The sequence below is a fragment of the Macaca nemestrina genome, chromosome X, assembly GCF_043159975.1.
Source record: "Macaca nemestrina isolate mMacNem1 chromosome X, mMacNem.hap1, whole genome shotgun sequence".
NCBI lineage: Eukaryota > Metazoa > Chordata > Mammalia > Primates > Cercopithecidae > Macaca > Macaca nemestrina.
This window is the reverse complement of record NC_092145.1, coordinates 102,681,083-102,825,261: the sequence shown is the minus strand read 5'-3', so window position 1 is coordinate 102,825,261 and position 144,179 is coordinate 102,681,083. Positions and strand designations below refer to the sequence as shown.

General features: G+C 38.3%; 1 protein-coding gene and 2 pseudogenes across 2 annotated transcripts; 1 reads left to right on the top strand and 2 right to left on the bottom strand.

Annotated features, from left to right (window-relative positions):
• Window positions 1-42,907: 42,907 nt before the first annotated feature.
• On the bottom strand, window positions 42,908-141,139 carry LOC105463868 (zinc finger X-linked protein ZXDB-like). 2 transcript variants are annotated; one of them, XM_071088404.1, is made up of 2 exons: window positions 138,431-141,139; window positions 42,908-65,914 (listed from the first exon to the last, which is right to left on the bottom strand). In XM_071088404.1, the coding sequence occupies exons 1-2, from the start codon at window positions 140,819-140,821 to the stop codon at window positions 65,894-65,896; spliced, it is 2,412 nt and encodes an 803-aa protein (XP_070944505.1). In that variant the 5' UTR covers window positions 140,822-141,139; the 3' UTR covers window positions 42,908-65,893. The 2 variants fall into 2 exon arrangements, with proteins under 2 accessions (XP_070944505.1, XP_070944506.1); XM_071088405.1 differs by lacking the exon at window positions 42,908-65,914 and adding an exon at window positions 78,854-83,498.
• LOC139360619 (malate dehydrogenase, cytoplasmic pseudogene) lies at window positions 58,495-59,594 on the top strand (annotated as a pseudogene).
• On the bottom strand, window positions 91,185-94,405 carry LOC139360620 (serine/threonine-protein phosphatase 6 catalytic subunit pseudogene; annotated as a pseudogene).
• Window positions 141,140-144,179: the final 3,040 nt, after the last annotated feature.

The window sequence follows — 144,179 nt, the reverse complement described above, 5'->3', positions numbered from 1 at the left end:
TCATCAGCACCCATCAACTCGTCATTTACATCAGGAATAACTCCCAATGCAATCCCTCCCCCCTCCCCCCTTCCCGTGAGAGGCCCCGGAGTGTGATGTTCCCCTTCCCGAGTCCAAGTGATCTCATTGTTCAGTTCCCACCTATGAGTGAGAACATGCGGTGTTTGGTTTTCTGTTCTTGTGGTAGTTTGCTGAGAATGATGGTTTCCAGCTGCATCCATGTCCCTACAAAGGACACAAACTCATCCTTTTTGATGGCTGCATAGTATTCCATGGTGTATATGTGCCACATTTTCTTAATCAAGTCTGTCACTGATGGACATTTGGGTTGATTCTAAGTCTTTGCTATTGTGAATAGTGCCACAATAAACATACGTGTGCATGTGTCTTTATAGCAGCATGATTTATAATCCTTTGGGTATATACCCAGTAATGGGATGGCTGGGTCATATGGTGCTTCTAGTTCTAGATCCTTGAGGAATCGCCATACTGTTTTCCATAATGGTTGAACTAGTTTACAATCCCACCAACAGTGTAAAAGTGTTCCTATTTCTCCACATCCTCTCCAGCACCTGTTGTTTCCTGACTTTTGATTGATTGCCATTCTAACTGGTGTGAGATGGTATCTCATTGTGGTTTTGAATTGCATTTCTCTGATGGCCAGTGATGATGAGCATTTCTTCCTGTGTCTGTTGGCTGTATGAATGTCTTCTCTTAAGAACTGTCTGTTCATATCCTTTGCCCACTTTTTGATGGGGTTGTTTGTTTTTTTCTTGTAAATTTGTTTCAGTTCTTTGAAGGTTCTGGATATTAGCCCTTTGTCAGATGAGTAGATTGCAAAAATTTTCTCCCATTCTGTAGGTTGCCTGTTCACTCTGATGGTAGTTTCTTTTGCTGTGCAGAAGCTCTTTAGTATACTTAGATCCCATTTGTCAACTTGGGCTTTTGTTGCCATTGCTTTTGGTGTTTTAGACATGAAGTCCTTGCCCATGCCTATGTCCTGAATGGTATTACCTAGGTTTTCTTCTAGGGTTTTTATGGTATTAGGTCTAACATTTAAGTCTCTAATCCATCTTGAATTAATTTTCGTATAAGGAGTAAGGAAAGGATCCAGTTTCAGCTTTCTACTTATGGCTAGCCAATTTTCCCAGCACCATTTATTAAATAGGGAATCCTTTCCCCATTTCTTGTTTTTCTGAGGTTTGTCAAAGATCAGATGACTGTAGATGTGAGGTATTATTTCTGAGAACTCTGTTCTGTTCCATTGGTCTATATCTCTGTTTTGGTACGAGTACCATGCTGTTTTGTATACCATAGCCTTGTAGTATAGTTTGAAGTCAGGTAGCGTGATGCCTGGACACAAAGCTGGAAGCTTTGTTCTTTTGACTTAGGATTGTCTTGGCAATGGAGGCTCTTTTTTGGTTCCATATGAACTTTAAAGCAGTTGTTTCCAATTCTGTGAAGAAACTCATTGGTAGCTTGATGGGGATGGCATTGAATCTATAAATTACCTTGGGCAGTATGGCCATTTTCAAGATATTGATTCTTCCTATCCATGAGCATGGTATGTTCTTCCATTTGTTTGTGTCCTTTTTTATTTCACTGAGCAGTGGTTTCTAGTTCTCCTTGAAGAGGTCCTTTACATCCCTTGTAAGTTGGATTCCTAGGTATTTGATTCTCTTTGAAGCAATTGTGAATGGAAGTTCATTCATGATTTGGCTCTGTGTTTGTCTGTTACTGGTGTATAAGAATGCTTGTGATTTTTACACATTAATTTTATATCCTGAGACTTTGCTGAAGTTTCTTATCAGCTTAAGGAGATTTTGGTCTGAGACAATGGGGTTTTCTAAATATACAATCATGTCATCTGCAAACAGGGACAATTTGACTTCTTCTTTTCCTAACTGAATACCCTTGATTTCTTTCTCTTGCCTGATTGCCCTAGCCAGAACTTCCAACACTATGTTGAATAGGAGTGATGAGAGAGGACATCCCTGTCTTGTGCCAGTTTTCAAAGGGAATTTTTCCAGTTTTTGCCCATTCAGTATGATATTGGCTGTGGGTTTGTCATAAATAGCTCTTATTATTTTGAGGTACGTTCCATCAATACTGAATTTGTTGAGCGTTTTTAGCATGAAGGGCTGTTGAATTTTGTCAAAAGCCTTTTCTGCATCTATTGAGATAATCATGTGGTTTTTGTCTTTGGTTCTGTTTATATGCTGGATTATGTTTATTGATTTGCGAATGTTGAACCAGCCTTGCATCCCAGGGATGAAGCCCACTTGATCATGGTGGATAAGCTTTGTGATGTGCTGCTGAATCCGGTTTGCCAGTATTTTATCGAGGATTTTTGCATCGATGTTCATCAGGGATATTGGTCTAAAATTCTCTTTTTTTGTTGTGTCTCTGCCAGGCTTTGGTATCAGGATGATGTTGGCCTCATAAAATGAGTTAGGGAGGATTCCCTCTTTTTCTATTGATTGGAATAGTTTCAGAAGGAATGGTATCAACTCCTCCTTGTATCTCTGGTAGAATTCAGCTGTGAATCCATCTGGTTCTGGACTTTTTTTCATTGGTAGGCTATTAATTATTGCCTCAATTTCTGAGCCTGCTATTGGTCTATTCAGGAATTCAGCTTCTTCCTGGTTTAGTCTTGGGAGAGGGTAAGTGTCCAGGAAATTATCCATTTCTTCTAGATTTTCTAGTTTATTTGCATAGAGGTGTTTATAGTATTCTCTGATGGTAGTTTGTATTTCTGTGGGGTCGGTGGTGATATCCCCTTTATCATTTTTTATTGTGTCTATTTGATTCTTCTCTCTTTTCTTCTTTATTAGTCTTGCTAGTGGTCTATCAATTTTGTTGATGTTTTCAAAAAACCAACTCCTGGATTTGTTGATTTTTTGGAGGGTTTTTTGTCTCTATCTCCTTCAGTTCTGCTCTGATCTCAGTTACTTCTTGCCTTCTGCTAGCTTTTGAATGTGTTTGCTCTTGCTTCTCTAGTTCTTTTAATTGTGATGTGAGAGTGTCAATTTTAGGTCTTTCCTGCTTTCTCTTGTGGGCATTTAGTGCTATAAATTTCCCTCTACACACTGCTTTAAATGTGTCCCAGAGATTCTGGTACGTTGTATCTTTGTTCTCATTGGTTTCAAAGAACATCTTTATTTCTGCCTTCATTTCGTTATGTACCCAGTAGTCATTCAGGAGCAGGTTATTCCGTTTCCATGTAGTTGAGCGGTTTTGATTGAGTTTCTTAGTCCTGAGTTCTAGTTTGATTGCAGTGTGGTCTGAGAGACAGTTTGTTATAATTTCTGTTCTTGTACATTTGCTGAGGAGTGCTTTACTTAAAATTATGTGGTCAATTTTGGAATAAGTGTGATGTGGTGCTGAGAAGAATGTATATTCTGTTGATTTGGGGTGGAGAGTTCTGTAGATGTCGATTAGGTCTGCTTGCTGCAGAGATGAGTTCAATTCCTGGATATCCTTGTTAACTTTCTGTCTCGTTGATCTGTCTAATGCTGACAGTGGGGTGTTGAAGTCTCCCATTATTATTGTATAGGAATCTAAGTCTCTTTGTAAGTCTTTAAGGACTTGCTTTATCAATCTGTGTGCTCCTGTATTGGGTTCATATATCTTTAGGATAGTTAGCTCTTCCTGTTGAATTGATCCCTTTACCATTATGTAATGGCCTTCTTGTCTCTTTTGATCTTTGATGGTTTAAAGTCTGTTTTATCAGTGACTGGTATTGCAACCCCTGCTTTTTTTGTTCTCTATTTGCTTGGTAGACCTTCCTCCATCCCTTTATTTTGTGTCTATGTATGTCTCTGCATGTGAGATGGGTCTCCTGAATACAGCAAAATGATGGGTCTTGACTCTTTATCCAGTTTGCCAGTCTGTGTCTTTTAATTGGAGCATTTAGTCCATTTACATTTAAGGTTAATATTGTTATGTGTGAACTTGATCCTGCCGTTATGATATTAACTGGTTATTTTGCTCGTTAGTTGATGCAGTTTCTTCCTAGCCTCGATGGTCTTTACATTTTGGCATATTTTTGCAATGGCTGGTACCAGTTGTTCCTTTCCATGTTGAGTGCTTCCCTCAGGGTCTCTTGTAAGGCAGGCCTGGTGGTGACAAAATCTCTAAGCATTTGCTTATCTGTAAAGGATTTTATTTCTCCTTCACTTATGAAACTTAGTTTGGCTGAATATGAAATTCTGGTTTTAAAATTCTTCTCTTTAAGAATGTTGAATATTGGTCCCCACTCTCTTCTGGCTTGTAGAGTTTCTGCTGAGAGATCTGCTGTTAGTCTGATGGGCTTCCCTTTGTGTGTAACCCGACCTTTCTGTCTGGCTGCCTTAAGATTTTTTCCTTCATTTCAACTTTGGTGTATCTGGCAATTATGTATCTTGGAGTTGCTCTTCTCGAGGAGTATCTTTGTGGTGTTCTCTGTATTTCCTGAATTTGAATGTCGGCCTGCCCTACTAGGTTGGGTAAGTTCTCCTGGATGATATCCTGAAGAGTGTTTTCCAACTTGGTTCCATTTTCCCCCTCACTTTCAGGCACCCCAATCAGACGTAGATTTGGTCTTTTTACATAATCCCATACTTCTTGCAAGCTTTGTTCATTTCTTTTTCTTCTTTTTTTTCTTTAGGTTTCTCTTCTCCCTTCATTTCATTCATTAAATCCTCAATCACTGATAGTCTTTCTTCCAGTTGATCGAGTCGGTTACTGAAGCTTGTGCATTTGTCACGTATTTCTCGTGTCATGGTTTTCATCTCTGTCCGTTCGTTTATGGCCTTCTCTGCATTTATTTTTCTAGTTATCAATTCTTCCACTCTTTTTTTTTCAAGGTTTTTAGTTTCTTTGCACTGAGTACGTAATTCCTCCTTTAGCTCTGAGAAGTTTGATGGACTGAAGCCTTCTTCTCTCATCTCGTCAAAGTCATTCTCCATCCAGCTTTGATCCGTTGCTGGCAATGAGCTGCGTTCCTTTGCACGGGGCGATGTGCTCTTATTTTTTGAATTTCCAGCTTTTCTGCCCTGCTTTTTCCCCATCTTTGTGGTTTTATCTGCGTCAGGTCTTTGATAATGGTGATGTACTGATGGGGTTTTGGTGTGGCTGTCCTTCCTGCTTGTTAGTTTTCCTTCTAACAGTCAGGACCCTCAGCTATATGTCTGTTGGAGATTGCTTGAGGTCCACCCCAGACCCTGTTTGCCTGGGTATCAGCAGCAGAGGCTGTAGAAGATAGAATATTGCTGAACAGCGAGTGTATCTGTTGATTTTTGCTTTGGAAGCTTCCTCTCAGGGGTGTACTCCACCATGTGAGGTGTGGGGTGTCGGTCTGCCCCTAGTTGGGGATGTCTCCCATTTAGGCTACTCAGGGGTTAGGGACCCACTTGAGCAAGCAGTCTGTCTGTTCTCAGATCTCAACCTCCGTGTTGGGAGATCCATTGCTCTCTTCAAAGCTGTCAGACAGAGTCATTTGCGTCTGCAGAGTTTTCACCTGCTTTTTGTTGTTGTTGTTGTTGTTGTTTAGCTGTGCCCTGTCCCCAGAGGTGGAGTCTACAGAGACAGGCAGGACTCCTTGAGCTGCTGTGAGCTCCGCCCAGTTGGAGCTTCCCAGCCGCTTTGTTTATCTACTTAAGCCTCAGCAATGGCTGACGCCTCTCCCCTAGCCTCTCTGCTGTCTTGCTGCAAGATCTCAGACTGCTGAGTTAGCGATGAGGGAGGCTCCGTGGGCATGGGACCCTCCTGACCAGGTGTGGGATATAGTCTCCTGGTGTGCCCGTTTGCTAAGATCGTTGGTAGAGCGCAGTATTCGGGTTGGAAGTTACCCGATTTTCCAGGTGTTGTGTGTCTCAGTTCCTCTGGTAGGAAAAGGGATTCCCTTCCCCCTTGCGCTTCCCAGGTGAGGGGATGCCTCGCCCTGCTTCAGCTCTCGCTGGTCGTGCTGCAGCGGCTGACCAGCACTGATTGTCAGGCACTCCCTAGTGAGATAAACCCAGTACCTCAGTTGAAAATGCAGAAATCACCTGTCTTCTGTGTCGCTCGCGCTGGGAGTAGGAGATTGGAGCTGTTCCTATTCGGCCATCTTGCTCCACCCCCCTCTCAGCTCTCACTTATAAGTGAGAACATGTGATATTTGGTTTTCTGTTTCTGCCTCAGTTTCCCAAGGATAATGGCCTCAAGCTCTATTCGTGTTCCTGCAAAGTATGTAACCTCATTCTTTTTCTATGGCTGCATAATATTCCATGGTAACATTCAGTGATGTTGAGCTTTGTTTTATATTTTTATTGGCCACATCATTTTTTTTTGAGAAGTATCTTTTTATGTCCTTTGTGCGCTTTTTAAGGAGGTTGTTTTATTTATTGTAAATTTAAGTTTCTTGTACATGCTAGATATTAGACATTTGTCAGATGCATAGATTGCAGAAATTTTCTCCTATGCTTACTCTGTTGATAGTTTCTTTTGCTGTGCAGAAGCTCTTTAGTTTAATCATATCCCATTTGTCAATCTTTGCTTTTGATGAAATTGCTGTAGATGTCTTTGTCATGAAATCTTTGCCCATGCCTATGTCCTGAATTGTATTGCCTAGGTTTTCTTCTAGGGTTTTTATAGTTTTGGGTTTTATATTTAAATCTTTAATCCATCTTGATATAGTTCTTGTATAAGTTGTAAGTAAGGGGTCCTGTTTCAATTTTCTGCATATGGCTAGACAGTTTTCCCAGCACCATTTATTAACTATGGCATCCTTTCCTCATTGCTTGTTTTTATCAGGTTTGTTGAAGATCAGATGTTTGTAGGTATGCAGTCTTAAATCTCAGTTCTCTATTCTGTTCCATTGGACTATGTGTTTGTTCTTGTACCAGTACCACGCTGTTTTGGTTACTATAGCTGTTAATATAGTTTGAAATCGGGTATCAACAAAGTGATGCCTCCAGCTTTCTTCATTTTGTTTATAATTGCCTTGGCAATTTAGGCTCTTTTTTCCCCATATAAATTTTAAAATAGGTTTTGCTAATTCTGTGAAGAATGTCAATGGAAGTTTAATGGGAATAGCACTGAATCTGTAAATGGGGTAGTATAGCCATTGTAACAATATTGCATACTTTTATCCATGAATATGAAATGCTGTTCTATTTGTTTTTGTCATCCCTGATTCCATTCAGCAGTAATTTGTAGTCCTCCTTGAAGAGGTCCTTCACTTCCCTTGTTAGCAGTATTTCTAGGTATTTTATTCTTATTGTGGCAATTGTGAATGGGACTTTATCTTCATTTGGCTCTTAGTTTGCCTGTTGTTGATGTGTAGAAATGCTAGTGATTTTTGCATATTGATTTTGAATCCTGAGACTCTGCTCAAGTTGCTTATCAGCTAAAGCTTTTGGGTTGAGACAGTGGCATTTCTAAATATAGGACTATGTCATCTGAAAACAAAGATTGTTTGACTTCCTCTCTTCCTACTTGGATACCCTTTATTTCTTTATCTTGCCTCATTTCCCTGGCCAGAAATTTTACTACTATGTTGGATAGAAATGTTTAGAGAGGGCAACTTTGTCTTGTGCCAGTTTTCAAGGATAATGCTTCCAGCTTTTGTCCATTCAGTATGATATTGACTGCAGGTTTGTTATATACAGATATTATTATTTTGAGTTATGTTCCTTTAATACCTAGTTTTTCAAAAGTTTTTAAACTAAAGTGTTGTTGAATTTTATCAAAGGCCTTTTCTGCATCTATTGAGATAATCACGTGGCTTTTGTCTTTAGTTCTGTTCATGTGATGAATCATATTTATTGATTTGTGGATATTGCACCAACCTTGCATCCCAGGGATGAAGCCTAGTTGTTCACAGTGAATACATTTTTTGATGCGCTGCTGAATTTGATTTGTCTGTATTTTTTGATAATTTTTGCATTGATGTTAATAAAGGATATTGCCCTGAAGTTTTCTTTTATTGTTGTATCTCTGCTAGGTTTTAGTATCAGGATAATGTTGACCTCATACAATGAGTTAGGGAGGAGTACCTCCTTTTCAATTTTTCGAAATAGTTTCAGTAGAAATGGTACTAGCTCTTCTTTGTATGTCTGGTGGAATTCAGCTGTGAATCCATCTAGTTCTTGGCTTTATTTGGTGTGCAGGCTATTTATCACTGACAATTTCAGAACTCATTATTCATCTATCCAGGGATTTATTTTCTTCTTGGTTCAGTCTTGGGAGAGTGTATGTACCCAGGAATTTATTCATTTATTTTAGATTTTCTGGTTTATGTGCATAGAGTTGTTTGTAGTATTCTCTGATGGTTGTTTGTATTTCTGTTGTGTCGGTTGTAATATATCCCTTATTATTTCTGATTTTGTTTATTTGAATCTTCTCTCCTTTTCTGTATTATCTTAAAAATCACTGAGTTTTCTTAAAATGGCTGTTTTTGAATACTTAGAGCTCACAAATTGTCATCTCATTAGGGTCAGTCACTGGTTTCTTGCTTTGTCCATTTGGGGAGGTAATGATTCTCTGTTTGCTGTTGTTTGTTTTGAATATACATCTACACCTTTGCATTGGACAATTATTTATACCACTCTTCTGCTTGACTTGTTCTGTTTTTTTGGCATGTTTGCTAAAAGGTTCTTTGTAATTTATCTGTTGAATGTATTTTTCTTCCACTAGGTCGGTGCCTCCTTTTCTGCTCAAGATGGCACCTTAAAGGTCAGGTTTGCTTCAGCTCTAGCAAACTTTGAAGTGTTGCCTGTCTCAGGTGGGGCATCTCCCAAAAGGAATATCCAGACAGTGTAGACAGGCTGGCTAGGGCTTTGTGTGCATGAAGCATAACTTCTATAGTGTGGTAGGACTGAATAGCTACTCTGATTTGTCATCTCCTTTAGCCAAGATACATGGCAGAGTTTCCTGGTCTGGGAATGCTAGTCCTTCTCCACCATCATCCCCTGCTTTGTTTCTGGCTGTCATCAGAATTTTGTCTTCCTACATGCCCTGTGATGCTTCCCATGGTTTGAATAGGAGCAGGTCTTTTTTTTTAGGAAATCCAAAATGGTGGGAAAGTTGGTTATCCACTTTGATCTCACTTTTTTCAGTGTATTAACCATGAGTTTGGGGAAAATTGTATTCATGCTTGGTGCCTAGCAGATTGAAGAAAGGCTGTCATGGATGTAAAAGTCCAATTCTCTTAAGATCTGCATAGAGTATTTTCACTCTTTGTGTCCCCAGGAACTGTCTCATCTTTATTTGAGTTCTGGGATATTGTTGGTGATAATCTTGGCACTGTATATTTGGTTTTGGTTTCCTGCATGGAGTGGAGTGAAGCTAAAGAAAAAGAGTGAATTCCATATGATTCCTTTTATATAAAATTCTAGAATATGCAAACCAAGGTATTATGATAGAAGGCAGATTGATAGTTGTTTTCAGCAACACCTCAGAAACCCAGTATAGTAGACCAAATGAAAGTTTAAATTTATTCTTCTGGAATTACCAACCAGTTCATGGGCCTGAATTCTTTTTCAGAAATATCAAGACAGAAGGGGAATTTATCTCCTTAATGAAAATTCAAAACAGTGACGCATTTCACAGAAATATGTTCCTGATTTCACTTTGAAGGTCTACTCAATCCCATCAGAAAGTCCAATTTTTAATGGAACCTTGTCCCTTTCAAATGCACCACCAGAGAGTGAACATTTTCTTCTACTTGGTGCAGATATTGCTTTTTATAAAAATTTCCAGGTTCAAGTGAAATATGTCATAATTTTTATTTACTCCTACTCAAATAACTCCATGAAGTGATTGGTGCATTCATCAATGTCATCATCAAGACCAAAAAATTACCTCATAAAATAATGCCATGTGTTCTCATTTATAATTGAGCTAAACAATGGATAAACATGGACATAAAGGTAGAAATAGTAGACGCTGGAGACTTCAAAAAAGGAGAGGGTGAGAGGAGGGTGAAGATTGATAAATTATCTATTGAGTATAGTGTTTACTTTTTGGGTGATGCATACACTGGAAGCCTAAAACACATCGTTATGCATTACAGCCATGTAACAAACCTGCACATGTACTCCTGAATCTAAAAATAAAGGAAAATAAATACCTGAATCAAAAATAAAAATTAAAAGGCATCATTACCTTCAAATTGACTATTTTTTTAAAGAACATCTTACCTTTATATATGCCTATTACAAGTTTTTATACAGGTAATTATCCTGAAAATATTTCCTAGAATTTACAGACATGCTCTACTAATATATGTACACCTCAAAATAGAGATGCCATAAAATTCAAAGTATTTTTTAAAAAAATTATAGACTTTCAAAATTAACGACAACATTACATGATACCTTCCAGCAGCCAATGCCTTAATATGTCATTTTAATTAAGAATGTGGATCTTGAGCAATACTCTTGAATAGTAACAGCTCCAGCCTTCAGCTCCCAGCACGAGTGACACAGAAGATGGGAGATTTCTGCATTTTCTACTGAAGTACCGGGTTCATCTAACTGGGGAGTGCTGGACAATGGGGGCTGGTCAGCAGGTGCAGCCCGACCAGCAAGAGCTGAAGCAGGGCGAGGCATTACCACACCTGGGAAGCAAACCCGAACAGACCTACAAGTGAGGGTCCTGACTGTTAGAAGGAAAACTAACAAACAGAAGGGACACCCACAAAGAACCCCATCAGTACATCACCATCATCAAAGACCAAAGGCAGATAAATCCACAAAGATGGGGAAAAAGCAGGGCAGAAAAGCTGGAAATTCAAAAAATCACAACGCTTCTCCCCCACCAAAGGAACGCAGCTCATCGCCAGCAACAGAAAAAAACTGGATGGAGGATGACTTTGACGACTTGAGAGAAGAATACTTCAGTCGATCAAACTTCTCAGAGCTAAAGGAGGAACTACGTAACCAGCGCAAAGAAACTAAAAACCTTGAAAAAAGAATGGATGAATACATAACTAGAATAATCAATGCAGAGAAGACCTTAAAAGAACTGATAGAGATGAAAACCATAACACAAGAACTACGTGAAAAATGCAAAAGCTTCAGTAACTGACTCGATCAACTGGAAGAAAGAGTATCAAGGATTGAAGATCAAATGAATGAAATGAAGCAAGGAAAGAAGTGTAGAGAAAAGAGAGTAAAAAGAAATGAACAAAGCCTCCAAGAAATATGGGATTATGTGAAAACACCAAATCTACGTCTGATTGGTGTGCCTGAAAGTGACGGGGAAAATGGAACCAAGTTGGAAAACACTCTTCAGGATATCACCCAGGAGAACTTACCCAACCTAGTAAGGCAAGCCAACATTCAACTTAGGAAATACGCAAATGCCACAAAGATGCTCCTCGAGAAGAGCAACTCCAAGACACATAACTGTCAGATTCACCAAAGTTGATATGAAGGAAAAAATGTTAAGGGCAGCCAGAGAGAAGGTCAGGTTACCCACAAAGGAAAGCCCATCAGACTAACAGCAGATCTCTCGGCAGAAACTCTACAAGCCAGAAGAGAGTGGGGGCCAATATTCAACAATTTTAAAGAAAAGAATTTTCAACCCAGAATTTCATATCCAGCCAAACTAAGTTTCATAAGGGAAGAAGAAATAAAATCCTTTAAGACAAGCAAATGCTTAGAGATTTTGTCACCACCAGGCCTGCCCTACAAGAGATCCTGAAGGAAGCACTAAACATGGAAAGGAACAACAGGTAATAGCCATTGCAAAAACATGCCAAAATGTAAAGTCCATCGATGCTAGGAAGAAACTGCATCAACTAACGAGCAAAATAACCAGTTAATATCATAACGACAGGATCAAGTTCACACATAACAATATTAACCTTAAATGTAAATGGACTCAACGGTCCCATTAAAAGACATAAACTGGGAAATTGGATAAAGATGTAAGACCCATCAGTTTGCTGTACTCAGGAGACCCATCTCACATGCAGAGACACACATAGGCTCAAAATAAAGGGATGGAGGAAGACCTACCAAGCAAATGGAAAACAAAAAGAAGCAGGGATTGCAATCGTAGTCTCTGATAAAACAGACTTTAACCCATCAAAGATCAAAAGAGACAAAGAAGGCCATTACATAATGGTAAAGGGATCAATTCAACAGGAAGAGCTAACTATCCTAAAGATATATGAACCCAATACAGGAGCACACAGATTCATAAAGCAAGTCCTTAAAGACTTACAAAGAGACTTAGATTCCCATACAATAATAATAGGAGGCTTTAACACCACACTGTCAGCATTAGACAGATCAACAAGACAGAAAGTTAACAAGGATATCCAGGAATTGAACTCAACTCTGCGCCAAGCGGACCTAATCGACATCTACAGAACTCTCCACCCCAAATCAACAGAATATACATTCTTCTCAGCACCACATCACACTTATTCCAAAATTGACCACATAGTTGGAAGAAAAGCACTCCTCAACAAATGTAAAAGAACAGAAATGATAACAAACTGTCTCTCAGACCACACTGCAATCAAACTAGAACTCAGGACTAAGAAATTCACTCAAAACTGCTCAACTACATGGAAACAGAACAACCTACTCCTGAATGACTGTTGGGTACATAACGAAATGAGGGCAGAAATAAAGATGTTCTTTGAAACCAATGAGAACAAAAATACAACATACCAGAATCTCTGGGATACGTTTAAAGTAGTGTGTAGAGGGAAATTTACAGTGCTAAATGCCAACAAGACAAAGTAGGAAAGATCTAAAATTGACACTTTAACATCACAATTAAAAGAACTAGAGAAGCAAGAGCAAACACATTCAAAAGCTAGCAGAAGGCAAGAAGTAACTGAGATCAGAGCACAACTGAAGGAGATAGAGACACAAAAAACCCTCCAAAAAACCAATGAATCCAGGAGCTGTTTTTTAAAAATATCAACAATATTTATAGACCACTAGTAAGAATAATAAAGAAGAAAAGAGAGAAAATCAAATAGACGTAATAAAAAATGATAAAGGAGATATCACCACCGACCCCACAGAAATACAAACTACCATCAGAGAATACTATAAACACCTCTATGCAAATAAACTAGAAACCCTAGAAGAAATGGGTAATTTCCTGGACACTTACACTCTTCAAAGACTAAACCAGGAAGAAGTTGAATCCCTGAATAGACCAATAGCAGGCTCAGAAATTGAGGCAATAATTAATAGCCTACCAACCAAAAAAAGTCCAGGACCAGATGGATTCACATCCGAATTCTACCAGAGGTGCAAGGAGGAACTGGTACCATCCTTCTGAAACTATTCCAACCAATAGAAAAAGAGGGAATCCTCCCTAGCTCATTTTATGAGGCCAACATCATCCTGATACCAAAGCCTGGCAGAGACACCCACGAAAAAGAGAATTTTAGACCGATATCCCTGATGAACATCGATGCAAAAATCCTCGATAAAATACTGGCAAACCGAATCCAGCAGCACATCAAAGAGCTTATCCACCATGATCAAGTGGGCTTCATCCCTGGGATGCAAGGCTGGTTCAACATACACAAATCAACAAATGTAAACCAGCACATAAACAGAACCAAAGACAAAAACCACATGACTTTCTCAGTAGATGTAGAAAAGGCCTTTGACAAAATTCAACAGCCCCTCATGCTAAAAACGCTCAATAAATTCAGTATTGATGGAACTTATCTCAAAATAATAAGAGCTATTTATGACAAACCCACAGCCAATATCATACTGAATGGGCAGAAACTCGAAGCATTCCCTTTGAAAACTGGCACAAGACAGGGATGCCCTCTCTCACCACTCCTATTCAACATAGTGTTGGAAGTTCTGGCTAGGACAACCAGGCAAGAGAAAGAAATAAAGAATATTCAGTTAGGAAAAGAAGTCAAATTGTCCCTGTTTGCATATGACATGATTGTGTATTTAGAAAACCCCATTGTCTCAGGCCAAATAATCCTTAAGCTGATAAGCAACTTCAGCAAAGTCTCAGGATACGAAATCAATGTGCAAAAATCACAAGCATTCTTATACACTAGTAACAGACAAACAGTGAGCCAAATCATGAATGAACTCCCATTCACAATAGCGTCAAAGAGAATAAAATACCTAGGAATTCAACTTACAATGGATATAAAGGACCTCTTCAATGAGAACTAGAAACCACCGCTCAGTGAAATGAAGGAGGACACAAACAAATGGAAGAACATACCATGGTCATGGGTAGGAAGAATGAGTATCGTGCAAATGGCCATACTGCCCAAGGCAATTTATAGATTCAATGCCATCCCCATTAAGTTACCAATGACTTTCTTCACAGAATTGGAAAAAACTGCTTTAAAGTTCGTATGGAACCAAAAAAGACCCTGCATTGCCAAGACAATCCTAAGCCAAAAGAACAAAGCTGGAGGCATCACGCTACCTGTCTTCAAACTATACTACAAGGCTACAGTAACCAAAACAGCATGGCACTGGCACCAAAACAGAGATATAGACCAATGGAACAGAACAGAGGCCTCAGAAATAATACCACACATCTACAGCCATCTGATCTTTGACAAACCTCAGAAAAACAAGAAATGGGGAAAGGACTCCCTATTTAATAAATGGTGCAGGGAAAAGTGACTAGCCATAAGTAGAAAGCTGAAACTGGATCCTTTCCTTACTCCTTATAAGAAAATTAATTCAACATGGTTTGGAGACTTAAATGTTAGACCTAATACCAGAAAAACCCTAGAAGAAAACCTAGGTAATACCATTCAGGACGTAGGCATGGGCAAGGACTTCATGTCTAAAACACCAAAAGCAATGGCAACAAAAGACAAAATTGACAGATGGGATTTAATTAAACTAAGGAGCTTCTGCACAGCAAAAGATACTGCCATCAGAGTGAACAGGTAACCTACAGAATGGGATAAAGTTTTGCAATCTACTCATCTGACAAAGGGCTAATATCCAGAACCTTCAAAGAACTCAAACAAATTTACAAGAAAAAAAACAAACAACCCCATCAAAAAGTGGGCAAAGGATATGAAGAGACATTTGTCAAAAGAAGACATTCTTACAGCCAACAGACACATGAAAAAATGCTCATCATCACTGGCCATCAGTGAAATGCAAATCAAAACCACAATGAGATACCATCTCACACCAGTTAGAATGGCGATCATTAAAATGTCAGGAAATAACAGCTGCTGGAAAGGATGTGGAGAAATAGGAACACTTTAACACTGTTGGTGGGATTTTAAACTAGTTCAACCATTGTGGAAAACAGTATGGCGACTCCTCAAGGATCCAGAACTAGAAGTACCATATGACCCAGCCATCCCATTACTGGGTATATACCCAAAGCATTATAAATCATGCTGCTATAAAGACACATGCACACGTATGTTTATTGCGGCACTATTCACAAGAGCAAAGACTTGGAATCAACCCAAATGTCCATCAGTGACAGACTTGATTAAGAAAATGTGGTACATATACACGATGGAATACTATGCAGCCATAAAAAAGGATGAGTTTGTGTCCTTTGTAGGGACATGGATGCAGCTGGAAACCATCATTCTCAGCAAAGTACCTCAAGAACAGGAAAGCAAACACTGCATGTTCTCACTCTTAGGTCGAATTGAACACTGAGATCCCTTGGACATGGGACGGGGAACATCACACACTGGGGCCTATTGTGGAGAGAGGGGAGGTGGGAGGGATGGCACTGAGAGTTATACCTGGTGTAAATGACGAGTTGATGGGTGCTGACGAGTTGATGGGGGCAGCCCACCAACATGGCACATGTATACATGTGTAGCAAACCTGCACATTGTGCACATGTACCCTGGAACTTAAAGTGCAATAAAAAAAAATTTAAAAAAGAATGTGTACTTTTCTCTTAAAGGGGATGTTATGCTTTAATAAATCATAATTTGTATGAACTATTATTCATTATAAATGACATGTAAAAGAAATCTCTTGCAACTTACAGTCCGAGTAAGAACTCCATATATTTGCAGCATTTTGTTTAAATGTTTTCCACACAAGAGGTTCTCTGCATAAAATGAAATTCTGAAACCTTAACAGGAGCTTACTTCTGTGTGGTACGACTTCAGTCTCATTTTTCATAGACTTGGAGAATTTGAATTTTTTTTGACTACAGTGCGTTACTTTCTCTCGTCAGAAACACTAAAGCTCTAACTAATCTTTATTATATTTACTGATCCATCTCTACCACAGTGAAGTCCATTTTAATCTATAACACATACATTATTTGAAAAAATTTTATATCCAATCACAGAAAATAAATTCCATGTGGAAAACACTGCATCATTACATTTCTACAATATTTTCAATTTCACCAGTCTTGGTGAGGATAATACACCATGACATAATTCAGATATGTTCTGTTGCAGTGTTACAAACACTGCTATCAGGCCTTTGGCTCTCCTGATATTAAACATACTTGACCTCCTAATACATACCTCATTTTCCAAAATGTTTTACACAGGGCTCCCAGGATGTTAAGATTTTACGCTTTTCTCTCTTACCTCAGTGATAGCTCCTTGTCAGTCTCATTTGCTGTTTCCTCCTCATCAACACAAACTTTAATGATAGTTGGATTCAGGGCTCTGTCCTTGATCCTTTTACCTTAGTGTTGTACACATGCTTAGTAACCTCATTTACTTTCATGGCTTTAAATCACAGCTAATGACTTCCACAATTATATCTAGACCCAGATTTATCACTTGAGACCAAATCTTGCATATCCTACTTAATGTCTATATCTGGATGTCAATTAGGTATCTTAGGCTCAACATTTCCTAAGCATAATACCTAATCTCCTTTTCCCTCAAAATTTGATCCACCTTCCGCATTTCCCTTTACAACTGATGGAAACTCCAGGCTTTCAGATGTGCAGATCTAAAACCTTGGAAAAATTTTTTACTTCTCTCTGATCTTAATCTTTCATATCTAACAAGGTTTATTTTTTTTAATCTTGTAATTATCACCAGTATCTAATCACCTTTCCCATCTCCACTGACAAAAGCATCCTGCTCTGAGATATTTTCTTTCTTATCCAGATTATGGGAGGCAGCCTTGAATTGGCCTACTGTTTCTACTTTTGTTCCCCAAAGTATATTCTAAAAGCAACGCATTAGTAAATTTTAAAATTAAAATTTTTAAAAATTGTTGAAGGAATAAGAAAAAATATTTCAAAAATGCTTTCTGAATGAAAAAAATGAATGAATAAGTCAAGAAATACCTGAACTTTAACTTAAGATTTTTATCTTCCATGAGCAACCATTACATAATTCAAAAGCTGTGTTTATTATTATGCACTTATTTCTATTATAATAAAATTACTAGTGTCATGTTACATTTTCAACTCTTTAAAATTATTGAGCATATATTAACTCATTAGGCTAAATTTTATCTCTGTCAATGCTAATGCACATTTCTTGTCAATTACCTAAACCCTACAGTGTTTGTTTCCTGTTTCATGCACCAAAGATGCAAACTTGTCCCATAGACATCTCAGACTCAAGTCCAAAAATGAAAATGCCATTTTCTAGCATGTGTCTACCCATTTTTCTTATTCATTTCTTCCTGTCTCAGTGAATGACATCAGCATGTATACCAAGTTTACCAAACCAGGAAGCTGAGCATTACCATTGTTTCCTTCATCTTCCTCTCTCCCACAAACATTTTTATCTACTCCTTTTTATCCCATCTGCTTATTTCCAAGTTCTATCCACCATGAAATTGCATCTCATAATCGATATCATCAGATATTTAGATCAGTGATTTCAAAGTTGACTGTGTATTGAAATTACCCAGAGTTGTTAAATTACGTATTTTTTGGCTCTTACCTGCAAATTGTGATTCCGATGTTCAGGATTGAAGTCTAAGAATCTAAATTTTTTGGAAATTCTTTCAAGATTAGCATGACCTCATACCATAATTTGAAAACCACTAGTAAGTTCACAACAGCCCTAGTGCAAGCAACATAAATTAACAGAAAATGGGGGGATATAAAATAGAATTTTAAGTCTTGAGGTTGGCAAGAGTTTACTTGGTTACTGAATGAATATGGAGTTAAAAGAGAAAGCTCTGTCAAAAACAGGCCCAAGGTCTCAAAACTATGTCCCAGTTTTAAGAGAAAAGAACTAATAAAGAGAAAGGAGTCTTTCTAAGAGCAAGGTAAATTCAATTTGTGGCATATTACATTTGAAATAACACTGGAGCAGCCAAAAGGATATACTAAGTAGTTGATTATGCTATACAGAAGATTGAAGTGGCTGGTAATGATTACATAGTTAGATGTAGAGTTAACCAGTTAGAAGTGGAAGATGAAACTTTTGAAAAGATGAGCATGTTGAAAAAATATCAGGATCAACCTGTTAGGAGCTACTCCTAATCTCTTGTCCATTTATGTCACATCTCAATCTAGTTTCAGCCCTCAATCTCAGTTCCAGTCAAAACCGAGTGGTCACTAGTCCCTGACACACAAGAGTTATGCAACTGACAGGAACTGCAGTGATTGTATCTCCTTGACAATGACATGTTCCTCTGCTGAATACTGCTTTGTTCCCTCCTTCCATTTACTGGTCTTGATGCTAAGATTGGTGCTTGCCTTGTCTTTTGCCTATTTCTGATTCCCAACTTCCCAAATCACAACAGACCTTGACTTCTGTATTGTTTCACAATTGCAGTGGAGTGTTGAAGTCTCCCATTATTATTGTATGGGAGTCTAAGTCTCTTTGTAAGTCTCTAAGGACTTGCTTTATGAATCTGGGTGCTCCTGTATTGGGTGCATATATATTTAAGATAGTTAGCTCTTCCTGTTGAATTGATCCCTTTACCATTATGTAATGGCCTTCTTTGTCTCTTTTGATCTTTGATGGTTTAAAGTCTGTTTTATCAGAGACTAGTATTGCAACCCCTGCTTTCTTTTGTTCTCCATTTGCTTGGTAAATCTTCCTCCATCCCTTTATTTTGAGCCTATGTATGTCTCTGCGTGTGAGATGGGTCTCCTGAATACAGCAGACTGATGGGTCTTGACTCTTTATCCAGTTTGCCAGTCTGTGTCTTTTAATTGGAGCATTTAGTCCATTTACATTTAAGGTTAAGATTGTTATGTGTGAACTTGATCCTGCCATTATGATATTAAGTGGTTATTTTGCTCGTTAGTTGATGCAGTTTCTTCCTAGCCTCGATGGTCTTTACATTTTGGCATGTTTTAGCAATGGCTGTTACCTGTTGTTCCTTTCCATGTTTAGTGCTTCCTTCAGGGTCTTTTGTAAGGCAGGCCTAGTGGTGACAAAATCTCTAAGCATTTGCTTATCTGTAAAGGATTTTATTTCTCCTTCACTTATGAAACTTAGTTTGGCTGGATAGGAAATTCTGGGTTGAAAATTCTTTTCTTTAAGAATGTTGAATATTGGCCCCCACTCTCTTCTGGCTTGTAGAGTTTCTGCCGAGAGATCTGCTGTTAGTCTGATGGGCTTCCCTTTGTGTGTAACCCGACCTTTCTCTCTGGCTGCCCTTAAGATTTTTTCCTTCATTTCAACTTTGGTGAATCTGGCAATTATGTGTCTTGGAGTTGCTCTTCTCGAGGAGTATCTTTGTGGCATTCTCTGTATTTCTTGGATTTCAATGTTGGCCTGCCCTACTAGGTTGGGGAAGTTCTCATTTGCTTGATTACCTGACTCTGTATCACATTATCCCAAACAGTGCAATCAGCAGGGTTGTTTAGCTATCATTTTAATGTGAATCATTTCATTATTTAATATGAACCTTTTTCCTGTTACAAGAAGGACAGATTTTTATTGAACCTTTGTAATAATTATATTGCCACAAAAAGAACACTCAATAAGAGTTCCTGAGTTCTTGAAGGATCAGGTAGAAAGAAAAAAAGAAATGTTTTATTTCTGTTTATGAAAACAAAAGCTACTAAACTGTTATGAGTTATAGATGGCAAAAGAGAAAAGAGAAAATAGTTCCTTATATTCAGAACATTGAGCATTAAAACATCAGCAATATTCCAAACACAATGTATATCTTTTTATCAGTTTATTTAGTCTCATGTAATTAATTATTGTTCTGCTTGATCTCAGGTTGGCAGTTCAATGAAATCATCAGCTTGCCCACTAAAGTTCTAGCAATTGTGACTCAGTTCAGTAGTATGCTGTCTAAGCAATACCATCAGAAGCATATACCCCAGAATACTTCAATCTCTTTTTGGCTGTAACTGTTTGCAAGGGCTTTTAGGGAAGCGTCAGATTGAAACAGCAATTAGCTCTGGGTGATGAAAGGCTTAAAATGGCCGTAGTTAAAGATCTGATGGAAATTTGTTTGATAAAAAATTGGTTGTTTTTATGGCATACATTTAAAAAATAATGAATTATGACTAATAAATTTATAGCATTATGATATTGTCTAATATTAGGCAAGGCAACAATAGAAATATTATGAGCAGCTGGACATTGGCAAATTTCTAAGAACATACAATTTCTTATTTTTAAAATTTTATTTTTAATTGAAACTTAATAATTGCATATATTTGTGGTCTATAATGCAATGTTTTAAATTGGAAGATATTTTACGTACTTATGGTATACAACATGATGTTTTGATATATGTGTATACTGTAGAAAGACTAAATCAAGCTAATTAATATGTACATTACTTCTTATACTTATCTTTTTTGTGGTTAGAACACTTAAAGTTTACTCTCTAAACAATTTTCAAGTATACAATATATTGTGATTAACTGTAGTCAAAATAATGTAAAATAAATCTCTTAAATTTATTCATTTTGTCTAACTGAATTTTTATGTTTTTTGTCTAGTATCTCCTCATTCCCCTGGCAATCCTCAGCCTATGGGAACTACCATTCTACTCTCTGTTTGTATGAGTTCCATTTTTTTTTTAAATTTCACATTCAAGTGAGATTATGTGCTTCTTGTTTTTCTGTATCTGGCTTATTTTACTTAAGGCAATCACCTGCATGTTCATCCACATTGTTTTAAATAATAGAATTTCCCTTTTAAAAAGTATTTTAAGGAGAGGCCAGAGCAAGATGATGGAATAGAAGCTTACCACCATTCATACTACCTACTGGAAATCAAAATTTTAACAACAACCAGCCCACAGAAAAACACCATCAAAAGAAACAAAAATCAGGTGAGCAACCACAGTATCTGGTTTTAACTTCATATCACTGAAAGAGGGATTGAGGATGGCAGGAGATACAGTCTTGAATCGCTGAAGCAACTCCTGCCCCATTCCCTGGCAGTGACCATGCAGCAAAAGAGAGAGTCTGTGCATTTTGAGGAGGGAGAATTTAGTGACTGGGGGATATTACAATGAACTCGGTGCTACCCTGTCACTGCAGAGAATAAAGCTGTGCTAGGTTCAAACAGCACACATCCATGGAGGGAGCATTTAGACCAGGCTAACCAGAAGGGAATCACCTATTCCAGCAGTCAGAACTTGAGTTTCTTGGCAAGCCTTGCCACCGCAGGCTGAAGTGCTCTAGAGTCCTAGGTAAACTTAAAAGGCAGTCTAGGACACAAGGACTACAATTCTTAGGCAACTCCAAGTGCTAGTTTGGGTTTAGTATCAGTGAACTAACGTGGCACATGACACCAGCTGACAAGGCTGAAGGGGTCCTTGGGCCATCCCTTCCTCAATTCCAGACTGTGCAGCTCCCAACAATGAAAGTGACTCCTTCTTACTATTTGAGGAGATGAGAACAAATATTAAAGAGGATTTAGTTTTGCAACTTGACTATCAGATCAACTACAGTAGGATGGAGTACCAAGCAGAGTAATGAGGCTCTAGCTCTCAGATGACATTTCTAGACACACTTTGGGCCAAAAGGGAATCTGCTGCATTAAAGGGAAGCACCCAGTCCTGGCAGGATTCATCACTTGATGACTAAAGACCCTTTGTGCCCTAAAAAACCAACAGCAATACACAAGTGGTACACCACGGGCCTTGGGCTCTGAGACATCCTGGCTTCAAGGGAAACCCAGCACATTCCCAGCTGCGGTAGCTGTAGTGAAAGACTCTCTTTCTCTTTGAGAAAAGAAGAGGAAATAGTAAAACTGACTTTGTATTGCACCTTAGGTACCAGCTTGTTCAAAGTGAGGTAGAGCAACAAGCGGATACTTGGAGTTCCCAAGTTCAGACCTAGCCTCTTGGACAGAATTTCTGGACCTACCCTGGGCCAGAGGAGAGACCACTGCTCTGAATGGTGTATCCCAGGCCTGAAAGCATTCACCACAAGCTGGTGGAAGAGCCCTTGGTTTTTAAGTGGACGTCAGTGGTGACCAGGCAGAACCCCTCCCATAGACTGGTGGTGTTGGTGGCCACAGGGAGAGGCTTCTCTGCCTGTAGAAAGAGGAGAAGGCTGAGTGTGGTGGCCCACAGCTGTAATCCCAGCACTTTGGGAGGCCAAGGAGGACAGATCATGAGGTCAGGAGTTCAAGACCAGCCTGACCAATATGGTGAAACCCCGTGTCTACTGAAAATACAAAAATTAGCTGGCCATGTTGGCACACACCTGTAGTCCCAGCTACGTGGGAGGCTAAGGCAGAAGAATTGCTTGAATCCAGGAGGTGGAGGTTGCCGTGAGCCAAGATCATGCCACTTCACTTCAGCCTGGGTGACAGAGCCAGACTCTGTTAAAAAAAGAAAAAAAAAAAAAAAGGAAAGGAAAGAGGAGAAGAGAGCAGGAAAGATTTATTTTGTATTGTGGTTTTAGGGCCAGATTACTTGCAGCAGATATTAAGCAAACTGCTAATGATTTTGACTCAAACGGCTGGCCCCCAGACAGTATTGCTGAACATGCCTGGGCCTGAGGGAACTTGCTATCATGAAAGAAAGGACCTTGGTCAAGATTCAGTGTAGTGCTGGCTTCAGGTGTGTCCTGTGCTGTCCTAGTCATGGTGGCCACAAAACTTGCAGCACCATTTCTCCAGTTCCAGGTGGTTCAGCACAGAGAGGGAGATTCCATTTTTTTTTGTAAAAAAAGTAAGTAAAAAGTACAAGAATCTTTGCCTGGCAATCCAGAAAATTCTTCCAAGTTTTATCCAAAACCACCAAGGCAGTACCTCTATGAGTCTGCAAAAACTAAAGCATTACTAAGCTTTGTGCCTAAGTCCCTTCAAATATTTTGAAAGCCTTCCCAGAAGGGAAAGGCATGAACAAACCCAGATTGTGTAGACTACAATAAATACCTACAAAAAATACCCAATAAAAATTCTTCAATGTTCAGACACCAGGAAATATCTGCAAACATCAACATCATCCAGGAAAACATGACCTCACCAAATGAAATAAGGCACCAGAGATCAGTCCTGGAGGAACAGAGATATGTGACTTTTCAGACAGAGAATTCAAAATACCTGTGTTGAGGAAACTCAAAGAAATCAGGATAAACACAGAAAAGAAATTCAGAATTTTATCAGATAAATTTTAAAAAGAGATTGAAGTAATTTAAAAAATCAAGCAGAAAATCTAGAGTAGAAAATGCAATTGACATGCTAAAGAATAAATCAGTGTCTCTTAGTAGCAGAATTGATAAAACAGAAGAAAGAATTAGTGAGCTGGAAGACAGGTTATTTGAAAACACATAGTCAGAGGAGACAAAAGAAAAAGTGCATGGCCACAAGGTATGTAATAGAAAACAAACCTCAAAAGGTTAAATCTAAGAGTTGCTGACCTTGAAGAGGAGACAAGTAAGAGTTAGGGGTAGAAAGTTTATTCAAAGGGATGGTATTAGAGAACTTCCCAAATTCAGAGAAAGCTATCAACATTTTTTTTTATTATTATTATACTTTGAGTTCAAGGGTACATGTGCATAACATGCAGGTTTGTTACATATGTATACTTGGGCCATGTTGGTGTGCTGCAACCATCAACTCGTCAGCACCCATCAACTCGTCATTTACATCAGGTATAACTCCCAATGCAATCCCTCCCCCCGCCCCCCTCCCCATGATAGGCCCTGGTGTGTGATGTTCCCCTTCCCGAGTCCAAGTGATCTCATTGTTCAGTTCCCACCTATGAGTGAGAACATGCGGTGTTCGGTTTTCTGTTCTTGTGATAGTTTGCTAAGAATGATGGTTTCCAGCTGCATCCATGTCCCTACAAAGGACACAAACTCATCCTTTTTGATGGCTGCATAGTATTCCATGGTGTATATGTGCCACATTTTCTTAATCCAGTCTGTCACTGATGGACATTTGGGTTGATTCCAAGTCTTTGCTATTGTGAATAGTGCCGCAATAAACATACGTGTGCATGTGTCTTTATAGCAGCATGATTTATAAGCCTTTGGGTATATACCAAGTAATGGGATGGCTGGGTCAAAAGAAGACATTCATACAGCCAACAGACACATGAAAAAATGCTCATCATCACTGGCCATCAGAGAAATGCAAATCAAAACCGCAATGAGATACCATCTCACACCAGTTAGAATGGCGATCATTAAAAAGTCAGGAAACAACAGGTGCTGGAAAGGATGTGGAGAAATACGAACACTTTTACACTGTTGATGGTATTGTAAACTAGTTCAACCATTATGGAAAACAGTATAGCGATTCCTCAAGGATCTAGAACTAGAAAGTTATCAACATTTAAGTACAAGAATGTTACAGAACACCAAGCAGACCAGGATGACCATGTGATCCCTTTAATTGGAACCAAAGTTCCAATAGTAATGGACACGTCTGGTTTTGAAAATGGGCAAATAACTCAAACAGATATTTCTCAAAAGAAGATATACAATTGGCCAACAGGTATATTTAAAACATCACTAATAATCATCATCACTAATAAAGAAGTGCAAATTAAAGCCCCTATGAGATATTACCTCATATTATTAAAATTACTACCATAAAACTGGGTTATTTGTTTCCTTGCTATTGAGTTGTTTTAGTTTTTTATATATATTTTGGATATTAACCTCTTTTCAGATATGTGATTTGCAAATATTTTCTCCCAAACCATGGGTTATGTCCTCACTTTGTTAATTGTTTCCTTTACTATGTAGAGCTTTTTAGCTCGAGGCAACGCCATTCTTCTATTTTTTGCTTGTGCCTTTGGGATAATATAAAAAAAAAAAAAATTTGTCCAGACCATTGTTATGGAACATTTCCCCTCTGTTTTCTTCTAGAAGTTCTACAGTTTCGTGTCTTATGTTTAAATATTTTATCCACTTTGAGTTGATTTTTGTGTATTGTGTGAGATAATGGTCCTATTTCATTCTTCTCTATTCTTCCTTGTGAAGAATCAGCTCATCATAAATGCATGAGTTTATTTCTGGATTTCTATTCTGTTCAATTTGTTGACAAGTCTATTTTTATACCAGTACTGTATTGTTCTGATTATTATAGATTTGTTTTATATTTTGAAATCAGGAACTGCAAGGCCTCCAGTTTTGTAATTTTTGTTAAAGATTGCTCTGGCTATTCAGAGTCCTTTATAGTTTCAGACAAATTTTATAATTTGTTTTCTATTTCTGTGAAAACTGTTAGAATATTGATAGAGATTATTCATGAGCATTTAAATCATATTAAATTTTCTAATCCATATATGGAAGATATATTTCAATTTCTTTGAATATTCCCCTATTTGTTTTATTAACATTTTTCTTTTTTAAAATTCAGAACTGAGCAGATTATTAATATTTTGTTGTTTTCAATGTATAGATTATTCACATCCTTGGTTAAATTTATCCCTGAATATTTTACTCTTTTTGACACTGTTGTAAATGGAGTGTTGTTAGTGTATAGAAATGCTACTAACCTACAAAGTTAATTTTGTATCCTGAAGTTTTAATGAATTCGTTTATTAGGTGCAATAGTTTTTTGATGTAGTTTATAGGATTTTCTATATCATCTCATCTTCAAACATAAACAATTTTAATTTTTTATTTCCTATTTGGATGTCTTTTATTTATTATTGTTATTATTATTTGCCTATCCACTTTGTGTAGGAATTCTTGTACTATGATAAATGAAGGTGGAGAGAATAGGTATCATTGTCTTCTTCCTGATCTTAAAGAATGAGCTTTCATGTTTTCATTGTTGAGTGTAATGTTAGTTGTGGACATGCCATAGTGTTTATTGTGCTGAGGTGCACTTATTTTGTACTTTATTTATTGAGAATTTTTAGCACAGAAGAGTGTTAAATTTGTCAAATGCTATATCATCTACTGGGATAATTATGTTTTTTGTCATTCATTATATTAATGTGATTTATCACAATTATTAATTTGCATATGTTGACACATTCTTGCATCCCCAGAACAAATCCCACTTGGTCATAGTTTGTGCTTCTTTTAATGGTACATTTAATTTGATTTTCCAGTATTTTATTGAGGATTTTTGCATTTATGTTTATCAGGGATATTGGCCTGTTATTATCTTTTTTTGTAGTGTAACTTTTTGGCTTTGGTATTAGTGCCGGCTTTATAAAATAATTTTTTTAATGTTGCTTTTTTCTTCAACTTTGGAAGGTGTTGGAAGTTGATTTGTATTGCTTCCTGGAATGTTTAATCAAATTAAGCCAAGAAGTCACCTGATTCTGCACTTAAGTTTATGGGAGACTTTCTTATTTTTTTATTCATTGCTCTGATTATACTTCTCTCTTTCTTTTTTTTTTCTGATTCACTCTTGATAGGTGTTATGCTTATAGGAATTCATACATTTTTTCTTATAAGCCCACTAGGGCTGGTCTGAAGGCAGGGTGCTCAGGTATTGTGTTGGAGGCTAAATCTAAAAGACTGGCCTAAATCTTGCAGCCTTGTGATCAGTCTTGGAGCCTGGGATCATGGGGATTACCCAGTACAACATATACTGTGACTAGCTTAGATCCTGTGTCTGTTGAAGCATAGGATTGCAGGAGCCAGCCTGGAGGTTAGGGCCACAGGGATTGGCTTCACACTGGCCAGGCCTAAAGCCTGTGTGCTGACCTGGCATTAGGATGAGTCTGAGGCCTGGGGCTATGTGTGCCAATCTAGTTGTGTGCTGGTCTAGAACCTTGGGCATGCCCAGAGCCTGGTGCTGCAGGGACTGGCCTGGTGCTAGGCAAGTCTTGAGCATGTATGTACAGGGCCTTGCCTGGAGGCTGGGCCCATAAGTGCCAGTCTGATGACTAGGGTTGTGTAGGCTGACATTTTGCTGAGAGTGCTTTGGAGCCTGAGGCTTCTAGGGCCAGCCTTGTTCTGGTATGTGCCTAGATACAATAGTCTGTGGGGCTTGGCTTGATACTGGATTCAGCCTACTTCTTGGTGTCTGGAGTCTGGGGTTACTGGGGACAGTCTGATAGTGGAGAAGGCTCAGAGCCCTGTGCTGCTGTGGTTAGACTCATGTTACGGTGGGCCTGAAACCTGCGGGTTTGGACTGCCCTGGAACAGAGGTGACTCTGAAGTCTGGGATTGGTAGGGTGTCTCTAAAGCCTAGGGCTTTGGGGGATGGCCTAATGGTGGGGAGGACTTGAAGTTCAGTGTTGCTGGGGCTAGATTGGCATTTTGGTGGTCCTGAAGATTGGTGTTGCTTGGGTAATCCTGAAGCCTGGGGCTGCTAGGGCTGTCATGATGGTGAAGAAAATCTGAAGCTCAGTGGTGCCAGGGTGCAACTTGCACTTAGGTAGGCTCAAAGCCTGGAGCTGCCAAGACCAGCCTTGTCCTGGAATGGGCCTGACATCTGGAGCCATTGAGGCTGCCCTGGCACTGGAATTAGTATTGAGCTGGGGATGCTGAGGTTGGCCTGGCACTGGGGTTAGCATGGAGACTGAGTTTCCCAGGGTTTCAGGAACCATCCTGTGATGAGTGTGGGCTTGGAGGCTCAGACAACAGGTACAAGTCTGGAGTCAGAGGCCGTGGCAGCCTAGCCAATCCTGTGTTTTACTGTGGCAGGTCTGTTGTTTGAATCGTAGCAAAGACCAGGGATCACTTAACTCTTTTTTCCCCAAACAGAGGGTATCTCTCTCCATGCTGTGCTGCTTGGGGATGGGAGACAGGTAAAGTAGATTAAGTAAAACTGTATTTCTTACTATCTTTACTAGATTTTTTCTTATTTCCTTGCTACACCCAGATACAGTGATGTCTCACCTGGTTTTCTTAGCCCTTGTGAAGGTATTTTTATATATGTGGAGTGGTTTGAATTGATGTATCTGAGAGAGAACAAGTGTAAGAATCTCCTTTTCTGCAATCTGGCTCCATTGCTCCTTTTCTTTTTCAATTAGTAATGCTGAACACCTTTGCATATAACTGTTGGTCATTTTTCTGTATTGTTTGGGAAAAATTCCATCCAATTTCTTTGTTTATTGTAATTAGATTTTGTGTGTGTGTGTGTGTTTCTGTGTCTATGTGTTTGCTATTGCTTTGTATAAGTTCTTTTTACACATTTTGGATATTACATATTTTGGATATTACATATTTTGGATATTAAACTTTACATATTTTGGATATTAAACCCTTATTAGATAGATGACTTCCACTTACTTTCTCCCAATCTGTAGGTTGCCTTTTTACTTTGTTCATAGCTTATGTCACTATACAAAGGCTTCTTACTTTGATGGAGTCCCACTTTGTTTATTTTTGTTTTGATGGCCTGTGCTTCTGGTGTCATATAAAAAGCCACTGCCAAAATCAATGCTGAGGAGTTTTTTCCATATGCTGTCTTCTAGGAGTTTATGGTTTTAGCCCTTACATTTAAGTTTTTAACATATTTCAAGTTAATATTTGCATATGGTATAAAATAAAGGTTCAATTAATTTTTTATACATAGTTTCCCCAACAGCACTTGTTGAAGATATTCTTCTTTTCCTATTGTATATTTTTGGTGCCCTTGTCAAAGGTTACTTGAGAAAATTATAATTATACACCACAAAATTGGTTAACTTAGAAAAAATGGGTAAATTCCTAGAACCATATAGCCTACCAAGACTGAATCATTAAGAAATAGAAAATTTTAAAAGACCAATAATTGGTGAAAAGATTGAATTAGTTATTAAAAAAAAAAAACTCCCAACAAAGGGAACCCCAGAACCATATGGCTTCACATTTGCATTCTTCAAAACATTCAGAGAAACATTTGTGATGATCCTTTACAATGTCTTTAACAAAATTGAAGAGGGAAACACTTCCAAACATGTTTTCTGGGGCCAGCATTACACTCATACCAAAGGCATATAAGGATACTATGAGGCAATGATTTTTTAGGCTAATATCACTGATGATTGTAGGTGTAAAAATTTTCAGCAAATATTCACAAACCAAAATCAAGAGTACATTAAAGGGATCATACATCATGATCAAGTGGGATATATCACTGGGATATAGAGAACGTTCAACACACACAAATCAATAAATGTGATATACCACATTAATAGAATAAAGAATAAATTATATGAGCATCTCAATGCACAAAAAGCATTATGTAGAACTCAATATATTTGAATGATAAAAACTCTTAATTAATTGGGTATAGAAGGAATATAACCAACATTAATATGTATTATATATGACATATAATATGGTTTGGTTCTGTTTCCCCAACCAAATCTCATGTCAAAATTGTAATTCCCAATGTTTGGGAAGGGTCCTGGTGGGAGGTGATCAGATCGTGGGAGCAGATTTTTCTCTTGCTGTTCTCATGATAGTGAGTGAGTTCTCATGAGATCTGGTTGTAAAAAAGTGTGTAACACTTCCTCTTTGTGCTTTCTTTCCTGCTCTGCCATGTTATGATGTGCTTACTTCCCCTTTGCCTTCTGCCATGATTGTAGCTTCCTGAGGTCTCCCAGCTATGCCTCCTATACAGGTTGTGGAGCTGTGAGTTAATTAAACCTCTTTTCTCCATAAATTGCCCCACCTCAGGTAGGTCTTTATAGCAACACGAGAACGAACTAATGCAACACATCATATTCAATGATGAAAAATGGAAAGCTTTTCTTCTAAAATCCAGAAAAAGACAAGGATGCCCACTCTCCCCACTTCTGTTAAACAAAATACTTGAAGTCCCAGCTAGTGCAATGTGGCAAATGAAGCAGAAGTATCCAAATTGGAAAAAAGAAAGAAAAGAAAATTGTCTCTGTTTGCAAACAACATGATCTTCTATATAGAAAAAACCTAAAGGCTATACCAAAAATATGTTGCTACTAACAAACAACTGTAGTAGAGTTGTGGGATACCATATTAACATACAAAAATCAGTATCCTATTTAAAAAATAAATCAAGAACATAACTCCATTAGAAAGTGGGGAAAGAAGATGAATAGGCATTTTTTAAAAAATAAGACATGAAAATGATAAAAAGCGGATATTTCTGGCAAGATGACTGAATAGGAACAGCTCCAGTCTGCAGCTCCCAGTGAGATCAATGCAGAAGATGGGTGATTTCTGCATTTCTAATGCAGATACCTGGTTCATCTCATTGGGACTGGTAGAACAGCGAGTGCAGCCCATGGAGGGTGAGCCAAAGCAGGGCGGGGCATCTTCTCACCCAGGAAGTGCAAGGGGTCAGGGGATTTCCATTTCCTAGTCAAGGGAAGCCATGGGAGACTGTAATAGAAGGAAAGGTACACTTCTGCCCAGATACTGCACTTTTCCCACAGTCTTCGCAACCAGCAGACCAGGAGATTCCCTCCAGTGCCTGGCTCGGTGGGTCCCACATCCACAGAGCCCAGCAAGATAGGATCATTGGCTTGAAATTCTTGCTGCTAGTGCAGCAGTCTGAGATTGACCTGGGACGCTTGGCAGCAGGAGAGGCGTCTGCCATTGCTTAGGCTTGAGTAGGAGGTTTTATGCTCACAGTGAAAACAAACCCACCGGGAAGTTCAAACTGGGCGGAGCCCACCACAGCTCAGCAAGGCCAACTGCCTCTCTAGATTCCACCTCTGTGGGCAGGGCATCCGTGAACAAAAGGCAGCAGCCCCAGTCTGGGATTTATAGCTAAAACCCAAATGTGCCTAGGACAGAACACTTGGGGGAAGGGGCAGTTGTGGGCATAGCTTCAGCAGACTTAAACATCCCTACCTGACAACTCTGAAGAGAGCAGTGGTTCTCCCAGCATAGCATTCGATCTCTGATAACTGACAGACTGCTTCCTCAAATGGGTCCCTGACCCCCATGTAGCCTGACTGGGAGAAACCTCCCAGTAGGGGCCAACAGATACCTCATACATGAGAACTCTGGCTGGCATCTGGCAGGTGCCCCTCTGGGACGAAGCCTCCAGAGGAAGGGTCAGGCAGCAATCTTTGCTATTCTGCAGCCTCTGCTGGTGATACCCAGGCAAAAAGGATCTGGAATGGAGCTCCAACAAACTCCAACAAACTCCAACAGACCTGCAGCTGAGGGGCTTGAATGTTAGAAAGGAAACTAACAAACAGAAAGCAACAGCATCAACATCAACAAAAAGGACATCCACACCAAAATCCCATCCATAGGTCACCAACATCAAATAACAAAAGTAGATAAAAACCACAAAGACGGGGAGAAAACAGCTCAGAAAGGCTGAAAATTCCAAAACACAGAACACCTCTTCTCCTCCAAATGATCACAACTCCTCACCAGCAAGGGAACAAAACTGAACAGAGAATGAGTTGGATGAATTGACAGAAGTAGGTTTCAGAAGGTGGGTAATAATAATAAACTCCTCTGAGCTAAAGGAGCATGTTCAAACCCAATGCAAGGAAGCTAAGAACCTTGAAAAAAGGTAGGATGAATTGCTAACTAGAATAATCAGTGTAGAGAAGAACATAAATGACCTAACGGACCTGAAAAATGCAGCACAAGAACTTTATGAAGTGTACGTAAGCCTCAATAGCTGAATCGATCAAGCAGAAAAAAGGATATCAGTGATTGAAGATCAACTTTATGAAATAAAACAAGAAGACAAGTTTAGAGAAAAAAAGAGTGAAAAAAAAAATGAACAAAGCCTCCAAGAAATATGAGACTATGTGAAAAGAACAACTCTACATTTAACTGGTGTACTTGAAAGTGATGGGGAGAATGAACTCAAGTTGGAAAACACTCTTCAGAGTATTATCCAGGAGAACTTCCTCAGCCTAGAAGGCAGGCCAACATTCAGATTCAGGAAATACAGAGAACACCACAAAGATATTCCTCAAGAAGAGCAACCCCAAGACACATAATCATCAGATTCACCAAGGTTGAAATGAAAGAAAAAATGCTAAGGGCAGCCCGAGAGAAAGGTAGGGTTACCTACAAAGGGAAACCTATCAGACTAACAGTGGATCTCTTGACAGAAACTCTACAAACTAGAAGAGAGTGGGGGCCAATATTCAACTTTCTTAAAGAAAATAATTTTCAATCCAGAATTTCATATCAAGCCAAACTAAGCTTCATAAGCAAAGGAGAAATAAAATCCTGTACGAACAAGCAAATGCTGAGAGATTTTGTTGCCATCAGGCTTGCCTTACAAGAGCTCATGAAAGAAGCCCCTAACATCGAAAGGAAAAACCAGTAGCAGCCACTGCAAAAACATCCCAAATTGTAAAGACCACTGATGCTATGAAGAAGCTGCACCAACTAACGGGCAAAATAACCAGCTAGCATCATAATGACAGGATCGAATTCACACATAACAATATTAACCCTAAATATAAATGGGCTAAATGCACCAATTAAAAGACACAGACTGGCAAATTGGATAAAAAGTCAAGACCCATGAGTGTGCTGTATTCAGGAGACCCATCTCACTTGGAAAGACACACATAGGCTCAAAATAAAGAGATGGAGAAAAATCTACCAGGAAAACAGAAAGCAGAAAAAAAAGCAGGAGTTGCAATCCTAGTCTCTAATAAAACAGACTTCAAACCAACAAAGTTCAAAAGGAACAAAAAAGGGCATTACATAATGGTAATGGAATTAATGCAACATGAAGAGCTAATTATCCTAAATATATATGTATCCAATACAGGAGCACCCAGATTCATAAAGCGAGCTCTTGGGGACCTACAAAGAGACATAGACACATACACAATAATAGTGGGAGACTTTAACACCCCACTGTCAATATTAGACAAATCAATGAGACAGAACATTACCAAGGATATCCGGGACTTGAATTCAGCTCTGGACTTAGCATACTTAAAAGACATAAACAAAACCGTCCACCCCAAATCAACAGAATATACATTCTTCTCAACATCACATTGCACTTATTCTAAAATTGACCACATGATTGGAAGTAAAACATTCCTCAGCAAATGTAAAAGAACAGAAATCACAGCAAACTGTCTTTCAGACCACAGTGTAATCAAATTAGAACTCAGGATTAAGAAACTCACTCAAAACTGCACAAATACATGGAAACTGAACAATCTGCTCATAAATGACAACTTGGTAAATAACGAAATTCAGGCAGAAATAAAGATGTTCTTTGAAATCAATGAGAACACAGACACAACGTACCAGAATCTCTGGGACACATTTAAAGCAGTGTGTAGAGGAAAATTTATAGCACTAAATGTCCACAAGAGAAAGCAGGAAAGATGTAAAATCGACACCCTAACATCACAATTAAAAGAACTAGAGAAGCAAGAGCAAACAAATTCAAAAGCTAGGAGAAGACAAGAAATAACTAAAATCAGAGCATAACTGAAGGAGATAGAGACACAAAAAACCCTTCAAAAAAATCAATGAATCTGGGAGCTGGTTTTTTGAAAAGATCAACAAAATTGATAGACCAATAGCAAGACTAATAAAGAAGAAAAGAGAGAAGAGTCAAATAGACACAATAAAAAATGATAAAGGGGATATCACCACCAATCCCACAGAAATTCAAACTGCCATCAGAAAATACTATAAACACCTCTACACAAATAAACTAGAATATCTAGAAGAAATGGATCAATTCCTGGACACATACACCCTCCCGAGACTAATCCAGGAAGAATTTGAATCTCTGAATTGACCAGTAACAGGTTCTGAAATTGAGGTGATAATTAATAGCCTACAAACCAAAAATAGTCCATGTCCAGATGGATTGGTAGCCGAATTCTACAAGAGGTACAACGAGGAGCTGGTACCATTCCTTCTGAAATGATTCCAATCAACAGAAAAAGAAGGACTCCTCCCTAATTCATTTTATGAGGCCTGCATCATCCTGACACCAAAACCTGGTAGAGAACCAACCAAAAAAATAGAATTTTAGGCCAATATCCCTGATGAACATTGACACAAAAATCCTCAATAAAATACTGGCAAACCAAATCCAGCAGCACTTCAAAAAGCTTATCGACCACAATCAATTTGGCTTCATCCCTGGAATGCAAGGCTGGTTCAACATATGCAAATCAATAAATGTAATCCATCACATAAGCAGAACCAATGGAAAAAACCACATGATTACCTCAATAGATGCAGAAAAGGCCTTCAACAAAATTTAACAGCTCTTCATACCACAAACTCTCAATAAACTAAGTATTGATGGAGCGTATCTCAAAATAATGAGTTATTTATGACAAACCCATAGACAATATCATGCTGAATGGGCAAAAACTGGAAGCATTCCCTTTGAAAACTGGCACAAGACAAGGATGCCCTCACTCACCACTCTTATTCAACATAGTATTGGAAGTTCTGGCCAGGGCAAACAGGCAAGAGAAGTAAATAAAGGGTATTCAATTATGAAAAGAGGAAGTCACATTGTCTCTGTTTGCAGGTGGCATGATAGTATGTATAGAAAACCCCATTGTCTCAGCCCCAAATCTCCTTAAGCTGATAAAGAAATTCAGCAACGTCTCAGGATACCAAATCAATGTACAAAAGTCACAGGCATTCCTAAACACTAATAACAGACAGAGAACCAAATCATGAATGAATTCCCATTAACAATTGTTACAAATGGAATAAAATACCTAGGAATGCAACTTATAAGGGATGTGAAGGGCCTTTTCAAGGAGAACTACAAACCACTACTCAAGGAAATAAAAGAGTTCACAAACAAATGGAAGAATGCTCATGGGATAGGAAGAATCAATATCATGAAAATGGCCATACTGTCCAACGTAATTTGTAGATTCAATGCCATCCCCATCAAGTTACCATTGACTTTCTTGTCAGAACTGGAAAAAACTACTTTAAAGTTCATATGGAACCAAAAAAGAGCCTGCATAGCCAAGACAATCCTAAGCAAAAAGAACAAAGCTGGAGGCATCACACTATCTGACTTCAAACTATACTAAAAGGCTACAGTAACCAAAACAGCATGGTACTGGTACAAAAACAGATACAAAGACCAATGGAACAGAACAGAGGCCTCAGAAATAACACCACACATCTACAACTATCTGATCTTAGACAAACCTGACAAAAACAAGCAATGGGGAAAGGATTCCCTATTTAATAAATTGTTCTGGAAAAATGGGCTAGCCATATGCAGAAAGCTGAAACTGGATTCCTTCCTTACACCTTATAAAAAAATGAACTCAAGATGGATTAAAGACTTAAATGTAAGATCTAAAATCAGAGAAACCCCAGAAGAAATCCTAGGCAATACCATTCAGGACATAGGCATGGGCAAAGACTTCATGACTAAAACAACAAAAGCAATTGCAACAAAAGCCAAAATAGACAAATGGGATCTAATTAAACTAAAGAGCTTCTGCACAGCAAAAGAAACTATCAGCAGAAGGAACAGGCAACTTATAGATTGGAGAAAATTTTTGCAATCTATCCATCTGACAAAGGGATAATTTCCAGAATCTACAAAGAACTTAAACAAATTCGCAAAAGAAAAAAGCCCATCACAAAATGGGTGAAGGATATGAACAGACACTACTGAAAAGAAGACATTTATGCAGTCAAACAAACTTATGAAAAAATGCTCATCATCACTGGTCATTAGAGAAATGCAAATCAAAACCACAATGAGATACTATCTCATGCCAGTTAGAATGGTGATCATTAAAAAGTCAGAAAACAACAGATGCTGGAGAGCATGTGGAGAAATAGGAATGCTTTTACACTGTTGGTGGGAGTGGAAATTAATTCAAACATTGTGGAAGACAGTGTGGTGATTCCTCAAGGATCCAGAACTAGAAATACCATTTGACCCAGCAATCCCATTACTGGGTATATAACCAAGGGTTATAAATTATTCTACTATAAAGACACATAGACACAGGCACACGTATGTTTATTGCAGCACTGTTCACAATAGCAAACTCTTGGAACCAACCCAAATGTCCATCAATGATAGACTCAATTAAGAAAATGTAGCACATACACACCATGGAATACTATGCAGCCATAAAAAAGATGAGCTCTTATCCTTTGTAGAGACATGGATGAAACTTGAAACCATCATTCTCAGCAATGTAACACAAGAAGAGAGACCAAACACCACATGTTCTCACTCATAAGTGGGAATTGGACATGAGAACACATGTACACACGGAGGAGAACATCACACACCAGGGCCTGTTGGGGGATGGGGGCCTGGAGAAGGGATAGCGTTAGGAGAATTACTTAATGTAAATGACGAGTTGATGGGTGCAGCAAACCAACATGACACATTAACAAACCTGCACATTGTGCACATGTACACGAGAACTTAAGTATAATAACAAAGATTAAAGGCATATAAAAACTGCTTAACTTTACTAATTATTAGACGAATTCACATTAAAATCACAATGAGATATCATCTCACCTTAGTCAGAATAGTTATTATTATTATTATTATTTTTTTAAATTTATTTATTATTATTATACTTTAAGTTGTAGGGTACATGTGCATAACATGCAAGTTTGTTACATATGTATACTTGTGCCATGTTGGTGTGCTGCACTCATCAACTCATCATTTACATCAGGTATAACTCCCATGCAATCCCTCCCCTCTCCCCCCTCCCCATGATAGGCCCCGGTGTGTGATGTTCCCCTTCCTGAGTCCAAGTAATCTTATTGTTCAGTTCCCACCTATGAGTGAGAACATGCGGTGTTTGGTTTTCTGTTCTTGTGATAGTTTGCTAAGAATGATGGTTTCCAGCTGCATCCATGTCCCTACAAAGGATGCAAACTCATCCTTTTTGATGGCTGCATAGTATTCCATGGTGTATATGTGCCTCATTTTCTTAATCCAATCTGTCACTGATGGACATTTGGGTTGATTCCAAGTCTTTGCTATTGTGAATAGTGCTGCAATAAACATACGTGTGCATGTGTCTTTATATCAGCACGATTTATAATCCTTTGGGTATATACCCAGTAATGGGATGGCTGGGTCATATGGTACATCTAGTTCTAGATCCTTGAGGAATCGCCATACTGTTTTCCATAATGGTTGAACTAGTTTACAATCCCACCAACAGTGTAAAAGTGTTCCTATTTCTCCACATCCTCTCCAGCACCTGTTGTTTCCTGACTTTTTAATGATCGCCATTCTAACTGGTGTGAGATGGTATCTCATTGTGGTTTTGATTTGCATTTCTCTGATGGCCAGTGATGATGAGCATTTTTTCATGTGTCTGTTGGCTGTATGAATGTCTTCTTTTGAGAAATGTCTGTTCATATCCTTTGCCCACTTTTGGATGGGGTTGTTTGTTTTTTTCTTGTAAATTTGTTTGAGTTCTTTGTAGGTTCTGGATATTAGCCCTTTGTCAGATGAGTAGATTGCAAAAATTTTCTCCCATTCTGTAGGTTGCCTGTTCACTCTGATGGTAGTTTCTTTTGCTGTGCAGAAGCTCTTTAATTAATGAGATCCCATTTGTCAATTTTGGCTTTTGCTGCTGTTGCTTTTGGTGTTTTAGACATGAAGTCTTTGCCCATGCCTATGGCCTGAATGGGACTACCTAGCTTTTCCTCTAGGATTTTTATGGTATTAGGTCTAACATTTAAGTCTCTAATCCATCTTGAATTAATTTTCGTATAAGGAGTAAGGGAAGGATCCAGTTTCAGCTTTCTACTTATGGCTAGCCAATTTTCCCAGCACCATTTATTAAATAGGGAATCCTTTCCCCATTTCTTGTTTCTCTCAGGTTTATCAAAGATCAGATGGCTGTAGATGTGTGGTATTATTTCTGAGGACTCTGTTCAGTTCCATTGGTCTATATCTCTGTTTTGGTACCAGTACCATGCTGTTTTGCTTACTGTAGCCTTGTAGTATAGTTTGAAGTCAGGTAGCGTGATGCCTCCAGCTTTGTTCTTTTGACTTAGGATTGTCTTGGAGATGCAGGCTCTTTTTTGGTTCCATAAGAACTTTAAAGCAGTTTTTTCCAATTCTGTGAAGAAACTCATTGGTAGCTTGATGGGGATGGCATTGAATCTATAAATTACCTTGGGCAGTATGGCCATTTTCACGATATTGATTCTTCCTATCCATGAGCATGGTATGTTCTTCCATTTGTTTGTGTCCTCTTTTATGACACTGAGCAGTGGTTTGTAGTTCTCCTTGAAGAGGTCCTTTACATCCCTTGTAAGTTGGATTCCTAGGTATTTTATTCTCTTTGAAGCAATTGTGAATGGAAGTTCATTCCTGATTTGGCTCTCTGTTTGTCTGTTACTGGTGTATAAGAATGCTTGTGATTTTTGCACATTAACTTTGTATCCTGAGACTTTGCTGAAGTTGCTTATCATCTTAAGGAGATTTTGGGCTGAGACAATGGGGTTTTCTAAACAGGGACAGTTTGACTTCTTCTTTTCCTAACTGGATACCCTTTATTTCTTTCTTTTGCCTAATTGCCCTAGCCAGAACTTCCAACACTATGTTGAATAGGAGTGGTGAGAGAGGGCATCCCTGTCTTGTGCCAGTTTTCAAAGGGAATTTTTCCAGTTTTTGCCCATTCAGTATGATATTGGCTGTGGGTTTGTCATAAATAGCTCTTATTATTTAGAGGTACGTTCCATCAATACAGAATTTATTGAGCGTTTTTAGCATGAAGGGCTGTTGAATTTTGTCAAAAGCCTTTTCTGCATCTATTGAGATAATCATGTGGTTCTTGTCTTTGGTTCTGTTTATATGCTGGATTACGTTTATTGATTTGCGAATGTTGAACCAGCCTTGCATCCCAGGGATGAAGCCCACTTGATCATGGTGGATAAGCTTTTTGATGTGTTGCTGAATCTGGTTTGCCAGTATTTTATTGAGGATTTTTGCATCGATGTTCATCAGGGATATTGGTCTAAAATTCTCTTTTTTTGTTGTGTCTCTGCCAGGCTTTGGTATCAGGATGATGTTGGCCTCATAAAATGAGTTAGGGAGGATTCCCTCTTTTTCTATTGATTGGAATAGTTTCAGAAGGAATGGTACCAACTCCTCCTTGTACCTCTGGTAGAATTCAGCTGTGAATCCATCTGGTCCTGGACTTTTTTTGGTTGGTAGGCTATTAATTATTGCCTCAATTTCAGAGCCTGCTATTGGTCTATTCAGGGATTCAACTTCTTCCTGGTTTAGTCTTGGGAGAGTGTAAGTGTCCAGGAAATTATCCATTTCTTCTAGATTTTCCAGTTTATTTGCATAGAGGTGTTTATAGTATTCTCTGATGGTAGTTTGTATTTCTGTGGGGTCGGTGGTGATATCCCCTTTATCATTTTTAATTGCGTCGATTTGATTCTTCTCTCTTTTCTTCTTTATTAGTCTTGCTAGCGGTCTGTCAATGTTGTTGATCTTTTCAAAAAACCAACTCCTGGATTCATTGATTTTTTGGAGAGTTTTTTGTGTCTCTATCTCCTTCAGTTCTGCTCTGATCTTAGTTATTTCTAGCCTTCTGCTAGCTTTCGAATGTGTTTGCTCTTGCTTCTCTAGTTCTTTTAATTGTGATGTGAGAGTGTCAATTTTAGATCTTTCCTGCTTTCTCTTGTGGGCATTTAGTGCTATAAATTTCCCTCTACACACTGCTTTAAATGTGTCCCAGAGATTCTGGTATGTTGTATCTTTGTTCTCATTGGTTTCAAAGAACATCTTTATTTCTGTCTTCATTTCGTTATGTACCCAGTAGTCATTCAGGAGCAGGTTGTTCAGTTTCCATGTAGTTGAGCGATTTTGATTGAGTTTCTTAGTCCTGAGTTCTAGTTTGATTGCAGTGTGGTCTGAGAGACAGTTTCTTATAATTTCTGTTCTTGTACATTTGCTGAGGAGTGCTTTACTTCCAATTACGTGGTCGATTTTGGAGTAAGTACGATGTGGTGCTGAGAAGAATGTATATTCTGTTGATTTGGGGTGGAGAGTTCTATAGATGTCTATTAAGTCTGCTTGCTGCAGAGATGAGTTCAATTCCTGGATATCCTTGTTAACTTTCTGTCTCGTTGATCTGTCTAATGTTGACAGTGGGGTGTTGAAGTCTCCCATTATTATTGTATGGGAGTCTAAGTCTCTTTGTAAGTCTCTAAGGACTTGCTTTATGAATCTGGGTGCTCCTGTATTGGGTGCATATATATATAGGATAGTTAGCTCTTCCTGTTGAATTGATCCCTTTACCATTATGTAATGGCCTTCTTTGTCTGTTTTGATCTCTGATGGTTTAAAGTCTGTTTTATCAGAGACTAGTTTTGCAACCCCTGCTTTTTTTTGTTCTCCATTTGCTTGGTAAATCTTCCTCCATCCCTTTATTTTGAGCCTATGTATGTCTCTGCGTGTGAGATGGGTCTCCTGAATACAGCAGACTGATGGGTCTTGACTCTTTATCCAGTTTGCCAGTCTGTGTCTTTTAATTGGAGCATTTAGTCCATTTACATTTAAGGTTAAGATTGTTATGTGTGAACTTGATCCTGCCATTATGATATTAAGTGGTTATTTTGCTCATTAGTTGATGCAGTTTCTTCCTAGCCTCGATGGTCTTTACATTTTGGCATGTTTTTGCAATGGCTGTTACCGGTTGTTCCTTTCCATGTTTAGTGCTTCCTTCAGGGTCTCTTGTAAGGCAGGCCTAGTGGTGACAAAATCTCTAAGCATTTGCTTATCTGTAAAGGGTTTTATTTCTCCTTCACTTATGAAACTTAGTTTGGCTGGATATGAAATTCTGGGTTTAAAATTCTTCTCTTTAAGAATGTTGAATATTGGCCCCCACTCTCTTCTGGCTTGTAGAGTTTCTGCCGAGAGATCTGCTGTTAGTCTGATGGGCTTCCCTTTGTGTGTAACCCGACCTTTCTCTCTGGCTGCCCTTAAGATTTTTTCCTTCATTTCAACTTTGGTGAATCTGGCAATTATTTGTCTTGGAGTTGCTCTTCTCGAGGAGTATCTTTGTGGCGTTCTCTGTATTTCCTGGATTTGAATGTTGGCCTGCCCTACTAGGTTGGGGAAGTTCTCCTGGATGATATCCTGAAGAGTGTTTTCCAACTTGGTTCCATTTTCCCCCTCACTTTCAGGCACCCCAATCAGACGTAGATTTGGTCTTTTTACATAATCCCATACTTCTTGCAGGCTTTGTTCATTTCTTTTTCTTCTTTTTTCTTTTGGTTTCTCTTTCGCTTCATTTCATTCATTTGATCCTCAATCGCAGATACTCTTTCTTCCAGTTGATCGAGTCGGTTACTGAAGCTTGTGCACTTGTCACATATTTCTCGTGTCATGGTTTTCATCTCTTTCATTTCGTTTATGACCTTCTCTGCATTAATTACTCTAGCCATCAATTCTTCCACTTTTTTTTCAAGATTTTTAGTTTCTTTGCGCTGGGTATGTAATTCCTCCTTTAGCTCTGAGAAATTTGATGGACTGAAGCCTTTTTCTCTCATCTCTTCAAAGTCATTTTCCGTCCAGCTTTGATCCGTTGCTGGCGATGAGCTGCGCTCCTTTGCCGGGGGAGATGCGCTCTTATTTTTTGAATTTCCAGCTTTTCTGCCCTGCTTTTTCCCCATCTTTGTGGTTTTATCTGCGTCAGGTCTTTGATGATGGTGATGTACTGAAGGGGTTTTGGTGTAGGTGTCCTTCCTGTTTGATAGTTTTCCTTCTAACTGTCAGGACCCTCAGCTGTAGGTCTGTTGGAGATTGCTTGAGGTCCACTCCAGACCCTGTTTGCCTGGGTATCAGCAGCAGAGGCTGCAGAAGATAGATTATTGCTGAACAGCGAGTGTACCTGTCTGATTCTTGCTTTGGAAGCTTCCTCTCAGGGGTGTACTCCACCCTGTGAGGTGTGGGGTGTCAGACTGCCCCTAGTTGGGGATGTCTCCCAGTTAGGCTACTCAGGGGTCAGGGACCCACTTGAGCAGGGAGTCTGTCCCTTCTCAGATCTCAACCTCCGTGTTGGGAGATCCACTGCTCCCTTCAAAGCTGTCAGACAGAGTCGTTTGCGTCTGCAGAGGTTTCGGCTGTGTTTGTTATTGCCCTGTCCCCAGAGGTGGAGTCTACAGAGACAGGCAGGTTTCCTTGAGCTGCTGTGAGCTCCACCCACTTCGAGCTTCCCAGCAGCTTTGTTTACCTACTTAAGCCTCAGCAATGGCGGGCGCCCCTCCCCCAGCCTCGCTGCTGCCTTGCTGAGAGATGGCAGACTGCTGTGCTAGCAATGAGGGAGGCTCCGTGCACGTGGGACCCTCCCGGCCAGGTGTGGCATATAATCTCCTGGTGTGCCTGTTTGCTTAAAGCACAGTATTGGGGTGGGAGTTACCCGATTTTCCAGGTGTTGTGTGTCTCAGTTCCCCTGGCTAGGAAAAGGGATTCCCTTTCCCCTTGTGCTTCCCAAGTGAGGTGATGCCTCGCCCTGCTTCAGCTCTTGCTGGTCAGGCTGCAGCAGCTGACCAGCACCGATCGTCCGGCACTCCCCAGTGAGATGAACCCAGTACCTCAGTTGAAAATGCAGAAATCACCAGTCTTCTGTGTCGCTCGCACTGGGAGTTGGAGACTGGAGCTGTTCCTATTAGACCATCTTGCTCCGCCCCCCCTGCAATTTTCTTCCAGAATAGTTATTATTAACATTGAATAAATAACAGATGTTGGCAAGCATGCAGAGAACAAGGAATGCATATTTAATGTTGATGCAAATGCAAATTAGTACAGCCTTTATGTAAAACAGCATAGATATTTCTCAAAGGTCTAAAAATAGAATTATCATTTGAGTCAACAATTCCACTACTGGATATCCACACCCTTAAAATAAACAAAAAACAAACAAACAAAACAATTATATAAACAGACACCTGCACTCATATGTTTATTGCGGCACATTAACAATAGCAAAGATACTGAATCAACCTAAGTGTGTCAATGAATGAATGGATAAAGAAAATATTACATATACAAATAATGAAATAGTATTCAGCCATAAAAATTTAAATCATTTCTTTTGCAACAACATGGATTGGCGTGGAGGCCATTATCTTAAGTGAAACAATTCAGACATAGAAAGTCAAATTCCACTTTTTCACTTATAAATGACAGCAAAATAATGTGTATACATGGAAACAAAGTGTGAATCATAGATATTGTAGGAGCGGAAGAGTGAGAGAGAGAGATAATAGATAACTTAATGGATACAATGTACATTATTCAAGTGATTGTTACACTAAAATACTTCGCCTCTATACAATATATACATGTAACAAGCTGCACTTGTATAATTTAAATTTATACAAATAAAAAATAATCAAAAGACAAATGATAGCATGTTTCCTTAAAATGATCTAATTTAGAACAGCATAACAGAACCTAAATGCTTAACCTAAAGTTAACCAAGGAGGCGAAAGATTCATACACCGCAAGCTTTAAAACATTGGTTGAAAAAATTGTAGTAGATACAAATAAATAGAAATATACCTGTGTTCATGTATAAGAAAAATTAATATTGTGTTAAATGTCCATACTAGCCAAAGCCATCTCCAGATTGAACGCAACACCTTTCAAAATTTCAATGCCATTTGTCACAGAAAAAAAAATCTTAGAATTCATACGAAACCACAAATAACTAAGAAAGCCAGCTGCAGTGTGGTGCAAGATGGCATAATAGAAGGCTCCACTAATTTTCCCCTCTGAAGGACACCAATTTAACCACTATCTACACAAAGAACCAGAACTCAGGTGAGCACTCACAGTACCTGGTTTTCACTTCATATCACTGAAAGAAACACTAATGAGATAGAAAAAACACCGTTGAATGGCCAATGCAACACTTCTGCCATCCCCCAGCAGCAGTGGGGGGGTGCATAGAGCGTTTCTGTGTGCAGAGAAGAGATCACAGTATTTGTGAGGCATTGAACTCATTTCTGCCCTAATATAACAGAAAACAAAACTGGACCAAAATTAGCTTATGGCTGCCCACGGAGGGAGCATTTAAACTATCCCTAGCCAGAGAGGAATTGGTGATACCAGAAATCTGAACTTAAGTTTCTGCAAGTCTTACCACCACAGGCTAAAATGCACTGGAGCCACAAATAAACTTGAAAGGAAATTAAAGCCACAAGGACTGAAAATCCTAGGTGAGTCCCAGTGTTGAACTGGGAACTGAGACAGTGGACTGAAGGGGACACATGGCAGCTATGGGAGTGCTGGCATCACTCCTCACCTAACTCCAGGGTGCACAGCTTAAGGCTCCAAAAGGACCCCATCTCTCCATATGAGGAGAGGAGAGGGAAGAGTGGGGATGACGTTGTCTTTCATCTTGGATACCAACTCAGTAACAGTTGAATACCAACACAGTAACAGTAGGATATGTCACTGGTCAGAGACATGAGGAAATTTTCCAAGACCTAGATCCTGGTTGACATTTCTAGTCACAGGTTTGACCAGAAGGGAACGTGCTTCCCTGAAGAGAAAGATCCAGTCCGGGCAGGATTTATTAACTTCTAACTGAAGAACTCTTGGTCCCTGAATGGCTAGTAGCAATGCCCAGGTACCTTGTTGAGAACCTTGAGTGAGACCCACAGACTTGCAGGTTTTAGGTGAAACTCAACACACTTCAAACAATGGTGGCTATGGAGCAAAACTCCACTCACCTCAGAGAAGTAGAGGAAAAAGCAAGGGGACATTGTCTTGCACATTAGGTACCAACTTGTCTACAGGGGAATAAAGCACCACCACAGGGGAGCCCATTGTCTTGTAGAGTGGGTCCCAGGCAGGGCAGCATTCACTACAAGCTGACTGAAGAGACCTTGGGTCTTCAGGGAAAGTCAGTGATAGCCTCATGGGCCTGTGGTGGAAGTGGTCATGGAGTGAGGTTCCTCTGCCTTTGGAAAGGGGAGAGAAGACTGGAAAGAACTATCTTGTGGTTTGAGTTCCAGTTCAGCCACAGTACAATAGAACATCAGGTAACTTTCTAAGTTTGTTGACTAATTCATGACACCTGAATGGCACCTCAGGACATGTCCAGGGTAAGGGGAAACCTGTCACACTAAACAGAAAGACACAGGCCTGGCTGATTTTTCCACTTGGTGATTGTAGAGCCTCAGGACTTTGAGCTAACATAAGCAGTAGCCAGAAAGTGTTTCAGCAGGCCTCAGGTGAGACCCTGTGATGTGCAGGCTTCAGGTCTGAACCATCCGTAATACTGGTGGTGGCCACAAGGGTGCCTGTGTCTGTCACACCACTCCCAGCTCCAGGTGGCTCAGAAGAAAAAGAGAGACTCTATCCATTTGGGAGAAAGTAAAAAAAGAGGGCAAGAGTCTCTGCCTGGTAATATAAATAATTCATCTGGACTTGTCCAAGACCATCAGAGTGGTACTGCAAGAACCACAACATTACTGGGGTTGAAGTGCCCCCTAAAGCAGACACAACTTAGATTACAACACCTAAGTCCTTTAAAATATCTGGAAAGTCATCTCAGGAAGGACAGGCACAAGCAAACCCAGACTGCAAAAACTGCAATAAATGGATAGCTATTTAATGCCCAGGAACTAGAAAATATCTACAAGTATCAAAATCATACAGGAAATCAGAAACTCACCTAATGAACTAAATTAGTCACCAGAGACAAATCCTGAAAAAGCAGAGACATGTGACCTTTCAGACAGATAATTCAAAATAACTATGTTGAGGAAACTCAAAGAATTTCGAGATAACACAGAGAAAGTTTCAGAACTTTATCAGATAAATTTAACAAAGAGATTGAAATAATTAAAAAGAATTAAGCAGAAATTCTGGAACTGAAAAAATCCAATTTCCATACTGAATAATACATTAGAGTCTTTTAATAGCAGAATCTAGCAGAATAAAGAATTAGTGAACTTGAAGACAGTTTATTTGAAAATACACAGTAAGAGAAGACAAAAGAAAAAAGAATAAAAAACAATGAATCATGCCTACTGGATTAAGAAAATAACTCAAAAGGGCAAAGCTAAGAGTTATTGGCCTTAAAGAGGAGGTAGAGAAAGAGATTAAGGTAGATAGTTTATTCACAGGAATAGTAAAGGTGACATTCTAAACCTAGAGAAAGATATCAATATCCAAGTACAAGAAGGATATAGAATGCCAAGCAGATTTAACCCAAATAAGACTAATTCAAGGCATTTAATAATTAAACTCTGAAAGGTCAAAGAAAAGGAAGGCTCCTGAAAGCAACAAGAGAAAAGAAACAAGTAATATAAAATGGATCTCCAATATGTCTGGCAGCACACTCTTCAGATGAAACCTTACAGGTCAGGAGAGAATGACATGACATACTTAAACTTCTGAAATAAAAAATCCTTTTCCCCTGTAGTAGTATATCTGGCAAAAATGTCTTTCACACATGAAGGAAAGATAAAGACTCTCTCAGGAAAACAAAAGCTGTGGTATTTCATCAACACCAGACATCACCTACAAGAAATGCTAAAGGAGGTACATCAGTAAGAAAGAAAAGATGAACAATAAGCAATAATCTGAAGTTCCAAAACTCACTGGAAATAGTAAGTGCACAGAAATACACAGAATATTACAGCACTCTAACTGTTGTGTAAACTACTCTTATTCTAAGTAGAAAGACTAAATGATGAACCAATAAAAAAAAAATAACTACAACAAGCATTTAAAACAAAGATGGGAATATAACATATAAGTAGTAACAATAATAAATTAAAACTAGGAGACAAATTTAAGGCACAGAGTCCTTATTCATTTTTTTAGCTTGTTTGTTTATGCAAACAATGTTAAATTGTTATCAGCTTAAAATAATGGGTTATAAGATAGCATTTGCGATTCTCATGGTAACCTCAAATCAAAAAACATCAAATGGACACAAAAATAATAAAAAGCAAGAAACAAAGCCATATAACCAGAGAAAATGACTTCCCCAAAAAGGAAGACAGGAAGTAAGGAAAGAAGAAAGAGATGACAAAACAACAAGAAAATAAATAACAAAATGGTAGGAGTGAATCCTTACTTATCAAAAATAACATTAAATGTAAATACACTAAACTCACCAATCAAATGACATAAAGTGACTCGATGGATGAAAAAACAAACAAGATGCATTGATCTGTTGCCTACAAGAAACACACTTCACCTATAAAGACACACATGAACTGAAAATAAAGGCAAGGGAAAGGATATTACATTACAATGAAAATCAAAATAAAAGAGAAGAAGTGGCTATACTTATATCAGAAAAAACATATTTCAAGACAAAGACTATAAAAACACACAAAGAAGGTCACTATCTAATGATAAAGGGGTCAACTAAGCAAAAGAACCTAAAAAATTTAAATATATATGCACCCAACACTGGAACAGCCAGATGTGTAAAAGAACTGTTATTCGAGCTAAGGAGAGACATAGGCTCCAATACAATAATAGCTGAGACTTCAACACTCTGCTTTCAGCATTGGACAGATCTTTCAGACAGAAAATTAACAAAGAATCATCATATTCAATCTGGACTAGAAGAGAAATGGATCTAATAGATATTTACAGAACATTTCATTCAATGGCTGCAGAATACACACAGTGTTCCTTAGTACATGGATTATTTTTGAGGATAGATCATATATTAGGTCACAAAACACATCTTTAAACATTCAAAAAAGAAATATTATGAACATCTTATCTGATCACAATATAATAAAACTAGAAATCAATAACAAGAAGAATTTTGGAAACTATGCAAATACATGGAAATTAAACAATATAGTCTTAAATGACCAGTGAATCAATAAAAACAATTAAGAAGTAAATTGTAAAATTGTGGGAAACAAATGATAATAGAAACACAACATACCAAAACCTAGGGAATACTACAAAAGCAGTACTAAGAGGGAAGTTTATAGCCAAAAGTGCCTACATTGGAAAATAATAAGAATTCTTCAAATAAACAACCTGATGATACAGCTTAAAGAACTAGAATAGCGATAGCAAATGAAACACAAAATTAGTAGAAGAAAAGACATAATAAAAGTCAAAGCAGCAATAAATGAAATTGAAATGAATAAAGTACTATAAAAATCAATAAAACAAAAAGTTGCTTTTAGAAAAGTTAAAAAAAAATTGACACACCTTTAAGCAGACTAAGAAAAAAGATAGAAGATCCAAATAAATAAAATCAGATATTAAAAAGGAGACATTACAACTGGTACTGCAGAAATTCAAAGGATTATTAGTAGCTACTATGAGAAACCATATGTAAATAAATTGGAAAATCTAGAAGAAATGAACAAATTCCTAATACAAAAATACTACCAAAATTGAACCAGGAAGAAACCCAAAACCTGAAGAGACCAATAACAAATAACGAGATCAAAACCATAATAAAAAAAAATCTCTCTAAAGAAAAGCCTGCAACCCAATGGCTTCACTGTTGATTTCAACCAAACATTTAAAAAAGAATTAATATTGATCCTACTCAAACTATCTCTAAAAATAGAGAAGAAAATACTTCAAAACTCATTCTACAAGGCCAGTATTACCGTGACACCAAAACTAGACAAAGAAATATCCCAAAAAAGAAAACTAAAGGCCAATATTGCTGATGAATATTAATGCAAAAATCCCCAACAAAATATTAGCTAACTAAATTGAACAATACATTAAAAAGATCACTTATCATGACCAAGTGGGATTTATCCCTAGAATGCAAGGATGGTTCAACATACACAAATAAATCAATGTGGTATATCACATCAACAAAATGAAGAATGAAAACGATACAATCATTTCAACTAATGTTGAAAAAGCATTTGATAAAATCCAACATCTCTTCCTGATAAAAACCCTCAAAAATCTGGGTACAGAAGGAACATATTTCAACACAATAAAAGCCATATATGATAGACTCACACTGGTATCATACTAAATGGGGGAAAACTGAAAGCCTCTCCTCTAAGGTCTGGAACACAACAAGGATGCTCACTTGACCGGTGTTGTTCAACATAGTACTGGGAGTCTTTGATAGAGCAATCAGACAAGAAAAATAAAGGGCATCAAAATTGAAATGGAAGAAGTCAAAGTGTCCTTGCTTGTAGATGATATGAGATTGTATTTGGAAAAATCTAAGGACTTCACAAAAAAAAAAGTATTAGAGCTATTAACCAAATTCCAAAAAGTTGCAGGATACAAAATCAATACACAAAATTAGTAGCATTTTTATGTGCCAACAGTCAACAATGTGAAAAAGTAAAAAGGCAATCCCATTTGCAATAGCCACAACTAATGTTAGATACTTAGGAATTAACTCAACCAAATAAGTGGAAGACATGCACAATAAAAATCATAAAACACTGAGAAAATAAATTGAAGTGGAAAAATGGAAAAATATTTTGTTTATGGATTGGAAGTATTGATCTTGTTAAAATGCTTATAATGCCCAAAGCAATATAAAGATTGAATGCAATACCTATCAAAATACCAATGACAGTCTTCACAAAAATATTTTAAATATTCTAAAATTTATATAAAGCCATACAAGATGCAGAATAGCCAAAACTATCCTGAGCAAAAGAAAGAAAACTAGAGGAATCATATTACCCGACTTCAAATTAACTTCAGAGGAATAGAAATCAAAATAGCATGGTACTGGCATAAAAACAGACACGTAGACCAATGGAACAGAATAGAGAACCCAGAAACAAATCCACACACCTACAGTGCACTAATGTTCAACTAAGGTGACAATAACATACACTAGAAAAAAGACACTCTTTTCAATACATGGTGCTAGGAAAATGATATATCCAGAATAATAAAACTGGAATCCTGTCTTTTGCCATATACAAAAATCACACCAAAATGGATTCAAGACATACATCTAAAACCTTAAACTATGAAATTCTTACAATAAAACATTGGGGAAAATCTCCAGGACATTGGTTTGGACAAAAATTTTTCGAGCAATACACCACAAGCACAGGAAATCAAAACAAAAATAGACAAATGTGATCATATCAAGTTAAAAAGCTACTGTGCAGCAAAAGAAAACAATCAGCAAAGTGAAGAGACAACCCACAGAATGAAAGAATATGTTTGAAAACTGCCCATCTGTCAAGGGATTAATAATCAGAATATATGAGGATATCAAACACTGTATTTAAAAATTAATAATCAGATTAAAAATGAAAAAAATATTTGAAGAGACATTTCTCAAAAAAGACATACAAATGGCAAATAGGCATGTGAAAAATGCTCAACATGATTTATAATCAGAGAAATACAAGTCAAACATTTCAAATGGCTTTTATCCAAAACTCACGCAATAACAAATGTTGGTGAGGATGTGGAGATAAAGAAACCCTCATACACTGTTAATGGGAATGTATATTAGTACAACCATTATAAAGAACAGTTTGGAGGTTTCCTCAAAACACTAAAAATTGAGGTACCCTGTGATCTAGCAATCCCACCTCTGGGTATATATCCAAAACAATGAAAATCAGTATATTGAAGAGCTATGTCCACTCCTATGTTTTTGGCAACACTGTTTACAATAGCAAAGATTTGGAGCAACCTAAGTGTCCATCAACAGATAAATGGCTAAAGAAAATGTGGCACATATACACAGTGAAGTACTATTTAGCCATAAAAAATGAGATTCTGTCATTTGCAACAACATGGATGGAACTGGGTCATTATGCTAAGTGAAATAAGACAGGCAGTGAAGGATTACCATTACATGCTTTCATTTACTTTTGGGATCTAACAATCAAAGCAACTAAACCCATTGAGATAAGAGTATAGAAGAATAGTTACCAGATGCTGGGAAGGGTAATATGAGGGTAGCTTGAGGTGGGGATGCTTAATGAGTAGGAAAAAAATGGAAAGAATGTATAAGACCTAATATTTAATAGCAACTCAATAGGGTGACTACAGTTAATAACAATTGTATTGTACATTTAAAAATTACTAAAAGAGTATAATTGGATTGTTCTTAACACAAAGGATAAATGCTTGGAAGGATAGGTGCCTCATTTTAAATGATGTGATAATTATGTATCGCATGCTTGTATCAAAACATCCCATGTACCCATAAACATATATGCTATGTAAGACCTAAATTAAAATAAAAGATTTTTAAATGTAGGTAAACCAATCATGCTCAAAAAGAATGAATCTGGATGCATCACAATTTTCAATTTCAAACTATATTATGAAACTATAAATCACAACAGTATAGTACTGGTATAAAAACAGGCACATAGGCCAATAGATCAGAACAGAGTGTGGAAACATATGATAAGCTATTCTTTGACAAGACCATTGATAATACATAATGGGTAAATGATATTTTCTGTAATAAGTGGTGGTGGGAAACATGATACCACATGCAAATGGATGAAATTGAACAGTTTTTATAAACTATATAAAAATCAATTTAAATGTGTTAACTTAAAAAATATACTTGAAACAATAAAACTTGTAAAAAAAAGACTTACAAGGAAACCTCTTTGTCGTTGGTCTCAGCAATGATTTTTAAAAATTTCACACTGAATGCAGAGACAAAAAAAGAATAAAATAAGCAAATGGGACCACTTCAAACTAGTACGTGTCTGCACAGCAAAAGAAACTCAACATAATGAAAAGGCAATTTACAGACTAGAGAAAAATACTTGTAAAGCCCATATCTGATAATGGGCAATATCCAATACATATGTAACTCATATTGGCTAAAAAGAACAAAATTAAAATAACCTGATTTAAAAATGTGCAAAGGACATAAATAAGCTTTTCCAAAGGCATACAAATGGCTGACAGGTATATGAAAAGGTGCTCAAAATTACTAATGATCAGGCATATGAAAGTCAAAACCACAATGGGATATCACCTCACACCTGTTAGAATAGCTATTCTCAAAAAGGAAAGAGTGTTGTCAAAATGGTAAAAGAAGGAGAACTCTTATACAGTGCTTGGGGGAATGTAAATTGGTTCAACCATTATGGGAAATAGCATGGTGATTACTCAAAACACTAAAAATATTAAAAATAGACCTACCATAAGATCTAGCAACATACTTCCGGGTATCTATTCAAAGTAAACAAAATCAATATCTTAGGAGGTATTTGTACTCTCTTGTTTGTTGCAACATTATTCACAATGATCACAATATAAAAACAATGTAAGTGTCCATGATGCATATACATATATAGCTATATATATAATAAAGTATTATTCAGACATTAAAAAAGAAAATCCTGCCATTTGCAACAACATGCATGAACCTTGGGTACATTAGAATAACTGAAAGAAGCCAGATACAGAAAGACAAATATTTTATGATCTCATTTATATGAGAAATCTAAAGAATCTAGCTCAGAATGACATATTAGTCTAATTTTTACTTGATGACCGGTGGCTGGGAAAAAATAGACAGGGCACGGTGGCTCACCCTTGTAATCCCAGCACTTTGGGAGGCTGAGGCAGGTGTATCACCTGAGGTCAGGAGTTAAAGACCAGCCTGATCAATGTGGCGAAACCCCATCTTTAGTAAAAATACAAAAATTAGCCAGGCGTGGCGGAGCGCACCTATAGTACCAGCTACTCTGGAGGCTCAGGCAGGAGAATCGTTTGAACCCAGGAGGCAGAGGTTGCAATGAGCTGAGATTGTGCCACTGCACTCCAGCCTGGGTAACAGAGTGAGACTCCATCTCAAAAAAATAATAAAAACAATATAATAGATAGTGGTTCTCCTGTTATCAGATGAATAAGCCCTGGAGACCTAATATACAGCATAGTGACTATAGTTAACAATACTGTATTTTATACCTAAAATTTCCTAAGAGAGTAGATTTCAGGTGTTTTTACCACACACACACAGATTCACACAGACACACACACTCACATGTGAGGTGATGGATTATGTTAATTAGCATTATTAGGATTATGTTAATTAGCATGATTGTGGTAATCATTTCAGAACACAATGTATACAACTACCAAAACATCATTTTGTACTCCCTAAATATGTACAATATATTGTACTCCCTAAATTGTACGCTGTACTCCCTAAATATGTACAATGTATACATCTATCAAAACATCATATTGTACTCCCTAAACATGTACTTTATGTCAATCATACATTAATAAAGCTGAACAAAAAAGATACATATAAAATACCAATTAAATGTTATTTTATGATCATGTGTATAAAAGACATGCAGATTTTTCTGAGCCATGTGCCCATCTTGTCCACAACCACACAACTATGGTTATTTCAAGCAAAGTCTAGGTGCCACTGTTTTGGCATATAAAATAAGAAATTGTCTAATTATTATCGTGGCATTCTACATGTACTAAAATACAGGACTGCTCATTTTTACAGTTAATGTTGGACTTTTATGTGGTTAATGTGTTGGACTTAAGTTGGAACATTTTATCTTTCTTCCTAGAACTCCTACATATTAATTGAATACATACGGTGGCCTGAAAAAAAAAGGTTTACTTTTTAGTAATAGTCAAAGTTTTAAAAAACATATAAAATTATGTTTTAAAATAGATGATGGATTGTATATCTACAAATATATTGCACTCCTTGTTTGCTCTAATTATGTCATCTAGTAAATATCATTATGTGTGTGTCTTTGTGCATGTTCTCTCTGAGTGTGTGTGTGGGGGTGAGAGAGAGAGAGACTAAAATAATTGCTGAATAGATATCCGCATTAGTCCATTCTCACACTGGTAATAAAGACATACCCAAGACTGGGTAATTTATAAAGGAAAGAGGTTTGATTGATTCTCAGTTCAGCATGGATTGGGAGGCCTCAGGAAACTTACATTCATGACAGAAGGGGAAACAAACACTTTCTTTTTCACATGGCAGCTGGAGAGAGAAGTGCTGAGCAAAGTGGGGGAGCAGAAACCCCCTTAGAGAAACATCAGGACCATGAGAACTCACTCACTGTCACAAGAACAGCATGAGGGTAACTGCTCCCATGATTCAATTACCTCCAACCAGGTTCCTCCCACGACGTGGGGATTATGGTAACTACAATTCAAGATAAATTTGTGTGTGGACACGGCAAAACAATATCATTCCACCCATGGTCCCTCCCAAATCTCACATTCTCACATTTCAAAACACAATCTGTTTGTTGGTCTAACTCAGATGGGGATAAAATATTATCAGTTTTTTATAATGTAAGGCTTTAATGAGCAAGTAATTTAGACACCAAAACAACATGGAGCTTAGCAATTCTTGCTCCATGAAAATAATAGAGCCTGTCCTGATGTTTGCAGCTGATAGGATTACCCATGTAGCTTCTATCCAAAAGGATGGAATAAAAAGGGCAGAGACTGGTAGTTTGTTTTTTTTTTTTTTTTCCTGTCTCTGCCTGGATATAGGCAAGCCCAAGAGGCTAAAGGACAGAGACATTTCAGAACCTGTTAGGTGTTTGATGCATACAACAGTGATCAGAATTCATCAGATCAGCTACTTTTTTGCCCAGGAAAACACCAGTATGAGGCTAGTACAGGACTAGTATATGGTTGCATAGTGCTAGTATGAAAGTGTGATAGGTAATTTTCCGAGATTAGACAAGGTCAGACACGTTCAGGGTAGCATGGCCATAGACAGTAATAGGTAATTTTATGTTTTAAATTGGCTTGAATATGAAGCCCATTTTTCTGGCACAAACAGTATTCTAGATGTTGCTGTGGAGGTATTTTGTAGAGGTAATTAACGTTAAAAATCAATTGGCTTTCAATAAATCAGATTACCCTCCATAATATGAGTGGGTTTCATTCAGTAAGTTTAACGTCTTAAGAGCAAAAACTAAAGTTTCTCAGACAATAAGGATGTCTAAATTAAAACTGTAACATAGAAATCCTACAGGCACATGAAGCATAAGAACTCTGGAGGCATCTAGGCTACCTCCATCCAGATTTCAAAGAATGCATCAGAGACTCTCAAGGTTCAGGCAGAGAACTTCCACAAGGGCAGGACTTCCACAGATATTCCCTGCTAGGGCAATTTCTAGTGGAACTATGGGAGTGATGCCATCACAGAGGGTCTCTTCTAGGGCAATGCCCAGCAGAGCCAGAGAATCATGACCACTGCAGAAAATCCCTAATGGGGCAGTGCTTAGTGGAGTTATGGGGGCAGGGTTGCTTCTGAAACTCCAGAACTATAGAGTCACCGATGTGCATGGGAGTTACCACAGCATGGGAAAGTTGTAGGCACCCAAATCTAACCCCTAGGAGCTGCTGGTTGGGCTGCTCCCAGCAAAGCCATTATGTTTGGGCTTCCTAAAGGCTTGGAGGCCCAACTAATACCTACCCAAGTATGTCTAGAAGGCAAGACATAGGGTCTAAGAAGATTTTTCTCCAGCCTAAGATTTAATGTTTTTTGCACTGTTGGATTTTGGACTTACTTGGGAGCTGTTATCCCTTTCTCCTTTCCTATTTCTTCCTTTTGGAATGAGAATGTTCATCCTGTCTTTCCCATCTTGTAATCTGGGAAGCCCACAGCTTGTTTTGTTTCACAGGCTCACAAGTGAAGGACAGTTTGTCTCAGGATAAAATACATCTTTGTGTTTCATAACTGATTTAGATAATATTTATACGAGGCTGTGGACTTTAGACTTTTGAGTTAGTGCTAGAGAAAGTGTCAATTTTGGAAGACTAGTGGGATGTATTGACTGTATTTTGAATATAAAAAAGACACACATTTAGGGGGACAGGGTAGAATGCTATGATTTAAATAGATATTTTGCTACAAAATTCATATATTGGGACCTAATATCCAATGTGATAATATTAAGAGGTGGGGATTTAGGAGAAGTGATTAAGTAATAAGGTATCCATTGTTATGAGTGAGACTAGTGCTTTTATAAAAGAGGTTGAAGGGAGTGGCCTATTCCTTTATTGCCCTTCCACCATGAGAGGACACATTATGTATCCCCTCTGGAAGATGCAGAATGAAGGCACAATATTAGTTGCAGAGGAAGTCCTTAAGAGACATTAAATCTGCTGGTCTCTTGATCTTAGACTTCCCAGCTCCAGAAATGTGATAAATACATTTCTATTATTTATAAATTACCCAGTTTGTGGTATTTTTTATAGCAGAAGGAATGAACTGAGACATTCAGTGTCATTCTAACAATTGTGAACACGCCAAGGAAAAGAACAACAGGGAATTAGGGACCATTAGTAGAGGTGAAAGGAAACCCGAGATGTGTGAAAAAAGAAATCCTAGGACAACAGTAGGCCTACTGAAACTCTTACAAATTGGAGTAGGAAGACAGAAGTTTCTTCAAGGGATATTTATTGTGGGAATAAATGAACATGAAGAGACAGGAGATGTATTTGATTGTTTTGAGATGATGTTTACACGATGTGTGGCAGACAATTGGCATTACTGAGGAGAGTGCTCAGAGAACGCTAAGCAAATGAACTAAAAATGCATTTTATTAGGAAAAACGAATTATTGGCAAAAAAGCAATGTTGTCCACATGTTTTCTTTCTTTTTTTTTTTTTTTGTCTTTTTCTTTCTTTCTTTCTTTTTTGTTGAGACAAAGTCTCGCTCTGTCACCCAGGCTAGAATGCAGTTGCACAATCTCAGCTCACTGTGACCTCCGCCTCCCAGGTTTAAGTAATTTTCATGCCTCAGCCTTCTGAGTAGCTGGGATTACAGGCATGTGCCATCAGGCCTGGCTAACTTTTGTACTTTTCTGTAGAAACAAGGTTTTGCCATGTTGGCCAGACTGGTCTCGAACTCCTGACCTCAAGTGATCCGCCTGCCTCAGCCTCCCAAACTGCTAGGATTACAGGCGTGTGCCACCACACCCAGCCCCAATTTTCTCCATGTCTCATTGTAGCAAAAATATTGTAAACAATTAGTACAAATTTAAATACAAACAAATATATATTTATATTGGAAATATGAGAGAATAAGTATGTTTGCGTGTGTGTAGATGAGTACTATGGTTTGAATGCAACTGTCCCTCCAAAATTCAAACGTTGGAACTTAAATTCCAAGGTGATGGTATTACAATGTGGGGTCTTTTGGAAAATGATTAAGTCACATGGGCTCTGCCCTTGTTAATGGGATTAATGCACTTAAAAAAGAGGCTTCAAATATTTGCTTAGCACTTTTGCTACTTTTGCTCTTGACCATGTGAGGACATAGTTTGAATGCTCTCTGGATGATGCAGCAAAAAGGCATTATCTTGGAAGCAGAGAGCTGCCTCACCAGACACCAAAACTGCTGGCACTTTAATCTTGGACTTTCTGGCATCAAGAATTATAAGAAATATATTTATATTCTTTATTAATTATCCAGTATTAGGTATTTTCTTACTGTAGCACAAACGGACTAAGACAGTGGGAAAAGGGGTACCATAAGAATTCAAACATTATGTTAATTAACTGTAAATAAATGACAAAACTTGAGATTGAGTAAACAATGATTATTGTGACTTTGTGTTTTTCTAAGTGTTATAGAAGCGTCAAATCACTGAATCCTCAAATAAACCTGTGCTGTATTCTTGTCTCCATTTTACAGAAAAGGAAACAGAGACACAAAAGGAATAAACAAGTAAGAATTTATCCACTACCTGTTACTATCTCCTCTTGTCCTAAAAGTGAATAATGAAGAGGGGTATAAGGATATGTTTTGGGCACATAACAAAATATGCTTAAATAGTGGACTGTGGTTGTTTCTAGGGAGTGACATTTCAGTGTAGGCAGTAGTGAGGCATGGGGCTGCTCTTTCTCATTATAATTCTGTAGGACTGTTTGATTTTCTAAATAATGTACATTATAATGTTAAAATAATAATAATTTAATTGAACAAAATAAAAGTATGCATGGTCTATATATTGTAGGCACTCCTCTGTGGTGTTTGAGCATCTTCAGAATTTCCACTCAATTGTGACTACTTGATGCTTTGTATAATATGTCCATGAAAAGGCAACCTAATTCTGAAATGCTTTTTAGCAAATGTGAATCTCTTACTTTATTGTTCTTTTTACTTTAGTCATATGTTGATGATAGCTTTTTTACACTTGGTAGGCAGGGAGGGAGAACTATTGTCAGAAAACATGTTATAACTACCATTGAAAAAAGTCACATTGTATTACATTTTTCTGTACATTGACAAAATCTATTTAATAGAATCATTAGGCAGTGATGTCATAAAAATGGGAGTTGATTCCATGGTAGAAGTGACCTGACTTCCTCCCACAAAGGGAGTCAAGTCATCTCTATCAATGAGGCTCATTTTGCAGGTGCTGAATTTGTACCCAATGTTCCCAGTTATGTCTGAACCAATCAGAGTCCTTGTGAAAGAAGCAGCTGATCAAATTGCATATTCAGTGCTGTACAGTATTGGAAATGGATGAGTCTTTGATAAAAACCAGCCTACAATTCTTTTGCTGATGTGTATCACCCCTATGATTAGTGTCCTGGATGGTGTCCTAATGAAACTGCAAGACTGTGCCCTTTCCCTTTGGAAAGATGTCATTGCAGCTGACAAAGAAGAGCTGGTCTTCAAAGACTTGGATGTGACAATTCTTGTGGTCTCCGTGCCAAGAAGGGAAGGCATGGAGAAGAAAGATTTACTTAAAGCACATGTGAATATCTTCAAATGCCAAGATGCAGCCTTGAAGAAATATACCAAGATGTTAGTTAAATTTATCATAATGGAAAATCCAGTTAATACCAACTGCCTGATTTTCTTCATGTCAGCTCCATCTATCCCCAAGGAGAACTTCAGTTGATTGATTCATTTGAATCACAACCGAGATGAAGCTCAAATCACTCTTAAACTTTGTGTGACTGCTGAAAATGTAAAGAATGTCATTATCTAGAGGGACAATTCCTCAATTCAGTATCCATATGTCAACCATGCCAAGGAGAAATTGCAAGAAAAGGAAATTAGTGTTTATGAAGCTCTGAAAGATGACAGTTGGCTCAGGGAGAATTCCTCATGCCTGCAGCAGCATGATGCTGCTGTCATCAAAGCTTGAATACTATCCAGTGCAATGTCTACCATGAAAGCTATCTCTGACTGTCAGAGATATTTGGTTTGAAACACCAGAGGGTGAGTTTGTGTCCCTGGGTGTTACCTCTAATGGCAGCTCTTATGGTATTCCTGATGATCTGCTGCTCTGCTGTGATAATCAAGAATGAGACCTGGAAGTTTAAGTTCTCCCTATTAATGATTTCTCATGTAAGGAGATGGATCTTACTGCAAAGGAACTACTTCTGAAGTATTGGACAATAAACTAGTTTTGAAGTTCTTTTCTTTGTCTGACTAGAAAATCATTTTGATGTTACTAAATGTGCCAAAGCTCAAGAATCTAAATAGCATCTCTGACTCTGGTACCAAATAATAATAATGCTATACTTAAGTTACATGTAAAGAAAACATATCAAAGAGTATGTGCTTCTTTGTACATATTTGTAAATGACAATTTATTATCATGTTGTTACTGCTGCATTTTAAATAAATATATACTCAAATGAAAAATAATAAAATATACTAAAACTATTGGAAAGAGTTTATAAAATGTATTAAGAAGAAACGTTTGCAATTGTCTGCAGTGTACTATATGTTTAAGCAAAAGCCACACCTTTTGGGAATGTCTCTAACCTTAAGGGAGGCTGCCTAGAATTGAGAAAAGAGAAAGAAAAAGAAAGGCATTTTTAGACTGAGGAGATGGGAAAGCCCTAGGCATCAGCTGTGCTTCAATTCAAGTCTGGAGAAAAATTAGTTCAGATTGGAGCAACAAATTAAGGTCTCAAAGAGACTTTTCAAAAGAAAATAGATCATAGCTCGTCTCATATAGTTGAAAGTATTGCAATTCATTTTAGTACACTCAAGGGCTTGGGGATAAACTTATGGTAGGTACATAGAAAATATAGCAATTAAATATTAAGACAATTATTAACTTCAGGGAAAAAGGCAAGATCACATATTAAGGTAAAATGTGAATATTTATTTCACAGGAATCAATCAGGACTTTTCATGGCTTAACGTCACCCCAGGTGCCCAATGAACTGAGCACCCAGGCTTCTTGCTGTTTTGCCCAGATGTGTGGGAAGAGAGAAACAGGGATATGTGAGACCTGAAAGATGTCAGTTATCAAACATCAAAAATAAAGTCAGACTCTTTAATAAAATTTACTCATAATGCTTGACTGACAATTAAAATATGCTGTATTTTATCTAAGAGAATGTGACCTTGTTTCAGTTAGACATTGTGGTACTCTGTGAGGCCTGGAGTCTGAGGTGAGTAAAGACAGTGAAAGGTTTATTGAACACCTATTTCAAGAGTAAAGGGAAAGACATCTTTCCCTTTACACAATGAACAATGCCATCCTTGTTCATTATCCATGATGTCTGGAAAATTTTTAATTATGTCAATAGCTCTTGGGATACAGGTGGATTTTATTTATGTGGATAAATTATATAATGGTGAATTCTGAGATTCTAGTGTACCCATCACCTGTGTAGTGTGCGTTGTACCTAATGTGTAGTTTTATATCCTGGCTCTCCTACATTCTCCCTTTTGATATTCTAGAGTCCATTGTATCACTCTGTGTGCTTTGCATATTCATAGGTTAGCTCCCTCTTTTAAGTGATGCTAAAGCAAACTAAATATGGCCTAAGAGGGACAATATTTAGTACTTCTATATTTGAGTCCTTGTGGACAAACCATAACCTAACTTAATAGGTAGACAAGATTGAAAACTTAACTTAGGAGTATGTGTCTCTAACAAAAGCTGAGTCTTGGCCAATCCCAGCAGCCATACTTCAACCACTCATACAATGCTGAGTGTTTAAACTGTGTCCAAATAAGGCAAACACCAACCTGTAACCAATCCAGCTGTTTCTGGACCTCATTTCTGATTTCTGTACGTCACTTTCCTTTTTGTTTTTTGTCTATAAATTTGTTGTGACCATGAGGCATCCCTGGAATCTCTCTGAATCTACTGTGACCCTGGAAGGTGCCCAATTTATGAATCTTTTCTTTTTTCTAGTTCAATTAAACTCTGTTACAGTTAATTTGTCAGAAGTTTTCTTTTAGCAGATCTGTTATCAGAAGTTGGATTTGAAGAAAACTGTGTGGACCCCAGGAACACCAGTCGACCAGGTGAGGTGACTGTGGAACCAGTTGTGCTCACTGCTCTCTTGATTGTAACTGAAGGTCGTGGGTGAGCTTTCTCTCAGATTTGGAGCTTCGCTAACATGTGTTGTGAGCTCTCTGAGGTTATTTGAGCAATATTTAGACTGGACTGCATCCAGGATCAAATTGGACTTGATAATTAAATGGATTGGATTCAGTTAGAGGGGTCAGACCTTGTGAAGGTACCTTATTTTATTTTTTTCCTTTATTTTAAATTATTGTACTTTAAGTTCTAGGGTACATGTGCACAACGTGCAAGTTTGTTACATATGTATACATGTGCCAGATTGGTGTGCTGCACCCATTAACTCATCATTTACATTAGGTATTCCTCCTAATGTTACCCCCCACAACAGACCCCAGTGTGTGATGTTCCCCACCCTGTGTCCAAGTGTTCTCATTGTTCAATTCCCACCTATGAGTGAGAACATGGGGTGTTTGGTTTTCTGTCCTTGTGATAGATTGCTGAGAATGATGGTTTCCAGCTTCATCCATGTCCCTACAAAGGACATGAACTCATCCTTTTTTTCTGGCTGCATAGTATTCCATGGTGTATATGTGCCACATTTTCTTAATCCAGTCTATCATTGATGGATATTTGGGTTGGTTCCAAGTCTTTGCTGTGGTGAATAGTGCCACAATAAACATACGTGTGCATGTGTCTTTATAGTAGCATGATTTAGAATCCTTTGGGTATATCCCCAGTAATGGGATGGCTGGGTCAAATGATATTTCTATTTCTAGATCCTTGAGGAATTGCCACATTGTCTTCCACAATGGTTGAACTAATATACACACTCCCTCCAATAGTGTAAGAGTGTTCCTATTTCTCCACATCCTCTCAGGCAACTGTTGTTTCCTGACTTTTTAATGATTGCCATTCTAACATGTGTGAGATGGTATCTCATTGTGGTTTTGATTTGCATTTCTCTGATGACCAGTGTTGATGAGCATTTTTTTCATATGTCTGTTTTCTGCATAAATGTCTTCTTTTGAGAAGTGTCTGTTCATATCCTTTGCCCACTTTTTAATGGGGCTGTCTGATTTTTTCTTGTAAATGTGTTTAAATTCTTTGTAGATGCTGGATATTAGCCCTTTGTCAGATGGGTAGATTGTAAAAATTTCCTCCCATTCTGCAGGTTGCCTGTTCACTCTGATGGTAGTTTCTTTCGTTGTGCAAAAGCTCTTTAGTTTATTTAGATCCCATTTGTCAATTTTGGCTTTTGTTGCCATTGCTTTTGGTGTTTTAGTCATGAAGTCCTTGCCCATGCTTATGTCATGAATGGTATTGCCTAGGTTTTATTCTAGGGGTTTTATGGTTTTAGGTCTAACATTTAAGTCTTTAATCCATCTTGAATTAATTTTTGTATAAGGTGTAAGGAAGGGATCCAGTTTCAGCTTTCTACATATGCCTAGCCAGTTTTCCCAGCACCATTTATTAAATAGGGAATCCTTCCCCCATTTCTTGTTTTTGTCAGGTTTGTCAAAGATCAGATGGTTGTGGATGTGTGGCATTATTTCTGAGGGCTCTGTTCTGTTCCATTGGTCTTCCATCTCTCTTTTGGTACCAGTACCATGTTGTTTTGGTTACTGCAGCCTGGTAGTATAGTTTGAAGTCAGGTAGTGTGAGGTCTCCAGTTTTGTTCTTTTGGCTTAGGATTGTCTTGACAATACAGTCTCTTTTTTGGTTCCATATGAACTTTAAAGTAGTTTTTTCCAATTCTGTGAAGAAAGTCAGTGGTAGCTTGATGGGGATGGCATTGAATCTACAAATTACCTTCAGCAGTATGGTCGTTTTCACTATATTGATTCTTCCTATCCATGAGCATGGAATGTTCTTCCATTTGTTTGTGTCCTCTTTTATTTCACTGAGCAGTGGTTTGTAGTTCTCCTTGAAGAGGTTCTTTACAACCCTTGTAAGTTGGATTCCTAGGTATTTTATTCTCTTTGAAGCAATTGTAAATGGGAGTTCACTCATGATTTGGCTCTCTGTCTGTTATTGGTGTATAGGAATGCTTGTGATTTTTGCACATTGATTTTGTATCCTGGGACTTTGCTGAAGTTGCTTATCAGCTTAAGGAGACTTTGAGCTGAGATGATGGGGTTTTCTAAATATACAATCATGTCATCTGCAAACAGGGACAATTTGACTGCCTCTTTTCCTAATTTAATACCCTTTATTTCTTTTCCTTTCTGATTGCCCTGATCAGGTACCTTATTTTTAATAATGGGATCATTTCAACTCAGAGTCTGGGAATCCAACTTCCAGGACTTCAGCTAATTTTGTGTGTAAAAATTATGGGCTCAGGTGTGTGTATTTTTCAAAAAATGGGTTAAACTCATTAAATAAAACTTAGAATTCAGATGGCTGCAATGGAGAAGTTTTAATTTGGGTAAGATTGTTTATCTTCGAGTCATATTAAAAAGGGGGATCAAAACCCTCACAAAACAGTGAAACATATTATTTTATTGGTATGCATAAGCTTCTAAAAGGCTAAATTAATCAAAAATCACCTTTTTAAAAGATTTTTTGCAAAAAGCAAATGAAAATCTTAAGCAACAGACTAAGGACATGACAAAAGAGGACTGTACTCTGACTCAACTAATCCCAACTCTTCCTTTTCTTTATCCATCTCCACCTAGACACTGAGTCCACTAACCATTTTTTTTTTTTGCTAAATTACCCTTTTGCCCTGAAGATTATGGCAAAAACAAAAAGAAATTAGACATATGCCTTACAAAGTGAGATGTTCTAGTCAGTTAGTCCTGCCTTCTGTAACCATGTTCACTCTGTGGTCTAAAACTGTGCTTATAGCCATTGTGAAGGACTTCCCTGGTTCAAGGAAAAATTCTCAAAAATTTACTGAGGAATTTAGAATCTCCTTAGGAGCTTATGATCTAGGAGTTTCTGACCTTTGGTAATTTATTTACATGATATTAGGATATGATGAATCTCAGAAATAAATGGGAGCAGCAGAATGGGACAAACCTTAGAGAATATTAAAAACCCCTCCAAAAGTTCCTCATGAGAAGAACCAAAGGTAGCTAGAAAATTTGCTAAAAACCTCTTAAATTCAATTCCTATTTTTTTCTACAAAAAAATTGATTGGTTCGTCATACAATGTTGTAAACAAAGAAAAGATGAACCAATCTTAGATTTCAGAACTCACTTACAAACATTGTGAAATATTCTGGGCTCAAAGTACAGCAAGGAGAATTTCTTGCAGGGACTGAAATGGCATTAGCTTTTCTATTTATAAATGGACTCCATCGTGAACTTAGCAGTTTAATTAAAAAACATAAGCTGAGATGGGAAGTGACTGAATTGGTGGCCTTTGCTGAACATTTTGAGGGAACTCTGGAGCAAGAAAACACTCAAAAGGCTAAAAGGCTTAGGACCCTTCAATTGCAACAGTTACAGGGGTCAAGACCACAGGCACCTTCTTGTTCTCATTTTAAATCACGACCAAGAGGTTGTGAAAGAAGAAATTCTTCCCAAGATGCCCGCCCTTATTGCAAACAACCAGGACACTGGATGTAGAGGACTACCTGCTTGCAAACAGGGTGTTCCCCATAAGTCCTGCTCTCGCAAACGAAGCAAGGCATTCCTGATAAGTCCTGCTCTTGCAAACGAAGCAGGGCATTGGGGGCTTCTTTATGTGTAAACATCTTGAAAATCCAGAAAGTCAGGGAAAAGTCAGAAAAACAACAATGTATCTTGTGACTTGGCAACATTCCACAAACGACTGTATAAAATAAGCAGAGCACGCCATTCGAGGTGGCCGCCATGTTTGTCTTGTCTTGTGTGTTCATTCCTTTGTTTAGGAAACACGTAGACCCCAACATCTGGCACAGCGAGCAGGGTCCGTGGCTCCACGAGAGCAAGGAACCAGAGGGGGAGCACCCCGGGCAGGTAAATAAAGGAAGGGGGACCCACGGGAAAATTATGGGGAATTCCACCTCTCTGGCCTCTGAATATTTGCGGTTACTCCAGGGACTGTTGATGTCTATAGGAGTAGAAGTTAGTTAAGGAACATAAGACTTTGAAGCGATTGTTTGTCCATGTTGAACAACATTGTTATTGGTTTCAATATCAAACCAAAGTGCACTTAAATCGAAAGGAATGGTTACAAGTGGTTAAAGTCCTGCGTCGAGCTCATCAGTGAGGGCAAACGATGCCTCTGACTTTGTGGACTTTGTGTAGTTCCATTACTCAGGCATTAGAGTTACTTGAAACTGACTCAGAGCATGGTGATACTGCCACAGGAGGTGAGGCATCTGAAGCTTTAGAGAGGAATGATCCTAGAGAGGAACATATTTACGCCCCGGTTGTTGAGGACAAGGAATTGGAAAAAGAGCTAATGCCTCCTTCATCTGAAGGAAATTCTGATTTGCAGAGCATTTTAGAGATGTTACAACAGTTGTTTAAATTGCAAGGTACTGCTGCTCCTGTTTCTCCTATCTCTCCGCCACGAGCCTTAACTCTGTGCCTCTTCCTCCTGTAGGAGAAAAGAAGGAATTGAAGGAAAAGGATGATTTTGAGGAATTAGATTTATTCCCAATAACACGGGCTGCTTTCGGCCCCAATGCTCAGTTCCCAAACGGTGGCCAGAATGTGACTTTTATAGCCCTACAATTTAAATTTTTGAAAGAAATGAAAGCTGCAATTTCTAATTATGGACCTCAGTCACTGTTTATTCTTGGCCTTCTTGATTCCTTCTCTTCAGAACATATGATGATTCCTATTGACTGGGAAACGTTGGGACAGGCTGTCCTTGATCGTTCGCAATGGCTTCAATTAAAAAGTTGGTGGTGGGAGGAAGCAAGAGTACAAGCTAGAAAAAATGCTACCCGAAATCCCCCAGGACCTACTGAAGAGCAGCTTACGGGTTCAGGACAATATGTCACTCTTAATGCTCAGGCAGGCCTAGATAATATTGCTCTCACTCAGATTAAAGCCTTGTTTATAAAAGCATGGACTAAGGTTGAAATAGCGGGTAAAACTTCTTTATCTTTTGTAAAGATCCTACAAGGAGCCACTGAGCTGTATCCAGATTTTGTAGCCCGTCTTCAAGATGCTGTATTAAAGACTGTAGGTTCAGGCCCTGCTGCTAAAATTCTTTTGGATACTCTGGCTTTTGAGAGTGCTAATCTGCATCCTCGAAAAGCTAGTGGAGCTGATTTAGCTGAATACATTCGGGCTTGTGCAGGTGTTGGAGGAGCTATTTACAATGCTCAATTGTTTGCTGGGGCACTTTCTAAGGCTTTAAAAGGCAATTCTAAACAAGGTATATGCTATCAATGTGGGAAACCCAGTCATTTTAAAAAGGAATGGCGAAAAAATTAGGCTCTTCCGCTCTAAAAGAAAAAAGGTTACCATCTGATATGTGTAAACAATGTGGCAAGGGTCGACATTGGACCAATGAATGCCGCTCAAAAACTGATAAAAGTGGGAATGTATTGTCACCCCTCTTGGGAAACGGGAGCCGGGGCCTGCAGGCTCAGGGCCCCAACAACTACAATGCAGGCCTCCCCCAGTACCCAGTGAGCAGTGGCTTACAACATCAAGGAATGACCTCGAGTCCTCCTTAAAGACATCTTACCCTACCCCAGTTTCTCAGCTTTATGCTGCCACTAAGTAGAGTGCCGCTGCTGACCTAGCTATTGTCCAACCTTATACTTTATCTCCTAATGGAGGAATATATAAGTTGGCTACCGGAGTGTGTGGTCCTTTGCCAAAGGGATATGTAGGACTTTTACTAGGTCGAAGCAGCAGTGCTATGCGGGGGTTAATGTGGGTCCCAGGAATTATTGATCCTGATTTTACTGATGAAATCCTTATTATGGTACAAGTCTCACAATTTATGCACCTAGAGGAAGGGGAACGTATTGCACAATTGCTTTTATTGCCTTTTTTTCCCTTTCTTATCTAGAGATGTGTCTCGTCAAGGAGGTTTCGGTAGTACTGGGAAAACTGTTTCCTGGGAAACTTTAGTTTCTGATCAAAAACCTTTATGTCCATTGCAAATTAATGGGATACTTTTTGAGGGATTAGTCGACACAGGAGCGGATGTATCTATTATATGTTTGGCTCAATGGCCTGATCATTGGAAAAAGAAACAAGTATCGGTTACTCTATCGGGCCTAGGTACTGCTTCTATAATCTACCAAAGTGTCAAGCCCCTGAGCTGTGTAGGACCTGAAGGACAACAAGGAAAAGTGTCTTTTTATATTGTTCCCATTAATATTAACCTTTGGGGCCGTAATCTTTTACAATTTGGTGCCTTTTTAAGCATTCCGCATATTTCTTCAGCTGCCAAAAATATGATGTTCAAAATGGGCTACAATCCTTTAAACTCTTAGCCACTGTCCACAAGCCTCAAGCTTTACAATTAAAGTGGAAAACTACAACTCCTGTTTGGGTGGAACAGTGGCCATTATCTAAAGAAAAACTTAAGGCTTTAAAGAATTTAGTTAAGGAACAATTGGCTGAGGGTCATATTGAACCAAGTACTTCTGCATGGAATTCCCCAGTGTTTGTCTCGTCAAAAAAAAGAAAAAAAGAAAATGGCACTTATTAACTGATCTTAGAGCTGTAAATACTTGTATTCAATCTATGGGGACTTTATCCCCTGTAGCAGAAGAAGAATTGTCATTTGTAGAAAATAGAATTAGTGAAGCTCACCTTGATTATATTGCACCCAATCTTCCATTTTCGTTGTGTCTTTTTCATACTCCCCATTCGCCAACGGCTGTTTTACACCAAGATAATAATATTCTGGAGTGGCTGTTTTTGGCTAATAAAGCCATTAAGAAAATTCACCCATATATTGATAAATTGGCTAAATTAATTATTAAAGGATGACATGGAGTTCGTCAGTTGCTTGGTGCTGACCCTATAAAAATTATTACCCGATTATCTAATCAATACATTGAATCTCTGTTGGAAATTCATAAGGGTTGACAAGTGGCTTGCGCTGAGTATACTGGTTCTTTTTCTCAAAATAAATTATTTGCTTTTCTGCAACAATATTCTTTACTGCCATATAATCCTATCTCTTACACTCCAGTTAAAGGTCCCACCTTTCTTACTGATGCTTCAAGCAATGAAAAGGCTGGATACTGGACTTCAGACAATTCAAAAATTTCTCACTATCCATTTAAATCAGTACAACAAGGAGAACTTTTTGCCATTCTTATGGTTCTAAAAGACTCGCCTATATGTAACTAAATATATTTCTCAGACTTCTTTACCATTATTTCCTCAAACTCCTTTTATTATTTGTAACTCTTACTTCCCGCACTGCCCCCCTTTTTTATCACTCATATTTGTTCTCATTCAGCTTTGCCAGGACCTTTATCTTTTGGCAATAGTCAGATTGATTCTTTACTTATTGGGAGTGTCCCACGGGCTCAGGATGAGCACCAACTACATCATACTAATAGTTTAGGATTACAACGGTGATTTTCTATAACATGCCATCAAGCCCGAGCTATTGTCAGAGCCTGCCCATCTTGTGCTCCTATTATTGCACCTTTTTAAAGTCCAGGTATTAATCCTCGAGGCACTCAACAAAGTCACATTTGGCAAATGGATGTAACTATGTTCCTTCCTTTGGTCGTTTAAAATATGTTCATCATACTATTGATACGTGGTCACATTTCCAGTGGGCTACGCCATTACCCTCTGAAAAGGCTGACTCTGTTATTGCTCATTTACTTACTTGCTTTGCAGTTATGGGAGTCCCTGCTGAATTAAAAACTGATAATGCCCCTGCTTATTGCTCTTGCAAATTGGCTGCCTTCGTCTCTTTATACCATATTCATCATTCCACTGGTATTCCATTTAACAGTCAAAGTCAAGCAATTATTGAAAGAGCCAATGCTACCTTAAAATTACAACTTTTAAAACTAAAAGGGGGAGATGGGCGAGATTCCCCAAAACATCAAATTCTGAAAGCCCTTTTTACTTTAAATTTTCTCAACCATTGGCGCCAATTACAGCAGTCTGCAGCGGTGAAACATTTTCAACAGCCTTTAGAAAAGCCAAAAAACAGTAATCTGTGGGTGTATTATCCTTTATTACAAGGGAAATATTTAAAAGGAAAAGTTTTACAATGGGGCCGAGGCTATGCTCTTGTCCGTACAGGTGCCGGAGACGAGTGGTTTCCATCTCAACGGTTGAAACAGTGCCATGGCGAAGAGGAGCCAATCGGAAGAGCTCCTGAAGGAATTCCAGGAGCTAAATCTGAGCGCTCAGAGAACATTCACCTTCGGAACTCAACGTGCGGAGCCCCCGACATGGGGACAACTGAAAAGGTTAAGAAGCTGAAGGGGTTGTTCAACAAGCTGGGCAGCCCAAAACCCCACTGATTTTATTCCTGGCTATGCTGGCCGTAGTAAATTGTCAGGTAACAGCTGGAGAATTTACATACTGGGCTTATATTCCTTTTCCACCCTTATATCAAGGTGTGGCCTGGGGAGACAGAGAAGTCCCAGTATTTACTAATGATACTGCTTGCATGCCATCGCCTTTTTTAAACCAGGATCCTGAATTAAACACTGGCACAGTAAATAGTTCATATCAATTTGGGGTTGAAGGGTTACCTATATGTCTTGGGGGTAGTCCACATTGTCTGCATCTTTCTCATGAGGCTTGGGCTGTTCGCTATAACCATAGTCATATCTCTGCCTTTACTATGATTATTGTGGCTCAAAGTTTTAAGTATAATCATACTGCAGTACTTAATGAAACTCTGTCAAGTACATTATCTTTATGCCCTATCCCTGATGTGTCCGGAGGTGTTTCCCAACTAGAGTGGACTAGATGTAGAAGTAGTGAGCCACGATTGTTGTTAGAAGTAAAAGGGAAGAGTCATAAATACCTTGTTACAGATTGGAGTGTACATGGAGATTTTCAGACTAAATTCAGCCATGTCAACCTGCGTTGGCATAAAGGTAATCACAGCATTTCTGCAGATGGCAATGAAACTATTATTTGGCATGATGGTGGTCTATCACCCCCTATGCCACATTTGGCTAATACCTCACAAATACAAGGTCATATTTGGAAGTTGCTAGCTGCTGGTAAACCAATGTTCACTTTCACGGGAAACATGTCCTTAAATCTTACTAATATTGCTAACCCTTTCCATACATCTTTGCATCGAAATAGTTCTAGATATGTTATTGCATGTGTAAGAAAGCCTTACTTGTTGTTGACAGAAATTTTTAAATGGGATAATAATACAGGGGTAGTTAACTGTACAAACAATTGTACATTCTTAAGTTGTACAAATACTACTTGGTGGAATAATAATTGGAATGAGTCTCATTCTGATTTATATATACTAAGAGCCAGAAAAGAAACCTGGCTACCTGTAAACTTTTGGTCTTTCTTTTTTTTTTTTTTTTTTTTGAGACGGAGTCTCGCTCTGTCACCCAGGCTGGAGTGCAGTGGCGCGATCTCGGCTCACTGCAAGCTCCGCCTCCCGGGTTCACGCCATTCTCCTGCCTCAGCCTCCTGAGTAGCTGGGACTACAGGCACCCACAACCGCGCCCGGCTAATTTTTTTGTATTTTTAGTAGAGACGGGGTTTCACCGTGGTCTCGATCTCCTGACCTTGTGATCCGCCCGTCTCGGCCTCCCAAAGTGCTGGGATTACAGGCGTGAGCCACCGTGCCCGGCGCTACCTGTAAACTTAACATGTACTTGGAGTGAATCTGCTGGGGTTACTCAAATTTACAAGGTTATGCAAGATCTTGTCCACCACAGTCGGAGGATGGTTGGAATCGTCGTGACCACAGTGATAGGACTTGTAGCAATTGCTTCCACTGCCGCTGTTGCTAGATTAGCTCTACAAAATGCAGTATACAAAATGCAGAATTTGTGCAACAATGGCATGAACAATCACATTTGTTGTGGCAGCAGTAACAAGACATAGATGCTCATTTGACTGAACAAGTGGATAATCTGGAGCAAGTGGTTTCTTGGTTGGGAGATCAGCTAACAGTGTTGAATACCCGAGCTATGTTGATATGTGATTGGAACACTACCCAATTTTGTATTACTCCTGTTCCTTTTAACAGCACTGTACATAATTGGACTGAGATAAAGAGACTTTTAATTGGTCATAATAATCTTTCCCTAGAAATACAAGAATTAACACAGAACATTTCTGAAACATTTCGCAATCAGTTACCATTGCTGACTGGTGCAGATTTGATGACTGGTATTGCACAAAGTTTGACGTCTTTGAACCCTATGAGCCCTGTAAAAACTTTGCTGACCTCTGTTTCTAGTAATGTATTGATTGTTGTTCTTGCCTTTGTCATTCTCACAGTCTGCTGGAGACGGCGCCAAAGGGCAAACACCAAATCCCAGCGAGCCCAACGTGTAATGATGGTTTTAAAAGAAATTCAAACTTGTAAATAAGGAAAGGGGAAATGTAGAGGACTACGTGCTCGCAAACAGGGTGTTCCCCATAAGTCCTGCTCTTGCAAACGAAGCAGGGCGTTCCCGATAAGTCCTGCTCTCGCAAACGAAGCAGGGCGTTCCTGATAAGTCCTGCTCTTGCAAACGAAGCAGGGCGTTGGGGGCTTCTTTATGTGTAAACATCTTGAAAATCCAGAAAGTCAGGGAAAGGTCAGAAAAACAACAATGTGTCTTGTGACTTGGCAACATTCCACAAACGACTGTATAAAATAAAGCAGAGCACGCCATTCGAGGCGGCCGCCATGTTTGTCTTGTCTTGTGTTGTCTTGTGTGTTCATTCCTTTGTTTAGGAAACATGCAGACCCCAACACTGGAAAAGAAATTTCCAGTGTCTGGAAAATTGTCTGCTTTTATATTGGTCCACCAATAAGCTTCCCTTTAGGCTGAGCTGTTTCACCACTAAAGAGAGCCCAAGAGACCTTAGGCCTCCTGATAATAATAAAAATCAAGGAGGTTCTAAACGATACTCCTGTAAATTGCTCCCTGTAATATCTTTAAACGAACATGGAAAGACAGAGATAAAATAAATGGGAAGTCATGAACAGTCCTGGTGGATATCTGAACTACTGTATCTGTCATAAATCCCACTTTAATAAGCCAACAAATCCCTCAGGGTAAAAAGATCATTTCTGTGGTGGGGGTTTCAAATCAAGTTCAAGAGGTCCCCACCTCTGAACATTTACAAAACTTCGGGGCTCTTTTCAGAAAAACACATCTTTTCTTTTTTTGTACGATGTGATATTGCACCAGAAAACTTGTTAGGGCAAGATTTACTTGAAAGTAAAAGGGCACATAAAATTTTCCTCAGAGAGAGGTATGATCTTAGAGTTTCCCAAGTCTCCTGAGCCAGAATTGTTATGTTGTCTACAGGTAGAAAGTGATACAATCAAAACTCATACCTGTAATACACCTGATCATTCAAAAATACCTAAATGTTAATGGGTCTGTTTCTCAAATGACATCAGAAAGATTAAAAGTATGGAACCTATAAAAGCCCAAATAGATCATTCTAAACTGTTGCCTAAATTAAACCAATATTCACTAAAACCTGAAGCAATTCAAAGGCTCTCGTCAATTGTAGATGATTTAATTAAACAAGGATTCATAATCCCATGCACCATCCCTTGCAATACTCCAATCTTACCAATTAAAAAACCAAATAGATGAGGTTGGAGATTTGTTTGAGACTTATGGGAAATTAAAAAACATATGATACCAAGATTTCCTGGGGTCTGAAATCCACATGCTTTCTTATCTAATGTACCCACTGATTTCAAGTGGTTCACAGTATAGATTTCTGCTCTGCCTCCTTTGACATTCCATTTCATAAAGAGAGTCAATACTTGTTTGCCCTTACTTGGAAAAATCAGCAGTATACCAGAACCGTAATGACACAAGTGTTTACCGAAGCCCCTTCATATTTTTCCCAAACATTGCATCAGGAATTAATGACACTACTGTTTCATCAAAATTCTACTCTCATTCAATACATAGACTCTTTGTTATGCTCTTCCACTAAGGAGTGCTCTGAAATTGACTCAGTTTACCTTTACAGCAACTCACATATAAAAATCACAAGGCGTTAATGAAAAACCTTCAGTTTTCCTTTTTTTTATTATTATTACACTTTAAGTTCCAGGGTACATGTGCACAATGTGCAGGTTTGTTACATATGCATACACGTGCCATGTTGGTGTGCTGCACCCATTAACTCGTCATTTACATTAGGTATATTTCCTAATGATATCCCTACCCCTCCTTCCACAATAGGACCCAGTGTGTGATGTTCCCCTTCCTGTGTCCAAGCGATCTCATTGCTCAATTCCCACCTATGAGTGAGAACATACAGTATTGGGATTTCTGTTCTTGCAATAGTTTGCTGAGAATGATGGCTTCCGGCTGCATCCATATCCCTACAAAGGACATGAACTCATCATTTTTTATGGGTGCATAGTATTCCATGGTGTATATGTGCCACATTTTCCTAACCAAGTCTGTCACTGATGGACATTTGGGTTGATTTCAGGTCTTTGTTGCTGTGAATAGTGCCGCAATAAACATATGTGGGCATGTGTCTTTACAGCAGCATGACTTATAAACCTTTGGGTATATCCCCAGTAATGGGATGGTTGGTTTAAATGGTATTTCTAGTTCTAGATCCTTGAGGAATTGCCACACTGTTTTCCACAATGGTTGAATTAGTTTACAGTACCACCAACAGTGTAAAAGTGTTCCTTATTCCCACATCCTCTCCAGCACCTGTTGTTTCCTGATTTTTTAATGATTGCCATTCTTTTTTTTTCTTTCTTTTTTTAAATTTATTTATTTATTATTATTATTATTATTATTATACTTTAACTTCTAGGGTACATGTGCATAAGGTGCAGGTTTGTTACATATGTATACTTGTGCCATGTTGGTGTGCTGCACCCATCAACTCATCAGCACCCATCAACTCGTCATTTACATCAGGTATAACTCCCAATGCAATCCCTCCCCCCTCCCCCCTCCCCATGATAGGCCCCGGTGTGTGATGTTCCCCTTCCCGAGTCCAACTGATCTCATTGTTCAGTTCCCACGTATGAGTGAGAACATGCGGTGTTTGGTTTTCTGTTCTTGGGATAGTTTGCTAAGAATGATGGTTTCCAGCTGCGTCCATGTCCCTACAAAGGACACAAACTCATCCTTTTTGATGGCTGCATAGTATTCCATGGTGTATATGTGCCACATTTTCTTAATCAAGTCTGTCACTGATGGACATTTGGGTTGATTCCAAGTCTTTGCTATTGTGAATAGTGCTGCAATAAACATACGTGTGCATGTGTCTTTATAGCAGCATAATTTATAATCCTTTGGGTATATACCCAGTAATGGGATGGCTGGGTCATATGGTACTTCTAGTTCTAGGTCCTTGAGGAATCGCCATACTGTTTTCCATAGTGGTTGAACTAGTTTACAATTCCACCAACAGTGTAAAAGTGTTCCTATTTCTCCACATCCTCTCCAGCACCTGTTGTTTCCTGACTTTTTAATGATTGCCATTCTAACTGGTGTGAGATGGTATCTCATTGTGGTTTTGATTTGCATTTCTCTGATGGCCAGTGATGATGATCATTTTTTCATGTGTCTGTTGGCTGTATGAATGTCTTCTTTTGAGAACTGTCTGTTCATATCCTTTGCCCACTTTTTGATGGGGTTGTTTGATTTTTTTCTTGTAAATTTGACTGAGTTCTTTATAGGTTCTGGATATTAGCCCTTTGTCAGATGAGTAGATTGTAAAAATTGTCTCCCATTCTGTAGGTTGCCTGTTCACTCTATGGTAGTTTATTTTGCTGTGCAGAAGCTCTTTAATTTAATTAGATCCCATTTGTCAATTTTGGCTTTTGTTGCCATTGTTTTTGGTGTTTTAGACATGAAGTCCTTGTCCATGCCTCTGTCCTGAATGGTACTACCTTGGTTTTCTTCTAGGGTTTTTATGGTTTTAGGTCTAACATTTAAATCTCTAATCCATGTTGACTTAATTTTCATATAAGGAATAAGGAAAGGTCCAGTTTCAGCTTTCTACTCATGGCTAGTCAATTTTCCCAGCACCATTTATGAAATAGGGAATCCTTTCCCCATTTCTTGTTTTTGTCAGGTTTGTCAAAGATTAGATGGCTGTAGATGTGTGGTATTATTTCTGAGGACTCTGTTCTATTCCATTGGTCTATATCTCTGTTTTGATACCAGTACCATGCTGTTTTGGTTACTGGTGTATAAGAATGCTTGTGATTTTTGCACATTGATTTTGTATCCTGAGACTTTGCTGAAGTTGCTTATCAGCTTAAGGAGATATTGGACTGAGATAATGGGGTTTCCTAAATATACAATCATGTCATCTGCAAACAGGGACAATTTGACTTCTTCTTTTCCTGACTGAATACTCATTATTTCTTTCTCTTGCCTGATTTCCCTAGACAGAACTTCCAACACTATGTTGAATAGGAGTGGTGAGAGAGGGCATCCTGTCTTGTGCCAGTTTTCAAAGAGAATGCTTCCAGTTTTTGCCCATTCAGTATGACGTTGGCTGTGGGTTTGTCATAAATAGCTCTTACTATTTCAATATACGTTCCATCAATACCGAATTTATTGAGAGTTTTTAGCAGGAAGGGCTATTGAATTTTATCAAAGGCCTTTTCTGCATCTATTGAGATAATCATATAGTTTTTGCCTTTGGTTCTGTTTATATGCTGGATTACGTTTGTTGATTTGCATATGTTGAACCAGCCTTGCATCCCAGGGATGAAGCCCACTTGATCATGTGGATAAGCTGTTTGATGCGCTGCTGGATTCAGTCTGCCAGTATTTTATTGAGGATTTTTGCATCGATGTTTATCAGGGATATTGGTCTAAAATTCTCTTTTTTTGTTGTGTCTCTGTCAGGCTCTGTTATCAGGATGATGTTGGCTTTGTAAAATGAGTTAGGGAGGATTCCCTCTTTTTCTATTGATTGGAATAGTTTCAGAAGGAATGGTACCAACTCCGCCTTGTACCTCTGGTAGAATTCAACTGTGAATCCGTCTGGTCCTGGACTTTTTTTGGTTGGTAGGCTATTAATTATTGCCTCATTTTCAGAGCCTGCTATTGGTCTATTCAGGGATTCAACTTCTTCCTGGTTTAGTCTTGGGAGAGTGTAAGTGTCCAGGAAATTATCCGTTTCTTCTAGGTTTTCTAGTTTATTTGCATAGAGGTGTTTATAGTATTCTCTGATGGTAGTTTGTACTTCTGTGGGGTCGGTGGTGATATCCCCTTTATCATTTTTTATTGCGTCTCTTTGATTCTTCTCTCTTTTCTCCTTTATTAGTCTTGCTAGTGGTCTATGAACTTTGCCGATCTTTTCAAAAAAACAGCTCCTGATTCATTGATTTTTGGAGGGTTTTTTGTGTCTCTATCTCCTTCAGTTCTGCTCTGATCTCAGTTATTTCTTGCCTTCTGCTAACTTTTGAATGTGTTTGCTCTTGCTTCTCTAGTTCTTTTAATTGTGATGTCAGGGTGTCAATTTTAGATTTTTCCAGCTTTCTCTTGTGGGCATTTAGTGCTATAAATTTCCCTCTACACACTGCTTTAAATGTGTCCCAGAGATTCTGGTATGTTGTATCTTGGTTCTCATTGATTTCAAAGAACATCTTTATTTCTGCCCTCATTTTGTTATGTACCCAGTAGTCATTCAGGAGCAGATTGTTCAGTTTCCATGTAGTTGAGCGGTTTTGATTGATTTCGTTAGTCCTGAGTTCTAGTTTGATTGCACTGTGGTCTGAGAGACAGTTTGTTATAATTTCTGTTCTTGTACATTTGCTGAGGAGTGCTTTACTTCCAACTATGTGGTCAATTTTGGAATAAGTGCAATGTTTTGCTGAGAAGAATGTATGTATATTCTATTCATTTGGGGTGGAGAGTTCTGTAGATGTCTATCAGGTCCGCTTGATGCAGAGTTGAGTTCAATTCCTGGATATCCTTGTGAACTTTCTGTCTTGTTGATCTGTCTAATGTTGACAGTGGGGTGTTGAAGTCTCCCATTATTATTGTATGGGAGTCTAAGTCTCTTTGTAATTCTCTAAGGACTTGCTTTATGAATCTGAGTGCTCCTGTATTGGGTGCATATATATTTAGGATAGTTAGCTCTTCCTGTTGAATTGATCCCTTTACCATTATGTAATGGCCTTCTTTGTCTCTTTTGATCTTTGATGATTTAAAATCTGTTTTATCAGAGACTAGAATTGCAACCCCTGCTTTTTTTTTATTCTCCATTTGCTTGGTAGATTTTCTTCCATCCCTTTATTTTGAGCCTATGTGTGTCTCTGCATGTGAGATGGGTCTCCTGAATACAGCAAACTGATGGGTTTTGACTCTTTATCCAATTTCCAAGTCTGTGTCCTTTAATTGGACCATTGAGTCCATTTACATTTAAGGTTAATATTGTTATGTTTGAAGTTGCTCCTGTCATTATGATATTAGCTGGGTATTTTGCTCGTTAGTTGATGCAGTTTCTTCCTAGCATCAATGGACTTTACATTTTGGCATGTTTTTGCAATGGCTGGTACTTGTTCCTTTCCATGTTTAGTGCTTCCTTCAGGATCTCTTGTAGGGCAGGCCTGGTGGTGACAAAATCTCTAAGCATTTGCTTATCTGTAAAGGATTTTATTTCTCCTTCACTTATGAAACTTAGTTTGGCTGGATATGAAATTCTGGGTTGAAAATTCTTTTCTTTAAGAATGTTGAATATTGGCCCCCACTCTCTTCTGGCTTGTAGAGTTTCTGCCGAGAGATCTGCTCTTAATCTGATGGGCTTCCCTTTGTGGGTAACCTGACCTTTCTCTCTGGCTGCCCTTAACATTTTTTCCTTCATTTCAACTTTGGTGAATCTGACAGTTATGTGTCTTGGAGTTGCTCTTCTCGAGGAGTATCTTTGTGGCATTCGTGTATTTCCTGAAGTTGAATGTTGGCCTGCCTTACTAGGTTGGGGAAGTTCCAGAATCTACAAAGAACTTAAGCAAATGTACAAGAAAAAAACAAAGAACCCCATCAAAAAGTGGGTGAAGGATATGAAAAGATACTTCTCAAAAGAAGACATCTATCCTGCCAAGAAATATATGGAAAAAAAAAAAAAAAAAAAAAAGCTCATCATCACTGGTCATTAGAGAAATGCAAATCAAATCCACAATGAGATTACATCTCACACCAGTTAGAATGGTGATCATTAAAAAGTCAGGAAGCAATAGATGCTGGAGAGGATGTGGAGAAATAAGAACACATTTACACTGTTGGTGGGAGTGTAAATTAGTTCAACCATTGTAGAAGACACTGTGGCGATTCTTCAAGGGTCTAGAACCAGAAATACCATTTGATGCAACAATCCCATTACTGGGTGTATATCAAAAGGATTATAAATCATTCTACTATAAAAACACGTGCATACGTATGTTTATTGTGGCACTGTTCACAATAGCACAAACTTGGAACCAACCGAAATGCCCAGGAATAATAGACTGGATAAAGAAAATGTGGCACACATACACCATGAAATACTATGCAGCCATAAAAAATAGAACACCAGTAAGATCTCTAAGGTTTTTGACTGTAGTCCATGATACCCCAACAGCACTTCTGGACTCACACAGGACATGGGAGAACTCACTGCCCCGAATGAAAGGACACAGAGCTAGGTGTCCTTTGGAGGGACATGTCCTTTGTAGGAACATGGATGAAGCTGGAAACCATCATTCTCAGCAAACTAACACCATAACAGAAAACCAAACACTGCATGTTCTCACTCATAAGTTGGAGTTGAACAATGAGAACACATGGACACAGGGAGGGGAACATCACACACTGGGGTCTGTCAGGGTGTGAGGGCTCGGGGAGGGATAGCATTAGGAGAAATACCTAATGTAGATGACAGGTTGATGGGTGCAGCAAATCACCATGGCACATGTATACCTATGCAACAAACCTGCACAATCTGCACATGTACCCTAGAACTTAAAGTATAATTTAAAAAGACTCTGATGCATTCTTAAATACGTAAATTGCATTTCTTCAGCTCCAGAATTTCAGCTAGATTCTTTTCAATTATTTCATTCTCTTATTAAATTTATCTGTGGAATTCTGACTTTTCCTGTGCTATCTTGAATTTCTCTGAGTTCCCTGAACCCAGCTGTTCCAAATTCTCTTTCTGAAAGGTCACATATCTCTGTTTATCCAGGATTAGTCTCTGGCTACCTATTTAGTTCATTGGATGAGGTCATGTTTTCCTGGATGGTGTTGATGCCAGTAGACATTCTTCAGTGTCTGGGCATTGAAGAATTTGTTATTTATTGTAGTCTTCTATATCTTGTCTTGTTTGTATCCATCATTTTTGAGAAGGCTTTCCAGATATTTGAAAGGACTTGGGTATCAAGAGCTAAGCAGCATCTGCTTTAAGGAGCACCTCAAGCCTAATAAAACTGTAGTTCTTGCAGACTCATAGAGTTATTAACTTGATGGTTTTGAAAAAGATGAAGAATTCTCTGGATTACCAGGCAGATATCTTGTTCTCTAGCCTGAATTTTTCCCAAAGAAACGGAGAATCTCTCTCAGTTTTGAACCTCCAAAAACTGAGGGTGGAGTCATATTAGCACCCCTGTGGGTGGCCACCAACACTATGACTATGTTGGGTCAGACCTGAAGCCAGCACAGGACTGGCGAGGGCTGGTTTAAATACTACTTCTGTGTGTGAGTGTCGGCTGAGTTTGGTCTGGTTTTCCTTTCTGCTCTAACAGGACAGCACTGAGTTCAATGCCTCACAATTGCTGTTCTCCCTCCCTCAGCACCCAGAGATGATCTCTATACCATGCTGCTACTGCCGGGGCAGGAGAATGGGGTTGGGGAGAGGTGGCATTGGCAACTTAAGACTTTTTTCTATCTTTTCTTTACCTCTTTCAGTGATATGAAGTTAAAATCAGGTGTTACACAGGCTCACCTGATTTTTGGTTCTCATGAAGGGGCTTTCTCTGTGTAGATAGTTGTAAATTGGTGTCCTTATAGAAATACAATTTGTGTAGCCATCAGTTCCACTATCTTGCCCTGCCTCCTTTTGTCTTTTATGATCTTTGTTGTTTGAAGGTCTGGTTTGCCTAGAATTAGAATAGCAACCCCTGCTTTTTGTTTTGTTTTTTCATTTGCTTGGCAGAATTTTCTACATCCCTTTACTTTGAATCTATGCATTTCATTGATTGTGAGATGAGTCTCTTAATTACAGAATACTGGGTTTTGCTTCTTTATCCAAGTTGCCATTCTGTGCCTTTTAATTGGGGCATTTAGATAATTTACAATCAAGGTTAGTATTCATATGTGCAAATTTGATCCTGTCAACATGTTGTTAACTGGTTATTATGCAGACTTGTTTGTGTGGTTGTTTTATAGTGCCACTGGTCTATGTACTTAAGTGAGTTTTTGTAGTGCCCAATAATGGTGTTTCCTTTCCATATTTAGCACTCACTTCGGGACCTCTTGTAAGGTTTGTCTTGTGGAAATGCATTCCCTCAGCATTCGTTTGTTTGAGATGGCTCTCATTTCTCCTTTGCTTATGAAGCTTAGTTTGTCTGTATAAGAAATTCTCAGTTGAAAATTCCTTTCTTTAAGAATGCTAAATATAGGCCCCTAATCCCTTCTGGTTTGTAAGATTTCTGCTGAAAGGTCCACTGTTAGCCTGATGAGGTTCCGTTTGTAGGTAAACCACCTTTTCAGTTGCCTTTACATTTTTTTCTTTTATTTAGACCTTGGAGAATCTGATGATTATGTGTCTTGGGGGTGGCTGTCTTTTGTAGTATCTCATAGAAGTTCCCTGCATTTCCTAACTTTGAATGTTGTCCTATCTAGCAGAGAAACATTTCATGGACAATATCCTAAAATGTGTTTTCCAAATTGCTTGCTTTGTTTCCTCTTTCAGAGACACTAATGAGTCATAAATTTGGTCTCTTTACAAAATCCCATATTTCTCAGGTTTTGTTCTTCGTTCTTTCTTCTTTTTTCTTTATTTTTGTCTGAGTTATTTCAGAGAGCCAGTCTTCTAGTTCTGAGATTCCTTCCTCAGCTTGGTCAATTCTGCTGCTAATATTGTGATTATATAATGAAATTCTTGAAATGAGTGTTTTAGTTCTATCTTATCAGGTTTTTTTCTTATAATTTCCAGTTCACCTTTGATTTCCTTCATCTTATTTTATTCCTCAGAAACCTTGGACTGGGTTTTGATGTTCTCCTGGGTATGAATAATGTTCATTTCTACTGACATTCTTTATCTGTCATTTCAGCCATTTCAGCCTGGTTAAGAACCATTGTTGGGGAACAAGTTGAGCCATTTAGAGTTAAGAAGACACTCTGGCTTTTTGAGTTACTAGAGTTTTTGTCATGGTTCTTTCTCATCTTTGTGGGTTGGTATTCTTTCAGTCTGTGAATTTGCTGTCCTTTGGATGGGATTTTTGTTCTTCTGACCTCTTTAATGTCCTTGGGGGTTTGATTGTAATATAAGGTGGGTTTAGTCAACTGGCTACATTTCTGGAAAATTTTAGGACACCAAAGCTGAGCTCAGGATGCCTGGAATGCATGCTTTAACTCTAGGGCCGCTAATATCAAGCCATTGGCTTTGCTTTCTGGTCTCTTGAGGTTAGGAACCTGCTGTGCGGGAGGGACCCAGGTGTTCCTGGATCACTGTTCACAACACTCCGATGGGTGGTGCCAGGCAGATTGCCTTGTCATGTGGTGTTAGCTAGATCCATGCTCATTTTCATGTACCAGCAGCAATGGCAATGTGGTGGTGTGATTGCTCATTGGCTGTGGTGGGGCATTGGTGTGCACAGGTTTGCTGGCCACCATGTGGATGTTTGCAGTGGCAATAATGGCAGTACCGTGGTGGAGGTGTGGAGCGTAGGGGACTGTAGGCATCTACGTTTGCATTTGCACCAGTGGGGGTGTCAGCATGGAGCAGGGCACTGGAGAACACGGGGATAGCAACCTCTGTGCCCATGTTCATGCCAGTAGCAGCAGTCACACAGGATGAGGCATGGGGCTGCTGGTCTCTGTGCACAGATTAATGCCTGTGGCAGTATCAGCATGGGAGCAGGGCACTGATGGGCATGGAGCTGACAGTCTCTGTATGCATTAATTTGTCAGTGATGATGGTGGCAAAGGGCAGGTGAAGCTTCTGGTTTCCTTATGCACCTTTACATTGGCAATGGTGGCACAACTGGGGGCAGGGCAGGGTGTGCTTATGCCAGCAGCAGTGGCTTAGTGCAATGCACATGCACGTGTGCGCCAGCAGGGAAAGAGAACTGAAGTCCACCCATGTGTACGCGTACCAGTAAATTAATGTGGAGGGTGACTGTGGGCCAGTGCATGCCAGCAAGGCAGCATAGGGGAAGCAGCAGTGGGGCAAGGGCATGGGTGGGCTGGTGTGTGGAGGTCATTTGGCTGGAGCTTTCCAATGATCAGGCACAGTCTGCCAGTGCTGAAGCTATCATGTGGGTCTCTGTGAGGCACCACAACTGCAGATCTGAGGCTGTACTGCAAGCCATAATGGCCAGACTGGTGCCCTGGGAGGGACTAGCAGACAGGAGGGCAATCAGATCAGAGCAGCCCCATCTCATGGGAAAGATCGCCCAGAACTATGCAGGTCCGACAGTTCCCCTAAAGCTAAAGTCTCTTAAGGGAGCAAGATGAGCCTTGGAGGATGGGCATTCCTGGCCATGCTCCACCACACACTGTCCTACACCAAACTCCCCAGGTTCTGCACCAGATGGAGTTCTGCCCACACCACCTCTCCAAACAGCTCTCTCTGCCAGCTCAATTTTCTGTGGGGGTCATGGGGTCTCTTGCTGACAGGATTCCAGAGGATTTTGGTGAAACTAGGCCACCACAAGCTTGCTCAACTCACCCCCTCTTAAGGAGCTGTTGGGGGCCAGGAATGAGTCTTCGTGCACAGTAGACTGATGAAGGGTCCAAACTTCCTCCGCCTTCATCCCAGCATCTGTGTCTTCCCTCTGTCCACACTCAATGCCTTCATCTATAAGATGTTTCCTATATCATGGTAATCACAAAGCAAAAACCTATAAAAGATACACTAAAAATAAAAAGCACAGCATTAAACATACTGCCAACTGGAAGAAGACAAGGATGCCCACCCTCACCACTCCTACTAAATATAGTATTGGAAGTCCTAGCCAGAGTAATCATGCAAGAGAAAGAAATAAAAGCCATCCAAATTGGAAAGGAAGCCAAACCATCTCTTTTTGCTAACAATATGATTCTATACATACAAAACCCTAAAGACTGTACCGAAAGAGTCCTAGAACTGGCAAAGACTTTAGTGAAATTTTAGGAAACAAAATCAATACACAAAATAAGTAGCATGTCTATACACCAATAACATTCAAGCTGAGAGTCAAATCAATAGCATAATCCCAATTATAATAGCCACAATATAAATAAAATATCTAGGAATACAGATAACAAGGGAGCTGAGAGACTTCAACAAATAGAATGACAAGATACTGTTGAAGGAAATCAGAGATAACACACACACACACACACACACACACACACACAAAGCAGCTGGGCGTGGTGGCTTACACCTGTAATCCCAGAACTTTAGGAGGGCGAGGCGGGCAGATCATGAGGTCAGGAGTTAGAGACCAGCCTGGCCAATATGGTGAAACCCCATCTCTACTAAAAATACAAAAATTAGCTGGGTGTGGTGGTGTGTGCCTGTAGTCCCAACTACTTGGGAGGCTGAGGCAGAAGAATCACTTGAACACAGGAGGCAGAGGTTGCAGTCAGTTGAGATTGTGCCAATGTACTCCAGCCTGGGTGACAGAGTGAAACTCTGTCTTAAAAACAAACAAACAAACAAACAACAACAACAACAACACTTCATGCTCATGAATAGGAAGACTCAATATCATGAGAATGGCCACACTGCCCAAAACAGTTTACAGATTCAGTGCTATTCCTATCAAATTACCAATGACATTTTTAGACAATTAGACAAAATTATTCTAAAATTAATATAAATACCATAAGAGTCTTAATAGCCAAAGCAATCCTAAGCAAAAAGAACAAAGTTTGAGGCATCACACTGACTTTAAACTATACTATGGGGCGGAGCCCACTGCAGCTTGGCAAAGCAGCGATAGCCAGACTGCCTCTCTAGATTCCTCCTCTCTGGGCAGGGCCTCCCTGAAAGAAAGGCAGCAGCCCCAGTCAGGGGCTTATAGATAAAACTCCCAACTCCCTGGGACAGAGCACCTAAGGGAAGGGGCAGCTGTGGGTGCAGTTTCAGCAGACTTAAACGTTCCTGCCTTCCAGCTCTGAAGAGAGCAGCGAATCTCCCAGCACAGTGCTCGAGCTCTGCTAAGGGACAAATTGCCTCCTCGGGTGGGTCCCTGACCCCTGTGCCTCCTGACTGGGAAACATCTCCCAGCAGGGGCCAAGAGACACCTCATAAAGGAGAGCTCCAGCTGGCATCTGGCAGGTGCTCCTCTGGGACAAAGCTTCTAGAGGAAGGAAAAGGAAGCAATCTTTGCTGCTCTGCAGCCTCCGCTGCTGATACCCAGGAAACCAGGGTCTTGAGTGGACCTCCAGCAAACTCCAGCAGACCTGCAACAGAGGGCCCTGACTGTTAGAAGAAAAACTAACAAATAGAAGGGGGTAGCATCAACAGCAACGAAAAGCATGTCCACATAGAAACCCTATTCAAATGTCACCACCATCAACGACCAAAGGTAGATAAATCTATGAAGACGAGGAAAAAACAGTGCAAAAAGGCTGAACATTTCAAAAACCAGAATGTCTATTCTCCTCCAAAGGATCACAGTTCCTCACCAACACTGGAGCAAAACTGGACAGAGAATGAGTTTGACAAATTGACAAGAGTAAACTTCAGAAGGTGGGTAAAAACAAACTCCTCTGAGCTAAAAGAACATGTTCTAACCCAAAGAAAGGAAGCTCAGAACCTTAAAATTAGAGGAATTTCTAACTAGATAACCAGTTAAGAGAAGAATATAAATGGCCTGATGAAACTGAAAAACACAGCACGAGAACTTCGTGAAGTATACACAAGTATCAATAGCCAAATCGATCAAGCAAAAGACAGCATAGCAGAGATTGAAAACCACTTTAACGAAATAAAGTGTGAAAAAAAGATTAGATAAAAAAGAATGAAAAGGAACAAACAAATCCTCCAAGAAATATGGGACTATGTGAAAAGACCAAATCTACATTTGATTGGTGTACCTGAAAGTGACAAGAAAAATAGAACAAAGCTGGAAAACACTCTTTGGGATATTAACCAGGAGAACTTCCCCAACCTAGCAGGACAGGCTGACATTCAGATTCAGGAAATACAATGAACACCACAAAGTTACTCCTCGAGAAGAGCAACCCCAAGACACATAATCATCAGATTCACCAAGGTTGAAATGAAGGAAAAAATGTTAAGGGCAGCCAGAGAGAAAGGTCGGAATGCCCACAAGGGGAAGCCCATCAGACTAACAGCAGACCTCTCTGCAGAAACCCTACAAGCCAGAAGAGAGTGGGGGCCAATATTCAACATTCTTAAACACAAGAATTTTCAACTCAGAATTTCATATCCAGCCAAACTAAGCTTCAAAAGTGAAGGAGAAATAAAATCCTTTACAGACAGTCAAATGCTTAGAGATTTTGTCACCACCAGGACTGTCTTACAAGAGCTCCTGAAGGAAACACTAAATATGGAAAGGAAAAAACAGTACCAGCCACAGCAATAACATACCGAATTGTAAATACCATTGATACTATGAAGAAACAACATCAACTAACAGGCAAAAATAATCAACTAGCATCATAATGACTGGATCAAATTCACACATAACAGTAATAACCTTAAATGCAAATGGGCTAAACGCTACAATTAAAAGACACAGACTGGCAAATTGGAAAAAGAGTCAAGGCTCATTGGTGAGCTGTATTCAGGAGACCCATCTCACATGCAAAGACACACAAAGGCTCAAAATAAAGAGATGGAAAAATATTTACGAGGCAAATAGAAAGAAAAAAAAGCAGGGGTTGCAATCCTAGTCTCTGATAAAACAGACTTTAAACCAACAAATTCAAAAAAGACAAAGAAGGGCATTACATAATGGTAAGGTATCAATGCAACAAGAAGAACTAACCACACCAAATATATATGCACTCAATACAGGAGCACACAGATTCATAAAGCAAGCTCTTAGAGACCTACAAAGAGACTTAGACTCCCACACAATAATAGTGGGGGACTTTAACACCCCACTGTCAATATTAGACAAATCAACGAGAAAGAAAATTAACAAGGATATTCAGGATTTGAACTCAGCTCCGGACAAAGCAGACCTAATAGACATCTACAGAACTCTCCACCCAGAATCAATAGAATGTATACTCTTCTTAAGAAACTCACTCAAAACTGCACAACTACATGGAACCAGAACAACCTGCTCCTGAATGGCTACTGGGTCAATAACAAAATGAAGGCAGAAATAAATAACTTATTTGAAACCAATGAGAACAAAGACACAACATGCCAGAATTGCTGGGACACAGCTATAGCACTGTTTAGAGGGCAATTAATAGCACTAAATGCCCACAGGAGAAAGCAGGAAAGATCTAAAATCGACATCCTAACATCACAATTAAAAGAACTAGAGAAGCAAGAGCAAACAAATTCAAAAGCTACCAGAAGAAAAGAAATAACTAAGATCAGAGCAGAACTGAAGGAGATAGAGACAAGAAACACCCTTCAAACAGTTAATGAATCCAGGAGCTGGTTTTTAGAAAGATTAACAAAATAGACTGCTAGCCAGATGAATAAAGGAAAAAAGAGAAAAGAATCAGACACAATAAAAATGATAAAGGGGATATCACCACTGAGCTCACAGAAATACAAACTACCATGAGAGAACATTCTAAACACCTCTATGCAAATACACTAGAAAATCTAGAAGAAATGGATAAATTCCTGAATGCATACATCCTCCCATTTCAAAACCAGGAAGAAGTCAAATCCCAGGATAGACCAATAACAAGTTCTGAGATTGAGGCAGTAATTAACAGCCTACCAATGAAAAACAGCCCAGGATCAGACAAATTCACAGCCGAATTCTACCAGAGGTACAAAGAGGAGCTGGTACCCTTCTTTCCTTCCTTCCTTCCTTCCTTCCTTCCTTCCTTCCTTCCTTCCTTCCTTCCTTCCTTCCTTCCTTCCTTCCTTCCTTCCTTCCCTCCCTCCCTCCCTCCCTCCCTCCCTCCTTCCTTTTCTTTCTTTCTTTCTTTTTGCTACTTTTATACTGTCTTGTATTTTTATTTGTATTTTCAGGTATTTAGTTATTTCATCGGGTGCACCATAAACTCTATGAGGGCAGATATTGTATCTTTACATCTGCAGTTTTTCGCACAGAGCCTTGTGGTTAAAAGCTGATCAAAAAATGTTTATTCCTATGTTAGAAGATTCTTTATATTCTATCTTTCCAATCTTTGAGATTCTTTATATTGAGGAGAGAAAAGAAAAATAAATGAAGAAAGCTTGTAATTGAATGAACTAGTTCGCAGTGTTTTGCATCTAACAGCCAAAGGCATAAATAATAAATCATCAAAAGATGATTCACAATTTTATCATTGTTATTCATCGCATAGAACTAAAAGAAATATAATACATATTTTTCTTCCAGGCCTGGCTGACAAATATGAATGTATAATTTTTTAAATTATTATTATACTTTAAGTTCTAGAGTACATGTGCACAACGTGCAGGTTTGTTACATATGTACACATGTGCCATGTTGCTATGCTACACCCATTAACTCGTCATTTACATTAGGTATATCTCCTAATGCTATCCCTCCCCACTAACGCTCCCCACAATAGACCCCAGTGTGTGATGTTCCCCTTTAGTTTAATTAGATCCCATTTGTCAGTTTTGGCTTTTGTTGTCATTGCTTTTGGTGTTTTCGACATGAAGTCCTTGGCCATGCCTATGTCCTGAATGGTATTACCTAGGTTTTCTTCTAGGGTTTTTATGGCTTTAAGTCTAACATTTAAGTCCATCTTGAATTAACTTTTGTATAAGGAGTAAGGAAAGGATCCAGTTTCAGCTTTCTACTTATGGCTAGCCAATTTTCCCAGCACCATTTACTGAATAGGGAATCCTTTCTCCATTTCTTGTTTTTGTCAGGTTTGTCAAAGATCAGATGGCTGTAGATGTGTGGTATTATTTCTGAGGGCTCTGTTCTATTCCATTGGTCTATATCTCTGTTTTGGTACCAGTACCATGCTGTTTTGGTTACTGTAGCCTTATAGTAGTTTGAAGTCAGGTAGCGTGATGCCTCCAGCTTTGTTCTTTTGACTTAGGATTGTCTTGGCAATGCGGGCTCTTTTCTGGTTCCATACGAACTTTAGAGCAGTTTTTTCCAATTCTGTGAAGAAAGTCATTGGTAGCTTAATAGGGATGGCATTGAATCTATAAATTACCTTGGGCAGTATGGCCATTTTCACGATATTGATTCTTCCTATCCATGAGGATGGTATGTTCTTCCATTTGTTTGTGTCTTCTTTTATTTCACTGAGTAGTGGTTTGTAGTTCTCCTTGAAGAGGTCCTTCACATCCCTTGCAAGTTGGGTTCCTAGGTTTTTTATTCTCTTTGAAGCTATTGTGAATGGGAATTCATTCATGATATGGCTCTCTGCTTGTGTGTTACTGGTGTAAAAGGGTGCTTGTGATTTTTGCACATTGATTTTGTATCCTGAGACTTTGCTGTAGTTTATGAGCTTAAGGAGATTTTGGTCTGAGACAATGGGGTTTTCTAAATATACAATCAGGTCATCTGCAAACAGAGACAATTTGACTTCTTTTCCTAACTGAATATCCTTTATTTCTTTCTCTTGCCTGATTGCCCTAGCCAGAACTTCCAACACTATGTTGAATAGGAGTGGTGAGAGAGGGCATCCTTGTCTTGTGCCAGTTTTCAAAGGGAATGCTTCCAGTTTTTGCCCATTCAGTATGATATTGGCTGTGGGTTTGTCATAAAAAGGTCTTATGATTTTGAGATACGTTCCATCAATACCTAGTTTATTGAGCGTTGTTAGCATGAAGGGCTGTTGAATTTTGTCAAAGGCCTTTTCTGCATCTATGGAGATAATCATGTGGTTTTTGTCTTTGGTTCTGTTTATATGCTGGATTACATTTACTGATCTGCATATGTTGAACCAGCCTTGCATCCCAGGGATGAAGCCCACTTGATCATGGTGGATAAGATTTCTGATGTGCTGCTGGATTCGGTTTGCCAGTATTTTATTGAGGATTTTTGCATTAATGTTCATCAGGGATATTGGTCTAAAATTCTTTTTTTGTTGTATCTCTGCCAGGCTTTGGTATCAGGATGATGTTGGCCTCATAAAATGAGTTAGGGAGGATTCTCTCTTTTTCTATTGATTGGAATAGTTTCAGAAGGAATATGAGGAGCTGGTACAATTTCTTCTGAAACTATTTCCAACAATAAAAAAAAGAGGGACTCCTCCCTAACTCATTTTATGAGGTCAGCATCATCCTGATTCCAAACTTGGCAGAGACACAACAACAAGAACAAAAATTCAGACCATTTTCACAATATTGATTCTTCCTATCCATGAGCATGGTATGTTATTCCATTTGTTTGTGTCCTCTTTTATTTCACTGAGCAGTGATTTGTATTTCTCCTTGAAGAGGTCCTTTACATCCCTTGTAAGTTGGATTTCTAGGTATTTTATTGTCTTTGAAGCTATTGTGAATGGGAGTTCATTCATGATTTGGCTCTCTGTATCCCTGTTACTGGTGTATAAGAATGCTTGTTGTTTTTGCACATTGATTTTGTATCCTGAGACTTTGTTGAAATTGTTTATCAGCTTAAGGAGATTTTGAGCTGAGACAATGGGGTTTTGTAAATATACAATCATGTAATCTGCAAATCAATATTGCGAAAATGGCCATACTACCCAAGGTAATTTATAAATTCAATGCCATCCCCATTAAGCTACCAATGACTTTTTCACAGAATTGGAAAAAATGTGCTTTAAAGTTCATATGGAACCAAAAAAAGACCCTGCATTGCCAAGACAATCCTAAGCCAAAAGAACAAAGCTGGAGGCATCACACTACCTGACTTCAAACTAAACTACAAGGCTACAGTAACCAAAACAGCATGGTACTCGTACCAAAACAGAGATATAGACCAATGGAACAGAACAGAGCCCTCAGAAATAATACCACATATCTGCAGCCATCTGATCTTTGACAAACCTGAGAAAAACAAGAAATGGGGAAAGGATTCCCTATTTAATAAATGGTGCTGGGAAAATTGACTAGCCTAAAGTACAAAGCTGCAACTGGATCCTTTCCTTACTCCTTATACGAAAATTAATTCAAGATGGATTAGAGACTTAAATGTTAGACCTAAAACCATAAAAACTCTAGAAGAAAACCTAGGTAATACCATTCAGGACATAGGCATGGGCAAGGACTTCATGTCTAAAACACAAAAGCAACGGCAACAAAAGCCAAAATTGACAAATGGGATCTAATGAAACTAAAGAGCTTCTGCACAGCAAAAGAAACTACCATCAGAGTGAACAGGCAACCTACAGAATGGGAGAAAATTGTTGCAATCTACTCATCTGACAAAGGGCTAATATCCACAACCTACAAAGAACTCAAACAAATTTACGAGAAAAAAACAAACAACCCCATCAAAAAGTGGGCAAAGGATATGAACAGACATTTCTCAAAAGAAGACATTCATACAGCCAACAGACACATGAAAAAATGCTCATCATCACTGGCCATCAGAGAAATGCAAATCAAAACCACAATGAGATACCATCTCACACCAGTTAGACTGGCAATCATTAAAAAGTCAGGAAACAGCAGGTGCTGGAGAGGATGTGGAGAAATAGGAACACTTTTACACTGTTGGTGGGATTGTAAACTAGTTCAACCATTATGGAAAACAGTATGGCGATTCCTCAAGGATCTAGAACTAGAAGTACCATATGACCCAGCCATCCTATTATTGGGTATATACCCAAAGGATTATAAATCATGCTGCTATAAGGACACATGCACATGTATGTTTATTGCGGCACTATTCACAATAGCAAAGACTTGGAATCAACCCAAATGCCAATCAGTGACAGACTGGATTAAGAAAATGTGGCACATATACATGATGGAATACTATGCAGCCATAAAAAAGGATGAGTTCATGTCCTTTGTAGGGACATGGATGCAGCTGGAAACCATCATTCTCAGCAAACTATACCAAGAACAGAAAACCAAACACCGCATGTTCTCACTCATAGGTGGGAACTGAACAATGAGATCACTTGGACTCAGGAAGGAGAACATCACACACTGGGGCCTATCATGGGGAGGAGGGAGGGGGGAGGGATTGCATTGGGAGTTATACCTGATGTAAATGACGAGTTGATGCTTGCTGACGAGTTGATGGGTGCAGCACAGCAACATGGCACAAGTATACATATGTAACAAACCTGCACGTTATGCACATGTACCCTAGAACTTAAAGTATAATAATAATAAAGAAAAAAAAAGCCAATTGACAGATTACACCTAAATACTCCTCCTTTTGTATCATTCAGCTTTTTGTTTTAGTTTGGTAAGTTTTAAGAAATTTCAGCAGCGAAGTTGTTTTTTGGTGGGCACGATGGACTCTAGATGCCTCAAGTTATGTATACCTGTCCCAGATGTAAACTTCATTGTCCTTTGTTGGATGATATCTTAAATGGATATAAAATAAATTAGTCTAAATGGCTGCTCTCCTTTTTGTGTTTTGAAATTTTAGTTAGAAACTGCTACAGCTTATGACTTTGTACATTAAGATAATTGTATTGATCTTTTCTCAAGTCTTCTCAAATGAGTCCAGGGTGGGGATGGGATGGGGGATAATTGATAGAAAAACATCGCTCTTCGGGGACTGATAGCCCAAGTATCCATATCTTCAGGATCTGACCAAACCAGATCACAAAATGCTCCTTTATGAAGAATTTCCTGATTCCATGCGATGGTTCGAATTTGATCCAGCGTTTTGAAATCAGGAGATAAACCACCACGGACACAAAAAATCTGCTCATCTATTAAAGTTAGTACTGTGAGCATGTCAAAAACTTTGGTACAGTATCTCTAGGCATTTCCATATTTGGCTTGGCACTCATCATAAAATCCATAAACCTGTGTTATCTGTCTACTCTCATGATTTCATTGCAAAAGTGTAATACGATCAGGTCGTTTAACCTTTAATGCAAGAAGGTAAGTGAAAGTCTCCAAACTGCAGTAACCTCTGTCTAGAAAATCACCCATAAATATGCAGTTTGTGTCAGGAACCTGACCTTCAGTTCTGAATAGTTCACAAAGGTCATAAAACTATCCATGTATAACTCCACACACTGTTAGTTGTGCTGATACTGGCTGAACATTTGACTCGTCTAAGTGGAGGTCACAAACATAGTCACATAGCCGCTTCATGTCATTCTCTGGCAGGTACTTGTACAGCCGCGCTATCTCCACACACTTATCCAGGTCTAGTGGTTCCATTTTAGGAATAACAAGCCACGGTGACAGCGGTGGTGGCAGTGGCTGTAGTAGTGGTGGCAGCAGCGGCGGAGGCCAAAGCCGGAACTCTCTGCCCGCTTTTTAATGATGTTGTTTTTTTCTTGTAAATTTGTTTAAGTTTCTTACAGATGCTGGATATTAGACCTTTGTCAGATGCATAGTTTGCAAATATTTTTTCCCATTCTGTAGGTTTTCTGTTTACTCTTTTGGGAGTTACTTTTGTAGCAGCTTTTTAGTTTAACTAGATCCCATTTGTTAATCTTTGCTTTTGTTGCAATTGCTTTTGGCATCTTCATCATGAAATACATGGCTGTGCCTATATCCTGAATGGGTATCACCTAGGTTGTTTTCCAGGGTTTGTATACTTTGGGGTTTTATATTTAAGCCTTTAATCCATCTTGAGTTAATTTTTGTATATGGTGTAAGGAAAGAGTCTAGTTTCAATTTTCTGAATATGACTAGCCAATTATCTCCGTGCTATTTATTGAATAGTAAATGCTTTCCCCATTGCTTGTTTTTGTCAGCTTTGTCAAAGATCAGATAGCTGTAAGTGTGCAGTGTTATTTCTGGATTCTTTATTCTGTTCTGTTGGCGTATGTGTCTATTTTTGTACCAGTACTGTGCTGTTTTAGTTGTTGTAGTTCTGAAGTACAGTTTGCAGTTGGGTAGTGTGATGCCTCCAGCTTTGTTATTTTTGCTTAGTATTGTATTGGCTATTCAGGCACTTTTTTGGTTTTACATTAATTTAAAAATAGTGTTTTTCCCAAAAGCAATGGCAGCAAAAGCCAAAATTGACAAATGGGATCTCATTAAACTAAAGAGCTTCTGCACAGCAAAAGAAACTACCATCAGAGTGAACAGGCAACCTACAGAATGGGAGAAAAGTTTTGCAATCTACTCATCCGACAAAGGGCTAATATCCAGAACCTACAAAGAACTCAAACAAATTTACAAGAAAAAAACAAACAACCCCATCAAAAAGTGGGTAAAGGATATGAACAGACATTTCTCAAAAGAAGACATTCATACAGCCAACAGACACATGAAAAAAATGCTCATCATCACTGGCCATCAGAGAAATGCAAATCAAAACCACAATGAGATACCATCTCACACCAGTTACAATGGCAATCATTCAAAAGTCAGGAAACAACAGGTGCTGGAGAGGATGTGGAGAAATAGGAACACTTTTACACTGTTGGTGGGATTGTAAACTAGTTCAACCATTATGGAAAACAGTATGGCGATTCCTCAAGGATCTAGAACTAGATGTACCATATGACTCAGCCATCCCATTACTGGGTATATACCCAAAGGATTATAAATTATGCTGCTATAAAGACACATGCACACGTATGTTTATTGCGGCACTATTCACAATAGCAAAGACTTGGAATCAACCCAAATGTCCATCAGTGACAGATGGGATTAAGAAAATGTGGCACATATACACCATGGAATACTATGCAGCCATAAAAAAGGATGAGTTTGAGTCCTTTGTAGGGACTTGGATGCAGCTGGAATCCATCATTCTTAGCAAACTATCACAAGAACAGAAAACCAAACACCGCATGTTCTCACTCATAGGTGGGAACTGAACAATGAGATCACTCGGACTCAGGAAGGGGAACATCACACACCGGGGCCTATCATGGGGAGGGGGGAAGGGGAAGGGATTGCATTGGGAGTTATACCTGATGTAAATGACGAGTTGATGGGTGCAGCACAGCAACATGGCACAAGTATACATATGTAACAAACCTGCACGGTATGCACATGTACCCTACAACTTAAAGTATAATAATAATAAATAAATTAAAAAAAATAAAATTTTTGCATTGATGTTCATGAAAAAAAATAGTGTTTTTCTACTTCTGTGAAGGATATCAATATTTAATAGAAATACTGTTGAATCTATAAATTGTTTTGGACAATATGGTCATTGTAACAATATTGCTTCTTCCTATCCATGAGCATGGAATATTTTTCCATTTGTTTGTGTCATCTCTGATTCATTTGAGCAGTGTTTTGTAGTTCTCCTGGTAGAGATCTTTCACCTCTACAGTTAGGTTTATTCCTAGGTATTTTATTCATTTTGTGGAAATTTTGAATGGGAGTAATTTCCTGATTTGGCTCTTGGCTTGCGTGTTTTTGGTGTATAGAAGTGTTATTGATTTTGGCACATTGATTTTGTATCCTGAGACTTTCTTGAAGTTGTTTATCAGCTTAAGAAGCTTTTGGGCTGATACTATAGGGCTTTCTAAATATAGGATCATGTTATCTGCTACAGGAAGCAGGGGTGCATGTTTCCCTGCAGGCGTTCACCACAGTGGCAGAGGCAATGCAGCTAGGGGAGGTGGGGGTCCCCTGCTGGAGAATGCACAGTTGCACTCAAGATGGTGCTGGCTTTGGGCAGAGTGCTGGCTTGTGCAGATCTGGGTGCCTTTTCTGTGCCCCGCAAGCAGGGGTGATCACTCAGGGTGTGGGAGGATCCATTATTCTCTGTGTGATGTTAGCACAAGGATGGAGGACTGGCGGGGCTACGGCTTGCTGGCTCTGTGCTGGCGAAGGCTTCATATGCAATATCTGTTCTTGCATGACAATGGGGGCGAACTGTTCTCCTGTGCGCTGGCAGAACAAGTAAAGCAAAACCTGCCCATGCAGACATGTGGTAGCAAAGTAATGTGGGAGTGTTGCCCTGGGCCCAGGGAAAGCTGCAGTATGGGGAGTGAGCCTGTGAGCTGGTGCATGGCTATAGGGGCTGCCTTGTTAGAGCTCTCCACTGATCAGACACAGTCTTCCAGTGCAGAAGCTATGGTGTGGGCCTCCACAGCACCAGAGACTGGCCTGTAAGCACACATTACCAGGCTGGGACCCAGAAGAGGCCATCAGACCAAAGGGTACTCAGGTATGACTAGCTGTGTCTGAAGTGCAAGATCACCCTGCACAGATCAGGTCTAACAGGTCTAACCTTAACCTAGGGCTAAGGTATCTTATGGAAGTAAGTTGAGCCTAGGGGAATCACCATCCCTGGGCATGCTTCACTACAGATGCTCCTGCACCACACACCCTCTTAGCTCCAAGTAAGCTGGTTTGCTGCCTCACCACTTCTCTAAGCAGCTCTATCACCTCAAGTGTCCCTGGTAGTCAAGGGGTTCCCCCTTTTGGGGTTCCAGAGGCCCCTGGCAAGAGTGGGTTGCTCCTTCCCAGTTAAAATTGCCCATTTCTTTGGAGGTGTAGTTAAAAAATTAAGTCCTGGAGCCCATTAAGGGTTCCCAACTTTCTTCTCCATCAGCCAAGCTTCTGTCACTTCCCTCCATTCACTCTCAGTGCCTTCCCTCTGAAGATCTGTTGCAAGCATACCAGTAGTCTCAGTTCCTCCATCAATAGGGAGAGACTCTCCACTCAAATCATGGAAAGATAATTCAGACAAAAAAATCAGCAAAAAAAAAAAAAAAAAAAAAATGTGGAAGGTAAGCTACACTGTAAATGAAACAGACCTAACTGACATTAACAGAACATTTTATCCAACTGCTGCAGAAAACACTTTCTGTATTTTTTTTTTAAATTTTGAGGGATACATAGGTGTATACATTTATGGGGTACATGAGATATATTGATACATGCATGCAATCTGAAATAAAGCACATCATGGGGAATGGGGTATCTATCCCCTCAAGCATTTATCCTGTAAGATACCAACAAGCCAATTACATTATTTGAGTTATTTAAAAATATACAATTAAGTTATTATTGACTACAGTCACCCTATTGTGCTATCAAATAGTAGGTCTCATTTATTTATTTATTTATTTTTGTACCCACTAACCACCTCCACCTCCCTTCCAGTCTCACACTACCATTCCCAGCTTCTGGTAACCATCCTTCTACTCACTATCCCTAAGTCCAACTGCATTGATTTTTAGATCCCACAAACAAGTGAGACAATGCAATGTTTGTCTTTCTGTACCTGGCTTATTTCACTTAACATGATCTCCAGTTCCATCCATGTTGTTGCAAATAATTGGATCTCATTTTTTATGGCTAAATAATATTCCATTGTGTATGTGTACCACATTTTCTTTATCCATTCATCTGTTGATGGAGAGTTAGGTTGCTTCCAAATCTTAGGTATTGTAAACAGTGCTGCAACAAACATTGGAGTGCAAATGTCTCTTTACTATACTGAGTTTCTTTCTTTTGGGTATATACCCCACAGTGAGATTGCTGGACCATATGTCAGTTAAATTTTAAGTTCTTTGAGGAACCTCCAAATTGTTCTCCATACTGTTTGCACTACTTTGCATTACCACCAACAGTGTACAAGGGTTCTTTTTTCTCCATATCTTCAACAGCATTTGTTATTGCCTGTCTTTTAAATACACACCATTTTAACTGGGTTGAGATGATATCTCATTGTAGTTTTGATTTGCATTACTCTGATAATGAATGATGCTGAGCATCTTTTCAAATGCCTGCTGCACCACTTGTATGTCTTCTTATGAGAAATGTCTATTAAAATCTTTTGCCCAGTTTTTGATTGGATTGTTATATTTTTTTCCTATAGAGTTGTTTGAGCTCCTTATATACTCTGGTTAATCTCATGTCAGATTGGTAGTTTGCAAATATTTTCTCCCATTCTGTAAGTTGTTTCTTCACTTTGTTCATTGTATCTTTTGCTATGCAGAAACTTTTAAACTTAATGTCATCCAATTTGTCCATTTTTGCTTTAGTTGCCTGTGCTTTTGGGATATTGCTCAAGAAATATTTGCCCAAAACCAATATCCTAGAGATTGTCCCCAATGTAGTAATAGATTCATTGTTTAAGATCTTAGATTTAAGTGTTTAATCCATTTTGATTTGATTTTTGTATATGACAAGAAGGGTCTACTTTCATTTCACATTTTTTCTTCTTTTTTTGTTTTGCTTAGGATATTCAGTTTTCCCAGCACCATTTATTGAAGAGACTGTCTTTTCCCCAGTGTATGTTCTTGGTACCTTTGTCAAAAGTGAGTTCACTGTAGGTGTGTGAAATTTCTTCTGAGTTCTCTATTCCCTTCCATTGGTCTATATGTCTTTTTTACATCACTATCATGCTGTTTTAGTTACTATAGCTCTGTAGTATAATTTGAAATCAGGTAATGTAATTCTTCCAGTTTTGTTCTTTTTGTTTAAAATAGCTTTGGCTATTCTGGGTCTTTTCTGGTTCCATGCACATCTTAGGATACCTCCTCTATTTCTGTGAAGAATATCATTGGTATTTTGATAAAGATTGCATTCAATCTGTAGATTGCTTTGGGTAGTATAAATATTTTAACAATATTGATTCTTCCAATCCATGAACATGGAATATCTTTCCATGTTTTGGTGTCCTCTTCCGTTTCCTTCATCAGTGTTTTACAATTTTGATTATAGAGATCTTCCAATTCTTTGGTTAATTCCTAGGTGTTTAGTTTTATGGGCAGATATTGTAAATGGGATTTTAAATTTCTTTTTCATATTGTTCACTGTTTTTACATAGAAATGCTACTGATTTTTGTACGTTGATTTGGTATCCTGAAACTTTACTGAATTTGGTTATCAGTTTTAATAGTTTTTCCTGAAGTCTTTAGGTTTATCCAAATATAAGATAACATCATCTGCAAACTAATATAATTTGAACGTCTTCCTTTCCAATTTGGATGCCCTTTGTATCATTCTCTTGTCTAATTGCTCTAGCTAAAACTTCCAGTTCAATATTAAAGAGGTAACAGGGGGCATCCTTCTTATATTCCAGATCTTAGAAAACAGGGTTTCTTTACCATTCAGTATAATACTAGCTGTGTGTCTCTCATATATGGCTTTTATTATGTTGAGGTATGTTCCTCCTATACACAGTTTTTTGAGTGCTTTTATCATGAAGGGATGTTGAATTTTATCAAAGTTTTTTAAGCATCAATTGAAATAATTATATGTATTTTATTCTTCATTCTGTTGATATAATGTATCATGTTAATTGATTTGTGTATGGGGAACCACCCTTGCATCCCAGGAATAAATCCCACTTCGTCATGATGATTGATCATTTTAATGTATTATTTTATTCAGTTTGCTAGTATTTCATTAAGGAGTTTTTAAAAATCAATATTGATCAGAAATATTGGCCTGCAGTTTTCTCTTTTTTTATATATATACGTCTTTGGTTTTGGCATCTGGGTAACACTGACCTTGTAGAAATAGTATGGAAATTTTCTCTCTTTCTCCATTTTTCAGAATAGTTTGAATAGGATTGGTATTAGTTCTTTTTTAATGTTTGGTAGAATTAGCCATGAATCCATCAGATCTCGGGCTTTTCTTTACTGGAAGACTTTTGATAATGGCTTTGATCATATTATTTTTTATTGGTCTGTTAAGGTTTTAGATTTATTCCTGGTTCAAACTTAGTAGGTTGTATGAATCTAAAAATTTGTCCACTTCTTTTAGATTTTTCAATTTATTGTCAAATAGCTTCTCTTAGTAGCTACTAATGATCCTTTGAATTTCTGTCATATTATTTGTAATGTTTCCTTTTTTATTTGAATCTTTTCTCTTTTGTTCTTAGTCTGGCTAAAGGTTTGTCAATTTTGTTTAACTTTTCAAAAAAATCTTTTAGTTTCATTGACTTTTTGTACTTTTTAGATTACAATTTCATTTTTTCTCTGCTCTGATATTTATTATTTGTCATATACTAGTTTTGGGTTTGATTGCTCTGTATGTTTTTAAATTTCAATTTCATTTTTCTCTGCTCTGCTCTTTATTATTTATTGTATACTAGTCTTGGGTTTGGTTGCTCTTGTTTTTCTAATTCTTTATGATGCATTACTACATTGTTTATTTGCAGTTTTTCTTCCTTTTTGATGTAGGCACTTGTAGCCATAACTTCCATCTGAGTATAGGGTTTTCTGTATTCCCTAGGTTTTGGTGTGTTGTACTTCCATTATCATTTGTTTCAAGGAATTTTAAAATTTCCTTCTTAATTTATTCATTGAGCCACTGGTCATTCAAGAGCACATTGTTTAATATCCATGTATTTTTATAGTTTCCAAAATTCCTCTGTTATTTACTTATAGTTTTATTCTATTACAGTCAGAGATGTTTTAAGACTTCTTTTGTGACATAACACATGGTCTATCCTTGAGAATAATCCATATGCCAAGAGAAAAAATGTGCATTCTGCAGCTCTTAGATACAATGTTCTGTAAATACCTTTAACTCCAGTTGGTCTATACTGCAGATTATGTCTCACATTTCTTTGTTGATTTTCTATCTAGAAGATTTGTCTAGTGCTGATAATGGGGCATTGAAGTTTCCAGCTATTATTGTGTTGGGGCCTATCTCTCTTTTTAGTGCTAATAATACTTCCTTTATATATCTGGGTGCTCCAGTATTTGGTGCATACATATTTAAAATTGCTATATTCTCTTGCTTAATTGACCCTTTATATAGTGAACTATTATATAGTGAACTTATTTGCCTGTTCTTGTATTTTTTGTCTTAAAACATGTTTTGTCCAATATAAGTATAGTGACTTCTGACCTTTTTTGGTTTCCATTGGCATGTAGTATGATTTTCACCTCTTTATTTTCAGTCTATGTATGTCTTTATAGGTAAAGTGTGTTTGGGTTAGGCAGCAGATCAATGGGTTTTTCTTTCACATCCATTCAGCCAGTCTATGTTTTTAAATTAAAGAGGTTAGTCCATTTACATTCAATGTTATTATTGATAAGTTAAGACTTATTCCTGCCATTTGGTTGCTTCTTTTCTGGTTCTTTTGTGGCCTTCTCCTGGTTTCTTTCCTTCCTGTCTTCCTCTAGTGAAGGTAATTTTCTCTAGTGATATGATTTAGTTTCTTGCTTTTCATTTTTGTGTGCGTGTGGATCAAAAAATACATTTTTCTCATCGGTACATGGGACATTCTACAAGATAGGTAATATATTAAGCCAAAGAACAAGTCTGAACAAATTCAAAACATTTAAAATTATATCAAGTGTCTTTTGTGAATACAACGGACAAATACAAGAAATTAATAATATACACTTTTGATTCACAACAAATACATGAAAATTGCATAACACACTTGCAAATGACAAAGGAATTAATGAATAAATTAAGAAGAAAACTTAAAATGTTTTGAAACAAATAAAAATGAAAACAACAAATTCTATGGGATACAGTAAAAGTATTAAAAAGGGTACTCCCTAGCAAAAAAAAAAAAAAAAAAAAAAAAAAAAAGATTACATTACAAACTAAAACACTTTTAAATGAACAACCTAAGAATGCATCTCCAGGGGGGGCGGAGCAAGATGGCTGAATAGGAACAGATCCAGTCTCCAGCTCCCAGGGCGAGTGACACAGAAGACAGGTGATTTCTGCATTATCAACTGAGGTACTGGGTTCATCTCACAGGGGAGTGCCAGACAGTTGGTGCTGGTCAGCTGTTGCAGCCCCACCAGCGAGAGCTGAAGCAGGGCGAGGCATCGCCTCACCTGGGAAGCACAAGGGGGAAAGGAATCCCTTTTCCTAGCCAGGGGAACAGAGACACACAACACCTGGAAAATCGGTTAACTCCCACCCCAATACTGCGCTTTAAGCAAACGGGCACACCAGGAGATTATATCCCACACCTGGCCGGGAGTGTCCCACGTCCATGGAGCCTTCCTCATTGCTAGCACAGCAGTCTGGGATCTAACCGCAAGTCAGCAGCAAGGCTGGGGGAGGGGTGCCCACAATTGCTGAGGCTTAAGTAGGTAAACAAAGCCCTGGGAAGATCGAACAGGGTGGAGATCACAGCAGCTCAAGGAGGCCTGCCAGTCTCTGTAGACTCCACCTCTGGGGACAGGGCACAGTTAAGCAATAACAACAACAACAACAACAACAAAGCAGAAACCTCTGCAGACTCAAGCAACTCTGTCTGACAGCTTTGAAGAGAGCAGTGGATCTCCCAACACGGAGGCTGAGATCTGAGAACGGACAGACTGCCTGCTCAAGTGGGTCCCTGACCCCTGAGTAGCCAAACTGGGAGACATCCTCCACTAGGGGCAGACCGACACCCCACTCCTGACACGGTGGAGAACACCCCTGAGAGGAAGCTTCCAAAGCAAGAATCAACAGATACACTCGCTGTTCAGCAATATTCGATCTTCTATAGCCTCTGCTGCTGATACCCAGGCAAACAGGGTCTGGAGTGGACCTCAAGCAATCTCCAACAGACATAGAGCTGAGGGTCCTGACTATTAGAACGAAAACTAACAAAAAGGAAGGACACCCACACCAAAACCCCATCAGTACATCACCACTATCAAAGACCTGAGGCAGATAAAACCACAAAGATGGGGAAAAAGCAGGGCAGAAAAGCTGGAAATTCAAAAAATAAGAGCACATTGCCCCCTGCAAAGGAACGCAGCTCATCGCCAGCAACGGATCAAAGCTGGACGGAGAATGACTTTGACGAGATGAGAGAAGAAGGCTTCAGTCCATCAAACTTCTCAGAGCTAAAGGAGGAATTACGTACCCAGCGCAAAGAAACTAAAAATCTTGAAAAAAGAGTGGAAGAATTGATAACTAGAATAATTAATGCAGAGAAGGCCATAAACGAACGGACAGAGATGAAACCCATGACACGAGAAATACGTGACAAATGCACAAGCTTCAGTAACCGACTCGATCAACTGGAAGAAAGAGTATCAGTGATTGAGGATCAAATGAATGAAATGAAACGAGAAGAGAAACCTAAAGAAAAAAGAAGAAAAAGAAAAGAACAAAGCCTGCAAGAAGTATGGGATTATGTAAAAAGACCAAATCTACGTCTGATTGGGGTGCCTGAAAGTGAGGGGGAAAATGGAACCAAGTTGGAAAACACTCTTCAGGATATCATCCAGGAGAACTTCCCCAAACTAGTAGGGCAGGCCAACATTCAAATTCAGGTATACAGAGAACACCACAAAGATAATCCTCAAGAAGAGCAACTCCAAGACACATAATTGCCAGATACACCAAAGTTGAAATGAAGGAAAAAATCTTAAGGACAGCCAGAGAGAAAGGTCGGGTTACCCACAAAGGGAAGCCCATCAGACTAACAGCAGATCTCTCGGCAGAAACTCTCCAAACCAGAAGAGAGTGGGGGCCAATATTCAACATTCTTAAAGAAAAGAATTTTCAACCCAGAATTTCATATCCAGCCAAACTAAGTTTCATCAGTGAAGGAGAAATAAAATCTTTTACAGATAAGCAAATGCTTAGAGATTTTGTCACCACCAGGCCTGCTTTACAAGAGACCCTGAAGGAAGCACTAAACATGGAAAGGAACAACCGGTACCAGCCATTGCAAAAACATGCCAAAATGTAAAGACCATCGAGGCTAGGAAGAAACTGCATCAACTAATGAGCAAAATAACCAGTTAATATCATAATGGCAGGAACAAGTTCACACATAACAATATTAACCTTAAATGTAAATGGACTAAATGGTCCAATTAAAAGACACAGACTGGCAAACTGGATAAAGAGTCTAGACCCATCAGTCTGCTGTATTCAGGAGACCCATCTCACATGCAGAGAAACACATAGCTCAAAATAAAGGGATGGAGGAAGATCTACCAAGCAAATGGAGAACAAAAAAAAGCAGGGATTGCAATCCTAGTCTCTGATAAAACAGACTTTAAACCATCAAAGATCAAAACAGACAAAGAAGGCCATTACATAATGGTAAAGGGATCAATTCAACAGGAAGAGCTAACTATCCTAAATATATATGCACCCAATACAGGAGCACCCAGATTCATAAAGCAAGTCCTTAGGGACTTACAAAGAGACTTAGACTCCCATACAATAATAATGGGAGACTTCAACACCCCACTGTCAACATTAGACAGATCAACAAGACAGAAAGTTAACAAGGATATCCAGGAATTGAACACAGCTCGGCAGCAAGCAGACCTAATAGACATCTATAGAACTCTCCACCCCAAATCAATAGAATATACATTCTTCTCAGCACCACATCGCACTTATTCCAAAATTGACCACGTAATTGGAAGTAAAGCACTCCTCAGCAAATGTAAAAGAATAGAAATTATAACAAACTGTCTCTCAGACCACAGTGCAATCAAACTAGAACTCAGGACTAAGAAAATCAATCAAAACCGCTCAAGTACACGGAAACGGAATAAACTGCTCCTGAGTGACTACTGGGTACACAACGAAATGAAGGCAGAAATAAAGATGTTCTTTGAAACCAATGAGAACAAAGATACAACATACCAGAATCTCTGGGACACATTTAAAGCAGTGTGCAGAGAGAAATTTATAGCACTAAGTGCCCACAAGAGAAAGCAGGAAAGCTCTAAAATTGACACTCTAACATCACAATTAAAAGAACTAGAGAAGCAAAAGCAAACACATTCAAAAGCTAAAAGAAGGCAAGAAATAACTAAGATCAGAGCAGAACTGAAGGAGATAGAGACACAAAAAACCCTCCAAAAAATCAATGAATCTAGGAGCTGGTTTTTTGAAAAGATCAACAAAATTAATAGACTGCTAGCAAGACTAATAAAGAAGAAAGGAGAGAAGAATCAAATAGATGCAATAAAAAAACGATAAAGGGGATATCACCACCGACCCCACAGAAATACAAACTACCATCAGAGAATACTATAAACACCTCTACACAAATAAACTAGAAAATCTAGAAGAAATGGATAATTTCCTGGACACTTACACTCTCCCAAGACTAAACCAGGAAGAAGCTGAATCCCTGAATAGACCAATAGCAGGCTCTGAAATTGAGGCAATAATTAATAGCCTACCAACCCAGAAAAGTCCAGGACCAGATGGATTCACAGCTGAATTCTACCAGAGGTACAAGGAGGAGCTGGTACCATTCCTTCTGAAACTATTCCAATCAATAGAAAAAGAGGGAATCCTCCCTAACTCATTTTATGAGGCCAACATCATCCTGATACCAAAGCCTGGCAGAGACACAACAAAAAAAGAGAATTTTAGACCAATATCCCTGATGAACATCGATGCAAAAATCCTCAATAAAATACTGGCAAATCGGATTCAGCAGCACATCAAAAAGCTTATCCACCATGATCAAGTGGGCTTCATCCCTGGGATGCAAGGCTGGTTCACCATTCGCAAATCAATAAACGTAATCCAGCATATAAACAGAACCAAAGACAAAAACCACATGATTATCTCAATAGATGCAGAAAAGGCCATTGACAAAATTCAACCGCCCTTCATGCTAAAAACACTGAATAAATTCGGTATTGATGGAACGTATCTCAAAATAATAAGAGCTATTTATGACAAACCCACAGCCAATATATCATACTGAATGGGCAAAAATTGGAAAAATTCCCTTTGAAAACTGGCACAAGACAGGGATGCCCTCTCTCACCAATCCTATTCAACAAAGTGTTGGAAGTTCTGGCTAGGGCAATGAAGCAATTGGAATAAATCAAGGGTATTCAGTTAGGAAAAGAAGAAGTCAAATTGTCCCTCTTTGCAGACGACATGATTGTATATTTAGAAAACCCCATTGTCTCAGCCCAAATTCTCCTTAAGCTGATAAGAAACTTCAGCAAAGTCTCAGGATACAAAATCAATGTGCAAAAATCACAAGCATTCTTATACACCAGTAACAGACAAACAGAGAGCCAAATCATGAATGAACTTCCATTCACAATTGCTTCAAAGAGAATAAAATACCTAGGAATCCAACTTACAAGGGATGTAAAAAACCTCTTCAAGGAGAACTACAAACCACTGCTCAGTGAAATAAAAGAGGACATAAACAAATGGAATAACATACCATCCTCATGGATAGGAAGAATCAATATCATGAAAATGGCCATACTTCCCAAGATAATTTATAGATTCAATGCTATTCCCATCAAGCTACCAATGAGTTTCTTCACAGAATTGGAAAAAACTGCTTTCAGGTTCATATGGAACAAAAAAGTGCCTGCATCTCCAAGACAATCCTAATTCAAAAGATCAAAGCTGGAGGCGTCACGTTACCTGACTTCAAACTATACTACAAGGCTACAGTAACCAAAACAGCATGGTACTGGTACCAAAACAGAGATATAGACCAATGGAACAGAACAGAGTCCTCAGAAATAATACCACACATCTACAGCCATCTGATCTTTGACAAACCTGAGAAAAACAAGAAATGGGGAAAGGATTCCCTATTTAATAAATGGTGTGGGGATAATTGGCTAGCCATAAGTAGAAAGCTGAAACTGGATCCTTTCCTTACTCCTTATACGAAAATTAATTCAAGATGGATTAGAGACTTAAATGTTAGACGTAATACCAGAAAAACCCTAGAAGAAAACCTAAGTAATACCATTCAGGACATAGGCATGGGCAAGGACTTCATGTCTAAAACACCCATAGCAGCAGCAACAAAAGCCAAAACTGAAAAATGGGATCTCATTAAGCTAAAGAGCTTCTGCACAGCAAAAGAAACTACCATCAGAATGAACAGGCAACCTACAGAATGGGAGACAATTTTTGCAATGTACTCATCAGACAAAGGGCTAATATCCAGAACCTACAAAGAACTCAAACAAATTTACAAGAAAAAAACAACCCCATCAAAAAGTGGGCAAAGGATATGAATAGACATTTCTCAAAAGAGGACATTCATACAGCCAACAGACACATGAAAAAATGTTCATCATCACTGGCCATCAGAGAAATGCAAATCAAAACCACAATGAGATACCATCTCACACCAGTTAGAATGGCAATCATTCAAAAGTCAGGAAACAACAGGTGCTGGAGAGGATGTGGAGAAATAGGAACACTTTTACACTGTTGGTGGGATTGTAAACTAGTTCAACCATTATGGAAAACAGTATGGCGATTCCTCAAGGATCTAGAACTAGATGTACCATATGACCCAGCCATCCCATTACTGGGTATATACCCAAAGCATTATAAATCATGCTGCTATAAAGACACATGCACACGTATGTTTATTGCGGCACTATTCACAATAGCAAAGACTTGGAATCAACCCAAATGTCCATCAGTGACAGACTGGATTAAGAAAATGTGGCACATATACACGATGGAATACTATGCAGCCATAAAAAAGGCTGAGTTCATGTCCTTTGTAGGGACATGGATGAAGCTGGAAATCATCATTCTCAGCAAACTATACCAAGAACAGAAAACCAAACACCGCATGTTCTCACTCATAGGTGGGAACTGAACAATGAGATCACTTGGACTCAGGAAGGAGAACATCACACACTGGGGCCTATCATGGGGAGGAGGGAGGGGGGAGGGATTGCATTGGGAGTTATACCTGATGTAAATGACGAGTTGATGCTTGCTGACGAGTTGATGGGTGCAGCACAGCAACATGGCACAAGTATACATATGTAACAAACCTGCACGTTATGCACATGTACCCTACAACTTAAAGTATAATAAAAAAAATATAAATAAAAAATATAAATAAAAGGAATGCACCTCCAAAAAGTAGAAAAGCAAAAGCAAATGAATCCTAAATTAGTAGAAAATAAATAATAAATTTCAGAGCAGAAATACATGAAACAGTAAAAATAATACAAAAGATTAAAGAAAAATGTTGTTTTCTTTAAAAATATAAATAAAATTAACAAACTATTAGCTAGACTAATTAAGAAAATGAGAGAAGATCTAAATAAATAAAATTAGAAATAATAAATGAGACATTATTATTAATACCAAATAAACGTAAAGTATTATTAGGGACTATTATGAACAACTGTATGCCAATAAATTGGAAAACCTAGAAAATATGAATAAATCCCTACACACATACAACCTACCAAGATTGAACCATGAAGAAATAGTAGGCCAGAATAAACCAATAACAAGTAATAACATTGAAACAGTAATAATCATTTTCCCATTGAAGAAAAACTTAGAACCAGATGGTTTCATTCCTGAATTTTTCCACACATTAAAAAGTACCAATCCCATTTCAACTCAACTATTTCAAATAACTGAAAACAAAATAATACTTTAAAACTCATTCTACATGTCAGCATTACCAGTATAACAAAACAAGACAAGAACACAACAAAAAATTACAGGCTAATATCCCTGATGAACATACACACAAAAATCTTCAGTAAAATGCTTCCAAACTGAAACTAATGACACATGAAAAATTCATTCACCGTGGTGCAGTGAAATTTGTCCTATGGGTACAAGGATGGTTCAACATATGCAAATCAATAAACATGATGTACCACATTAATACAATCAAGGACAAAAATCATACCATATAAATTTCAATATGATGAAAAACCACATGATAAAACATAACATTCCTTTATGATCCAAACTCTTAACAAACCAGTAATAGAAGGAACATACTGCAAAACAATAAAGGCTATATACGGCAACCCCACAGCTAATAGCCTACTGTATGGGAAAAACTTGAAAGCCTTTCCTCTAAGATCAGGTAAAAGACAAGAATGCCCACTTTCACCACTTTTATTCAACACAGTATTAGAAGTCCTATCCAGAGTGATTCAGCAACAGAAAAAAAGAGCATCCAAAGTGAAAAGAAATAAATCAAATTATCCTTGTTCACAAATGGCATAATCTTATATTTAGAAAACCCTAAAGACTCAACCAAAAAACATTCAGGACTGATAAATTCATTAAAGTTGCAGGATACAAAATCAAAACAAAATCTGGTGGTATTTATGTTCCATCAAAAGAGAAAATCTCAAAAAGAAATCAAGAAACCATTCCATTTGCAATGGCTGCCAGATAAAATAAAATACCTAAGAACAAATTTAACCAAGGAATTAAATGATCTACACAAAGAAAATTATATAACATTAATGAAAAAACTGAGGTCTAAATAAAATATGGTAAGATATCCCATGCTCAAAGATTGAAATAATGTTATTAAAATAACCATACTACCAAAAGGAATCTATAGATTCAATATAATTCCTATCAAAATATCAATAGCATTCTTCACAAGAAAAGAATAAAGAATCCTCTAATATGTATGGAACCACAAAAGATCCCAGATGGCCAAAGCAATCCTGAGAAAAAGAAGAAAGCTGGAAGCATCACACTACCTAACTTCAAAATACTCTACAAATCCATAGTAAACAAAGCATCATGGTGCTGGCATAAAAACATACACATAGTCCAATGGAATAGAATAGAGAACACATAAATAAATCCATATATTTATAAAAAATTCATTTTTGACAAAGGAACCAGAAACATACATTGGGGAAAGAACAGTCTCTTCAATAAATAATTTTGTGAAAACTGAATGTCCACATACAGAAGAATAAAATTAGAACCCTATCTCTCACCATATACAGAAAAAAGATAAAAATGAATTAATGACTTAAATGTAATACCTGAAACTCTAAAACTAGGCAAATAAAAGCACAATCCAAAAAAAAGAAGGAAAAAAAAAAAAAGAAAGACAAATGGGATTACATCAAGCTACAAAGATTCTGCAAGGCAAAGAAAACAATCAATAAGCGAAGAGACAAACCTAAAGCATTGTTGAAAATATTCACAAACTATCCACCCAAGAAGGTATTAATAACCTGAATGCATAAAAACTCAAACAACTCAGTAATAATAGTCATCAAATATAAATGGGCAAAGGTTCTGAATATATATTTATCACTAAAAAGAACCACAACATGTCAGCAATATGACCAAATAGCAGCCACTAGTGCTCATACTTTCTACAAAGGCAGCCAAAACAACAAATAAACAACTAAGTGTTAATGTAAATAACCAAACAAGAGTGCTGGAATACGTTAAAAGTGTATCAGAAACCTTAGTGGGCACATAAACTTAGGGTAGCCAGAATGGTAGGAAACATGGGGAGTTCACCACCCCATCCCTGAAATGGTATCAGCCAAGAATCAGAAGGAACTTCTCTCTATGCCAAAATGCCAGGCAAAAGGATCGCAGCAGCTGCAACCAACACCTTGGACACCTACACTTATCACTACTGGGATTCCTTGCAGTCCTCACAGGCACTAAGACCAGCTGAAGATGCTGCCTAGAGACCACACAGCTGAGCTCTCCCCAGAGAAGAAGCTGAAACTATTCTTCCACCTGTGACCCATGTGACTACTGTACTACAGCATACTAAAACTGAAAGTACTGAAAAAGTGTGTCTTGCTCTTGGGGCAAGTAGCCATGGCACCCCTTATCCTTGCAGCTAAGCCACTGCCAAACCACCCCCACTTGGTGGTCTGACATTCCCAAGCCACGCTGCTGGGAGATGCTTCACCCTTCTCCATGAGACCAAGCAGAAGTAAAACTGTTTCACCTACCTCTCATTTTGCCCCATCAGGAGAACTTGGAAACTACAATCCTTACCACTGGGATCCTCTGTAATCCTCACAGACACTAAGTCCAACAAAGAGAGTTGCCTATAGGCTACACAGCTGTCCCTACCCCAGAGAATGAGCCAATGCTGTGCCTTGCACCTTGTCTACACAGCTACTATGTCAGGTAGGAACTAGAACATATTCTGGAGTGTCTATTGCTCTAGAGATAAGTAATCACAGCAGTGCTACATTTTGAAGCTAAATCATCATTAAGCCATCCCTGCCTGATGGCCTAACATCCCCAAGCTGAGGTGCAAGCAACCATTACCCTTTTCCCAGTAGGACCAAACAATGGTGGAACTGCTCAACCTATGTTTCTTCTCCCCACTCAGACCAAAGCTAAAATTTTCACTCCCTCCTATGAAAACAGTGCTTTGACAGAACAACTCAATCGACCCCTCTCAGTCATAGCTGAATTTTGAACCTAGGTGCCTGAACAGAAATTTTGCATTGCCACCAAAAGCTATACTGCTGAATTTGGCCTTACAATTTAGTACATTGTCAAGTCTCACCATCCCAGGGTCTATAGCACCAAAGGATATGGTACTTTGACAAAGTCCTGCTTCACTGAAAAACAATGTCTGGGATTTCCAGAACAGTTACACAGCTGAGACTGAACTGAAGCAGCACAACACCCCCCTGCGTAATTAGATGTAAGCCAAGATGAGCAGTTGTGCATCCCCAGGCTGGGCTGACATAGTACCCCACATCTCAGGAAAAGTGAGTAGTGTCTGAGCAGAGACACCCCATTGTACAGGCCAAACAATTCTAGTACTCTGCTTCACTGGAGCTGAAGTAGCCCTGTAGAGTGTAAGCTACTGAAACACCCCTCTCTCTGAGGAGTGGGATCATCTCTATATTGTTCCCTACTCCCAAGGGCCCAAATGACAACCATTCTCAGCCAGTCTGGGTTACTTGCTGAGGCTGCATTTGGACTTACAATTCAGTATATTGTCAAGTCTTACCATTCCAGGGTCTACAGCACCCTACATGGTGCCTCATCCTCAAGTACCTGAGTTGCCCTGAGTCCTATTGGCCCAGACTCCTGAATATAGCTGTATCCTGTGTTCCAGGCTCAAACCTCCAGAGCACCCTTTTTTCTATAGAGTCAGACCAGAGCTGTGCCCTGCCCCCAGGTGTGAAATTACAGCTAAAACCCAACCTTCTAGATCCAAGCCACTAGGGTGTGCCTCAGAGTCACAGATCTTGGTTCTGTGGTCAACCTACATACAACCCTGCCACAGAGAGAAAACTTGAACTCTAAGATCCAGGTGCCACAATATGTTCAGGAGACCCTGAGCCTAGAACCTAATCCCACAGGCTGCCACAAGCATCTGCATCTGAACCCAGTTATGAGATACCTACATGTAGGCCATGTCAGACCTAATACCAAGAAAGATCCACTCAACTAAATCTCCCATTGTGTGAAAAATTAGAACAAGAGTACCCCAAAGTTCTTTGCCACCAAAAAAATTAACAATCTACAGAAACACTGCCACTATCAAAATCACATATAGCTTAGGCCACTGAATACAAAATTATTGCTGACATTGAACACAGCCAAAGAACCTGCATGGGGACCATACCACTGCACCTACCCAAAAACAAAGTCACCAACACTTCCCAAATAGTACACAAAGACTCAACTGCAGGTGAAAGTCTCTGTCTATAAAAGCAACCCTAGAAATCTGGGAAGAGGCAATTATTCCACCAGATGCACAGGTATCAATGCAGGGGCACAAGATAAAACAGCAATAAAATATGATATCATCAATGGAAAAATAATGCTGTAGTAACAGACCTCAATGAAAAGTAAACAAATTGCCAGAAAAAAATTTGAAAATAATAATCTTAAGGAAACTCAATGAGATACAAAAAATGAATATACTTCAACAAAATCAGGACAATTCAAAACATAAGTGAGAAATTAAACACAGAGATAGATATCATGAGAAAGAATCAAACACATCCCACAGCTGAATAATTCAATGAATGAAGTAAAAATGCAATTGCGAGATTCAACTTCGGACTTAAATAGAAGAAAGAATCTCTGAACTGGAAGATAGATTGTTTGAAATTACCTAGTTAGGGATTTAAAAGAAACGGGAATAGGAAAGAATGAAGAAAAGCTACAAAATTATGGGACACAATTAAGTGAACAAATGTTTTATATTATGAGCATTCCAGAGGAATAAGAGATGAAAAAGGGCATAGAAAACTAATTTTATAAAATAATATATGAAAATGTCCCATGTCTGGGAAGAGATATAAGCATCCAGATCCAAGAAGCTTAATCATTGTGAAATTGATTCAACCAAAAAAAAGTCCCTCCCTGAAGCACGTTGTTTTCAAAATGTCAAAAGTAAAAGACAAAGAGATAGTTCTAAAAACAGAAAGAGAAAAATGTCAAGTCACATATGAGAGAATCCCCATCAGACTAATAGTGGCTTTCTGAGCAGAACCCTTGTATGGCAGAAGAGAATGGGATAATATATTCAAATAAATCAAAGAAAAAAAGGCATTCAACAATACTATATCTGGCCTGGGTATCCTGGTATTATGAGAGATAAATTGTTATTTAATGATAAGTAAAACCTGAGAGAATAGATCATAACTCAACTGGCCTTAAAATAAATGCTCAAGTGAGTCTTGCATATGGAATTGAAAAAATGATAATCATCACCATGAAAATATGATAAGGTATAAAACTCACTCATAGAACAGATACACAAAGGAGAAAAAGAAACAAACCTTATCACTATAGAAAACCACTAAACCATAATCACAAACAGTAAGGGAGGACCAAACAAAAAATATACCAAAAAAAAAAAAACAGACAAAAAAATTTATAAAATGATAGAAATAAGTCCTATCCTATCAATAATAACCTTGAATGTTAATGTATTATATTCCCCAGTTAAAAGATATAGACTGGATTAATGAATTAAAAAACATGATCCAACTATATGCTGCTCACAAGAAACTCACTTGACCTGTAAAGACACATATAGATTGAAACTGAAAAGATGGAAAAAGATATTCCATACAAACACAAAGTAAATGCAAGCAGAAGTAGCTATACTTATAGCACATAAAACAAATTTTAAGTTAAAAAACTATAAAAAGAAATGTTATTATATAATGACAATGAACTTAATTCAGTAAGAGAACCTATTAATTTTAAATATATATGCACCCAACACAGGAACAGTAAGACATATAAAAAATATTAGAGATCTAAAGGGAAAGATAAACTTCAATACAATAGTAGTTGGGGGCCTTACACCCCATTCTGAACATTGGACAGATTATCTAGACAAACAAAACAAAACAAAACAAAACACTATAAAACATTGGATTTAAACAGAAATGTGGTCTAAAGAATCCTAACAGACATTTACAGGACATTTTTAGCATTTCATCTAACAGGTATAGGATACACATTATTTTCATCAGCACATGAAACAGTCTTCAAGATAAACCAAATGTTAGATGACAAAACGAGTGTGAACATATATTTTTAAATGAAAACACAGCAAGTACCTTTCTGAACAAAATGGAATAAAACTAGAAATCAGTAACATGAGGTGTTTAAAACTGTACAAATACATGAAAATAAAACAACATGCTTCTGAACTACCAATGGATCAACAAAGAAATTAAAAAGAAAATTTAAAATTGTATTAAAACAAATAAAAATAGAAACAAAATATAGCAAAAGCCACAGAATGCAGCAAAAGCAGTGTTAAGGGGGAATTTTATAGCAATAAATGCTTACATCAAAATATAGAGAAGGGAGACAAGATGGCTGACTAGACACAGCCAGGAAGCACCTCTCTAACTGGGAGAAACCAAAATATTGAGTAACCTATCACACTTCAAAAATGTATTTTGAGAGAAAACACTGAAATACGATAAAGAATTGACACAGACACCAAGGTAGAAGAGGTAGGAAGCTAGAAACCTTGCACCTAGAAAAGTTGCCAAGTGTGAGGACTAGCTCCTGGCCTTGAACAGGTACTAAGGAAGAGATGAGTGAAGGAACTTCAGGGCAACATACTCCTGCCATGGTCCTCTGGGATCCTGACTACTATAGATCCCATGTCCCCATAGGCATTTGAATTGGCAAGGGGAACAGCCTGGAAAGTAGGCAGAGGCAGAATTCGAGCCCAGAAGGTTGGAGCACAGAACAGCTGCAGCAGAATGTAACCATAGATGCCCGTCTCCCAAGGCTCTCTATTTTGCTCTGAGTGGCTTTTGCCCCTGCTAACTGCTAGGCCAGGACAGAGAAAGACTGTCTTTCCCATGAAACTAGAGTGCATCTGATCTGAATTCCACCCGCCTGCCCTCTGGCCCCTCTCAAGGCCATGCTGCCTGCTACTTCGAGAGCAGGCACAAATTACAGCCTCCACTGACTGCCCCGCCTGAGTTCTTTGCTGGCAGCCTGGGAGGATTTTGCCCCCACCAGAACAGCCAGCACTTGACCCTAAGTGGTTAAAGGAAAAAACTGACTGGGCCTGCTCCCAGGGCAGATGTCAGAGAAAGAACCGCCAAGTTACGGGAACATGAGCTGGGGGCCCCCAAAGCAGTCTGCTGGGCAAAAAGTAAATAAATAAATAAATAAACAAATTAAAAACAAACATAAAAACCTCGGAAGCATGGGTACTACACCAGTTCCACACCCATGGCAACACCACCCCATTCAGTAATCCTCCACTCTTGCCCCACTGCATCAACAGATCACCCACAGACATACCCATACCCCACAACCCACTCTAACTCTGCCAATTACAAAGAACCAGTGAGTCACAGGTGACTTGTGTCTCCTGTTGATCTAACCTTCAGTTGGAACTGCTCCTAAGCAAGGGGGAAGTGCAGCCTTCGAGGCCCCTCTTGGGTCTAAAACAAAGGCATGACACCAGCAACTGGAAGGGGCTCCATCAAGGCCTGGGAATGGACCTGGTGAGGGATCATCTCTCCCTCACCAATCTCTTGCATCCCAGAGCGCTACTATAAATGCACTGAAATACAAAAGAGGTTCATGGCTGAGTAACAACATTTCTATCAGACCTCACTTGTTAAGGAAATTCAGGATTGCAGCCTGAATTTCCCCACGTCCAAAAAATTATCTCAGCACACTTGGCCAGTAAAACCCAATGAAGGAACTAGCCACAAATAAAGATCCTGCACAGAGCCTTGGCCATCTGAAGGCACTCAGAAATGAAGCCAATCAAGTATACTTAACATCCACCACAGTCAAATCCTCCAGGGAAATAAAAAAATATAAAAAGTAAAAGCCCCATCCAAACAGCAACAACTTCAAAAAAAATAAAAATAAAAGGACAGCAGCCCTCTCAGATGAGAAAAAAATTAGCACACAAACTCTGGCAATTCAAAAACCCTCAATCACCCTAGTTCCCCAGCAATGGTTCATAACCAGATTGAAATGACTGAAATAAAATCGAACTCAGAATCTGGAAGGCAAGAAAGATCAAGATTCACGAAGAAGTTGAAACTCAATCTCAAAAGGCCAGAAAAATTATCAAAGAGTTAAAAGATGGGCCAGGCACGGTGGCTCATGTCTGTAATCCCAGCACTTTGGGAGGCCAAGGCGGGCAGATCACGAGGTCAGGAGTTCGAGACCACTGTGACCAATATGGTGAAACCCCATCTCTACTAAAAAATTCAAACATTAGCCGTGCATGGTGGCGCATGCCTGTAGTCCCAGCTACTCAGGAGACTGAGGCAGGCGAATCGCTGGAACTCAGGAGGCGGAGGTTGCAGTGAGCCAAGATCTCGCCACTGCACTCCAGCCAGGTGACAGAGCGAGACTTCATCCCAAAAACAAAACAAAACTAAACTAAAAAACCTCACAGGCTCAAAGTGAAAAAATGGAGACAGATCTCTCCAGGAAATAGAAAATTTTTAAAAAGCAGAGGCCATGATCCTTGTATCAAATAAAACAATCTTTAAACCAACAACAATCAAAAACGTCAAAAAAAAAAAAAGTCATTAGAGCCCGGGATCCCCCAACAAATTTGTCTGCAACTCAGGCAAGGCAGGAGGTCTGCACATACCCATAGGAAGAGGGTGGACTCCAGGAAGCCAAGCAGCATCCTTCTGCAAGCCCCACTTCTAAGAAACCTCACAAGAAAAGACCCACTGGCTTGGAATTCCAGCCAGCCACTGGCAACAGGATGGAGAGACCAGATGGAGCCCCGGAATGAGGGGCAAGGACAATCTTTGCTGTTGGTTGACTCAGATGTTCCATCCTTGGGCTTCAGAGAATCGAAATGGTCTGGACAAGGAAGGGACTCCCCAGCAGTGCAACACAGTGGCTTTTCCAGATCATGGCCAGATTGCTTCTTTAAGCAGGGCCCCGATCTATTCCTCCTCATTGGGTGGGACCTCCAGCTGGACCCTCCAGCCACATCTGCCGGCACATATTAGGGACAGAACTCTGACCTCTCTCTCGGGATAGAGTGCCTGGGGGAGGGGAGGGCTACCACCTGGGTTAGTTAGAAAATCATTAGAGTGAAAAGACAATCTACAGAACAAGAGAAAAACTTTGCCATCTATCCATTTGACAAAGGTCTAATAACCAGCATCTACAAGGAACTTAAACAAATTTACAAAGAAACCACACACAACCCCATTTAAAAGTGGGCAAAGGACATAAACAGACACTTCTTGAAGAAGACATACACGTGGCCAACACACATACGAAAAAAAGGTCAACATCACTGATCATTAGAGAAATACAAGTCAAAACTACAATGAGATACCATCTCATACCAGTCAGAATGGCTATTAAAGAGTGAAAAAAAACAACAGATGCTAGCGATGTTGTGGATAAAAAGGAATGCTTTTACACTGTTGGTGGAAATGTAAATTAGTTCAATCATTGTGGAAGAGACTGTGGTGACTCCTCAAATACCTCGATGCAGAAATACCATTTGACCCAGCAATCCCATTACTGAGTATATACCCAAAGTAATATAAATCATTTTATTATAAAGATACATGTATATGTATCTTCCTTGCAGCACTATTCACAATAGCAAAGACATGGAATCAACCTAAATCCCATCAATGATAGACTGAATTACAAAATGTGGTAGATATACACCATGGAATACTATGCAGCCATAATAAGGAACAAGATCCTGTCTATTGCAAGGACATAGATGGAGCTACAGGCGATTATCCTCAGCAAATTAATGCAGGAACAAAAATCAAATACCGCACATTTTCATGTAAAAGTGGGAGCTGAATGACGAGAACACATGGACTCACAGAGGGGAACAACACACACTGGGGCCTGTCAGAGGGCGGAGGATGAAGAGAAAGACCATCATAAAGAATAGCTAATGAATGCTGGGCTTAATACCTGGGTGACTGAATGATCTGTGCAGCAAACCAACATGGCAAACTTTTACCTATATAATAAGCCTGCACATCCTGTACATGTACCCCTGAACTTAAAATTTAAAAAAAAAATACACATCATTCCTAATGCTATAGGCTAGTGAAGCAACATTGAGGAAAAAAAAAAAGAAAGTCATTACATACTGATAGATGGTTCAATTAAATAAGAACAATTAACTACCCTAAATATATGTACCCAATATTGTAAAACAAAGATTCATAAAAGAAATGTTGTCAGACCTACAAAAAGATTTAGACAGCCACATAATAGTGGGGAAGTTCAACACAACACTGACAATGTTGGAAAGATTATCAAGGTAGAACACTAACAAAAAATTCTGGACAAAAATGGGACAATGAACAAATCAAACCTAATGGATATCTACAGAATACTCCATCCAATAACAACGTAATGCACATTCTTCTTATCTACATACCCAACATACTCTGAGATTGAGTGCACACTTGGAAATAAACCACATATCAATAAATAAAATCAAAGTCATACAAACTATACTCTCAGACCAAAGTGCAATAACAATAAAAATCAACCAAAAAGAAACCACACTATAACATGGAAATTAAGCAACTTACTGCTGTATGACCTTTGAGTAAGCAATAAAATTCAGACAGAAATTTAAAAAAAAAACAACTTTGTTAATAAAAACAGAGACACAACATACCAAAACCTGTGGAATTATATGGAAAGTTTATAGTGCTAAATGCCTAAATCAAGAAGTTAGAATGATTACTTTTTTTTTTTTTTAAATTTTCAAGGGTCTTTCTTTCTTTCTTTCTCTTTCTTTCTTTCTTTCTTTCTTTCTTTCTTTCTTTCTTTCTTTCTTTCTTTCTTTCTTTCTTTCTTTCTTTTGAATTTCCAACTTTTAAGTTCAGGGGTACATGTGCAGGATGTGCAAGTTTGTTACATAGGTAAATGTGTGCCACAGTGGTTTACTGTACAGATCATACCATCACAGATCATACCATCACCCAGGTATTAAGCCCAGCATCCATTAACTATCCTTCCTGATATTCTCCTTCTTCACACCCCTGCCCTTGACAGACCCCAGTGTGTGTTGTTGCCCCCAATGTGTCCATGTGTTCTCATCATTTAGCTCCCACTTATGAATGAAAACATTCAGCATTTGTTTTTCTGTTCCTGCATTCGTTTGCTAAGGATAATGGCCTCCAGCTCCATCCATATCTATGCAAAGGATATTATCTTGTTCTTTGTATGTCTGCGTAATATTCCATGGTGTATATGTACCACATTTACTTTATCCAGTCTATCACTGATGGTCATTTAGGTTGATTCCATGTCTTTGCTATTGTGGATAGTGCTGCAATGAGCATAAACATGCATGTGTCTTTATAACAGAATGATTTATGTTCCTTTGGGTATATACCCAGTAATAGGATTGCTGGGTGGAATGATATTTCTGTCTTTAGGTCTTTGAGGAATCACCACACTGTCCTCCACAATGGTTGAACTAATTTACAATTTCACCAGCAGTGTGTACGTGCTCCCTTTTTCTCCACAACCCCACCAACATCTGTAACTTTTTTGACATTTTAATGATAGCCATTCTGACTGATGTGAAATGATATCTCATCACGGTTTTTATTTGCATTTCTCAAATGGTTAATGATGTTAAGCATTTTTTTCATGATTGTTGACCACATGTATGTCTTCCTTTGAAAAATGTCTGTTCATGTCCTTTGCCCACTTTTTAATGGTGTTTTTTTCTTCTAAGTTTATTTAAGTTCCTTACAGATGCTGAACATTAGACCTTTGTCAGATGCAGAGTTTACAAATATTTTCTCCCATTCTGTAGGTTGTCTGTTTTTTCTTTTGAGAGTTTCTTTTGCAGCAGCTCTTTAGTTTAATTAGATCCCATTTGTTAACTTCTCCTTTTGTCGAGATTGCTTTTGGTGTCTTCATCATGAAATCTTTGCCTATGCCTATATTCTAAATGGTGTTTCCTAGGTTTTCTTCTAGGGTTTTTATAGTTTTAGGTTTCACATTTTTTTAATCCATCTTGAGATGATTTTTGTATAAGGTGCAAGGAAAGGTTCCAGTTTCAATTTTCTGCATATTCCTAGCCAGTTCTCCCAGCATTGGTTATTAAATAGGGAATCCTTTCCCTGTTGCTTGTTTTTGTCAGCTTTGTCAAAGGTCAGATGGCTCTAGGTATACAGTTTTATTTCTGGGTTCTGTATTCTGTTCCATTGGTCTATGTGTCTGTTTTGGGGCCAGTACCATGCTGTTTTGGTTACTGTAGCCATGGAGCATAGTTTGAAGTCGACTAGCATGATGCATGCAGCTTTGTTCAGTTTGCTTAGTATTGTCTTGGCTATTCAGGCTCTTCTTTGGTTCCATATAAATTTTAAAATAGGTTTTTCTAATTCTGTGAAGAATATCAATGGTAATTTAATGGAAATCACATTGAATCTATAAATTACTTTTGGCAGTATGACCATCGTAATGGTCTTCCTATCTGTGAGCTTCTTCCTATCTGTAAGCATGGAATGTTTTTCCATTTGTTTGTGTAATCTCTGATTTCTTGAGCAGTGGTTTGTAGCTTTCCTTGAAAAGGTCCTTTACTTCCCTTGTTAGTTGTATTCCTAGATATTTTATTCCTTTTGTAGCAATTATCAATGGAAGTTCATTTGTGATTTGGCTCTTCGCTTGCCTGTTTTCTGTGTATAGAAATGCTAGTGATTTTTACACAATGAATTTGTATCCTGAGACTTTGCTGTAGTTGCTTATCAGCTTAAGAAGCTTTTGGGCTGAGACAGCAGGGTTTACTAGATATAGGATCATGTCATCTGCAAACAATGATAGTTTGACTTCCTCTCTTCCTATTTGAATACCTTTCTTTCTTTCTCTTGCCTCACTGCCCTGGCCAGAACTTCCAGTACTATGTTGAACAGGAGTGGTAAGAGAGGGCAAGTTTATCTTGCGTCAGTTTTCAAGGGGGATGCTTCCAGCTTTTGCCCATTCAGTATGATATTGGCTGTAGTTTGTTATACATGGCTCTTACTATTTGAGGTATGTTCCTTCAATACATAGTTTACTGAGAGTTTTTAAAATGAAGGGTGTTGAATTTTATCCAAGGCCTTTTCTGCATCTATTGAAATAATCATGTGGTTTTTGTCTTTAGATATGTTTATGTGATGAAACACATTTATTGATGGGTGTATGTTGAACCAACCTTGCATCTGGGGCTGAAGACTACTTGATCATGGTGGATGAGCTTTATAATGTGCTGCTGGACTTGGTTTACCAGTATTTTGGTAAGGATTTTTGCACTGATGTTCATCAAGAATAAAATACTGATTTCTTTCTTTCTTTCTTTCTCTTTCTTTCTCTCTCTCTCTCTCTCTCTCTCTCTCTCTCTCTCTCTCTTTCTTTCTTTCTTTTTTCTTTTATCTCTCCAGGTTTTGGTATGAGGATGATGCATGGCCTCAGAATGAGTTAGAGAGAAGTCATTCCTTTTCAATTGTTTGGAATAGTTTCAGTAGAAATGGTACCAGCTCTTTTTTGTACCTCTGGTAGAATTCAGCTGTGAATCCTTCTGGTCCTGAGCTTTTTTTTTTTTTTTTTTTTTTTTTTTTTGGATGATAGACTATTTATTACTGCTTCAATTTCAGAATTTGTTATTGATGTATTCAGTGATTGAAATTCTTTGTGGTTCAGTCTCGGGAAGATGTATGTTTCCAGGAATTTATCCATTTCATCTAGATTTTCTAGTTTATGTGCATAGAGGTGTTCATAATATTTTCTCATGGTGTTTTGTATTTCTGTGGGGTCAGTGGTGACATACTCCCTTATCATTTCTGATTGTATTTATTTGACTCTTATCTCTTTTCCTCTATTAGTCTAGCTAGTGGTCTATCTATTTTATTATTTTATTAAAAAATCATCTCCTAGATTCATTGACTTTTTGAAAGATTTTCATGTCTCTAGCTCCTTCAGTTCAGATCTGATCTTGGTTACTTCTTGTCTACTGCTAGCTTTGGGGTTTGTTTGCTCCTGGTTCTCTAGTTCTTTTAATTTGATGTAAGGTTGTTAACTTGGGATCTTTCTACCTTTTTGATGTGGTCATTTAGTGCTATAAATTTCCTTCTTAACACTGCTGCAGCTGTGTCCCAGAGATCCTGGTATATTGTATCTTTGTTCTTATTAGTTTCAAAGAATTTGAATTCTACCTAAATTTCATTGTTTACCCAAAAGTAATTTAGGAGCACGTGTTCAGTTTCCATGTAGTTGCATGGTTTCAAGCGAACTTCTTAATCTTGAGCTCTAATTTGATTTTGCTGTGGTCTGAGATACTGTCTGTTGTGATTTCAGTTCTGTTGTATTTGCTCAGGTGTGTCTTACTTCCGATTATGGGACCAATATTTGAGTAAGTGCCATGTGGTGATGAGAAGAATGTATATTCTGTTGTTTTTACGTGGATTCTTTTGTAGATATCTATCAGATCCACTTGATCAAGAGCTGAGTTCAGGTCCTGCATATCTTTGTTAATTTTTTGACTCAATGATCCTAAGAACTTGCTTTATAAATGTGTGTGCTCTTGTATTGGGTGCATATATATTTAGGATAGTTAGCTCTTCTTGTTGAATTGAACTTTACCATTATGTAATGCCATTCTTTGTCTTTGATCTTTGTTGGTTTAAAGTCTGTTTTGTCAGAAACTAGGATTGCAACCCCTGCCTTTTTCCATTTTTCATTTGCATAGTAAATGGAATCCCTTTATTTTGAGCCTATGTGAGATGGGTATCTTGAAGACCGCATACAGATGGGTCTTGGTTCTGTGTCTGGCTTGCTATTCTGTGTCCTTTAATTGGGGCATTTAGCCCACTTACATTTAAGGTTAGTATGTGGATTTGATCCTGTCATCATGATGTTGGTTATTTTTGCAGACTTGTTTAGGTAGTTGCTTCATAGTGTCACCAGTCTTTGTACTTAAGTGTGTTTTTGTAGTGGCTGGTCATCTTTTTTTTTCTTTCCATATTCAGTGTTTCCTTCAGTAGTTCTGGTAAGGCAAGTCTGGTGGTAACTACTTCCCTCAGCATTTGCTTTTCTGTAAAGAATCTTCTTTCTCCTTCACATATGAAGCTTACTTTAGCCAGATGTGAAATTCTGGGTTGAAAAAAGTCTTATAAAAATGTTGAATATTGGCTCCCAATCTTTTCTGGCTTGTAGAGTTTCCACAGAGAGGTTCATTGTCACTATGATGGGCTTCCCTTTGCAGGTTACCTGGGCTTTCTCTCTGACTGTCCTTTACATTTTTTGTTTCATCTGGACCTTGGATAATCTGATGATTATGTGTCTCAGTGATGATCTTCTCTTGGCGTATCTTACTGGGATTCTCTGCCTTTCCTGAATTTGAATGTTGGCCTGTCTAGCTGAGTTGAAAAAGTTCTCCTGGATAATATCCTGAAATATGTTTTCCAAATTGGTTCCATTCTCCCCCATCTTTTCAGGTACCCCAGTCAGTCTTAGGTTTTGTCTCTTTACATAATCTCATATTTCTTGGAGCTTTTGTGGATCCCTTTTCATTGCTTTTTCTCTATTCTTGTCTGTCTGTCTTATTTCAAAAAGACAGTCTTCAAGCTCTGAGACTTTCCTCTGCTTGGTCTATTCTGGTATCAATACTTGTAATTGCACGGTGAGGTTCTTGTACTGCATTCTTCAGCTCTATCAGGTCATTTAGGTTCCTCCCTATTCTGGCTATTCTGGCTGTCTGCTCCTGTACTGTTTTATCATGATCCACCAAAGAAACACAATAATTGCCTAGCAATAGATACCAATAAAAAATAATTCTTCAAAATGCCAGATAAAGAATTCAAAATAGCGATTTTAAAGAAGCTCAATAAGATGCAAGAGAAATCTGAAATCAAATATAAAGAAATTAGACATAAAATTCAGGATATAAATGAGAAATTTACCAAAGAGATAGAGATCTTAAAAAAAAACAAGCAGAAATTCTGGAAACAAAAATTAATTGAAGAAAATACAAAATACATTTAAAAGCTTCAAAAACAGACTGAACCAAGCAGAGGAATCTCAGAGCTTGAAGACAGGCCTTTTGAAATAATGCAGTTAGACAACATTATTTTTTAAAAAAAAAGAATAAAAAAATAATAAACAAAGTTTTTAAGATGTTTGAACCTACATAAAATGACCAAGCTTGCAAATTATCTGTATTCCCAAGGGAGAAAAAAATTAAAACTTTAGAAAATATATTTAGGTTAATAATGGGTAAAAATGTCCCAAGTCTAGCAAGGGAGTTAGACATGAAGTTATAGGAAACCAAGTGATCCCCTAAGGCAAATAGATTGCAAAAAGTATTTCATCATGGCATATTATATCTAGAATGTCTAAAGTCAATGTGAACAAAAGAATTTTAAAATTAGCAAGATAAAAGCATCTAATCACCTATAAAAGAAACCCCATCAGATTAACAGTGGACTTTAAAGCAGAAACCTTATGAGCCAGAAGAGAATAAGATGGTATTTACAAAGTGCTGGAAGAAAAAAAGTCAGCAAAAATGTTTATGTCTTCGCAGAATACACTTCATAAATGAGAGAGTAATAAAGACATTCCCAGACAAGCAAAAGCTGAGGGAATCCATCACCACTGGATCAGCCCTACAGCAAGTGCTGAAAGGAATATTAAACACAGAAGTGAAAGTTCAGTAGTCACTATCATGAAAATATATGGAAATATAAAACTCAAGTCTTATAAAACAACCACACAAAGGAAGAAGAGAAAGGAATCAAATGGCAACATGACAGAATTTCATCAAATCACCAAGACAAGAAGAGAAAAATTTAAAAAACAAGTATTTGAAAACAACAATATGGTGGGAACAAAGCCTTACACATCAATTTTAACCTTGAATGTAAATGGATTATGTCCTTTGCATAAAAGATACAGATCAGCAGAATGAATTTTAAAAATGCTGCCTAAAACAAACTTGCCTTGCCCATAAAGACACATATAGACTGAAAATAAAGAAGTGGATAAAATATTCAACACAAACAGAAACTGAAAGTGAGCAGAAATAGTTAGACTTTCATAGATTAAAACAGACTTTCAATGAAAAATGGTAAAAAAAAAAAAAAGACAAAAAATATCATCATAAATGATAAGTGGATCAGTTCAGCAAGAGGATATAACAATTCTAAACATATCCAACACTGGACCACCGAGATTCATAAAACAATTACTAGACATAAGGACAGATATACACAGCAATACAATAATACTGGAGACTTTAACACTTTACTTTCAGCATTAGACAGATCATCCAGACAGAAAATTAATGAAGAAACACTAGACTTAAATCAGACTTTTGACCAAATGGACTTAACAGACACGTACAGGACATTCTACCCAACACCTGCAGAATGTACATTTTTTTCATTAGCACACAGAACATTCTCCAAGATAGATCACGTTAGGCCACAAAACACATCTCAACAAATTTTAAAGTACTAAAATGAATATCAACTATCTTTTCAGACAACAGTAAAATAAAAATACCAAGAGGAACTATACAAGTCATAGAAATTAAACAAAGTGTTCCTGAATGGTCATTTGATCAATGAAGAAATGAAGACAAAAATTAAAAATTTTGAAACAAACGAATATGGAAACCCAAGATAACAAAACCTGTGGGATACAGAAAAGGCAGTGTTAAGATGGAAGTTTATAGCATTAATGGTCTACATCAAAAATATAGAAATATCTCAAATCAACAACCTAACATCATACCACAAAGAATGCGAAAAGCAAGAACAAACCAAAACCAAAATAAGCAGAAGAAAAGAAATAATGAAGATCAAAGAAGATCAAAGGAGAACCGAACGAGAGAAAACACACACACACACACACACACACACACACAAACACAAAAAAAGAGAAGATCAACGATATGAATAGTTGGGTCTTCAAAAAGATAAAATTGATAAACCACTATCTAGAATGGCCATGAAAAGAAGAGAGAAGATCCAAATAAAGTCTGATATGAAAAAGAAGACATTACAATTGATAACACAGAAATAAAATAGGTCATTAGAGACTATTATGAACAACTATATACTCACAAACTATAAAATTTATAGGAAATGGATACATTTCTAGACACATACAACCTTCCAAGAATGAAGGATAAAAAGCCTGAACAGACCAAAAACAACTAGGAAGAATGAATCTCCAATAAAACATATCCCACCAAGGAAAAGCCAAAGACTGTATGAATTAACAGTTGAATACTACCAAATATACAAAGAATAATTATCACCAATTCTCCTGAAACAGTTCCAAAAAATTCTCCTTAACTCATTCCACAAGGCCCATATCACCCTGACACCAAAACCAGACAAAAAAAGAAGAAAAAAGATTAAACTGCAGACCAATATCCCTGATTAACACAAACACACAAATTATCAACAAAATAATAGCAAACTGAATCCAACAGCACATCATTAAGATGAAACACCATTTTAAAAATGGGTTTTATACCAGGGATGCAAGGATGGTTCAACCTATGCAAATCAATAAATGTGATATATCACATAAACATAATTAAGGACAAAATACCTATAATAATCTCAATAAAGTAAAAAAAAAAGCATTCAATAAAATTCAGCATCTCTTCATGATAAAAAAAAAAACTGTTAATGAACTAGGCATAGAAGGAACATACTTCAAAATAATAATGGCCATATGTGACAAACCCATAGCTAACATCATACTGAATGGGGAAAAGTTGAAACATTTCATCTGGAACTGGAACAAGAGAAGGATGCCCACTCTCAACACTCCTATTCAGCATAGTACTAGAAACCCTAGACAGAGCAATCAGGCAAGGGAAAGAAATAAAAGGCAGCCAAATTGGAAAAGAGGAAGTTAAATGATCCCTGTTTTCTGATGACATGATTGCATATCTAGGCAAACCTAAAGATTCCACCCCAAAAACTCTTACGCTTTATAAATGAATTTAGAAGAATTGCAGGATGCAAAATCAACATACAAAAATCAGTAACTTTTCTATACATCAATAATGATCTAGCTGAGAAAAAAACAATAAGGCAATCTCATTTACAATAGCTACAAAAAAGTACCTAGGAATACATTTTAGAAAGAAGCAAATGATCTCTACAAAAAAAACCCTACAAAACACTGATGAAAGAAATTGAAGATGACACAAATAGAAAAACATTCCATGCTCACAGATTTCAAGAACCAATAGCATTAAAATTACCATACTGCCTAAAACAGTCTACAGATTCAATGCAATCCCTATCAAAATGACAATGTCATTTTTAACAGAATTAGCAAACATAATCCCAAATTTCATATGAGACCCCCCCCCCAAAAAAATCTGAAAAGCAAAAGCAATTCTAGCAAAAAGAACAAAGCTGGAGACATCACTTTACCTTACTTAAAAGTATACTAGAAGGCTATAGTAACCCAAACAGCATGGTACTCTTATTAAAATAGACACATGGATCAATGGGACAGGATAGAGAACCCAAAACAAAAAGCCATATATTTACAGCCAAGTTATCTTTGAAAATATCAAAAAGAACACACATTGGAGAAACAACACTTTCAGCAAATGGTGCTGGGAAAAATTGATTTTCATAAGCATGGGAATGTAACTGGATACCTGTCTCTTACCATACACAAAAATCAACTCAAGCTGGATTGAAGATTTAAATGTAAGTCTGAAACAAATATTCTAGAACAAAACCTAGGGAAAACTCTTTTGGGCCTCCGTTTATGTCAATAATTTATGACTAAGATCTCAAAGGCACAGGCAACAAAAACTGAAATAGACAAATGAGACTTCAACTAAAAAGCTTCTGCACAGCACAGGAAATAATACACAAAGTGAACAGACAACCTGTAGAATGGGAGCAAATATGTGTAAAGTATACATCCAACAGGGTACTAGTATTCAGAGTATACAACGAATTCAACCAACTCAACAAAGAAAGAAAATCTCATCAAAAAATGGATAAATGACATGTATGGAGATTTTTCAAAAGACCTACAAATGCCCAACAGATATGTGAAAAAAGTATGCAACATCACTAGTCATCAGAAAAAAATGCAAATTAAAATCACAATGAGATATTATCTTACCCCAGTCAGAATGGCATAATTAAAAAGTCAAAGAATAACAAATGTTGACAAGGATATGGAGAAAAGGGAACTTTTATACATTGTTGATGAGAATTTAAATTAGTACAACCTTTATGAAAAACGAAGTATGGAGATTTTCTGAAGAACTAAAAATAGAACTACCACTTGATCCAGCAATCTCACTACTGGATATCTACCCAAAGGAAAAAAAAATCATTATATTAAAAAGATAGCTGCACTTGTATGTTTATTTCAGCTCTATTCACAATAGCAAAAATATAGAATAAACCTAAGTGTTCATCAATAGATGACTGGATAAAGAAAATGTGGTATGCATACACAATGAAATACTATTCAGCCTAAAAAGAATGAAATCACATTTTTTGTAGCAACATGGATGAAACTGGGTATCATTATCTTAAGTCAAACAAGTCAGACACAGAAAGACAAATATTTCACATTTTCACTCATAAGAACTCTCGTATCTGATGGTGAATGTGTAAATTAGTACAAATACCCTGGAAAACTGTTTGGCAGTACTTACTAAAATTTAACATACCTAGTTACACTCCCATTTATTTATTAGATTGTTCATAGCAGCATAATTAGCACTTGCCAATAAATGGAAACAATATAAATGCCTATAAGTGGAAGCTAAAAAATTATGGGTGAGGGATACACTATAATTCTACAACAAAAATAAATGAACAAGCCAGGTGTGGTGTCCTATGCCTGTAGTCCCAGATACTAGGTGGGAGGATACCTTGAGTGCAGAAGATCAAGGCTGCAATGAGCTATGATAGTGCCATTGCATTCTAGCCTGGATGACAAAGAGAGACCTTCTCTCTTAAAATAAAAATGAATAAATGAATTGTTTATACATAATAAATCATGGCTGAAGTTCACAAACAAAATGTTGAGTAAAAGAAGTCAAAAACAAAAAGAATATAAACTTTCCATAAAGTTTAAAAATAAAACTAATCTGTAGTTTTAATATATTAACACAAAAACTTGTACACAAATATTGATAGCAAAAACTAATCATATCTAAAGGTGGAAACAACTCAAATGTCCATTAATTAGTTAACAAATAAAGTGCAGTATGTTTATATAATGCTATATATTTCAGCCATGAAAAGAGTGAAGTACTGATATGTGCTAAAACATGGATGAACTTTAATAACATCATACTAAGAAAAGCCAGATACAAAAGCATATATTGTACAATTCCATTCATATGAAATATGCATAACAGACAAATCCATAGAGACAGAAAGTAAATTAGTGGTTTCCTGGAGATGATAGAATGGAGAATGATTATGGGATTTCTTTTCAGAGTGGCAGAGGTGTTCCGGAATTATCCAGTTGTGATGACTCAGCAACATTATTAACGTTTTAAAAATGACTTGACTTGTATATTTTAAAATGGTGAATTTTATATTATGTTAATTTTATCTCAATAATAATAATAAATGAAGAGAAACAAGCAAATAAAAAACATCTAATTTTTGGCTTGAAAATCAAGTTATTTATTTTGGTACAGGGTGGCAGTGACTAGCAGAGGATATGAGGGAGATATGAGGTTCTGGTAATCCTTTCATCTGAGTAGTGGCTTTATAGGTGTATTCATTTTTTGAAAATTAATAAAGCAATTTTGTAATGTAAGTTATATTTTTAAAGTATGTTATATTTCAATAAAAGTTATAAAAATAAAACTTACAAATTAAAAAATGTTTTAGGGCCAGTTAGAATTCAATACATGGTAACTTAAAATTACATCAAGGCATGATTAAAATACACAATATAGCCTCACAACTAACAATCTATAGGTTGTTATCTGCAGGTGTATTGGATAATTCAATAATCTTGAAAATAAAAATCAATTAGCAATTTTAAAGACATGAATCAAAGATTCTCATTTAGTTTAAAAATACTTTAAAAAATACTTGGAGTGTAAATACTTAAAAACACCAACTACTAAAATTATTATGTAAAATAATCAATAGCCTCCAATTTGATAACATTTTGGCATTTTATAGTCAGGGCCCAAATTTGTAACTTTTCTTCTTACTTTTTACTGTCTTCAAGAAACTTTCAAAAGATAGATTGTATTAGACAGATTACCAATGTTGCAATAATAGCTCTTTGATTTTTTTTATGTCTAACTGTAACTGGAAAATTCTGGACATGCTTCAAAATTGTCATTGTGCTTTTATCCAGATGTTTTCAACCAAAGACACTTAGACTGAAACACTTGGCTAGAGATCAAACTTAACTATTTGATTGTTTGAATTTTATTTTCTCATTTCTATTTTTGGGAAGAATCCTCAATAATTTTTATAAATATAGGCAACATTTTATCTTTAAGAATTTTTTAAAGAATCTATGGTGAAGGACAACAAGAATCACTTTGCAAATAATTTTCTATCCAGTGTGTTTTTGCAATATTCAGTAGATTTGGTACATAGATTTAGCAGTGAAAATGACTATCCAGTGCCTACTGTAAAAATGAAATATAATGCAAGTTAGTCAAATTTTTAGATTTCACATAAGACTTACTGCTCTAGATAAACTATTCTAAAAATGAACTGAATAAAAATATGCTGAATAATATACAAGAGTGGATTTATCAGCAAAATTTATAAATACAGAATTAATAAAAAATTAATCTCCTTTTTCCAATTGAATTTGCCTTTCATTCATTTCGATAAGTCTTCCCTGTTATCTAAAAAAGTAGTACAGCTAGTCCAGGTTTCTCCATTTTCAAAGTAGCCACATTTCTAAAGTTATAAACACTTATTTTAACAATGTTCTTAAATCCTATTGCTTCCTAAGTACATAAATAAAAGTGACATACCCAAATGGCAAAATGAGCCTGCACATAAAAAAAAGAAAAGCAAGTTTTACTTAATCAACAATATTTTAGGAAGTGAGACAAAAATAATGAATATTGGCTTATTCCCTCTTCCCCTAGCATGTCATAACATTTGATGCAATTCCTATTATTATTAATAATTTAAAATAAAATAAGCTCCAGAAAGCACAAGAACATAAAATGACTTTGAAGGGGAAGCTGTTGCATCTCTTTGGAAATATCAAGGGCCAAGTTTAGCATTAACCAACTAATGCCAACACAAATTGGGAGGAAAAATAGTTCTCACTCTGCCTAGCAGCACATTCTAAAATTGGACCTCGCCTGGAATGAACTGCTACTCTATTCACTGAGTCATTGCCTGTGGAATTTCCATTTAGCTCTCTAATCTGGCTAATTTCCCTACAAATAGACATGAGAGAAGCTTCCTTCTTCCACATGCAGTATTACGTTGTTTCACACTACAGTTATATCCCTCTACTGTGTACACAGGAAAGGGAAATAAGTCTTGACAAAGATTAATCATTTCTTGACTTTATTCCAAGGAAAGACTGGCTTAGAATTGAAATATTTTCATTTTGGCTACCATTTGTAATTTTTATTGTTAAATGTATTTATTTTTTAAACTGACAAAAATTGTGTATATTTATCATGTACAATATGTTTGAAAATATGTATAACACTGTGGAATGACTAGATAGAGTTAATTAACACATGCATTACCTCTTATATTTACTTTTTGTAGTGAGAACACAAAATATTATTTATCACTATAGTGAGCTTTATTTTTTTATAATAGGCTTTGTTTCCTTTCCAAATGTATTCAGTTAGTTATACTTTATTCAGAATGTGAGATACTTGCTTGATGATTAACCCTATACCTCACTACATGATTGGTGAAGTTTCAGGATTCTTCATGTTAAACTCCAGTAGTTGTCATTCCCAAGTATCAAATGAAGTCTTTATAGCCTTATTTTCAGCTAGCATACCTATATAAAATAATTACCTTCTAATTAAAGTCTTTTTTTGTTTCAGAAAATTAAAATTTGCTTGTGTGTCCAGTATAGGAAAGTAAAAATTATTTCAAAAATTACAGGTGTAAAATCATTTATTTATATGCTATGGTTTTCTCATTTGGAAACAAAATGTTTGTTTTATATAATTTTCAAAAGATCACTCTCAGGTTTTATACTTAATATATCCGGGATTACAATCTAGAACAAATCAAAATATAACATAATTTACAAATTATTTCCCATAGTATTTTGCTATAATTAAAGCTACCAGTCACAATTCTGTTTAAATTTAAATTTAGGACAGTTTATCCTAATTGCTGTATTGCAGCTTAAATTTTAGATTCTTAGAACTTTTTGAAAAAACTTTTGATAATCTGCACATTGAAATACTCCTCATTACAATTTTCTGTCCATACTGTGAAAATAACAACCACCGTTATATTTGAATCTGTATAATTCTAATATATAACCATCTAGAAATTGATTATATATTATTTTTCATTGCTTGCTGAATTTTTGTTTCTGTCTAGCTTGTAATGTGTGTGCGTAAAGGGCAGAATTGGTCAAATATGTGCTAAAAATGTTTGTTTGAATAAAGTAATGCAACATACTTTTGTGTTATACTTCATAGTGCCTCACACAGAGTAGGCACTCAATAACCACCAGCTGCTTAATAAGCTGGTAATGATAAGACATAGTGTAAGGATTCACAGTTAGTGCTCATAAGAATAATTATCTCCTTTGTTTAAAATACTGAGTTAAGATATTTTCCATAGGCAGAATGATGTTTAATGTGTTTTGCATGTGCATAAATGTCAGCAGAAAACTAGAATGAGATGTATTGTTCTGTTGACAATGCAGGACAGCAAAGTCACCATCAAACAAAATGTAATTGTTAGGTAATTATACTATTTATTTACTCTATTTTTTTGCACTCCATGCTCATTGAGTTATCACCATTAGTAGTCAGGGTAACTATAAAATGTGTTACATTAGGGTGTAAAGAGAAAAGAGGATATGACTTCTGTGACTGAGTTTCCATACACCATCACTTGCCATGTTAGCTAATGAAAGAGAGGATTATGAGTAAGAAGCCCCAAGTATCACACCAAAGTTGGTTTTTGGACAATCTTAGTCCTGTCTCTTCCAGTTTAAGAGAAATACAGTTAAAACTCAATCTAACACAGTTTATCACGAGAAACTATTGAAATTAACGACTAAGGAGTATCCTCCAAATTATGGAGATCTGATTTGTTATATTAATAAGCACCAAATAAAAAATACCTGTTGAATATCTGTAGTAGCAGAAAGTAGTAGTAAGAAAGAAATGGAAGCCAGAGATGACATAGTTCATTTTGATACAGAGTGATCTGGGCTTATATTGTACAAGGTTGAAGAGTCCTGCAAATTCTCAAAGGGAAATAACATTATAAACATCAAATGTGAATCTAAGAACATATGAGGGAGCCAAACAAGATAAAGTCATGTCACTGTCTAATAGTGTGGATAATCTAGAATAAGCATGATTTATTCAGAGATAGCCATAGTTTATCACTTCCTGATAAATTAAGCATATCCTAATCATCTTTCCATAAATATTCCTGAAAATATCTTATTACACAACTTTGTTCATATTAATCAAGTGTAATTTTTATAGTATCCAAGAAATCCTTAGGAACATTTTTAATCTTCCTTTCTCTTTCTGATGGGTGTCCTATATATTCAATAAGTTACCAAATCATATTCATTTCCTCAATTAGGACACATCTCCTATATCTCTGTTTCTTTTCGTCACCACTCCAATCCAAGCCTTCATCACAACACTCCGGAATTACTACAACAGACTCCTAAGTGATTGCACTATTTCCCCCATCAAATCCATATTATGCATGTCCACTATATTAATATTTTTATATAATCACATTTGACTTCCCTTCTCAAATATCTTCACTGGCTTTCAATCATATCCATAATAAAGTCTTGTCTACTCTGACTGGTTTGTATTGCCTTCCAGAATTTGGCTCCATACTGGCAGTCTAACTCTAACACCCAGCACTTACCAAATATGAGCCCTGAATTTGAGTTAGGCTGTTTTTCAGTGTTGTGTGGCTAATTCCATTTTGAGTTCTTTCTTTGTGCTTTTCTCCCAGGCTGGAATTCACCAACACTCTTCTTCATATAACTAAAAGTAACCACCCATTAAACTCCAGCTCCTGCCCCTCCTTTCACTCCAAGCCATTCATTTGGTGCCTGAAAACATGTTTGTTGATTTTGTTTAGTTGTAAAATGGCTAATAGGTGAATTTGTATGTCCTCTCCAAAATTAAGATACGGCTCATATTTTACTCTTGTTATCTATATCCCTAGTATTCTACCTTGCATTCTGTAAGGAGTCAGTAAATTAACTTGAAATATACAGAGGGGACCATAGCTTAAATATTGTTACCAAAGGTCCCATCTATTTAGATTTCATAAACATATAAGATTCATTTTTAATGATTGCTTTTTATAGGTTGTTTTGTGCTTAAACAATCTGTTCTCTAAACACTTGGTCCCTAGCCATTTGGGCACCAGAGACCAGTTTAGTGGAAGACAATTTTTCCACGGATGGGGGGATAGTTTTGAATAATTCAGGCACATGACATTTATTGTGCACTTTATATTATTATTACATATTCACCATAATGTAGAATCAGTGGGAGCTCTGAGCTTGTTTTCCTGTAACTAGATGGTCCCATTTTGGGGTGATGGGATACAGCGATACATCATTAGGAATTAGATTCTCATAAGGAGTGTGCAATCTAGTTCCCTCCCATGTGCAGTTCACAATAGAGTTTGTGCTCCTATATGAGAATCTAATGCCACTGCTGATCTGACAAGAGGTGGAGCTCACTTTCGCTCCCTGGCTGCCACTCACCTCCTGCTGTGCGGACCAGTTTCTTTTTTTTGAGACAGAGTCTCGCTCTGTAGCCCAGGCTGGAGTGCAGTGGCCGGATTTCAGCTCACTGCAAGCTCCGCCTCCTGGGTTCCCGCCATTCTCCTGCCTCAGCCTCCCGAGTAGCCGGGACTACAGGCGCCCGCCACCTCGCCCGGCTAGTTTTTTGTATTTTTTAGTAGAGACGGGGTTTCACCGCATTAGCCAGGATGGTCTCGATCTCCTGACCTCGTGATCCACCTGTCTCGGCCTCCCAAAGTGCTGGGATTACAGGCTTGAGCCACCGCGCTCGGCCGCGGACCAGTTTCTAACACGCCATGGACTAGTACCTGTCCGTGGCCTGGGGGTTGGGGACTCCTGCTTTAAACCCTAGCATCCAATTTGCTTTTTAAAAAATTATTAAGCAAATCTTTCAAAAAAGTTACATATATATATATATAAATAAGTAAATATATAAATTTCAGTTACATATAAAATATATACAAATTTCAGATATATATATATACATTTTAGTTAGGCCTTACATTTCAATTGTCACATATTTTGAGTGAGTTGCATTTAATTTAGTTTTTATCATCATGAAGTTATCAAGTGGATCTGTTTGATACCAATAATTACCAAGGGATTATGAATATTTCCATCAGGAAATTAATCATTGCTTTATGTGGAATCAAGGAACAGTCAAAAATACTCTGTTATACTAATGTCTTATCTTATTTTTCCTGGATGGGAATATGAAGCATTTAATCCACAGAGAAAGATGATCTTCGTATTCTAACAAGTTTCACTTTTACTATTTAAGGCTTTCAATTATGTAACACTATAATGAGATAACTGGTAAAAATGTCAAGATTAACATATTTAAACTAATGATAAATATGCTCATCAGGATTCCCCAGAATCAAACCTTCTTGCAAGGCATTTTTTATTGTGTTTTCAATTGGCAAAATGTTAATAAATCAAGGACTGAAGATGAACAAAAGGCAAACGAGATAAAATTAAATCATGTCCCATTGTTTAAACAAAAAGGCAAGCTTATGCCAACACTAACAGAAACACGAATATATTTACAGTCACACTTCTGTCTGTAATTACATGCCATGTCAACTATCATGCTGGGACAACAGCATTGAAAGAGAAATCTTTTGAAAAAATTGAACAAAAGAAACCATGTAAGCTCACGGACAATCACAAGATTTTTATCTTAAAAAAAAAACAACAATTTGTCCTTTGAAAATTCTATAGACCATAACAAAAGCATAGCTTATGATAGTTTTCATGGGAAGAAATAGGTCTAAGGGATTAAGGAAACAATGTGACAGAGTTTTAAAATATCTACATGGTTATATATCTTAATGGATGCCTATGACCCTTGTGTTCACCTCAGGCCTCTGCACTTTCTATAGGAAAATAAAAATAATCTATTTAAGAGGACTTAACTAATGACAACACATTTCTAAAATGGGCTTAAAATCTTTCTAAAATACTAAGGGAGAACTGTTAAACGGTTAGACACAAAATTCTATTTCTTTGAATCAAAAATGTATGTGTATTTTTTGCTTTTTCATTGAATAAGTACAACCAACTTAAAAATTATAAAGACAGTAAAGATGTATAATATCAAGGTGGTAAATATTAAAGTGTACTGTTAAAGTGCCATAATAATTGTTATCCCCAAGTATCTACATGTAAACAGTACTGGGTTACAATGGTTGAAATCAACCAATAGTGTTTGCTACCATGACCACATTTTAGAAAAGGAAAAGTAGAACTACTTCTCACTAACGCCTTATATAAAATATCTCCATTATTATCTGATTCATGTATAAACACATTGCCATCTAAATCAAGAAAATAACTTCTCAATGTACACACATACTTGCAGCAATACTGTGACTGAAAAATGGGCCATAAGAAGAATGGCTGAGAGATGGTGACCATGAAAGAGACCTGTCTAATTTAAACATAAATAAAAGAGATTCATGGCAAGGACTGGTGTACACCTACAAGGAAATAGGGTGGAGTACGAAGAATGTAAGAGAAATCAATTAAGTTGGGAGGCAGCAAACAGTTATAAACAAAATAGTCGTGAAACTCAAGAGTCAAATGGCAGAATGGGAAATATTTCCTCTCTGTTTTGAGCTACACACACAATTAATAGTTACTAAGTTAAATATATTTGTAATCTGAGCTAGGTAAATTTTAATAAGAATTGTAGTTCTGACTTTGCCATATTACCTCACAGGATTGTGAGGATCAAATATAATAGTTGTGAAAGTGCTAAACTGTAAAATGCTATACTCATGTAAGATAGATGGTATCTACTCAAAATGCAGACAAAACTCTCTCATTTCAACTCTAACAGTGAGCCAGCAATGAGCTCTCTAGGGCACAGAGGGGAGAAAAATCTCCCTCTGGTCTATGTCCAGATTGTCTTGGAAGAATAGACTGAATACTCATTGCATCAGCTTGCTTTGAATGCAGACCAAAGATACTATGAAATTGATCTAATGGACATGTGGCCAATGCCACAAAAGAACAGTGTGGAGAAAAATCCTTCTTAATCTGTTGAAGAAATAACTTTCTTTTCCTCTTTCTTAACCTTCACAAATGTTTATTTCGTGCACAATCCTGATATTAATTTGTGCTAATTTCTCCCCTTTGAGGAGGGAAAACAAGGGGCAGGAAAGGGAATGAAGATTCACCAAAATATGCTGAAACATACGTAACATTTCCTTTCAATACAACCTACTGGGGTAGAAAAAATAAGTCTAGGATGTAACACATATGTTCACATTGCTATGACCATTTTACAGATAGAAAACTGAGGCTAAGAGAGACTAACTTATTAAAGGCCAACTTATTCAAAACCACAAAGCAAACATTTCACCCTGGGTCTGAGTGATAACAAAAGCCCTTGTATTTTCCACAACAAAAACATACCTTCATCATAAGAAAAAGGTTAGAATGATAAACAGCTAAGAAGAACCAATCCCTATTTTTAGCTCTTTTTTTTTTTTTGAGTTCTATCATTAGATTTTCGTACTGTGTAAAATTTCCATTAAATTTTTAATGTAAAACACCAGTTCCTCAATCTTTCATTATTTAGTGCTACAGGGCTCAAACCGCTTTTCATTACAAGTACAAACAATAATTAATAATTGCAAAACGCCCGAAATTTTTTCAAGAAAAAGCACAAAATCACACACACACAAAAAAAACTGAAAAGACCTTATGAGCAATGAGTTCAAACCACCACAATTCATAAATAAGGAAATTAAGGCTCAGATAGGTTAAGTGACTTGCTCAGGGTCACACAACTTGTCAGTTCCAGACTCAAGATCAGAATTTAGATCTCCAAACTTGTAGTCCAGGGCTGTGCTCTTTTTGTAAACCAAAGAGAAATGACTGCACTTAAACATTTAGTCCAGAACATCCTCAAAATTGACTGTAATAAAAGTAAGCCACATGGCAAGGAACAAATAGAGTTGGTTCATACCAAAAATGAGCTGCCAGTCACAGTGATAACATTTCTTTCTTTCTGAGAACCATGGTTTCCTGCTGCACTGGGGAATCCAAACTGGGTTTCTCCCTCCTGTCCAAAGAAGTCAGGATGTACGTTCCACTCCGCTTTGGTTGGTGTCAGTAGTTCTGAGACACTGTTTTCACAAAGGGTGCTTGAAGGAGTCAGAGCATCTGTCTCCACTGTTAGCTTACTGCTGGGTGTTAAAGCCTGAGGCTCTGGACTGGAGTTTTTCATGGCCAAAGAGCCCAGAGATCCCAATGGCCCCACACTTACACTTGAGACCTCATCCATATCTAAGGGGCTCTGCTGAAAACCAGTGGCCGCCGTTCCAAAAAAGAGAGATGTATCCAGATTTTGAGGAGGGTCGCTGGTGGCCTTCAAGGCCAGAGGGTCCACAGCCTGCCCTACGGAATTATTATTATTAGCAGGGAGGTGCCCTGCCAGAGTCGAGCTCACAGAAGCCACATCAATAGTCAAGATTCCAGAGTTCACCAATGCTGTGTCCAGCACTGCAGCAGAAGTACTGTCTGGTACATCAGAAAACAGAGACACTATCTCTGCATCTCTGAGATCATCCTGTCCCTGGCTGGTAAGTTCACTGCTGGGTGTAAGAGAATTTGCTGCTTCTAGCTGAGCTAAGAGATCCTGGCCCACCTTGTGCCTTTTGGTCATGTGCGTCTTCATGCTGTGCTTGGATGTGAAGAGTTTATTACAAGTGGAGATGGGGCAACGGCTTTTCCAAGTGTCCACATCCTGCAGGTGTTTCTTGGAGTGAATGTAGAGGCTACTGCGAGCAGAGAACCTGGCACAGCAGCCTTCCACAGGACACACGAAAGGCTTTGTGCCCAAGTGGGTTATGCTGTGGCCTTTCAGATGTTCAGCTCTCGTGAAAGATTTCCCACAGCCTTCCACAGGGCACATGAACCTCCGGTCATCGTCGTGCTTCCTTTTGTGCCTTAAGAGTTTGGACATGCTGGTGAAGTTCCAGCCACAGCCATCAAAGTCACAAAGGAAAGGTCTCTCGCCGGTGTGACTCCGCAGGTGAATTTTCAGCCTACAAGCCTTGTCATATTGTTTGCTGCAGCCAGGAAAAGAGCAGGAAAACAGTTCCTGTTCCCTGAAATGGGCGCGGTTATGGGAAAAGAGAGCACTCACTGTGATAAATGTCTTCTTGCAGCCAGAAAATGCGCACTGGTAAGGCCTCTCGGGTTCGAAGTGGCTGCGCTGGTGGGCGCTGAGTTTGGCCTGCGTGGGGAAGCTCTCCTCGCACACCTCGCATTTGAATGAGTTCTCCTGCTCATGGCCCTTCATGTGCGCCTTGAGGTTGTACACGGTGGTGAAGCTCTTGCCACAGCCCTCCGCCGAGCAGCCAAAGGGCCGCAGTTTGTCGTGAGACTGCAGGTGCCTCTTGAGCTTGTAAGAGGTGGTGAAGGTCCACCTGCAGTCACCCAGGGGGCATTTGAAGGGCCTCTGGCCCTGGCTGCTGCTGTGCGTCAGCAGGTGCACCTTCAGCTGGTGCTTCTTGGCGAAGGATTGCCCGCACAGAGCCTCGGGGCACAGGTACAGCACCACGCCTGGGCCAGAGCCCAGCGGTCCGCGGGGGCCCAGGGCGGCGGCCGGGCCCTCCGCCTCCTCCTGGGGCGCCGGAGCTGGCGCGGGTTCGGCCGGCTGGGCTAGCAGGAGGTCTGGCGGCAGCTCTGGGCAGTCACTCGGCTCCGCGGCACGCGGGAACCCGGCTTGGGGGGCCATCAGACACCTGGGGGGCTTCTGGGCAGGAGCGGCCCCGGGCTTCCAGGAGTGTGATGGGGGCGTGGTCAGGGTGAGGACGCCGTTCTCAAAGCGCAACAGCAGGTCCTGGTTGTGGATAGTGACTGTGCCGGTGAAGGCCGCGGCGGGGCTGGGGGCAGAGATCGGGGCCTGAATGGGAATCGCGGACAGAAAGCTGGGGCCCCGCGCAGAGCAGCCCGCGGGGTTCGCGCCGCTGTAGTCCCCCTGGAGCCCCGGGCCTGCCTCGGCCTCCTCCCTCAACACAGGCCCTGCGGCCTGACACGAGCGCACTGTCTCCACGTCGCCACCCACCGGGTCAAGCAGCCCCAGGAGGAAGTCGTCGCCGCCGTCGCCGCTAGGTTGATCGGGCATCGGCGCCAACAGGCTTGGGCCGGGGCCTCGTGAGGCCCTGCGGGCCTCCTTGCGCCGCCGCCCGTGCCCGCCATCTTGGAGGTCCCGGAGCAGCAGGAGGCGGCGCGTGGAGACCTGGCCAGCCGGCGGGTCAGGGCCTCGGTGGACCCGGCCGCCACCCGCGGGGATACCGCCGCCGCCGCCCTGTAGCGTCCCGCGAGCCGGGAGCAGCTTCGGGATTTCCATCTCTGTGTCCCAGAGGCTGGGCTGGAACCAGAGCCGAGGAGGAGGCGCGACCCCGCCCCCTGCCGCGGGTCTGAACAGGTTCCTAAAAGGGGGAAAAAAAGTGCAATGCGGTGAAACTGGCCCTATCAGATATTAAAACGTATTTAACGCCACAGTGATTTAAATATTCTGGTACTGGGTCTCTGGAACAGAATAGAAAGCCCAGAGGTAGAGCCTGGTATGCATAAATACGTTCTACGGTTAATATACGTAAGTAATTAAGGAGGTCTTCTGAGGTGATGGGGAAATGACGACAGCTTGTTCAGTAATGCTGTGGAACACCTAGGCCTCTATCCGCTAAAAGCAATTTTAATCCGTGACTCATTGTATATACCCGAATAAACACACCCGAGCCCCTCCCAGTGTTAGACAAGTTGCTTGGTACTTTTTGTGTGTTAAAATTTGTTTACCGGCTGGCTGCCTGCCTGGATTGATGGATGAAAGACAATTCCTGAGAGAATAAACTGTCTCTGTGTCAGCATTAAACGACCATAGTGCTGGCATTTCTGCCAAAAATGTCCTTCCCTTTCCCACCTCCCCGCGGGACAACTTCCATACTCACAATTGTCTTGAGCAAAGTCCTCGGTACAATTTGCCACATAGTTCAATTTTTGTCTGCTGATACAGAGGTTAGAATGAGTGAGAGATGTGGCCAAAACAGATCAGAATTGTTCAGCCTAGAAATGCAAAGTCTGGAGGATGAAACAATTTATATTGAAATCTGGAAAAAACCCAACCCACTCCTGGCTTCTCCCTATACAGTGCACAACCTAAACCAACTCTTTGCCCTTCCGCCATCGGTTGTACCATAATAAATTTCATGTCCACTCTCATAGCACATTGAGGGCATTCCTCACTTTATTCTGCATTCTCCAGCACATTCTCTGAGCAGGAATTCCAGTTAAATGTGTTAAGGTTAAACCCTCAGTCACTGAAATGGACTCTGCCAAGTAAGGTGCACAGATCTTGTCCAATCACCCTGGTGTACCTGCTAGCATTTAAGTGTGGTGGCCCAGTCTTGCTGGGCCTGTGGTGCCTAATGACCTTATTAATGATGACGACAATCCTCCAATTTGTCTGTCACGAATGAGTTTGGAATTGACACAAATATAGGGTGAAATATCTGAGATGAGAAGGCTTAGAGTGATGAATAGATTGGTGGTGGGTGGGGGGAGGTGTAACCTGTTGTTTAAAGACTCCCAGCTCTCTCGCCCTCTTTTAATGACAGTGGACACTTGGTCTCTTGACTGGAGGATCGAGTTTTTCATCCATAACTATTTGAACCTCATCAAAATTTCTACTCCACATACTTTTCTTTCTATTACCTTTTCTGGAGCAAGAATTTTTCAAATCTGAAATTTGAAGAGTGCATAAAACTTATCTGTATGGTTTAGATTATTTTACAAAAGCAGACACCTATGTAACCAGGACCAAGGTCAAGCAATAGATGACTGCCAGCCTTCCAGAATACAGCCGCTGTACTCCTCCCAATGACAACCCACACTCTCCTATATGGATATAGTCATTGCTCTGACTTTTTAATAATCATTTCACTGCTTTCCTTTATAGCTTTATCACTTTTGTACGCATCCCTAAACAATAGAGTTGATACAAAATTGTATAAATGGAATCATACAGCATCCTTCCTTTTATAGCTTCCTTTTTTCACTGTGTATTATACTTGAGAGACTCATCCATGTTGTTCATAATAGCTATAAGTAAGTAGATCCTTTGTCTCCATCGACTGTCATTCCAGCATATGCTTATAGCAAAGTGATTATGGTATGATTATACTACTCCATTCTACAGCAGATGGAGATTAGGATTGCTTCTACTTTTCAATGATTATTATGAACATTCTTGCACATTTCTAATTGGACACATGTGTAAAAATCTCTTTAGGGTATATATCCCAGAATAGAATCACAGGGCCATAGGGAATGGATATCCTGAGCTTTACTAGATGATGCCAAATTGTTCTCTGTAGTGATTGGGACAGTTGTCAATCCCACCAGCAGCACAGAGTGTCCTTCCTGATCCACATCTTCACCTACACAAAGTACTGCCAGAATTTAAATTTTGCCGGTCTACTGGTGGGCAATACCCAAATTACTATTAAGTTTTAGCACATTTTCGTGATAATGAGCCTTTTGGAGTTTCTATTTCGAGGAAGATCTATTCAAATTTACCTCTTTTAACCCATGTTTCTATTCTATTGTTCATCTGATACTGACTTAATGAGTCTGTTAAATATTTTAAATACTCGTCCATACCTGTTGCCAAAACACTCCCTTGCTCTGTTTGTATTTTCACTTGTTTGTCCTCTGTTTTGTGAACAGAAGCTATTAGTTATAATATAGTCAACTTCATCAATCTTTTCCTGATGGTTAGTGCTTTTGTGTTTTAAGAAATATTTTCTGTTTCAAGGAAACCTGGGACATGAAAGCATTCTCTATATTTTCTTCTAAAATATGTATGCTATTGCCCTTCATAGTCAGGTCTTAATCTGCCTGCAATTGATGTTTGTGTGTTGTGTTATGTAGCGTTCCATTTATGCATGTTTGTATGTATGTAAGTGAATATCCAGTTTTCTCAGTGAACCACTTATTGAAAAGTCTGCCTTTTGCCAATTGATTTACAGTGCCATAAATCAAGTATCTACACATATGTGGGTTAGTTCCTATACTCTCTATTAAGCACTTGTCCATTTGAAATACCACACTGTCTTAATTACTACTGATCCATAGTCAATTCTGATATTTGGATTAGGCAACTCAATTCTACCTTGTTCTTCAAAAGTGTCTTGGCTACTTTTGGTCCGTTTCAATTCCATTTACATTATAAACTAATCATGCAAACTTCAACTAACAGCTAGTTTGGGGTTCTAATTCGGATTGTGCTGATATTTTAGATTTGACTTCTCAATATTGAATGTTCGATTCATGGTTATGGTCAATCTCTTCTTTTAATAAGATCACCTTTAATGTGCCCAAATAATATTTTATATTTTTCCCACGAGGCAAGTTTTTTATCCTAGGCATTTCATATCTTGCAAATCGTATGTTTGAAATTTTTATTGTCTAAATATATAGCTCTAAATAGGATGCAATTGGCTTTTGTTTGTTAAGATTTTATCCTACAAGCATATAATCTCTTCTTATCAATTCTAATAATTTGTCTGTAATACTTTGTAGAATTTTATATATACTGTCATATCATCTGAAAATAGTGCCAGTCTTTCTTTTTCCTTTCCAAATATCTTATTCCTTTTTCTTTCCCTACTGCACTGTCTGGGACCCCACCCCCACCCCCAGTAAAC

Excerpts from the sequence above, each read along its gene's own strand:
- LOC105463868 (XM_071088404.1), bottom strand. The coding sequence starts at position 140,821 with ATGGAAATCCCGAAGCTGCTCCCGGCTCGCGGGACGCTACAGGGCGGC. Across the intron at positions 65,915-138,430 it reads TGACTGGCAGCTCATTTTTG|GAGGAAGAGGCACAGAGTTA; the intron begins GTATGAACCAAC and ends TTTCTCCTACAG.